Here is a 144,179-nt window from a genome sequence, read left to right as displayed (position 1 = left end):
GTCATTTATTTTGATCTACATGGCAGACGGTGACTCAGAGGCAGCAGTGGCTCATTGTGAAAAATAAAGTGGAAACAGTTCTTTAACAGCAAATCGTCAGTGCTGATCAGACTAGACTGACTGGCAATTACTGTATATGATGAGTATCACTGAGTTTAAATTGAGTCTTCCTACAATTTAAGATTCAAGTCCAGACTTTGTCCACTATAGTGAAAGAAATGTGCTGAACTGAAAAATGGAATATGTTCAATCATTGGCAGGGGACATTGGATGAGATAAAATAATCTCAATCAAATAATATAATTTGCAAGTCTTCTTCATAAAACTCCAGGGCTTGCCATCGACGAAGTTAGTTAAAATGATCAACACACTGCAGCCAACACAGATCCTTGTCAGGGTCAAAATGAGATACTTTTGAAATATCATAAAGAAGACACTTGAACACAGGAATGACACAAGAACATGAGTGTTCATATGGAGGTCACGTGTGCATCTTTTTCAATGTGTTTCACCCTTCAGTTGTGCCCACAGCTGCAAGCAGCAGCTATTGTATTTCAAACAGAAAACATGTACATGTGTATAAGTCTTACCAAGGCTAAAGTGTTTTTAACCGTCACCGGGGAGGTCTGTCAGTCTGTCAGCAAGATATCTTAAAAAAATAATGGACTGATTTGGAGGGGGATAATGGGTGGGGGGGTGGGGGGGGTCACAAAAACAAGAGATGGACTTGATGACCTGACAACTGTTAGAGGCCACTGGCAGGATACTGTATGTAGCATTATTGCTTTCAGGCATGATTTGGAAGTAATTGGTCAATGTCACATGAACTGCGATGTTGTAGCTCCTCTGGATTAAGTAAACAAAAAGTGACTCAAGTGTCTTTCTGAAAAAGGTTTCACTCTTCAACATAACGATCCGTCTCCATCTTATATTCCACACCTTTCTCAGGAACATCAGGTGTACTGTAGCCCTATTGAAAAGTGTAACAGTAAGATAAAGGAAAGGGTCCACATTGCTTTTTGGTGGGCTAATCCTTCAGGTTCCATCCACAGAGATTCAACACATTCACCTTATAAGCCTAAATGCAACTCATATGCAAAACAGAAGAGAGCAGAGAGCGACTCTATAATGAGGAATGTCGTTACATCATGGTTTTCGACATTCCGAGTTTTAAGCTATTCTTCCCTCTAGCTGGCAACACGCCATTGTTTGACATATTCCCCTGCCCTGCCTGCTCCGCATCAGTGACTGCACGAATATGATGAGTTTTGAGTGAGCGAATTAAGTTATAAAACAATATCATTCAACTGTTCCCTCTTTCATGTTACTTATCGCAGCACGATGCTGATTCAAGGCAGCTGTGCTCATTGATGGCAGTCCCTGCGGCTGCTGGGATCAGTGGGCCTTGTCTGATCAATTCATACAGTCCTCAAAAGACGGTGGTAAAATGAAACTGGCCAGGCTTCTTTGTGCTCAATAACCAACTGATAGGATGGTGTTTCCAGTACTTTTATTCAGTCTGTGTTGCCATTAGAAACAATGACTTTTAATTGAATGTCATCCTCGGATGCTAATGATTCACACGAACAGAAAATTACTGCGCCAATCTAACATGATATGTGTGATATGATGTCTTAATTAATTCTGTCAACTTTACATTTGTCATGGATGTCATATTTCATTTGACAGAAATGATTGGATTCCTAGGCTGTGGCCAATTTCACGCTTCACTAAAATAAATTATGAGGTAATGTAGGCCTCATTTACTGCAAAACATACATTCGAAGATGAGGAAAACACAGTGTTTCAGTTAAGGAAAAACGTAGGTTTCAATTTAAAATCGAAGTCATTGTGATTCATTACACTGGGACGCAGTTATAAGTCGAATTATACCTTTGCGGGCTTCTTTTCTAACCTTTAAGTCTGGAATACATCTCCATATTCTTCTCAAGCCTATTAGTCTGGACAAAACCTGTGCAGATGCAATGTATTATGTATTATAAGAGGAAATAAAAAGAATGAAACGCTTTTGATATGAAAGCACCCTTATGCCAATCCGCTCTTTCTAGATAAGAAAAAAAAAGTAGAGCAATGTCACAATATTAAATCATCTTAAGATCACATTAAAACACAAGAGAATAAGACACTTTGAGGATTTTAATATTTCAAAGTTACCTGGGCATGATTAACCCCAAATAAAGTGTGCAATAACTCCTTTAACAGATTCAGACGCTGCTTCCTTTAATTGCAGGGAAAAAATGGAGTAAGACTTATTATAATCAGTTAAATGTTATTTATCCCAAGCTTATTGTTCATGAAAGTTAACCTCTGATCATCTCTGTGGATTGTTCATGTCATGACACAATATTAGTCACTTTTGCCTGTCAGTTTCAGTTCCAATAATCTTTATCATTCAATTTAGATGGACAGGGACACGTTTGTGGGTGGCAAACAGATTGGCCACGAGTACCAAATGAGTCCTTGGATGTGCATGTATTCGTTTTTTTGGATGGGTGATGAACTTGGGTCATAACTCAATGATTAATAAGTGATAACTTATTGATCTTGTGACATAATTCCAGGATTTTTTTTTTCCACACTGCCCCAGGAATGATACGCCCTCCTCTGAAGTACATTAAATCATAAAGGATCATTTCCTCTGGAGGCTGCGCTCATTCACAGTAAACGCCTCTAGTGATTACATCCCAGATCACGGCTTCAGGGGCTAGAAATCTTTCAAGATTCAAAATATGTATACAAGATGGTATCTGCTGCCGTAATGGCAATAAACAAAACCAGAGATAATTGTATGTCTCTATCTTTCTTGGCTAGGAACAGGTCATTTTTTTCCCCTTGAATTAATCACTGTAACCGATACCTGAAGGTGCCATTGGTAGCTTTCATCCGCCACCATAGATTGGACAGGCAGGGTGTCTCGATCATGAACACTTCATGCAGCGAACACTTAAGGACTACCATGGTTAATATAAACATGCAGGCTACCCCCTGACACATTACACTGAGACTGGTTCAGAAGACTGAAGCGGTCCATTTTGTAGACCAATCAGTGACCGTGGGTTAGAGGCTAGCGGCTGCATGGCTTCCTCTACCTATCCTAGTGCTCCTGATGATTCAGCCTCCATTCAAGTTATTTATATCGCACCAAATCAAACCAGCTGTCATCTCAGGCCACTTTCTATATGGAGCAGGTCTAGACCTGGAATAAAAAAAAACACCCCAAAAATAAATCTTTAAAATTTTAATAATCCCGTTGACTGCTTGTCTGGCTCAAAGTGCATTTGACTTCTATCAAGTCAACATAAATGGTTAATAATCTCAGCAGCTCCAAGATTGGCCCTTAGGTGCTGCAAGCTCATCACCCAATTCAACTATTCGGTGGCTGTTCATTTATTTATATCTATATTTATTATACAGACTTCCACCGCTGCCTTTGGTCTTTAAACAGTAAATGAGACAGCGCTGAAGAAATTCAAATAGAACCAGAAGACCTTATGCTTTCGAAAGTTCTCGATCTAAAAGAAAGGTAGATTGTGTTTTTAGTATAAATTTCATAATGTAGGGTTAAATTACTGATGTATCAGGCAAAGGTGGAGGACAGTCCCCCTTTGTGCTGACCACAGCTGGATTAAACTCACAAGGACAGTGATGCATAATCTACTCCCCATGAGGTAAACAAAAGTAAACAGAGGGCACTTGGGGAGCACACACCTCCACCAAGGCAACGTGATGTCATCAGATCCGGCTCAATTCCAATACTGTCATCCTATTACATGAAAATCAATCCATAACTTTTCCAGATATCCTGGTGTCTGCTAACGGATGGAAAAACCAAGCCTGTTGATGACACTACAGCTTTCGTAGGTGTGCGTGGGAAAAAAAAAAGCTCATATGTTAAGCCCAAAAATATTTTTTGGCCAGATCTGCAACAAATTTCATATGCAGCTTGAAACTTTTGTCAAAACGTGCCTATATTGTTTAATGATATCTGATCCAACAAATGGAAACATGAAATCATCCAATTTTTCAATGATTAAAAAAGTGAAAAAAAGGCACAGCACATTATGTAGGAGGTCATAATATATCAGTTTGGGTCTTAACTGTTTAACTCACACTGTCTTGACTCCGTAGATTAAAACAGAGGCCACCGACCAGAACCTCTATGTGTCCTGATCAATAAGACAGACAAGCTAACTCTCTCGGGACCAACGCTTTATTTGCACAGCAAAGAGTCTGCAGGCATTGTGGCTCCTCCCGTCTTTGACTACAGTACAGTATACTGGACCGCAGCATAAATAATACTTTCATTAACATTAATGGCACACAGACATTTGTTGATTTGGAACAGTTAAAGTTACATTTAGACGATTGAAGTGTCTCCATGGGGAAATTAATGTTGGAGGGAGTTTCATTTATGAAGTAATGTGAAGCCAAACATTGCGGTGTGTTTTATCATCGGTGTCCTGTACGAATAGATGACGGAGAATGGTGCATGTGGGGTGTTATTATAACACACTGAAACATGAAAGCATCCATTTTAATATATCTACGTCTTTAATGTCTCCGATGACATTTTTTTTTTCCCCATGCAGAGCTTTAGTGAATGATGAGCTCTTTGAAGGCCACGCGTTGTTGAAGGGTGCGCTGCGCTCAAGTGGTTTTACGGCCTCTTCCTCATCCTGAACTCTTTCAAGGACAAACTGAGTGAATAATGACTCCTAACAATGTAATAACTGCTCCATCTATATGTGGTGCCTTCCACTTTAAACGTACCACGCTAAATTTTGTTGGTTTATCTGAATAACAAATATTACTAAAAGTTTCCACTTGCACGATGATCACTACACACAGACACACACATGCAATTGCGAGTGCCATGGGATTCATGGTCCTTGGATGGTCGCATACCGATCTGATTTTATGTGGTTTATGTGGACCTCGGTCACAGTCCCCCAGGGGGCTTATCCACCAAACCAATCATTGGTTTGTACACTGGATTAATCCCAAAAGGAATGCCTTTGTTCAGACTAGTTAAATAAGAAAATGATGGTTACAGAGATTAAATGGATTATGACTGAGCATGCAGCGGCACAGCCTTTTTTTCTTATATGGTTGCAGAGATGTGGAAGTCAGACAATGAAGGACTGCTGCTATTTTATTGCATTTTGTACATGTGTCAAATTCTGCTTATGTTTCTAAATGGATTTCTGTGTGTTTGAAAGTGTGTGTATTATAGACAGACCATATGTATGCATGGATATTACCTGCTTTGGCTCTGGCAAATGTACCCAGCTTGTAGAAGTACTTAACTTGGCCCTCACAGCTGTATTTTTTTTACAATGTAGAAATTCTGACACTGATGTATGAAAGGTTAAGATAATTGATAATCTGTCTGCATGCAGCTCGTCAATGATTAGTTTAAAGATTGGAAATATGGATAAAAAGCTAGTATTCCTACATGTAGTGTCTTGGAACACTACCTCTTTCAAATTTTACATTTAATACAGATTTTTCTTGAATGATAAATGACAGGATAAGTGATTAACCACATTTAGAGGTGCTGGAGGGGGGTTCTTTATAGCTGTCTCTCCTCTCTGCCTTAGGTAATACAGTACTTCTGTTCAATGGCAAATTCAGAGAAGTGAATTAACATTTAAGACAACAAGTGAGAGAGCCCCTCTCGTTTCCTCTCATACTCCTGAAAGTGCTCCCTAGAGGAATAATGACCCCAGGTATTGTTCCTCACAGATTACAGGAAAAATATAGTGGGGGAGTAGGCTGGGTCATCAGGTCAACGCCACAGCTTTCGATGAGGACAAAAGTGGACTATAGCAGGTTAAGAGTTGCAGATGAGAGAGATGTGTAGGTTTTGACTGAACACAGACATGTTGAATAATCTCATCACTTTGGACAGGATCCATAAGACCTGCAGGACTATCCAAATGTGAAGCGGTTCTGCTTGGGAGTGACAGGATACAGGAAGACAGATGTCACAGGCTGAGGAAACCAGTCATGATTAGTCAAACACAGACCCATTTTTCCAAAACAGGACACTGTATAGAAAACTGCATTGGCATTACGTGTAAAAGTATGCAGCTGTTATGCAGAGTTCACGAGCGTGACGGAATATGTGACCCTACAGGTTAGGCCGACAACTGTTTACTTTCCAGAAAGGTCTAGTATGTGCAGTCTTTTCATTTGGTATAGAAATATAATACAGTACAAAATAAGGTGTAAATGCAGTAAATAATGGCTGAAATATTAATCAGACTTGATAATCATAGGGTTTCAAACAACAGTTTTAAGTGCTGAAGGGTGCAGACAACATGCTGGCCCCCTTCTAGTGTTACAGCCTTATCAGGAGCAGTCAGCCCAAACATGCTGGCTCTGTCCTGTCATGTCAATGCACTCTGAGAATGTTATGTTAATCTCAGGTACAATGTGCGATTCAATTTTCACCTCAGTGTTGCATTTCAAAATGTAGAAACATTATAGAGCTTATCGAGTAGTTTTGTTTCTAATATTGCAAATTTTCTCCAGAGAAATTCAAAATTGTATTTGTTTAACTTGTCCAGCCTCTTTTCCTAAGCTTAGTCTAACAGCAAGGTAAGATTTTGACTGCTTTCCTGTATTGTTGAGCACCCGAGAAACAGTTTTCCTCCCATCTCAGCCTGTTCCTAATGTAAGATCTTTGATATCCCACTGCAGAGCTATTGAAATAACAGTAGTATATATATATATATATATATATATATATATGAATAAAAGTGACCTCTGTACATGTCAGTCATTGTGGTTGTTCAAGTTCTGTCTGAAACGGCTGGTTCCTTGTAGCACAGCAATTGAAACTTCCATGAACATCATTGGCGGACTTGCACCAGAGCAACAATTTGCCTTCATGTGTTTCCTGATCTGGAAAACAATTGCCTGTTATTGTCACGGCTGATTGTGTTTTTGTGTTGTGTATTTCTCTACTCAGAATTCCTGAAAAGCTTTTCCTTTTCTCAACAGTATCTGATTTTAACAAGTCCAAGTAAAACCCCCGTCCCCCTGAGAAAACAACCTCACTTGATTTATTACCGCAGAAATCATTTTCTCAATCACCAGTTTCAAGCCCTCTTCAACAGGGATTGATGCTCATTCAGTATTGTTCAAAGGTGGACAGAACTAAATCATAAATTAGGATATACTTTAAAAATCCCCATTGCGCGCATCCGTACTCTATGGCTGGTACTTCTGTTTACATGTTCAAAATCCAAGTTAGATTATTAGTCATAGTACCTGTTATGTAATATCACAAAGAGCATATCCTAAACACAGAAACTGTCAAAAGATAACTTCTGGTTTGGTTTTTCTCTAAATGTGAACAAATACTATGCACTGGGTAAAAAGACACATTTAATGGTGGGATTTTCTGTTATATAATTAGTCATGAGTGGTTTTCTGAGAGCTCACTGTTAAGTACAGCGATGAATCGCAGAGCCCGTGGCATCTGCAGTCATCAAAGGCTGGAACTCTAGAAAACATCCCCGTCTGTGAGCACAGACAAATATATATTTGACAACTTTCATAGAGAGATAAAGACATCTGTATGTGATGATGGTTATTCCCTTGCCTGCAATTATAACTGCACTTCCTCACCTCATGATTACTGTCCTGAAAAGAAAAGAACTTCCCCCACCAAAATCATTATGCAACAAGAACACCAAGAATCAAGCATTAATCCATTGATGCGTAGAGAATGTGGCGCGTTTCAGAACATTGATCACTTCACGGCAATAATTTAGTGTGAGAGAGAAAGAGAGAGATTATATGGAGCCTGTCAAAGGCAAAAAGATATGGGCGCAGTGAATATCAAGTGACAAAGTCTCCATTTATCTAAGTGTGTGAAGTGCAATCTTTTCACAGGAAGTTTCATGTTCCAGAACATCTGCAGTAGCCCAAACACTCGAGTCAAATCTTGTATTTTTACTGAGATGTTTTTCTTTATGTTTTACACACACACAAAAAAAAACGATTGGCTCAAATGTTATCATCCATCTCATTTTACACTTGTAACTTGAACGATTGTGGTTCCAACACAGTGATGGTTGGCAGTCTGTCTCTAAATGTATATTTTCAAATACATAAATGTGTCAACAAATCACTACATGTCACAGTTTGGTCTTTGTGGAAATACTGTAGTGGGCAAAGGCTGCGGTACTTTTGCAGCTTGTACAAAATACAACTTATACACTCGTGCAGTGCACTTTTAAATGAAAAATTGCAATCTAACAGATCAGAGTGTCATCAGGGATTTCAATTTTATGCCATGATGGAAGAAAGTTGAAAAAAATGAAGGTTGTGACAAATGTCTTAAAGTTCAGCTTTTTAGCTTTTCACAGTTTTGAATGCATTTCATTCTCCTGACTTTACATCTTTCAATGTTTTCTCTGATTTCATTCTGTCAGTGCGTTGCAAGTGAACCTGAGCCAAAGTTGTCGATAACTTCATGGCTACATCGATTTTTATAACATCTTTGGTATCTCTTGATGGGTTTTCCAGACAGGAAATCTCCACAAATGGCATAGCATAGCCAGTTATTTTTCAAAATAAAACACCACATACAAGCTTACAATCAAAACAGATCTCAGAAAGGACACAATATAAACGTGTACTGCGTGATAGACACATATAAATTACTAAAAACAACAACAACAACAAAAAACAACCAGATCATCAGAATATTAGCAAGATGGAAAAGGCAGCTGTGTGGAAGCAGAAATGGTCATCATTGCAGCCGGAATACGATGAAGCCTTGCCTGGTGGAAGTTTGGGATCAGGAAAGAAGTTCTTCACTGTGAGTAATGAGGACATAAAGCTTGAAAATTGTAAAACATGTAACGCCCAAAACTAACAATAAACTAATCAGACACTTCAAACTCCATCAGCCCAGTTTGAGGAAGCTAAGAAAGGGAAACCGACTGAGGCTAGCGGGCAGATCTTGGAGCCAAGAACTAGTCTGCAACCTCTCCTATCCTTCATTGGCTGCTGCATTCAACTGCTTTTGTTTGATAAGCAAAAGAGATTTCAACTCAGAAGAATTTTTTGTTCCTCCACCCGGAGGGAGAGCACTTTTTTAATGTATGATGTAACTTTTAGGGTTGTTAAAGAAAGAAAAGATCCAGTAACCTGCAATTTGGAGGAAACTGTAAGAGTAATACTGTCTAAAATTATGAAAAGAAAAGTTTCCATTAAGTCAATCGGTATCAGAACATCAGTATCTGCAAGTCACACTCACAAAAAAAAAATCATTGAAAAAATGGCTAGGAAAATTCAAGTGGTGTGTGAAAGTTGTGAGAATCATGATAAAAAACACATGATTTTTTTTAAGGCAAAGGGAAGTTACAATACTTTGCCCTCTAATAAAGCCATAGGTATACATCAAAGTTGGTGTAACTTGCCAGTTGGTAACTTTTACGTTTAATCTTTTCCTCATTTTATAGTGTCAAATTTTCACCTGTTTTAATCTACGACAGAGTAAAAGATGAGAGCTACAAAATCTCTTTAGTCCTCAACTTTCAACACTGAACATGTGAGCAAGTCTTTTACACAACTTGTGCTTTCTAATATGAGCTTCTAAAAGTATCAGTTTAAAGTGATCTAGCTGATTAAAAGATTCATTGAACATTAAAATCTTTGCTAATGTTTGCAGCTTTTATCTCATGCAGACCTGCAGTCACGGCTGCAGGGATAATGTGTTCAAACTCTCTGGAGCTCTCAGCACCCTCTGTGGGCTGCCTGTCTGATTGGCTGAGCACTGACCATGATGTCATCACTGCATGTTATAAGGGCTCTGACAAATAGCCTGGGAGACACATGAGAAGAAACGCTGCTCAACCGAGGGACTAAGTGAGTGGGAGACCCGCAGAATAAGAAAAGGAGAAAGTAGACAGAAGGACATGTGACACTGAATAATTATAAGAACAGTGAAATTTCTACTTTTTATGGGAGGCAGGGAACAACACAACTACTTGTGGAGGTTTGTACTTATATTTTGGCTAACTTGTTTAACATGTTTGATAGGCTGCACTTACTCAAGCCCTATGTGTTAGAGTTGCAATTTAAGTACTGGTTTAGTCAGAAAATAAAACTAGCAACAAACACAGGAGCACATGTTTTATTGTGAGTTTTAGTTCCACATACCATTTGCATGACAAGTGCTTTCATTCTCCTCTCCATATCAGTCCACTGTAATGTTAAAATTGTATGTTTCATCTAAGTATGTGTGTTTGTGTCATCCACATATGATCGATCAGATGGGAAGTACAACCCCACCAGCACACCTCAACGTGAGTGCAGAGATGATCAACTCGTCATCAGACCCTGCTCAGACTGAGGAGCGTTACAGTGAAGCAACAATGATCCTGCTGGGCATGATCATGTCCTTGCTCATCCTGTGTATCGTCTTTGGCAACATCCTGGTCATAACCGCAATTGCTCGGTTCCAGCGTCTCCAAAATGTCACCAACTGTTTCATCACATCCCTGGCCTGTGCGGATCTAGTTATGGGTCTGATTGTGGTTCCCTTTGGCGCCTGTTACATCGTCTTTAAGACCTGGCACTTTGGTAGTTTCTGGTGTGAGTTTTGGACAGCGACTGATGTGCTCTGTGTGACTGCCAGCATTGAGACCCTGTGTGTCATCGCTATAGACCGTTATTTGGCCATCACTTCTCCCTTTCGCTACCAGTCCATGCTGACAAAGTGCAAGGCTCGCATTGTGGTTGTGCTAGTGTGGGTCATTGCAGCCTTGATATCTTTCCTACCAATCCACATGAAGTGGTGGATATCAGATGATAAGGAAGCTAAAGAGTGCATTGCAAACAGCAGCTGCTGCGAGTTCTACACCAACATGGCATATGCCATCACATCCTCCATCATCTCCTTCTACATCCCTTTGGTCATCATGGTGTTTGTCTATAGCCGCGTTTTTCAGGAGGCGAAGCGCCAGCTGAAGAAGATTGACCAAAGCGTTGGACGATTTCACAGCAGTGACAACAGCAATCTCAAATCTCTGGAGGCCAGCAATGGACGTGGCCAAAAAAAGGTTAAGTTTTGCCTTCGGGAACACAAAGCCTTAAAAACTTTGGGCATCATCATGGGAATCTTCACTCTGTGCTGGCTGCCCTTCTTTCTGCTCAATGTTGTGGTGGCCATATGGAAGGTGGAGGGAATAGACCTTCCCTTCAGGATTCTCAACTGGATCGGTTATGCAAACTCTGCCTTCAATCCCCTCATTTACTGCCGGAGTCCCGAGTTTAGATATGCCTTCAAGGAAATCCTCTTTATGAAGAGGCACCGCCTGTCCAACCCAGGACCTGTGAATGGATACGTCTACAGTAGGCACAGCTGGCAGAGTGAGCAGCAGGGGAGGAGTAAGGGCAACTCGGAAGGCAGTGACGCAAATGAGGGGTTTCTGGGGAGAGAAGAGGGGGGCTGCAGTGTTTTGGAGAGAGCAGTGGACCCAAACGGGAATTGCAGCAAAAGTCTAACAACTGCAACAACTGTCCTCTAAACATAGAGCTCTGAGACATCTATCTAGACCCATACGTGTTTACACTGCACTCCCAAACTTGTTCCTAGTGATAATGACAGGTAAGCCCAGTCAACGCGACTGCTCGAGTCTCTGGAGACTGCTTGAAGGAAACTGTAATAATCACATTTAGCTGAGGAGGGAATTCATCTTCCTCCTTCAACACAGTGAAAAAAAAATACTGTAGCTAGAACACTTTTCATTCATTTATCGTGTTGATTTAACATCTACCTCACCGCATCAGTTTATCTCAGTTATTTCACTGCCCACAAGACTTACACTACAGCAGTTTCTCTGTGGTTTATTTACTCTGCTAAAGGGTCTGTGGACTATAAAATTGTTAATTACCTGATTCCAATTTAATTTGTGGGCATGTTTTATTTCCTCGTGGAATTCTTGGGGCAAGATCTCCTTTTTTTTTTTTTTTTTTTTGCTTTCAGATTTCAAAGTAAATTTACCGTTGTTGGAGGCTGTAACTTCCATTTAGAGCTGCCAAATCAGCGTGAATAATTTTGTATTTCCACATGAGAAAGGATGGGAAGTATGATCGGATCAAAATGAGAGCTTTGCCAGAAGAAATACATTCCAAAGTAACCAAAATAAAAATTGGCTTTGTTTAGTTTCCATTTTTATAGATTTTATAATGTGAACAGTGATAACAGGTGTAGCAGAGACTGTATGTCTCACTCCCCCCAGTGCTCAGCTATGTTGCGAGGCCCCACTCCGTACTCTTGTCTTTTACAGTCTGTTGCAACAGACGTTCTGTTGACTACAGATATGAAGGGTAACAGTTATCTGGATCTCACTGGTGCCAGCTGAGAAACGCCTGGGGCCATCCTCTGTTGGTCAGTGATAAAACTTAGAAGTTTGGATGGAAATCAGCAAGAGTTCACCTATTGATTTCTAATAAGCTGATTATTTTTTTTTCTTTTAAAAAAAAGAAAAAGCTGCTGCTACACAAGCCTGACCACTCCCTGCTTGCTTTCAGTAAAACTTTTATTTAAAAAAAAAACAACTATTTGGTACATTACGTTGCTATCAGATCAATGTGAAGTCAAATATAAGGCATTGCTTTCTGCCAGCAGCAACAGTAATGGTTGTCCCTATTAGTGCACAAGCCTTGTTAAATTATTCAACTTTGTGGTTATTCTGTCTCTGAATGAAAAGTGTTTACATTGTGTGTGTGTGTGTGTGTGTGTGTGTGTGTGTGTGTGTGTGTTCAAACCACACGTATCCGTCACTAGAAAAAAGCCTAGACATAACAATGTTTCAGGCTTAGTTGTAGTGGGAACAACTCAAGCCAATAAACACCTACAAGAAAAGCAGTCAGCACCCAAAAGCAGAGCACCTTGAGCGCTGCTCCCTGACATTTCCCAGAGTTCCTTCATTGTAAACGGATGTCTGGATCATCGCGAAATTACTGAGTATTTGGATTCATGTCATGGTGTCTCTTCTGTTACAGTCAATTTTAGTCAGGCTCCTTTTTCTTAGTGTACAGTCTCCAGGAACTGCTTTAATCCAGCTGAGTCCAATAAAAATGAATTAATTCATGATCTCAGCTGTGGAGCAGGAGAATCAGATCAGTGGTGGGTACAGTAAACAAAAAACAGTAAAATATTGTTATTTAATCATCTTACTCCATCACTGGATGCAATTTGAATTATTGATAAAATGCCGTATCCATAAAAAGACAATGGACAAATATGCGCTACGTTGTTACTTTTAACTTCAAAGGACAGGCTGGAGCAAAGTCTGTGTAGTTTGGGCTGACAAATCAGACAGCGTCTACCATGACTGGTGATCCGTGTCATCTGAATATTGAACCAGAGATTTTTCAAACCATCCAGAGATGCAGGAATGACTGTCTTCCAAAGAAGATGAGTAGTGGAGGATCGGGGGCTCACACCTCAGTGCCATCTGCCACGCCATGATTTGCTAATACGTGGCCATATCGCAGTCAGACATCTGCTGCCATGCCAGTGAGCTCAGCTGAATATTGATACGATATACTTATTTGATGCTGAATGGCCCCGCAAAAGTAATAAGTGCGCAGCCCAAAAGATCCTAGATTTTAGATCATGCAATATTCTATCGCAAAGGTATGAGTCAAAAGCATTCTACAAAAAACTACTCTTAGAAGTACAATTTGTTAAATATATATATATATATATATATATATATATATTTACTACCCACTTTTGATTCAGATGACCCTTCTCTAAAACAACAGTAGACAGATTGCTCTAACTGAGAAATTAATCTTGCAGATCCCTTTTTAACAAGCATTAGAGAAGGATGATAGTATGTGGTGTGCAAGGCTGTAATTAGAACATCCCACCTCCAAGTCTAATTGGCTTGAAAGAGAAGTTCAAGAACGGTGGAACTGCACTCTTCTCTCCCATCAGGGTGGGGAAAGCTTGCATGGTTGTTCCCCTGAAGCCCTAAAAGTACCAGTACATTAAGTGTAGCAACTGAATTTGGGGTTGTTTGTGTGTGCATGTGTGCGTATGTATGTATGTTCGGGGGGCTCCACTCTAAATTGTGCTAGTGACCAGTGTTTTAATGCATGCTGCGTTGCCTCTGGAGTAGAGTCAGCTGATGCCATCAAAACTGTGAACTTTGTTCCCTCCGTGGAACCTCTATGCACTGTATCGCTAGGTTTAGTCAGCGCTGTTGTGATAGACTGTAGGAAGACATAAATACAGTGCCATCATACATCAATATTTGCCTGGTGAAAAATAAGCTCTCTGTTGTTTGTTCAGTTTTTCTTTTTAATGGATTTATGCTAAAGTAAATACAAAGGGTTGAATGTCAGAACAAATGCTCTCCAGCTCAACTTTCACTGTTCAGCATACACCAAGCACAGAACCAAAAATGTCTGTAGACCAACATTTCAAAATGACTAAAGTATGTATTCGCTCACCCCACAAAATGACTCATAAAAAAGGAAAACACATTTTCAGGTTTGTGTTTTAACAGGTACCTTTCACACAAGATGTTTTGCACGGTGGAACGAGAGAACCAAAGTGTATATCCACACTGCTCCCTCCTGGCAGCAACCTCTCTTTGCACCTCTGCTGTCTCTCAGTTACTAATGGTTCGTGTTCCATCAATATGTCTATATGACAAGGAATGCATTTCGTGTCATCACTCGCCCGTGTGGGAATACACAACACAGTTATTACAGACAATGTCTCCTCAGTCATTTGCTGACACAACAACATTCCAAGTGTTGCTGATGCATAGAATGTTCAATCAGTTCTCTCACCAAAATCTGTGTCCATATAAAAGGTAAAAATGCCAAGAAGTCTTATGGGAAGTCTTACAATGTGGCACATATAATTCCAATAAAATCTACTTTATTGTACATGGATTCTAACTACAAACAACAGAGTCTCTGGACTAAAACTTGTGTTGATTGTATTGATTGATATAGCGATTGTATGACTACAATGCATGAAACATAGAAATCACGTGACAACCAAGGTAATGTTGCAACTAGTACAAAATAATAGGCCTAGACTACGTGACCTGCTTATACTCTGTCTCTTACAAACTAACGCAATCATTTACGCTTAAAAAATCTTGTTTTTTTTCTCAACTAACAATCTTTTTCAAGGAGCAACTTTCACTAGAAATTTAATTTTTCAGGCTTATACACAGTTATGTACGAGTGCTTCTTCAGCTACAGCGTCACTGCTACTGTCTCTTTGTCACTGGAATATGACCAACAGACATTCCTTGAATGAAAATGGCTGAATGAAAAATATTGGTTGCTGCTGGGCACTCTTGCAGAACTGGAGATGGTAAGCACGAACAAGTAGTCTTATCTTTATGATTTATGAGACCTTTATTTTGTAAGACTTTTAGACAGTAACTTTGTGGATCAAGAAAATGACTACATAAATAACAAGAGATTTCAATGTTAATCTAATTCTGCGGAGAGATCCAATGTGCTCGAGTTGAAACGCGTCAGATTAAGCTATCAGAAATATCTAGAATGGTCATTAAAATGAGCCCAACCACTACCTGCTGCAACACTGAAATGAACTCATTCATGCATCTGTAATCGTAATCTAGTAATTTATCTTTCTGAAAGGGGCTGTTACTATTTTTGGTATTTTTATGCTTTTTCTGTACTGCGGAAAAGGTTTGAAAGCAAGATGTGTACGAGTAACACGGTACCTCTTTTGAATGCTCTCTCTATGTCTACACATCCTTGTACTTCACACGGCCTCAAATTTTTGAAAGAGGATTGCCGAGATAGCAGCATCTGCCTCTTAAGACCTACGGTGGTCAATGAAGTGACAGTTCAGCCTCAAAGCCATTCTTGAGGAAAAGGATCAGTAATGAGTGTAACAGGACCAGTTTTGGTGACAGCTGCTCAAAGGATCCCACTCAAGAATTAGTTTATGGTAAAATCAATTTGTTCAACACAGAATCAAATCACTTAACGTTGTGCCAAACAGCAAGGCGACAAGCAGTCGCCGCTCTGCATTTCCTCTCAGCCCCCGAAAAATAATCAATACTCCTTGATTAGTGACTCTCCTCTGTTCATGTGATGAACCATGATAATGATAAATAAAACAAAAAAGCTAATGGGTTTATGTGCAGGTTGCACTGTATTAACCACTTCAGTTTAATTTTGTTGCAGCGTTTCCAAAAACAATAGCAAAACATGACTACGTGAACACAGTCAGGAGCCCTAAGGTTACACGTCATGGAGAAATACATTTGAAAGCACTGAAGGCTCTGATGTTCACATTCTAACATGCATCATTGTTCCTGTTTAATAAAATCCACCTGACCCCTCAAAAAATAGATGTACGTAAGGTGTCTCGCAGACTTAAAGCAGCACTGTTTGGCACTTTCAAAAAAAACTATATGTGCATATTTATAAACCACCAAGGGCTGGAGAGTAATGCTGTTGTGGTCTTCATTTGCACGGGGAAGCTCGTTTTCCTGTTTGCAAGTACAAAGGAAGACTTGTGAGAAAAGTCACATTTGTTTTGCACGTGGACTTTGGATGCCGACGTCTGTAAATGTCCTGTTCTGTTTAGGGTAAATACTGCTTCAGCAAATGTATAAACAGTAAACCTAATAGATGTGAATCTATCAAAGTCAGAGTGATATCACATGTCACTCGACTGACTGTTTACTAAGTGTTCTTGTTTTTTTCGCACAAGTTTTGTTACTGTTTGTTGCTGCCAGTTACAAAATGTGGTGTCCTGTGATATTTATGAACAACTTGTGTGCTGTAACAACTGTATTGATGTAAATTATTGTATTGTTGCATGTAAGTTCCTCATTCCGTGATCATTAAACTGAACAACAGTGGCTGGTCCACTTTTCTTTTGCGAGACTATGTCATCAATGTAACTGCTCTGAGTTGGCAACATTTCACTTCACGGGGATTGAGCGGGTCCTCCTCTATCCTACATAGCTTCTCTTTTATATCCTGTAGTTACGAATGACAAAGGGAAAATCGGTAGGAAGTACTTGAATGAACCAGGCCTGCTGCTGAGTGATCCAGATAGAATAGGAAATGTGTTCAGAACACTATGAAATTTGTTTTATGTTCCTTTTTCAACTTCATGTCTGCTCAGTGTTGTAAGTAATTGCAGATTATAGAGTACCTAATTCTATTCCAGATACCCGAGGGAGACGGAGCCATGAAAGTATTTTAGAAGTTCTGTATTATGCTGGTAGAGAGCATTTTTCATGCTTTTTTTCAAGCATGAATATGTTCATCTGCCAAAGGAAGATTAAAAACCTTGAGAGTTTAACAGAGAACATGACCGGAATGCGAACAACTTTTGACATCACTCCATAAAAGCCTACTGTCACAAGGACACCAAATTGGACACATGGTATTTTCAAATAAGATAATTCGCCAGGGCTGTTGTCACTTTTACTGCGACAGGGAAAGCCATTCAACAAGGTATACTATATATGTATATTGCAAGACATATATATATATATATATATATATATATATATATATATATATATATATATATATATATATATGTATATATATATATATATATTACTGTATGAATATTTCTTTAAAGTCTCCTCTTTTCTAAAATTGTGTGACGAAACAAGGCACAATTAAATGAATGCAGTTTGTAATCTCATTGAATGACTGAGAGAGACTGAATTACTCAATTCTGAGGTCAACACACCTGATTTATTCCATTATTTGCGCTTCCTCCTGAAAGTATTGCTAAGGGGTCTTGCATAGTCTTCTCACACAAGCACATTTCACAGCGCTCTAATCCTTCACTACTCCAGCTTTCCCCTGCAGCATCAAATTACAATTTCAGCTCAAATGGTGTCAACTGCTTGAAGTGTTTCAGGGGTGTGCATTGAACCTGATACACAGGCATGTGTGCATAAGAGTGGATAACAATTTAATATTAACTTCTTTTTCAATGGTAGAACTACTTTTAAGTAACGCTACAGAGTTTGTGTTGAAAAATATGGCAATAACCCAGATTTTTTGTTGTTGAATATTATGGTGAAATCAGTGACAGTTTTATCTCCTTCCCTACATACACCAGCCGTCTTTACAGTGTATTTAGAATATATGCTGCTCTTACTTCCATTCAGCTCTGAAATATGACTAAAAACACTCAGCAATGGGTACAGTTAATCACCTGGAGTTCTGTCATAGTAGTGCTTTCCTCATGACCCCTCTTGTCCCAGACAATTCAAACTGTGGAATCTTAAAGAAACTACTTCATTAACTTAGGTGGAATAAGTCAGTTCAGGGGGCTTCCACTGTATATCTTATCTGCAAGTGCAAGTATATCAAAAAGTGGTTTTGGCCCCTAAGATGAAGTGAAAATTAAAACATGCGAAAATTGGTTAACTATTAAATACCATGACTACACTTAGGACATGTAATAATACAAGAAGCAAAGTCTGACATGTTGCAACTCTATTATGTGCCTCTGGTGGGTGGCTTACTCCTCGCTTACTGAGATTTTAATGTCATACGAAGTAAACAAGCTGTCAGAAGCAAAAAAAAGTTACACATAGCCATCAGGTTTTGTTTGTAAAAAGTGTTCAAAAATTCCTATGGTGTGTAAGAACAAATTTGGGTGTAATGATTCACACATGAGGTCCATTCCTCCCAAGGAAACATACCCCTTTAAACGGTTAAATTGGTGGACGTTCAAGAAGCTACCACTGCATATTCCACATCAGTTCAAATCATACTCTTATACATATAAACAGTAAATTGGTTGTCCAACCCAGTTGCAAAAAAAAAGGAAACGGTGAGTTGAAACTCTTTCATTAAACGTCAAAGGTGAGTGGAAGCTAAGGAGTGCAGACCTTTAAGACATAAAAATATTTAGAATGTCATAAGAATGTTTAAATTTAAAGTCTGGTTTTATAGCAGACACATTCTGTCTCTTGGTGTAATGCTAGGGAACACAGTAGCAGCATGAATCTCGTAACTTGATAAAGTAATGTTAGTGGACAGGAAGACACAGTTGATGAACTGATTCACAATTCAGAGGAATTTTACTTGAGTACTTCAGTTTTCTACTCCACTACATTTGAGGGAAATATTGTTTGTTTCTTGTTACGCATTGTTATACGTGGGTCCAACTGTACCTAGTGTTGAAATTAGCTAATTTAAATAAGGCTCACATATACTTGTCAAAAAATAATAAATATGATGAATATAGCACTCTAAATTGGGCCGTGGCAAGACTTTTCTGAATAATCTATCATTTTTCACCATATAATAGCAGTATTTGCATGACCATAAATGAATGCGAACGAAGAAGAATCAAAACCAACTTGTTGTGATTTCAAATGCTGTGTATGCCCATGCTTGGTAATATCAATCATCAGGTCAGGCCTCAGATCATTATGAGTATGACAAAAAGAGAATTTTCCCATATCCAAACCTACCATGTCGCCTGAGTGACAGATGGGGGGAAAAAGACGAAGTCTGTTTTGGTACGAGAGGACTATTTTCTCAGATATGTTAATCATGGCATGGACATAACTGCATACAGGGTGTGACATGTGAAAATTTGTCTCTGATAGATCGATAAGTCCCCTGGCATTTCGGTGACTACATGTCTGGAGTCCCGTTGCTCCCAAGAGCCTTACAAGCATACAAAACCTTGTGTGTGTGTGTGTGTGTGTGTGTGTGTGTGTGTGTGTGTGTGTGTGTGTGTGTGTGTGTGTGTGTGTCTTGGTCACACAAACAAGCAGATCTAAAATCATAGCTTGCCCACTTTTGAAAAACTGTCTCCACCCGACCAGAGGTTATGAAAGCAGTTATATCCCAAAGGATAAGCTTCAAAAACATGTTACCTCTAAAACATTAAACATGCTATTTCCACCACAATGGATCAAAGCTTTCCAATAAATGTTCTCATTCAACACTGTGTCAAATAAATATTCTGCTTCATATCAACAGTCAGTCATAAGTATATTTAGAATATATAAGAACATTGCCTGTGAGCGTTGATTTACGTGTTTGTCTGACTCAAAACTCAAAGATGGAGACTCTGGATTGTGCCATGTCAGCTCTTTTCCCTTCTTAAAATAATGGCGCCTTTGCCAGTTAAACGAATCATGCTGAAAGAAACAAATCCATTTTATCATGATGTACAGAGCAAATCAAGTGGCTAAATGCCAAGATACCAATGGGACAGATGTGACTTTAGTTATGTGAAGCTAGAACAGGATGTAAGGGTCAAGGAGTAATCAAATTATGAGTGACAGCTTTAAACTCTCTGGGACACAACAGCCCTCCGGCGACCCTCATTTCTTCCTCCTGTTCTACAACTTCTAAAACCAAACCAGAAAAGTGGCAAAGCAGAAGTAAAACTTGATTTTCTTTGATAAACAATATGTGACTGATAGTTGGTGCATGTCAACAACCAAAATGAAGGGGTAAAAGGACCGCAAACATATATTACTTTTCTTGTCAAGCAGGCACTTAATGGGGTCTACAAGACATTAAAATTCTCCTCACACACTCATTCATACACTGTTGGCAGGGGTTGCCATGGAAGATGCCAATTTGCTAACACACACACACACATACAATCATATACTAACAGTGAAGGCATCAGAAGCAGTAGGAAGTTCAGTGATTTGCGCATACACACTTTGACACCTCTGGGGTGGGACAGGGTCATGATTTTCCAGTATGTAAATATTCATTAAACATTTAAAGATTAAATAATTATGTGACCATTTCTGGCTTGTTTTAACATGTTTTTTTTTTTTTTTTTTTTCCATTTGTTTGTTTTTTCAATTTGCCAGTGTAGCAATAGTGCAGGAAAAGGTTTGTGCTCAATAGAATTTTGACTTTATTTAGGAAGATGGCAGTATAGAATTTGATAGACTAGTATGCAGAAGAAACATGCAGACACAACGACTGCAGCTTAAGGGAAAACATGACAGTTTTCAGGAGCCGGAGGGCCAAGATGGCTTTTATGAAGTGACAATGACTGGGGACATGACAGGGTCAATCTCAAAGAAATCTATACAATGACATTTTAGGCAATGCTGTACTTTCTTGTATAAAGCTTTCACCGCTAGATGCCGATACTGACTCGCTTTAGCTTCTGGTATGCAGTAGCCAGCGGGACAAAGACGCTGACCCAGGTGGAGGTAGCTGCCGCTTCAGGTTATTCGTTAGCAGCTAGCGAATGTTGCAAACATGTACACAATCGATGAAACTCGCAGAAAACAGCCTTGATCAGGTCCAGAATCCAAGCCTTCTTGAAAGAAACCAAGGTCTGCTGCCAAGAAGAGGAACAATGCAAAATTAAGCAAAATGAGGGTGAATACTGGCAACGACTCTTGGCTGAGACAAACATGAACTCTGTCACATGTAATTGCTTTTGGATCGTAAGCAACAATAAATGTTGGCTGTTTAGTTACACATATCTTAAGTGTAAATAATGGCAATCTTTACTGTAACATTTATGGAACAAACTTTCCATGATATGATGGTTTTATCGGTTGTTACCAATTGTGTCGTAGCTTAAATGGTTCTAAGTGAGCTCTGGCGTAAACTGTAAAGTTACACTCATGCCGCTTGTGAGGATGCTGACACAAAGTTATCAATATTATTTGGACAGACACCGAGTTTTGGTTTTGCTTGAATTTAGCTTGCGTGGGCACACATCAAAATTGGATGGAATACTTCCCCCTACCTCACTGGAGCAGGTAGTGCCCATATAAAAAATGCACCTTCAACAGTCCAGAGATGAAGAGCCTGATGAGACCTGCACTCTAGGTCTGTTTCACACAAGGTCTTTTTGTTCACTGGTTATCTGGGCAGCCACATTATGAGTGAGTGATGGATTTTATAACACTGGTGTCATATTCAAGTGTAAGTACAGTATTTCATGTTTTATTATGAGCATTTCTTTCTGTTAAGAGCAAAAATATTGTGGTATAAACGGATAAGGTGCAGCATCTTCAAAATGTAGCCACATTCTGTCTCTTTCTTCCTCGCCTAATGGATCAATTTTCCGAACAAAAACTGGGTGTAATTTGCTTCCAAGCAATCCATTTAGTTAAATTTGACTCTAAGTTGGCTCAGGGGTATTGTATTCTTAATGATGAGCAATTGCATTTGGTGATAGCTTTACATCTTCCAATTCTAGTTTGCTGCAGTCACCCCAATATCTTATAATGAATACTTACTTTTTGTCCATTCTTCTGTGCACTTAAGTGCAAGAATTGAATTTTGAGGAACTTGTGATTCTAAGAGAAAGGATTGTATTTAATAACCAGAGCTCACATTACCCATGCACTTCTGTGATACGACAACTCTGTGCAGTTTTGTAAGCATGCCGCACATCCAAGACTGATGTGGCCAAATTCATTTATTGTCTAAAAGCGCATAAACTGGAATGCACTCCTGGAGAAAAAGTAACAAAAACACATGAAGGAAAGGTAGTCATATTTATCCGATGGTTTAACAAGCAGGGAAATTCATTTCTTTGTTCTGACCCATCACGGCCCATCTGTGATGGTTCTTCATCTCTTTGACACCAGAACAATCACTCTTGACCTTCCCTGACATGCTCACAAAAAAAAAGAGAGACAAAGATCTTCATCTGTCACATAAACCGATGCCTAATAAGGACAGCATGAAGCTGGTGCAGGGGAAGCCACCCAGTGCATCTACTGTAGGGTTTTATGTGTGTGTGTGTGTGTGTGTGTGTGTGTGTGTGTGTGTGTGTGTGTGTTGTGGTATGACGAAATGTAATTTATGTGTTCCTTGTTAAAGTTAGTTTTAAGTTCTGAACTGAGGTTAGGTTAAGACTGGGAAACTGAGGGTTAAGAGTAGGATTAAGGCTTTTGTTAGCTGGCTAAGGATAGCTACGTGTGTGTGTGTGTGTGTGTGTGTGTGTGTGTGTGTGTGTGTGGTCTTATGCACTCATGGTTAATGTCCAGTAGCACAGACGAAGCCAACAATAAATGCCAACTCAACAGACTGCAAGCACTGTGAAATGGAAGCTATGTATTGTATTCAGAGCTCATCTCATGCCAGTAGTAACTACTCAGCGCAGTTCATCACCCTTGACAGAAAATGCTACATCCTTATTGGGAAAATGAACACAGTACTTTCTAATGCTCAGAAAGCTCCCCAGGGTACTGCAGGGTTGACTTAATTTTTGTAGTCCAACCCCAAGTGGTTAGCGGGGTCAGAGTTAGCATCACAAATGCACCTCACTAGTCCTCAATAATGGCAGCTTTTCAAAAGTTGTAAAATATAAGCATGGCAGCACAGATGGGTGGAGTGCACAACAGCTGTTGCAAGATATTGAGTAAAGGAGTCAGTTCCATTTTACATAGTAGAGAACATGTGACTCCTATTAAATTCCTAAATTCCTATTAGATACTACTAGGTGATACAATCGTCTTTCTGGAAAAGCGATAAAGATCCATCCATTCAATCGCTGATCAACAATCTGATCAGTAATTGGAACAAGCCTAATTCAGAGTGGAATTAAAGGAAGCATGAGGACAAGGCTACTAAATGCTACCCATTTCAAACCAGCAATTTCATCTGCTACAATGGCTAACATCCATTTGTAAGGGGAATTGATATAATCAGCCTCTTAGCAGCTTCTCAGCAATGTGATACTTTGTGCGAATGTAAATGAAAACATCATTGCTGTACAGTAGCCTTGTGAATTGCAAAGGGGCGGCTTGATCGCTAACATTAATATCATGCAACCTAGAATGTGGAACTCGTCCCCACGTCAGGCCCACCACCCGCAGGAGGAACCGGAAGGGTCTGGTGTCATTTGAATTAGGCAGCAGACCGGGGGGGGTTCCTTGGCAGCCTGATCCCCAGATATGGAAGCTGGCTTTTGGACTGGAGTGGCAGACTGGGGTGGTGGTCCCCATCTTTAAGAGAGGGGACCACAGGGTTCCAACTACCTCCCCGGAAAGGTCTACGCCAGGTAACTGGAGAGGAGGTTCAGGGTGATAGTCGAACCTCAGAATGAGGAGGAGCAATGTGCTTTTTGTCCCAGCCATGGAACCGTGGATCAGCTCTTTACCCTCGCTAGGGTGCTGGAAGGGGGATGGGAGTTTGCTCAACCACTCCACATGTGTGTTGTGTGTTTGGAGAAGGCTTATAACTGTGTTCCCAGGAGCACACTATGGGGGGTACTCCCAGAGTATGGGGTGGATAGTCCCTTATAAAGGGCCATTCAGTATCTCTACCGGAGGAGAGAGTGTCTGGTTCGCGTTGCAGTAAGGTGGACTTGTTCACAGTGAGGGCTGGACTCCGCCAAGGCTGCCCTTTGCCATCGCTTCTGGTCATAATTTTTATGGACAGAATTTCTAGGCACAGCTGGGTGTTGAAGGCTCTTGAGTTTGGTGGTGGAAGGATGTTGTCTCTGCTTTTTGCAGACAACGTGGTCCTCTCAGCTCCAAATGTGAAGCGGCTGGGATGAGACGCAGCACCTCCAAGTCTGAGGCCATGGTCTTCAGCCGAAGAAGGGTGGCCTGCCCACTCTGGGTCGGGGGGGAGGTGCTGCCTCAGGTAGAGGAATTTAAGTATCTCACTGTCTTGTTCACGAGTGAGGGTAGGATGGAGCGGGAGATTGACAGGCAGATTGGGGCAGAGTCCAGATTGATGCGGGTGCTAAACCAGTCTGTTGTGGTGAAGAGGGAGCTTAGCCAGAAGGCGAGGCTCTCGATTTACCGGTCAATCTACGTTCCAACCCTCACCTATGGTCATGAGCTTTGGGTAATGACCAAAAGAACAAGATCGCAAATACAAGCGGCCGAAGTGAGTTTCCTCTGCAGGGTGGCTGGGCTCTCCCTTAGAGATAGGGTGAGAAGCTCAGTCATTCTAGAGGGACTCAGAGTAGAGCCGCTGCTCCTCCATGTCGAGAGGAGCCAGTTGAGGTGGTTCGGGCATCTGGCTGGGGAAAGGGCGGTCTGGGCTTCCCTGCTGATGCTGCTGCCCCCGCTACCTGGACCCGGGTAAGCAGAGGACAACAAAGACGAAGACAACCAAGAATGTTGAGACACTTTCTACATTTTGATGGTTGCATTTATAGACTGACAACTCTTGCATTCAAACTTAATATACCTCATGAGTTCATCATCAGTAGCCTGCTCAATTTTTTTTTCTGTTGAGTTTTGAGATCTGCCTTGTTCAGTTTGGTGATGTACTTACTGTCAGAATATAGAATTTGTAACTGCATGCTTTAATATCTGAACTGCATAACAGAAGAACATGAACATCAGTACTCAGAAAAATGCACTTTTGAAATAATGGGTTACATTTCATTGGTATATGAGATGGAAGGGGAAGATTCCCTTAAAGAGATGTAAGCATAATTTTAACTTATTTATGTTTAAACAGGGGATACATTGAAATCTCAAACCTTAAAGAAACACCACTGTCTGCATTATCTCAAGACATTTTCACTCATTTTTCTATGTCCACACCCCTACCTTCACATTTCTTTGTTTCTGTAGAACATGTAGCACCAAAGGCATTTACAAACCAGAGCCAAGTGTCTCCATAGCATTTACTATTTAGAATAGGCTGAGGAATAAATCTTAACCGCCGCCTTCTTATATAAATCAAGGACTCATGCATTCAAGTCCATCCAAGTAATAACCAGATCTCAGGAATATAAATGAGCCCATTTATTTCTTTTATCTCACTAAAGTTTGATTTAAACCAACTTTGGTGAAGAGATAACCTTCAACCAAGGTCCTTTCTTTATTTCCTATTCAAGAATGCAGCTCTATCTTCCTGTTGATTTACTTCTGTAATCCTATTTTCGATGCAATCATTATCTGTTGACAACCGATCCAAAGAAATCTGCAATGACTCTAATCAAAGCAAACACACTTTGCCTGGAGGTGATCACAGCAGTTTCCTCCTCACCATTGAGAATGACCCAAGCACAAAATGTCAGTGAAACACAAAACCCTCTTGTTGTTGAATGCTAATGCTATAAAAGTATTACTTCACAGTGACTAAAAAGCTGGTTTGTAGTTTTCATAATGTCAATGTAGTTTGATAAATCTGACAAACAGATGGTATAGTGCTGCTCTTTGTATTGCCTTTTCTTAAACCTGTATAAGTTAGTTACAGTCACACAACTCATCGCCATTACAGATCTAAGAAAGACCAAATTGGAAATCAAATACAGCCAGTGTTATATAGAATATATTCTCTATGACAGAGCAAAATATGGTACAAAAACATCATTATGTCTGATCAGTCCTTTTGATAAGCCTAGTTTGCAGCACTTTGAGGGTTTAATCCTACCATGATCCAGCATGCTAGGTATTGTGTGAACCTTGGTCTTTGATGGGGGGGGGTCGTGGGTCATGCTGAAGCTGTCCATCAATCTCTCCCAGAGAGGGCTCACCGTCATCAGTGTCCTCACACAGGAAACCTGGCTCATTTCACAGCATACACACAAATATCTTGGCCTTATTCTACAATAAAATCAAGTGCCAGGAGAGGACAAACACGAAAACACAGCAATTACCATGTCCATCTTCCTAACAGTGGCACAAAATCTTTTGCATGTCATTTGTCCATTTGTTTTAACAAAGAAAAAAGAAAAACTACATTCAATGTCTCAGCTTTGCGATTGACAATTTTCTAAGCATCGTAAGCTTGAAAAACAAGGAAATTGCTTGCTGAATGACATGTCATTTTAAGTCACCAATCAAAATGCAAACAAAGCCAAACATTCAGCAAGGAGGAAGCCTCACCTGAAATGAAAACCAAACCAAACCCAAAAACTGATCTTCCTTTCTTCACTGGTCTGTAAACTGGCCCTTGTTAGAGAACTCACTATTTCAGCAGCAAGCAGCACTACAAAGCCACAGAGACAGTTACCTCGTTAAAACAATACTACAAAATCAATGTCAGTGCAGACAACCATTATGACAGTTAATGTTAATCCAATCAGTAACTTAATGTTAGGGTGGCACGGTGGTGCAGTGGTCAGCACTGTTGCCTCACAGCAAGAAGGTTGCAGGTTTGAGCCCCGGCTCGATCACAGGATCTTTCTGTGTGAGTCTCCATGTTCTCCCTGTTCCTGTGTGGGTTCTCTCTGGTACTCCAGCTTCCTCCCACAGTCCAAAGACATCAAGAGGGGACGAGGCTGATTGATACTCTAAATTGACTGTAGGTGTGACTGTGAGTGTGAATGGTTGTCTGTCTCTATGTGTTGGTCCTGTGATGGACTGGTGACCTGTCCAGGGTGAACCCCGCCTCTCGCCTGAAGGCTCCAGCCCCCCGTGGCCCTTATCAGGATAAGTGGTAGAAAATGAATGGATGGATGGAACTTAATGTTATTGTATTTTGCTTAATCTTAGTCTTGGTCTTATTTATTTGTTTTACTAACAGAGGTTACAAATTGCAGCTTAATGTGTGCCACTAAGACAGAATGAGCACTTTGTGTGGATGATATGCGAACACTGATTTAGACTTCAAGATGAAATTTTCCCTTACTCAGTTTTATTCTTCTCCACGGTTGTTTCCAACAATATGTGCTATTGAATCAAGCATTGGTTCTTATTTCTAACTGAGTGTAGAGAACTGTGTTTGTGAAGTATCCAAAATGCCAAAAATGTGCAGGACTATGCATGCTGACTTTGAATTGGAAAGAACACAGTGTTCCAAAGAAAATTTCACCTTTCCAGACATTTACTTTAGATTTACATCAAAACCCCAGAGGAGACGTCTGTCAGCAAGAACCTGTTGCAGTGAAACTGTCGAGACAGAGAGAAGGCATCCTACCAGACACATTCAAGATTCACCACAAGCCACCGGTTATTCAATTTGAACTTATTGAGGCTATAAGACGGCAGTGGCAGATCTTGCCTGTGATGTCATTGGAACTGAAATAAGCAGCCACCGAGGCAAAAGGAGCAAGAACAGCAAGAAAGTTCCGGGTTTGAGTCCTGGCTCAAGCACAGGATCTTTCTGTGCAGAGCCTGCATGCTGGAGCCTATCCCAGCAGCTTACTTACTGGAACCTTTCGGAAACGATTGAATAACAAGAACATCTATGTTGCAGCTGCAGTGATGTGGGGTAAATATACAAAGTGTGAAAAAAAAACCTATCCCAGCAGCTTTCAGGCGAGAGGCAGGGTTCACCCTGGACGGGTCGCCAGTCCATCTCAGGGCCAACACAGAGAGACAGACAACCATTCACACTCACAGTCACACCTACGGTCAATTTAGAGTATCAATCAGCCTCGTCCCCTCTTGATGTCTTTGGACTGTGGGAGGAAGCTGGAGTACCAGAGAGAACCCACACAGGAACAGGGAGAACATGGAGACTCCACACAGAAAGATCCTGTGATCGAGCCGGGGCTCAAACCCAGAACCTTCTTGCTGTGAGGCGACAGTGCTGACCACTGCACCACCGTGCCGCCCACTGACTGAATCATATCTGTCAAAATGATCTCCATTATTACTTTTTTTTTTTACCATATTATGCAGCCCTAAAATGATAATGCATAAATACAATGCATCTTCCATTGAAGCTGATGAATGAGTACAGGCCACATTACGCTCTATTGAGAACTTAGGAAGAAAAGTTTTGTTCGAACCACTAATACACACAGTTAATTATTAATAGTTTTAATTGACATTATTATTTACCACTGTGGCCAATTATTGAGCATCCCATAAGTTTTGTGAAAGAGCCATTTACCACAATAGAAGTTTAGTAGCAGTAGTCCCCTCTGTGGTTGGGGTCCTGCGGCTTCTCCCGGCAGTTTTGTCTCATTCTCTCTCGTTTCTTCCTCCTTGTCGCACATGTCGTACTGAGCATGACAACTGCTCATCAGCAATAAAAAAAACACCTACCCTGTTATCACCTTTAAGCCCTGTAACTCCCTCTTATTCTTCTAATAGCAACAAAAATGACAGGCAGCTCCCCCTTTCCTCTCGCTCTCGTTCTAAAGCTATCAACTAGCTTGTAAAATTTTCATTTGCAGCTAAGTTGGATGACCTGTCTTTTTTACCTCATGTAGGTGTCTCCACATCTCATTTGCACAGTACCTCCCAGAACCCTGTCCTTCTCATCCTGTTTATTACGATGAGTGGTTTTAGAAATTGTAATAATCCTACAACTTTATACCTCCCCTGTGGAATCATTGCATCCATCATGAACACCTGAGCTTACACATAATACTGTGGTTTTTCTCGCTCTTTGGGTCTTTTCACTGTAAATTGATGCAGTAACAGTTTTTTTTAAATCCATCCAATTTTGTCATCAGAGCTTGAAAGTGAGTGTACAGAACGGATCAGAAAAGCAGTAGCGAGGGGTGAGTTTTTTTTGTTTCTGTTTTTTTTAATATGTATTTCTTACTTTCTCTCTGCTGACTAATATAGAGGAGAAAGTCATTAAGTCACATGTTGGCTACTTAGCCACCACAGATGTTTTATTTTTCAAACAACCTTTTCTAAGGCATTTAAGTGTCCTTTACTAATATAATTCTTAGGGGATGTCTCCTCTCCCTTTGGATTCCATTCATCATTTTAGAGCTGTTGGGCCACGTGAGAAAATCCAACCATGCGGGGATTTTTTTTCCCTGCTGTTTATATGAATGAGCTTCTGTACGGCCATGAGTATACAATCCAGTGTTGAGCATAAACTTGTTAAGTCCCCAAAGATCATTTGAAAGTAACCCTGGGAATACTTTAAAAGGAAGAACAATTCAGTGCTTGTTTTGGCACAGTTGGACGCGTTTTGAACTTGTGTTAAACTCAGGCCTTTTGGGGGAAGGAAGAAGTCCCAGTTGGCAGACAGAGCTGTTCAGCATGCAGATCATGCATTCAACATTCTTTGCTTTGGCTTGTTGCTTATTATAAGGTAATCCTGCTGAAGCTTTCCTCTCTTATCATGATTGCTGCTGTTTTCCATGTCTATTACCTGAAACATTTGTGAATGTTTTATTATTCTATTAGCCTACATCTTCAAAAATGTAGATTAATTTATGCACCAACCCAGTTTGACCGTTTTAGCATGGGAGTAGTTTTTAAAATCACGATCCCCATGTCACACTGTCCACACTGCTGAGAGGACTCAGGGCCCACTTCTCCCTTGCCTGTTATAAAAGGCTGCTGACACAAGCCAGAACCAGGAATTGTCTTTTAATGCCCTCTCGTGGTTCAAATGAAGAATAACACCATCCTACAGACTGAGCTCTCTCTTGAGGTACTTTCTAGATATCATGTAAAAAAAAAAAAAAAGTGCTGCTTCTTTACTCGGTGGAACGTTTCAGAAGCTATCGGATAACAAGAACATCTATGTTGCAGCTGCAGTGATGTGGGGTAAAAATAAACATGTTTGTATGGCATATAATCTCAGACTGTTAAAACCCCTGTGTGTTAGGTTTGTTTTCTCCTACCTGTGTAGTAATGTCCGTAGTAATATTCTTCCACACCAGGGTTTGTGTACAACATTTCCTACTCATGCATGATCATAAAAATCACACCTGTAACGCTGTACATAAAATCAAAAGAACAACAAATGTACCTGTCCTCCTTCTTCCTTCCTCTAATCATATCCAACAAAATTTCTGTTCAAACCACAAGAAGACCCAGACCAACAACCAATAAATCCTAATAAATATTGGCAAGGACTGAGTAACATTTTTGGTGCAGGTGCCAAGAAGAAATAGACAATAGCTAGATAATAGATCTACATAGATAAATTGAAATAGATAATTTGATACTTTATTCATATTGTGATCAATACTGATGTTAAATCAGATTGAAATTATGCTTATCATGCACATTTGTTTGTATTTTTTTTAAATTGCCGGAGGGTTGAAATGCCATCCGCATTGAAGAAAACTGTATATGGAGTCAGAGTGTACACTCCATCCAGTTTTCAGTTCTTTTTCATTTTTACACACTAAACAGTTTTATAAGAAAGACAATCGCATTGTTGGTTTTACCATTATAAGGTATCTTGGTGTGTCCTTCCTATAAATTCTGTTCCCAGAACTGTTTTCAATGCCATTCTCTCTTTTATGTTTCCTCTAGGGTTTTATTTCCACCTTGATTACTCTGCTACTTCCTTATAAATCAGCCAACACAATGTTCATGTTTTCAGACATCTCTTCCATTGATACAACAAAACAATTAGAAAACATACAGTGTATTACAAGAAAATGCACTGTGCCAACCGCAGACTACATTATAGAAAAAGGCACATGCTGTAAAATGGCTACATCTCTGAAAACTTTACAGTATTGACATCGTCTTTTGTACAATAAGTGCCTTATATGGCTGGAACGTCTGTTAACTGGCCGCCAGTCATGTGACCAGGTGATGGAAATGTCAGAGAAGAACGTAAAGTGACTCTGGGAGATGATTTATCTATTTTAAATCCACACTTTTATTTTCAGTCTCTTTTTGGTCAGTCTCATGTTGATTGCCGTCAAGATTACCTTCTTCCCGATGACGGTCTGAATCTATACCCGTTTCTTTCATGGGGTTCTTACTGATGTCACATGTGTGATTAAGAGGCATTTGATCAGGTACAAAGACTGAGAGGCCTTTGATTAAACCGTTCTCCTCTGCTTGAGTCTGGTAAGTTTGTAAAGTGTCCGTGGAGCTGCTGGAGTCTGACATCTGCTCCTTTGCTGTGTCAAATGATTCTGTGAAATTACTATCACTGGCGATGGTTTCTGTCTCCGATCCTGAGGCTTCCACGGAAGAACTGTCTTTATCAGGAGGATGATTCTCTGCAGGGTCATCGTGTTCATCCTGCATCATACAAGTCCTTGGAAATAACTCACAGTTTTCATTTGCAGCTGCAGAAGTGAAGATTCCCTTATCTGAATGTTCTGTATGTTCCAGATCAACGTTTTCCTCCATTTGGCCAGACTCTGTGTCTGCATCATTCATGTTAATAGCAGAGTTTTGCTCTCCAGCCAGGACTCTCTTCAGACTCTGGGCTCTGTCTCTGTAAACTTGGCACAGCTGAGTATCGGGCATGTGGTTGCCATGGATTTCGGCCAGCTTCATGTACACCACATACAGAGCCTCAGGGTTAGCGTGGTCTTCCAGGGCAGCTGCCAGAGCCAACTGGAAATAACCCACAGCATCAAATGCATCCTGGAAGCAGAGCACAGAACGTGTGTCAGAGGAAACATGTCATCAAAATTAAAATCTGATCTTCTGGTTGGTTCTTTTCTGGATTTTTCACATCTGTTTTTGACATGAACATTCATAAATTTGAGAACATTGTAGAGAAATAGAAATGTATATACTGTGAGGAGTATTTATTTGGGTTTTTATTTTTGTTTGTTTGCCCTGTCTCCGCTACCTCTTTCACGAACGGCTTAAAATAATACACGAACATTTTATTGAGATGAATAGAAAATAATTTTGAAAAACAGAAAGCAAAAATGATTTAAACACTCCTGAACACTTCAGGAAATCAGGTTTACCTTGAGAAAAAAAAATGCATTTTTGGTTTCACAACCTGCCATATTTCAAATAGCACATCATTTTCTTAATCTTGTATAGTTGTGCCACAAGTATTATGAACACATCAGTTACAACAGTGTTTATGTCACTGAGCAGCAGTGTGGCATCCTGTACCTTGAGCTTGTGCAGAGTTAGGTCACCCAGCCTGCAGTAGACCTGGGTGTAGTAGCGAGCCTCCTTTGGGTGCTCCAGGATGGGCGGACAAAGCGACAGGGACTTGAGGTAGTAGTTTTCTGCCATCTCATACTGCTGCAGGCTGTAGTAGACTGTTGCTAGTCGATGGTAGGCTGTCCTCTCATTCATGCGCACACCTACGAACACCAATGATGTTCTCAGCTGAACTGTCGCCACTGTAACTGTCTTTTCATCTTTAAAATCATTCAGACAATCGCATGACATTGACGTAGTAAGCTCGAACTCTGTACCTGTTTTGTTAGCGATCTGGACAGCCAGCGTTGCATACTGCAGAGCTTCCTCCTGGTCGCCCTGTTTCATCAAAAGTTCTGTCAGCTTGCCCAGCAAGCGGAACTCTGAATGAACATCCTTGATGCATCGTGCAAATGGCAGACTGCCATCCTGAAACACAATAATTGTGCAAATGAGATCAGAGGAGGGGCGAGAAAAAATACTTTAAAGGAAAAACAGATTAAAACCAAAACTTTCCCTTCTGACAATCTAAATTCGGGATACATATTATACTGTAGTTTCTCTTACCCTGTAGAAAGGCAGCGAGGCCATGCGGTTCCTCTGGCCTTTAAAGTAGACATCTCCTGCCTCCTCATAGATACTCATGGAGAAATGAGCGTCATTCATCCTCAGAGCAGTCTTCACTGCTGCCTGCCAATCCAATCCACAGAGGTGGCAAAAGAACACATAACTTAGATATTACATTATGTATTATTATACAGATATTTGTATAAAACAGGAATATATTTACTTGTAAACGAGTTGTTTATAATATTATATTATTAGAAGACCGCTTAACTCTCATGACAGAAATAATGAGTATTAATTCCACAGCAAGTTTTTGCTTGGTCCTGATGTTGATTTAAGTCAATCTGAAACCTGTTTTAAAAATGTAAGCCAGAGAAATGACAAAATCATGTATTAAAATGAGGAGGTAACGATCCAAAAGAGTCAATACTGTGTAGACAACGAAACATACTGAAGTATTGTAACTAAGTATTTGTATTTCATTACTTCTCCCCTCTTTGATCATACCAGTTGTACATCCATCCACCAAATGCAATTTCAGTGATTTTTATTTTCAAAAATTTTGATACAGATGTGAAAGCAAGTTACAGAAAATGCAGCGGTAATCAGCAGCAGCTCAATGAGGATTTGATAAAAACAGTGACTTTTTGAGGATAACAAAGAGCAAAACCAGCAAAGCTACATTGTCCCCACATCCATACTTGACCCTCCCCCTCTCACCTGCAGGTACATGTCAGCCAGCTCATCCTCATGGATGAGATAATAGATCCGTCCCACCTGCAGCCAGGTCTCTGACTCTTCTTCTCTTTTACCCAAATCAATAGAAATCCTTAGACTTTGCTTGGTGTAGTCCAGAGACTTACGAGATGATCTGCATCACACAACCCAGTTAGAACTCTTTTAATCATTTAAAGTAGATGGGGGATAGATGACGAGTGTGTGTGTGTGTGTGTGTGTGTGTGTGTGTGTGTGTGTGTGTGTGTGTATGTGTGTGTGAGGGGGGGGGTGGTGTAAAACTTACTTTTCCGTATTTAGTAAGAGGTAAAAACTGCTGAGGATTTCAAGGTATTCTCCCTCCAGTCTCTTGTCCTTCAATTCTCGGGATACAGACACACAGTGCTCGTAGTAGACAATACTTTGACCATACAGCAACATATCCGAGTACAGCCGGCTCAGCACCTTGGCCACCACCATTTGACCTATGATGAAATAATTGAACGATGCTAAAATGTTTGGGCATTTTCAGCTAACGACGATGTAACTATCGGCATAAATTGGAGTTATCACATTGCAAAACAGAAATTATATGTTTGATGTTGTTATAACATATTTTGTCCACTAGAGAGCAGTGAAAATTTGTTTTTCATCTGTGCTCCATATAGTTTCCATATAACAAAAACATGTGTTTATGACTGATTTTCTGAAGAAACGTCAAAAACACAGGATGTGAAGGTCTCTTTTATGCAGTACAACAGAGGAACTTATGTGATGTGACTTCAAGTGTATACCGGTAATGGTTATGTTGTTAATATTTTTACTGGTACTTACTGTGCAAGTTCCTAGCGTGTAGCGCAATCAGTAGCCCCATTTCATAACACGCCCTGCTGTCCTGACTCTTCCCCCTGTCCTTGTAGCTCCGCCCCAACCAAAGGTAGGTTTGGACATGCTCCTCATCTGTGGGGTTTTCCCAGAGTTCCATAAAAAGGTGTAAAGATCTGGCAAGATAACGAGGAAGTTAAATAACTCCCAGTCAACATTTTCTTGTCACCACCTCTTCATTATATAAGTTAGAAGACAGATAATAAGGAAGATATCTGACCTGACCAAGAAACGCTCTGCCACTGAAGATGCGCCCACATCAAGTGCTAGACAGCCCAGGTTTGCCAGAGCAAGCGCCTGGTTTCTCTGATTTCCACTTTCCCTGGATATTACCAAGGCAGAGTAGAGATGCCAGCCAGCCTCCTGGACAATGCCCTGTCGTCTCAGACACAAGGCAAAGAGGTTGTGGATGACGCCTCGCTGAGTGGAACTGTCTGTGCCCTGGTGAAACAGGTAATATATAGTTAGAATTCAGAGTAAAAGAGGAAAATGGGCATGTGAGTCGTATTTCTTCCTGTACCTGAAGTGATATGAGCAGAGGCTGAAGGACACTCTGAGCCTTCTCAGCCTGACCTGTCAACACCAGCAGCCACCCTAGCAGCACAGACGCCTCAAAGCCCTCCTCCTCGTTGATGTGGGCCCCTGTCTCCACTGCCTGTTGAGCGCAGCACACTGCTTTATCCAGAGCATCATACTGCTGATAAACTGAGGCCAAGCCCAGACACAGGTCCCTCCGAATTTTGAGGTCCCCTTCTTTCTCAGCTATGCCCAACGCCTGCAGAAGGTAAACCACAATCTGGGCAGGGAGCAGGGAGGTTCCTTCCTTCCAGAATGGGTTCAGGCGAACAGAGTTCCTGATAAACAACTCAACCCTATGGAAGGCTTCAGGGAGGGAGTGGTCTTGCCTTGAGTCCAGGCTCAGAGAGGCCAGTGCTAGGTAAGGCATGTATTTACGATGATAGAGCAAGCTCATGAGCCAGTTCAGGTCCAAAGGAACTATGGGCTGCCCTTCCGGGGCAGAGAGAGTCACTGAGAGAAATTGCAATCGCTCCACAAAGGGGAGGGCATCATCGGTCTTTCTGAGGAGCAGGAAGAGGCTAGAAATGAGGTAGCAGATGCGGGCCTCCAGGTACTTGTCCCCCATCACCACTGATCTTCTCAGGAGCAGCTTGAGGAGTTCAACCTCGTCTGAGGATGTGTAGGTGTGGCTTGGGAGACAAAGGAGGAGGGCGCTGGCTTTCTCCAGGGTCTGAGGCAACTTGTCCGTCATACGTTGCTTCAAGTAGACTGCGGTGAGATTGGTTAATAGAGCGATGAGGAGCGGGGTGTCTGAGAAACTGCCCACAGAAACACTCAGGGCTTCCTCGTAGTACACACGTGCCTGATAATGAGAGGAAAGTTAGATGTAGGAGATGATATTGGATGTAGGCCTCAACAAGAGTTGCAAAATCAAATAACAATCTGTCATCTCAAAATGTTTAAATTACTGTATTTCAGCCTTTTATTTATGGGATGATATTGAACAAACCTGTGAGAACTTTAGCTTCCTGGCACAGAGTCTTCCCAGGAGAAAACATGCCCGTCGATGTGCCCACTGTAGGCCCATCCTCTTGGCACATTCCCTGACAGTCTCGAGATGCCCTGACACCTCAGTCTCACTCTTCCCACTGAACGTCATCCACAGGAAGGAACACTGCAGGTCGTACAGGGGCAGGAAGTCCTCCTGTGAAAGCAAACAAATGATTTAAATTGGCTGTTTGTTTGTTTTTTAAACTACATCTCTTGTTTGGAGTGTTAAACCTGGTACTCTGGGAAAAACTGGAATATATGTTGGCATCTAACTTAACCATTCAACAGATTATAATCAGACACAACAAGTCCTGGCTCATCATTTTGGACTCAAACTGACAAAATTTGAAAATATTGTTCAATCAGCCAAGACTTAAACAGCAAGGATACGTATAAATCTTGGAAATTCAGTCGAAAAAAACTGTGACTATATATTAGACTGACACAAACTAGCTTTTCGGACATATGAATAAAACAAATCCCTCAAAGATGACCATTTGCTCCATGATATACAACAGGCTTAGTTTTTGGGCTTGCAATAAGTACAGGCAGGCTGAGACAGGACTTTCCTGACCTGAAAGTTATCTTTGTTGAGCAGGGTCAGTGTGGGGTCACTGAGCTCTGACTCCTCCCCCTCCCAGCTGTTCTCCTCCAAGAAGAGAGGTGGGTCCTCCTGGAACTCATCCATTTCTCTGAATGTGTCATCGAGAGTGAACGACAGACGTTCCCCCTCCTGTGGGAGAGGATTTTGGGAGTGATAGATGGACAGACGAGGAGAAGAGTGAGAGAATGAGGGGCGAGGAGAGGAGTGATATGGGGGCATCCCTCCACTTTTGTCTGACATGACACTCTGGCGGGCACTTGAAAGGACCTTATGATCTGGGAAGAAGATATAGAATTGAATAGAGACACGCGAAGGGGTTCATACATTTCATTCTGGTCATTTCAATGCATTAAGCGAAATTAAATGTAAAGAATTACCATGTTTTGGCCGACTCCTAATGTACATGAAGTCAGATTCATCCAGTCTATCTGGAAACACAGGACACAAATCAGCTGAGGGTAGGTAAATTATCTCAGAATGAATTACAAACATTCCTGCTATTTCGACAACAAACAAACAGGAGGTGCAAATCAAACAAATATGCCTTGAAGCTCGGTGGCACATCCCCACCCTTTCCCAAACATAACCTCTCTTGAGTTTTACCTAGCCTGTACACAGAGCTGATGTCAGAGGAGAAAAGTCTTTCCAGTAGGCTGCTGTCACTCGGCTCAGAGCTGCATGGGTTAATCTGGGCCAGGCTGGCCTTCTCCTCCTCAGTCAAAAAGACCAGTTGTCTGTCTCTAAAAGAAACAAAGGCAGCATTATCATGTCAGTAGTGTCCCAGCCCCAGCCCCCTCAACCAATCCATCCCGTCCAGACTGCAGATTCACCAAACTACATAAAAGATAAACTTGATGGAATTAATGTGGATTTATGATGATTTACAACATCATGCAACCACGAACGACCACTTACAGAGGTATGGTGTCCAGAGGCTTGACATGGGCTTTGTTCACAAAGCCTGTGTGTCCTGTGGAAGTGTGTTTTGCTATGAATACACCCAGGCCTCGAACGAGTAGACCCTGGATCTCTACGATGTCACCTTGACTCAGCTGAAGCTCATCATGGCCGACTGGACTGTAGTCAACCACGGCCACACATGAGCCTGTCACTGAGGTATTTGATAAAGAAAATGGCATTAAACACGTAATACACGTGCTGGTTTGATATATACGAATAATATTCTTCTTAATAATAACTGTATGTTTCAACCAAGTGGATGTTCAAATGGTTCCTTTTCAGTTGGAGAGCATCCGACATGGCCAGGGTACTTCCTCAGGAACCACCTGACCAAACAGCATTATAGTTTAACAAAAACATACCACCTCACATGTGATGTATTCATCAAGGTCCACTCTTTCTTCAACTATTGAGTATTTTCGAAAAGAAGTTATGAAGACCCAAAGGCCGACTCACTGATAGAAAGGATAAGGCAGCGGCTGCATGGCGTTGACTGGCACCAGTCCATGCTGTCCTGTGGAGAGCATAGTGCCCTCCCACATGCTGTCCTGCCCCGTATCCCTCACCATTAGCAGGTCGTTCTTTTTGAATGACAACTGCTCCTCATCATCTTCATTCTGCTGACTTCTGGTGAATAGCGCCTTAGCAAAGAAGGATCCTGCAAAGAGGACGAAGGTTCGTTAACCCTTATAGATTTTATATAAACCCCCAAACACACAGACTGACTCAATGAAAAAGTCCAAGTTTTTTTTTGTTGTTGTTAATAAAAGTCACTACACTTAAGTTAAAAGATCAGCAAAACTGCATCTGTGCCCTCATTCAGTCACTGGCAAATGATAGATGTTTTATGTCCCCTTCTATTAAGTTAATGCAATTCTCCTTATTTGCCAGCACTACAGTCCACTTTTGCCTAAGGGAAATATCCAGGGGAAAAAACGTCTCTGTACAGCCGGGAGGAATAAATCAATACACATTCTTGAAGATGGCGGGAGTATTATAATAATATTGCTTTGCTTTGAGTTTTGTAGCATGTTAATAATCTGGCAAACTGCTTAAATATTGTCCAGTTTATTAAATTAAGTTGAGGGTAACATTTAGAATTCAAAGGGGAGATACAGTTATAAATAGAAATGGGACTGCTGATTGTTAAAAAGCTTACTATAGTGTACGGATTACTGTCTGTGTGGCACAAGAGCTCCTCAACTGAATGAAATTATGGTGTCCATTTAAGCAGTTTTGCATCTCCATAGATTTTGGAAGTGTTAATTGGGGTCAGAGAAAAACGGATAGAAATAATGAGGTCAAAAGACAGCTGCAGTCAATTACTGCTTTAAGGAAGATGATTATATAGTTGCCATAGTTAGGACAGAAACAGAATTACAGTTATTGAATGGATTATACCACGTTCCACCTCCCCAAACTTGTTATGTGTGATGTCATAATACCTTCCTTACACCCCAGACATCACATACTCAGCATGGCAGTTCCATGGAGTACGAATAACACACATGCCAAGTTTTCCATCCATCAAGTATGCATCAATCAGATTACATTTGCTGAGATAATTGAGCCACGCATACAGACACAGATTCGTTAATATTATAAGCTGATGTTCAAGAGGCATCCACCATCAATTAGATGACAGGGGTGTGTAATATTGCTCACCCTCCTGCAGTAAAAGTCCCAGATAGAGGGTGGCCAGATGCTCCTCATCCACTGTCACATTGATCTCCAAGTCACTGAGTAGTTCTGGTTCCAGCCAGAAGGATTGATCACACAGGAAGTTCTCCAAGCAGCGAGCCACATAGCCTGGAAGTGAGGAGATGTTGCTAAAATACTACTGCTACTTGTGCCACTACTGCTAACCAGTCAACGCTGTGGCACGTAGTGAGGGTACAATCTATTCAAAAGCAAGACATTCCAATTCATGGGGTAACAAGTCATGCAAAACAATCCCAAATCATCCTACCTAGTGCAAGGTAAGTTGAAAACTTCCAGATTTCCTCCACTGTTTTAAATGTGAGAACAAAGCAATCTTTCTCTGCATGGACAGACACCAGACGTGCAGACAAGTCCTGCAAGACACAATATCCATCCTCATTAAGAGCACAAACAAACAGGATACAATATACAAAGGGCATTATAAAATATAATGCACATTACTTCAATAGAAAGGTTTGCTGCGTCAGTAATGTCTGTAATGATACTCACTTTAAAGAGCTGGATGACGTCTTTGCTGTTGCTCTCTACCACTCGGAGTCGAGTTCGCAGAGCCTCCTGTAGGGTCCGGTCGGGGTCCACACCGGAGCGCCGCTGCCCCGTGAACAACAGCACAATTTCTGAGGATACAAACAGATGAACACTGGCATGAATCACTCTTAAAGGCACAGTATGTAGTTTCTGCTGCTCTTTCACTCAAAGTAAAGGCAGCAGTGTGATCACATAGAGAAGTAGTTTGGGATCATGGGAGATTGCATTGTCAAACATACTCGTCCAGTCAATTCTGAAATTTCTATGCAGAAATGTCAAATGTTTATGGGAAGAAGAATGTCCATCCATCCATCCATCCATCCATCCATCCATCCATCCATCCATCCATTTTCTCCCGCTTATTCCTGTCAAGGGTCGCAGGGGGGCTGGAGCCTATCCCAGCGGCTACGGGCAAGAGGCAGGGTTCACCCTGGACAGATCGCCAGTCCATCACAGGACCAACACATAGAGACAGACAACCATTCACACTCACAGTCACACCTACAGTCAATTCAGAGCATCAATCAGCCTCGTCCCCTCTTGATGTCTTTGGACTGTGGGAGGAAGCTGGAGTACCAGAGAGAACCCACACAGGAACAGGGAGAACATGGAGACTCCACACAGAAAGATCCCGTGCCCGAGCGGAAGAAGAATGTCACATACTACTCACTAACTAACTAAATAACAAAGATAAACTAAAACAAGAATGTAGTAGTGGTAAGGAGGCGGAACTTTCAGGAGTTTATTGTCCACTGGAGTTTACATTATGGTGAGATGCTTTGTGAGCACAAGTTTGGTCCCCGGAGGAATAATGGAGCTATTAGGCTTCATACTGGACTCTCAGAGTGGCCATTTAAATCCATTTGAAAGGAAGAACCTGGGGGAATGTGATGGATGGAGCTAAACTGCTGAGTGCATAAAACATTAGTAGACAGGAAAATGGGAAATGCTTCATTAGTATGCATGAATACAACATGCATAGGACGTGTCTCAAGTTAGTTTGTCAGGAGAAGCAGTGAACATACCTGAGGAGAATTTCTCGCCCAGGGACACGGTACTTCCTCTAAAGAAGGCTTCCTTCCTCTTCCAGTAGCTGTCTGGCTCCGTCCCTCCTTCACCTGACTCCACCACTGGGCCTTCATCCTCCTCACCTGCACCTGACAGAAGACAAAACCTCAGGACAGAAAGCGCTGGATCAAGTTTTCTGATGCAAGGCCAAAAAAAATATCATGCTTTGCTTTCCAGTACACACCAAGTAGAAGACTAAGTCCGCTGTTTCCTAAACTCTGTGTTGTTTGGACTGATAAAGACAGGTGTGTTATATGTGGAAACAATTTTATCAGGAGGGTCAACAAACGTGCTGTTCAAAGTAGGTTACAACACACGAGCCAGGCCAGACTGGCTATGAGATTTCACTGGAAATGTTACCAGATGACACACAATGGCTCGCTGTTGCAGTGCATGTCGGAAAATATATCTGCGGTGAGCATATTGGAGGTAAGAATTAGAACTCCCAGTCCCGAAATCCCTTCATCGACACCATTTATCATTTTCCAAAGATATTCCTACCGCTGCATTTGAGAGGGGATGTTATTAAGCTTTATAGATTACCCAACACTGCTCTCAGAAAGCTGACCTTCTGCCTACCACTTGAAATGAAACACTTACTACAACTCTTTTATTTATCTGTGACTTTTTCTAAGTAGTTGAGGAAATATCTAATGGAAACTGCAGACGTACGCCCAGTTTGTAATAATATAATTAGATTATGTGTAAAGAATAAGTTCCCTTCTGCACATAAACAGGCTCTTAATGGTTTTAAACCTATAAATATCAGGCAGATGAATACATGTGGCATTAAAGAGGCGTCAGGCTTCCCCTGGCTTGCTCCATTGTGCAGGGAGGATGTCCCAAACATTTCCTCAGTGTGTGACCACAGAGACAGCAGTAGAGATCCTTCTCAAATGAGCCCTGCAATACTGCTTGACATCCAAACCAGAAGAGGGGTTTATAATTATATGGTTTCAAATTGATTGAATGGTTTTACTCTCTGCCACAAACTCTACCTTCAGTCATGATGCCATTTCCTGAGAAGTGTTCATTTGTTCCCCCGAGAGTGTACGGTGGCTCCCTCCAAAGAGCGTCCAGCTCAGCAGGAGAGATGTCTGTAAAGGGGAACAAATCATGGTTTGACAGTGAAATACTTCTCATACATTCGGACGAACAAATCCGTGCTTGGTAGGTGAGGAAGTTAATGTCACCGGGGGTGGAGAAGCACGCTAGAAATGCAAAATGTTAGTATGAGGAGTTACCAGGGTTTGAGGGGATACACTGAACACACACAGGCCTGGCAAAGAGACACACACTGATGTCAGAGAATCCTTCAGGCTCACACAGCTGGCCAGGGCTCTGACTCCCAAAAGCGCACTTTTGGGTCAACACGTTTTCAGAAACATATATTTCAAAAAAAAAAAAAAATGCTGTGAACCCAATTGAAATCTGTTCAGACTCTTTTTCAACATGCTGTGTCAGTGCAAAAAACACAACAGTATTATCACCGATGCAAAGCATTCACAATGGACAATGGAGCACACAACTTAGCAACACAATGCAACATGACATTATGCTGAAGAGGACAACAGCCTATTCTGCTTCATCCTCCAACACAAAACACTGTTAGCACCAACACAGGCACATTCATGCTTTAATAGCATGGACACACACTCATGCCTGTTTTACCTTCTTGGCTAAGTGTGTTACCCATGTCGCCCTATAATCCTGCCTATCTGAAAGTAGCAGTCTGCCTCATGACAGTGCAGTTGTAGCACAGAGAGCTGGCTGGGACCGACCTGTGAAGGAGGACAGGCAGACTTTGATGAGGGGTCCACAGCAGGAAGAGTCGAGCAATGGTCTGCAGCAACAAGACGCCATCTGGCCCAAGAAGCGGCAGCTCCCAGGGATCAATGCCATCCCATCAGTCCCCCCCCAGCCTCTTGAACAACAACAACTCGCTCTCTTCCTCTCTGCTGGACAAGCCCTGTTTCCCTTCCTATTTCTGTACTCCCTTTCCTGCCCTGCTCACTCCTTTCGGTGTAAATGAACGTGTCTCTTCAGTCCCTTTGCTAGTGGTGTTTGTCCTCTCCTCTTATCTGTCTGGGTGTCTTTGTAATCCTACTGTCTCCATCTACCTCCACCCACCACCCTCTCTCTCCCCTCAGTAGCTGCCCAGTCAGTCTGTGAATGCACAAAGCACTCTCTCCGATTGGTATGAGTGTGTGGGGGGCAGGCCTCAGAGAGAGTTCCCCTATGTGTTATGTGTGACTGGGACAAATATGCACAGAATGTGTGTCACAAAGACAATGTGAGTGTCTTTTGTGTGAGCTGCTGGGGTAATGTATCGCTGATCCACTGTAAGGCAATGCCACGAAGGGACAGGGAAGGTCACGGAGAGAGAGAGGGTGGGGGGTTGAGAGGTACCTCCTGATACAAATCAGGCATCAGTTTATCCGCATCGCACGCCGTAAACTCGAGGGTACCCAGCCGACACGTGCCAAATCCAATGAGAAACAAGCATCCATAAGCAAGGATGTGAGTTTCATAGAGGGAGAAGGTGGTGAAACTTGATCACATTTGGATTTTGCATGAAGTATCGGACCACGTCTTCCTGCGGCCACTAGGTGGCACTAGAGAACACACTCTCACTATATATTATGTTGTTATACATGAAGAACCACTAATCATTGATTTACACTATGTGAACCTTCAATATTTAAGAGAGAGGGCTAAAGATACACTAATAGCTCCCTTGAAACGTCAGCCCCTATATGAGATTGACAGTCAACTGCAGACAGTTTAAATGTTGATGTACATGGTATTTGTGCCAGAATCTCATGCAACATTTGCTATGTATTTCCTGGTCTGGATGTGTAATAATAATGATAACAATATTCATACCAGACAGTGTTCCTGTTTAACTAAACTAATAAACTAAATTACCTTTAAGAACCCTGAGAAGCTCACAGAATTATGGAGGCTATTATTGAGTCAAAATACTACAGGTTCCTCTAACTTTTTACTGATGAATAACATAAACTAATTGTTGAGCTGCTGCAAAAAGAAGGGAGTTTAACACTGAAAGTTAAAAGCGTTTAAAAGAAGAACAAAAACATGACATGCAAAACACCCGTGCAACCTCAGTGTAACGCAATGTAAAAAAAAATGACACGTTTTGCTGTTGTACAGATCTGCTTCAGACTTGAAAGGATTCCTCTTGGCTCATGTTACATTCTACATGCTACATAGACAAACAGCACTGAAAAATGACCTCCTTCTTGTATTAAATTAGCTCTCTTAGTCTCTAAAGTTGCTAAACTTAAATGTGCAGAGGAGGAAGGCAGACTTTGCCTTGAAATCTTTCTGATGATAAAATCAAATCAAATAAATAAAACTGCACTTTTCCATCATGATGGAGAGCCACAACTGCCTTGTTGACTGGAATATGAAATACATCATCACCTTTTTTATATATGCAAGCAAATTTGTTTGAAAAAGCCACTTTACAAATGAATTCTGATATGAAAATAGAGCATTAATTTCTGTATTTTAGACTGATGTCAGACTTCTAATTCTAAGTGAACTTAAACTTTTGAACAGCTTTAAAGGATTGTCATAGTTGCATTTACTTATCATGAATACCATTATCCTCAGGAACGCTTTGATTTGTGAAGGCGGTGTCAGAGGACACTCCGTCATGTCACAGCAGGGTAAAGACAGGTGTAACCGATCAAATTTATTCAGGTCCCGTCCTATTTAGTGTGCCACAGCCATCATGCGGGGCAGCATGCACAGTACCAGAGCCTGCTGAAATGGAACAGGACACATTAATATTATTCATTACGCCTGCAATTGGCATGCCCAAATAGCTGCTGTGGCAAAGGAAACCAAATCATTTGTCATCTGATGGGGAACAAGCAGCTGGGAAACAAGCAGAACTACTGAATGTGGTCCATGTGACCAAACACAGTCTATCCACTTTGAGATACACTAGTAGTGAATATGTTTCAGCACCATTTTTTGCGCTCAAAATATTGCTATTTTTATGTTTAACCAGAATAGGACACTTTCATGCGAAGGGTTCAGTCTTGCAGGTCAATGGCAGATATGAATACTCAAGTTTGAGATCTGGACTCGTCCTCAAAAATCATTTGTTATGTCAGATGCTGAATTAACCATGTCACTTTTCATCAGGCACCTAAGAACACATTCAAATAGGTCAGTCACTTGTGTGGTTATGCAAATTTACACCGAGGTTCAAAAGCACGTCAGCTTAGCTGTAACGACTGATGTGACATCAACAGAATTTCACTGGTGTTTCTTAAATATTTGTATATAATTATTAAGATGGGTATTTCCCAACTTTCATTCACATTCTCATGCCACCACCTGCTGACTAACATTAAATTTTGAGAAAAACACAATTTGTGGAATTGGCACAACTGCTGAATTTGAAGAGTAGGGAGGCTTGTAGTAGACTTGGCTTGACTTGTGACCAAAGACTTGAGGCTTGGACTTCCAAGAAAAGACTTTCCTACTTGATGGCTTCTCTTTGTCTACTGATTAAACTTTTTGCAAAGGTCAGCTAAATCCATGAGATGATGGCATGGGAGGGAAGCTCCGTGCACGTTGCATGATTCTGTGACTGGGATCAGCTGCTCATCTAATCACAGAAAACAATTTGTTTTCCCATCTTTGTGTACAGAATCGTTCTGCTGCTTGGACACAGATGAGCCGGGAGACAAATAGGCTGATATTCTTGTCTGGGACCGGTCTCTTTATCTTGTTTATGTGACAGCTGATTGAAATTGTGCATGCGTCTGTGTGAATTGAGGGCAGAAAGCTGTAAACAGGCCAGAGGTGTGTCAGGGCATATCCTGACACTCTTAAGGCTTGTTTCTCATAGAGTAACTAATTCTGTCTAATCTAATAAAAAGAGGCTGATATGTGCAGTCACATGCTTGGCTTTTGTCAGCAGTCAAAGCTGCATGAGGAGCAGCAGTTGTTTAAATTGCAAAACAAACCACCAGTAGGAGACTCGGACTTGAGTCACGCTGAAGTCTTATGCACGACTTGAGACTCGGCTTGGATTTATCAACAATCTGTATTTATTCATTAAGGAACTACCTGACGAGCTCAATGTCATTTCCTCCTGCCATGTGTACTCTTAAACTTGAGTCTAGTGAGTGCAGCCACAGAATTGCCACAGCTGCAGTCCTAACTCTTGCTGTAAAACCTTTAAGAACTGGAACACGCAACATCTTTTCATGTTAGCATAAAGAATGTTGGATTGACTGTTTCAAATTTCAGCATTAGCAGTCCCTTGATAATGTTATTCAGCCCTCTTGAGCTGTCCTGGTTGTTGCTCCACATCCCTCTGCAGCTAATATGCTTCAACATGATTCCTCTGTTGGATGTGAAGCTGTCAGCTGCATCTTTTCACCTTATGGCAAGGAGTTTTCATCCCCCCGTTCCACCAAGTTTCCCCCGCCTCTAAGCAGGCGTGCAGACTGACACATTTTCTCATTCAGTATCCGACAAACAGACAGTGTGTCTGCGCGGATGCCCAACCTTGCTGATTCAACACAGGGAACTGAACGAGCAGCCCCTCCATTGATAGACTACATAACAGACTACTGCACTTCCCGGGCGCCAGTGCCAGCACACTTGTTTAGTCTTAGCTGCGTTGCATCAGTAACATGTTAGCTTGCTCCTGGCTTTGTGGGACATTAACTTGATTCAGTTTCTGAATATCTTTTAAAGATGAGTTTTTTCTACTGCTATATTTTATCCTTCTCATCCACATTGCTGTGCCAAATCATTCTGCCTGACTTTGACACAAAAACTGAAAGAAAGAACAACAACAAAAAACGAAACTGGAGAGAGAAGCAAATAAAGAGTGAGACGTGACTTCTGACAACCTTGACTTGAACTCGCAAGGAAAGACCTGTTAGCATTTCTACCATACACAGATTCAAACTGTGCAAGCCTCTGGATCACCTGTGGGTGCTGTTTCCTGCCAGCTGGAGCATCAAAATTCTTCCTCTTTTGACTGACTGCACAGCTTCATTGAAGCCTCATACAAACAATACACACGATAAAAGACAATCAGAGTTACCTTTACTGACATTCACAAGCTCACAGGCTCTCAACTACTTTAATCCACATAGACTGAAGCCAAGCGTACATTTCACGACAATAACTTAATAAGAAACATATGAGCTTGGGGTCATTTGAGGTGTTTGTGATTTGGTAGGGTAATATGAGACAGGAGTTAGGGGCTCTAAGTTTAGATGAGCCCCCCTGTTAGCCTTCTCTCATGCCTGTGTGTCCAGGACTGAGCTCCCTGCAGGGAGATTCCCACACTCTTCCCATAGCAGCATTTGTTCTGCAAACAAACACCGTAGAACTGCGAGTCAGGCTTTTTGGTTTGATTTGATTCAAAATGAGATGTAGAGTGAACGTATTTGTTCAGCATTTGCTTCCTCTACCAATCTACACACATTTCACTGCTCTTTAAGGCTTTACCAGAGTAACTTTATGGTTATGTGACCAGTACAAAGTACAGCAGAGTTAAAGCAATTCACCAGAGTGAGCGTTATGACACACATCAAGACTTTAGAAGCACTCTGAAAGCAGAAAAATGGCAACTCTTACCTCTCTGCTGCTGCCAGCTCTCCCCTTTCAATTCATTCCTCATGTGCGCGGCAGAACGTGTGCGTTGGCCTGTGTGTGCTGTCTCACCATGTCATGACAGCTGCTGTCAGTCTTCACTGTCATTCCAAAGAGAAAGTTAGTGTTTGTGTTTTAGTCTGAGTGTGTACTCTCTGAAAGCAACAGAGGCTGTCTCACACAGCATGTCACTGACTGAGGAAGGCTCTTTTTTGCTTTAACTCCTCCCACCATAATTTCTTTGGGACAAGGGTGCAGCCTCCCTCTCTCTTTTTTCCTCTCTCACCCCTTCCTCCTCACACACACACACACACACACACACACACACACACACACACACACACACACACACACACACACACACACACACACTCACTCACTCACACTCCCTCCTCATGCAAGAATCAGCCTACATGAAGATTGAAATTGTAGACGTAGGTCATGATTGAAGTAATTTCATAACCTTAAAAAGATGTTAATTCCTTGCAATCATTTGATTAAACTTCCCATTTAGTGCCACAATGCACACACTGTATTTCCTCATTCTACAACACCAGTTGCACCAGTTTGTTGAGCCAAAGTCAGAAGGTGAAGACACAGTCGACTGGTTTGTATTATAGTTCAGCTCATACCTGAGGACTCACTTGTCAACATTCCAAAGAGCCTTTGTATAGTCCTGCCCTTTAATTACAACAACAAAACACACAAACACTGACACAAACACTGATACACACACACACACACACACAAACACACACACACACTGCCTGCTTTCCTCTGGTGATAATGAATTGATGTATTATTATCATGCAATGCAAAAAGGCAACATACGCCCACTCAATCAAAAAATGGAGCTGTGGATACCTCTGTACTTGCAGGTACTTTTAAAGAGCTCTCCACAAGGTACTTTTGCTATCTCAAGAATACAATATTTATCTTCAAGAGGCCAGAAGTGCACCTTTTGACAAACAGAAAAGGGTACACAAGGGCACCCCCGTCCTTCCAGCGACAAGCATTTGCACCCTTTTAGGTACATGCTGGTACCTCTATTTTTGAGCGTGCACATACTTCCTCCTGTACTGACCTCTCCTTATCTATAACACTCTTTCACTTTCTGGGTCATGTCCATCTCTATCTGCATGAGGGGGACAATAATCCCCAGGCCAATGGTGCTTTGATTTCTTGTATGTTTTTTTTTTTTTTGCCAGCCTGGTTAAATATAAACTCTGGAACTGATTGTGTCTCCCCCCAGCCCCCAGTGCACCAAGACAAAGTCACCCTGAACACAGAAAAACAGCCCCGCACTGCACATGTGATCATGCAATTGGCTATGCAAGACTGCAGGACACAGGCCATTTATTCTGCTCGGTGTGCAAATGAGTGTGTGAGGCAAAGAGAGAGAGAGTAAAAGAATGTGCATAGAATAGCAACAAATTAGAAATGAAGTAGTAGGGGTGGGGATGGAGGCATGGCGTTACGGGATGGGTTAGTGTGTGTACCTTCCCCCTGGCTGTATAGTTGGATAAATGGCAAGGATTGTGAGAGTTAGTGAAACATACAGTGTACCACTGATCGCTGCCAGCGATAATGGACATAATGGACACATGAGCTGATCAACACTCAACACAGAGGTTGATTAGGTGACTGCAGCATGATCAGGACTCCATAACGTGCTCCAAAAAACAAAAACAGAACTCAGTGTTTAATTCTGCTGATGTCAAAGACAAATATTATGAAGCTGTCACCACCAAAGTGGTAGGCCACTGTCAACGACACACACAGTCATCCAACAATAACACACATCGGGGGGGGATGTTTGTCTTTCATGTCAATCAGGGGGTCAGTGACACATTTGCAGACAGTGACACTGCTGTGCTGACCTGGTGGCCTCCTGCCTGCTGCCTTCACTGCACAGGAAAGCCAACTTCCTGTTTTTTCTGCCCCATCAGTTCGGAGGACAAAAGCACAGCAAAGGATTGACACAGGATCAGCACCCAGCACCACAGGGCACCCAACAACCCACACACTGTCACAGCAACTGAGACATATAGATGAAGTAAATCATTACTCATCTTAATCAGCTGTGGTCTGGACCAGGTTGGAAACATGTAAAAATCTCTTCATGTTCTGCTTCAGTCACAGAACTGATTCACTTCCACGTAGAAAACACAACCTGGAGCCCTAGCGAGGGATTCAAACTGAGGCTACCAGCTCATCATGGCTGTGTGTAGACAACGAAATGAATTTATACATTCAGATTTTCAAAGCTCCTGCAGCCAAAATGAGAATAAGACAAAGAAATTATAGCCCAGGAACTCCACAGAAGGACAGCAGAGAGAGAGAGAGGGAGAGAGAGAGCTTGGCGCCGCTCACATCCCCCCATTGTCCAGCTTCCTTCAAGCCTCAGAACCAACGCTTCCTCAGGACATGGGACAAGGCAGCAGGACAGTTCATTAAAAAAATGCACACGTTTGGTGAAATGATAGTAATTTGATGGTCTTTGAACCTATATATAAATTATATTGAGTGCAAATATATGCCTATAATCGCATGAAAACTACAAAAAGTTATGATCAGTGGGGAAGGGGTAGAAGTCAGTAACTTTACACTTCTTACTACACCTTTTTGGGCATGTAAATGTCTCTATCCATCTACTGTATCTATCTATCTATCTATCTATCTATCTATCTATCTATCTATCTATCTATCTATCTGTCTATCTATCTATCTATCTATCTATCTATCTATCTATCTATCTATCTATCTATCTGTCTATCTATCTATCTATCTATCTATCTATCTATCTATCTATCTATCTATCTATCTATCTATCTATCTATATTTACCGATATGAGAAATTACTGATAAGAAAACAGCTCACCTCAACTATTTCCATTTTATAAATGGTACTTATTTAGATGCTTCAAATGTCACATGCATACATACACGAAAGAGTAAATAAAATAATATTTTTAAATTGATCTTTTTTTTTCTTTTTCTGGTCACTCTTATTTCTGAACATGCTATTCTGTTATTAATTTTATTGTTACAAATATGATCATTATCATATATGTATTTATTTTTACACTAATCATATAATTTTTTTTCACGATGGGTCAATTTTGCTCCGGTCCACAGTCGTTTTAAGGGTGATGTGACGTCACCTGCAGTCGAGAGAGCAGCAGATGGGGGTTTCGCCGTTAGATGGAGGTATTTCCACGTTCATCCCACCAGACCTATGGAATGCGAGCACTGAGTCAGCATGACAGATGTGCTGCTGCCGCTGCTGCTGCTGCTGCTACTGTTGATCATAAAGTCAAAGTGCTGTGACATAACTGGCGACTGTACAGTGAAGAGCAGCGGAGCTTGTCTGTCGGCAGCTTCCTCAGCAACCCCGCTGTAAATAATCCAATTAACTCATTTGCTGACGTAGACTTTCCAAGGGAGGGTGGTGTCATTACAGTTTAAGCTTATCCCGCACAAGAGGGGAAATATTGCAAGTGCTTTTGTTGTTAAAGACTATTTTGCCCAGTGTTAATATGATGTTTAAGTAATGCCTCAGTTAATTAAAACCAGCAGAATCTCAGTCTGACCTCCACCTCGTGGCCACAATGAATGAAAAGTGAGACTAATGACTTCTCAAAACACTTTTTGCAGTGTGTGATGTCTGTGTGTCCCCGAGGCTTTCTCACCAGCTCAGAGTGACGTCGCCCCATCCAGGGAATAGACGGGTCCGTCAAGTGCACCCAAGGTAGCCAGAGCATCAGCAGCACACCTTCACAATAAAATCATCAACCAATCATGAACACGATCCATTTTACCAGAACTTTCTTAAAGCTGTTTCCTTTTAGTAAGATTACAATTTTTCCAGGTGTGTTCTTGGATGAAGAACTGTTCGCTGATTTCTCCCTCTGCCCTATTAAAAGTTACTTGTAGCCGAAAAAAAAAATTCTGCTTGTTTGATTGACGCGCCAGTGGTGAGATTAAGAATGAAGCCCTTTGTAGGTTATTAACATTATTAAGATTATCCATATTCAATTGAGTGTTTGTTCAAAATCCAGAACCGTTCTGGTCCACTGTTGATGATGACGATGGGAGAATGGAGTGGTTGTTCAATTTGAATGCTACTAAAGAGGCTTGGCTTTTAAATGCCTGGAAAAACCTCACATGGGCTCGCCTATTTGTTATGGAAACGGATTGGTGTCACGAGAACATTTCATTTAAAAGAAAAAAAAAAGAGAAAAAAACAACAACCTCAGTCTAAAAAGGCTATTGTGTAAAACTGTTTTTTTTCATTTTAGTCTTATTCCAAATCTATTAAAAAAAATGTAATAGAGTATACTTACTTTTAAAGGCGTGTTAAAAATTGAAAAACTGAGCTCAAACTGCAACCGCAACTGAGTTTGTTTTAAAATATTCATTATTTTAAAAAAAAATACGGGGGAATCGAAAGTGGCTTGCCATTTCCAGTTAGTGAGATTAAAAAAAGACCTTCATGTGAATTACTTTGTACGCCTCTATTTAGTCGCAAATTCAATATTCACTGAGACATTTTTTTTCAAAATTATTGTTAGTTATTTAAATAATGAGGCCAACTCATCGTTTATTTTTGGTGCGTACATTATTGTGAAAATCCATAGCGGAAACGCCTGTCCCTGTTTATGTGGACGGGCGCGTGAGAGTCGCGCGGTGACAGCAGCACATCGCCAGGGAGGGCACGGGGAGTCAGCAGGGAGGGAAAATGTGAAGGTGGAACCCGACGGAGCAGCATTGTGTTTTTACTGGCGTCTGCAAAGGGAAAAAAAAAAACCAAAACAAAACAAAAAAGCAGACGCTACCGTACAACAGCTCCGTTCTTCTTTATTTTTTTTTATATCTTTTTTTTTAATTTTAATTTTGTTCGCCTCCTTTTGTCAGTGCACATTCTCAGATGTGGACTGGGAGCAGCAGTGTTACGAAGAGTGAAGAGCATCATTTGCCTTTACTGGATACTCATTTATGTATTTTTTCTTTAATTCGGAGGGAGTAGAAACTGCTCTTTGAAGATTTGGCTCCGCTTGTATGGGATTATTTTCCACGAATCCGCCTTGTTTGAGATAAGACCTCGGTGGGCATCATGAGTTCCAGTGGTAAGTCCATTCATGCGCGCTTTATCTCTCCACTTGACGCGGACAATACCTATATTTGAGAACCGCGGAACAATAGCAGCCTGATGGATACACGCTCACTTTACTGACGCCTTCACTAAACTAATGACATTCTGCCTTGATTGACAGGCGTTGGAGAGGCACGTATTCAACTAACTACATGTTTGTGATGGAGTTCTGCCTGATATTTAGAGGTGTGTCTAACATTTTGACCACCTCGTGCACATGCACCACTGAAGGACAAAAATATCTGGGGGTCAAAGTTCACCCACATCCTCCAAAATAGCTGTTGCTTGGGGCTCCCAACTGTCACTATTTTTTAATTGTCTACCAATAATAAGAACTTTACTGATATGTTGCACCTCTGTTATAGAAGCACAAGCAGCAGCTCCACCTGCCACCTCTTTAACATGGTCGCTGTGGGTCCCCTGGAGTTTATTTGACTGTGATGCAGCACATGACAAATGAGAGTGACAGCCTGAGGGGCCCTGTCATACTTATCCTAGACCATCCCGGGGGCTGCCATGATGCTGAGCTGACCTTGGATCAGCTGACCCTGATCCTCTGTCAGCTGAATCAGTGCTTTCCCTCTAGGGCTCAGCTGTGTGCGCATGTGAACCTTGTTGTTGTTGTGGTGTTGCATTTGTACACCGGTTGATTCACGCAAAGCAGAGAGGACTTTTAGAAGAAGTCTATAAGGCGTCAGGTGCTCCCTGTCCCCTGTGTCTACAGGAGGAACCTGGTCCATCATGCATAATCCACCCTGGCATTGTGAGGTTCTACATTATTCATCCAGAGCTCTTAACCCTCTGGTACCGAGCCTTGCCTGATGTCTTGCGTGTATTTGTGTGTGTGTGTGTGTGTGTGTGTGTGTGTGTGTGTGCTGGGAGTGGTGTTGCACTTCTTTGTTTTCTTAGAAAATGAGCAGAATTCTTAAAATGCTTTTCTCAGCTGATGCACAGGGGAGGAGTCGTGACAGGTGTGTGCTCAGGCAGGAATGCACTCAAAACACACGTCAGTGACATGTCAACCTGTGGTGTATGGTTGGCGTGTGAGTGTGTGAACCCAATTGTGACAGCAGGCAGATGGTGGTGGAACATTGGTGTGTTCTCTGGCTGTAGGCAGGAATACACATCTCCTCTCTTCTCCTCTCCTCTCCTCTCCTCTCCTCACCTCTCCTCTCCCATCAAACATATGTCCCCCCTGCCCTCAGCCCCTCTGCTCTTCTAAGGCTTGGACATGAATGGGCCTGTTAAACTGTGGCGTGTGCAGTGTTTTCCGCTGCATTGGGTGTGATAGCCCAGAGGCCATGGACACACACACAGTAATTACACACAGCGCTGAGTGTCTGTCTTCATCTTCTGGGCCTTCTATCTCTCATGGCCACTAGGTGTGTGTGTGTGTGTGTGTGTGTGTGTGTGTGTGTGTGTGTGTGTGTGTGTGTGTGTGTGTGTGTGTGTGTGTGTGGCAGACAAGGCAGGACTGTGGGTAGTTAGTTTCTGGTGGATGGACTTATGTTTACGCACACACACACCAATATATGGTTATAATGACCCCGCATGGTGTAGGGGAGTGATAAAACACGTGTTGATCAATACACCGATCATTGTGCTCAGGGACTTGAGGAGATCTGCTGGGTCATACATCACTCGCGGCACTGACACCTCTGGTGCTCTGTACAAAGAGTTCCTGAGACAAAACATGTCAGAGGAAAAGAAAAATGTAGCACAGCCTGCTGGGAACACCACATTCCCCTTTTACTTTCTCAGATTTAAATTTTTTTTCCCCCTGTATTTCATGAAATCGAACTAGAGGATAATGCAACCAAAGCTAATGTGAAAAAATGCTTTTTTATTTGCTACAATAACAGATCTCCCCCCAGAAGTAATGGGTTCTTCCTTGCCAAACCTTCACTATGGGAACCGTCCTGTGCAAGTGAGCTAGAAAGCACTGAGAGGGTGCATACCTCCACCAAGGAAAACTTTTGGCCCCTGGGACTTTTGTGCTCAGGATCTTAATTAGAATGTGGTGAAACTGGATCATATTTGGATTTTGTATGAAGGGGCAGACTTAGTCGTGCACTGAGGTGCAAATGTCACTTCCTGCATTCACTGGGTGGCGCCATCACTCATATTCAGCTTTTAGACATTTAAGTCAGGACACTCATCAAACATGTGAAGTTTAGGAAAAATACGACGATGCGGAGTCCAGGTCCTACAGCTTTGTGTTGTATGGCGGAATTTGTCACCTTGACATTGTAACAATTCACAATAAATCATCACCAGGTTATGAAGGTAGAGGGATCATGGTACATCAAAGTATCAAAAAACACTTCCTGTTGCCCCAAAATTCGATTGATGCTTGCTTAGCCCAACACCCCTCCACCAAGTTTTGTGAAAATCTGCCTTGAAGGTTTAGTTCATGTTCTGTTTTCATAGGTAATCCAGCTGACAGACAAACGCCATCACCTCCCTGAGCAGTAATGTGATCAAAGGTTTGTTTACCTAATTGCCCTCACCGCTAATTTATTATTAATTGCAAATTTGTTTAAATTTAATCAAATTTCAATCAGCTTTGTAAAAGGTGAACTCCCCCGTGTTTTGTCTGGATGAGAAATAAAGTTTCTATGACAGGACGGACCAGTGAGACTGCTGGAGTGTGTTAGATGAATGAGAAACACAGCAGCGTGCTGTGTCAGAGATGAGACGGGGCTTTGCCGTCTGTGATCGTGTCGTTGTGGTTCTGCTATAAAATTGATTGAGTGAACATTGATTATTGAGTGATCTGACAGACAGAGTCAGCTGCCCTGGGCTTGACACACAACTCTCCAAGAACTCAAATCGTCCTACTAAAGTTATAGTCAAAGTGTAAGAGGAAATGCAATGAAAGATGTCAAACTTTCCTCGCGGTGTGCCGAAAGACTCTTTTTCAAAAGTATGTCCTCACCTCAACCCCATCCATCCTGCTCGTCCTCTGACTTGTAGCAGCACCAAGTTGTCAGATTTTTACATATCCAGTGAAATATGGCGAGTACTTGATGGATTGGCACTAACTTTTTCAGATTCATGGTTCCCACTAGACTGTGCCTCAAAACCTGCCTTCTTTCTAAGGGCCAGCAGGGATTTTTAAAAAGAAATCCGAAAGAGTACCTACTTTTCACTTGATTCTTCTCAGTGAGACTCTTCCTGGTGAGTTTAGGGTCTCGATCATAGGTTTGCCACAATACAGCGTGATGCTAATTTGATTGTCGATGGTCTTATTTAGAGTAGCGTACACAGTAAAGCAGTATATATTTTAGGCTGCTCATTTTAGCTGCTACTTCAGGATTGACGTATTGCTACCGCGGAAGGCAATCTGTCGGGGAGTTTACATGCCAGGCCATACAACTGGAGGACTCCTGATGTCCCGGTATATGAAGAGAATTGATTCATTCACCGATCTATCTCTGCCCCCCCAAAGGTAGGGGATGGTTTGCCCCTTTCACAGCTGATCACAGTCAGATATTTTTACCAGGTTAACTTCTGTGTCGTATTGATGACACTGTTGAGCATGAAATCAAAGTCGAAGATTAGATTAAGCAAAATGGGCACCTCCATCAAATGAGATCCTAACATTTGTCTCCTTGCATGGAGCACCAGGTCAATTTGATGCTAATTGGAAATGTACGTGTTGGGAGTAATTAGATCCTTGTGTTTATTATTAAGGTGTTTTAATTCAACTTTGACAATTCTAATTTCGGTTGTACCGATGTGTTCAGGGTTTTCGTCAGATGAACACTTACATGTCATGACTTTTTCTACGGAAAAATAATTGTTCTATGTGTCTCAATCGAATGCCCCAGTCACTCCTGTACAGCTCCAACCCCCCATACATGCGGTCGACTCCGGTAGCCAAGATGGGCGATGTCGCAGTGGTTACATCCACTTCTCATAGCTGTTCAAAATTCCCCAGGTTGCACTCTAATTTCACTGTGAGGTCAAATTTGAATGAGGGTTGCATCCTTATCTGTCTTTTGGGCCAGTTAGGAATTCTGAGCATGTTAACAAAGATGGAGAACATAATTAAAAGAACTGTGTGTTAACGTTCACTAGTCCTGAAAATAAAAAAAAAGAGAGCAAACGTTTTGTATCAATATCTGGAAGCGCAGCAGACTCACACACTTCTGTCTCATCTGGTGGACACTCCAAACCTGAGGCAAACACCATTTATCACTCTGCCAGATTCCTCGGTTCAATAACACACGCTCTAAAACGGCAGGCAGAGATGCTGGGAAACACAGATTCCTGTAGAGCTTTGCAGCCAGCCTTTATCAACAAGTCATTGTACAATTAGTAATTAGGAAATATTATCCAGTTTATTGGTGCACTCTAACACTTCATTTTATTTGAATTGCATCAAGTATAACTTAAAAAGCACAAAGCATGGCTGTTGCATCCCCCAGGTTGCTCCAGGTCCCCGTGACCTTGACTGGATTGAGTGATCATTTAGACTGTCAGTGGTGATCTGACCCTTCTCTCTCTCTGTACACTGGCTGAGTGTTTGTGATTCCTCTGGACATTGATGAATGCTCCTCTACAAGGTTTTGTCTGAAGCGAAGGGTGATGCAGGAAGAGCGGGGATGGCAAACAACAGGAAAGATCTGATCATTGGCCACTTTAGATGAGAGGGATGTGCAGCTGTGTAGCTTAATGTTCCAGTTATGTTGCCTATCAATGTGGGAGCCAGTAGTTTGATTCCTGGTATTCCCTCCAGCTTGATTGCATAGACACAATTGGTTGTGTTTGGTGGTGGGAAGCCATGATGATCGTATGAGTTCTCGTCACCGCACCAGGGCTTCCTCTGGTCAGTCAGGGCACCTGTTTGAGCCTGTTATCTCAGACGTGGCTCTTCCTCAAGGCTCATGGCAACTTTGATGTTGACTGGATGAGCAGTTGTTGAGACGATCGGGTCATATGAATACAGACAGAGATTTCTTGCTTTATTATTTAAACTTCGCACTCACAGCTAAATCAATCACCATTATAAAAACAAACAAGTGGGTTAAATGAGTAATTCCACATCTGGTGCAATGAAAACGGAAGGCAGGTTGTCTGATTTCTGAATAAACCTCTGGTATTTTAATTACAAGACAATTAGTTGGAGTTGGAGTTTTAACTGTTGCAAATGAAGATGTTATTAATTCAGTCAACCGACTCTCAACTGAGTTACATTCAGGGAGATTTAGTTTTGGGCTCACAAATAGTCAAATTAATTTGAAAATTCATGAGCAAGGTTTCTGCAGAGGTATGGCTGCCAGCTGTCTTTATGTCCAGAATAATGCGTCATAGCTGTCAAGAATAAGATTGTTCATTCTTGGAATAAGAAAGGAGGTGAAAGTCAAAAACTATATCAGCTGTCATGCTTAAACAGCACATTTGTCCTATTATTTTTTTTAACCCCTGTGTTATTTGCATTGCCTCTCTTTGATTGTTGTTACTCCTCCTCACTCCTCATCGCCACCAATCTCCCAGCATCCCTTGTGACTGAACTCCCAGCGTATTCTTCCCCACGGCTGTCAGTTCAGGGGCAGAAATAGTAGCATCAGTCCCCCGGGATGCTGTCTGCCTCTCTGACCCCACTCCTGTTCTTATCACCTGTCTGCTGGAGGCTGTATTCTCTCCGGCAATAGGCAGTGATTCAGTCATTGGATTATACCTGTAGCTCAGTGGCTATCATTATAAGAATGACTTAACCATCTCAGCATGGGAAAGGATGGTGCACTGTTGAAGAATGCTATAATGGGTTTAGATGGAGAGACTTGGTGGTGTTGAATGGGTTTGAATACACACAATTAGATAGTTATGTAAGTCTTAAGCTCCTGAGCCGATTGCATTTGTGGATTCCCTGCAAAGATGTGGCTTTTTGCCACTCCACACATTGAATAAGTGTTTCATTAATTAATTTAAGTACATTAGGACAAACATTTCCTCTTTTGGAAGCAAAAGATATTCTAACGAGCCAGTTTTGTTTTTTTGTTTTTTGAAGGTTAGCACTGTAGACAAATGTGTTTCCAGTAGGAGTTGGCACAGGCTGGCATTGGTTCCCTTTATCTCTCATTCACACCTGATGGGATCACTGTTGCTCAGGATGAAAAACAACAGCCTTCCTTTGCCTAGTCACTCTCTAACACATACACACACATCTATGAGGGAGTGTCATTATTTTAACCAGAGGCTGAACACTTATCAGGTGGGGCGGTTGGTTCTAGTTGTGTTGCCAGCATTGTGAAGGAAACAATGACGTAAGAGAGACATTGCTGTGGGAGACTGGGTGTACGCATAAATCATGGTTGCATATTTCCAGTGCCCACTCTGGCTGATCAGTCCTGCATATGTTCCTTCTTGCAGCTGTAGATGTACATCAGGATGCACAGACATTATATGAACATAGTCATCCAGCTCCAGCATGCACTGGGTGCTCAGGCTCTGAGGCGTGCAAGGCTGTTAGACGTTTTAAGTGCTGGGAGTCCTTGGAGATTCATCCAGTGAAATGGAATCAGTGGCTCTGTCACGCCAGCCCATATGCTGGCACTGCTATAACTGAAGCAGCAAAGTCCTTCAGTCAGCTATTCAGGTGGAGAGCAAGGCCAGCTGGTTACCCTGCCATTATACCCCTTCCATCAAGAGTAGGACCACTCAAATGCTCCTCAAGGAAGATGGAACTAAATAAGAGAGCATGAATGCATTTTTATGAGCAGTAATAGCAGGCTGGTTGTCTCAGCCTATAGATGTAAGATGATCCGTTAATAGCTGAGGTGAAGGTGGAACTTTCAATAATAACTTTCCACATCCACCTAAAATCAAATTGGCTTCTTATTTTTACCCCTTCACTTTTGATAGATCTTACTCCAGCAGTGTTTTCCTACAAAATGCATCACGTGTATCCATGAATTCTCTTCTGAGTGTTGAACAACCACCTGTAGATGACTAGAATGGTGTGAAACTATTGGCAGATTTTCTTCTGGTTCCATTTTGTCATCAAAACAGGTTAGCAAGATGTGTTCCTGTTGATTAGCGGGCTGAAATTCAAAGGAAATAGTAAGCATACAATTATGTCCTCACCTGTGTAGAAGAACATTGTTTTCGTCTGAGTTTTGCCGGCCATGGTGATAACCCGCTTGATTGTGTGGGTGGACCTACGGAACATTCGCAGAACAGCAGGCAAATTCAGGGCCACTGAAGCTTGTACATGAGTTATTTGACACCCAACTGCAACTCAGTATTGCAGTATTTTCATCTGACTTTGAAAAGTGTGATTTCTGTCAGACTAACATATATACATGTACCGTATTTGAAAAGTTCAGGTTTCTACTAGTACTAACACAATCATTCAACCTTCCAACGTAAGATACAAATGTAAAAATTCCTCCACAGTGGACCTTTAAACTCTCATTTTGATTACAGTGGATCAACCACATTCTAACTTGACACAGAAGTGTGTGTGTGTGTGTGTGTGTGTATTTCTGTGTATTTGTGGATGGTGTGTGCATGGACATATGTGTGTGTGTCTGTCTGCGTACTCTGATCTTAATGTAAGAACTGCTGTAAATTACTCATGGCTGGACATGTGATTGCAGCATAATTTAAAAAATTTGAATTTGACAAATTAACTGTCACCTCATTCAAGAGTTGTCTAATGTCAGTATTTCTCTACAGTAAATCATTTTTTCGATCATAATTTTTAAAACTTGTGCTTTAGTTCTACAGTATTTTGGATATTCAGTATCTGTTTTTCCTTCCACAGCAGCTTATCATCAAGCCTCAGCAGGAGGTGAACAAAGCTCTGGACCAATCCGGTGTCAGAGATGTCGGGATGTGTGCAAGGGAGAGGTGGTGCGAGTACAAGACATCCACTTTCACGTCAAGTGTTTCACCTGCACCGGTAAGATGCAAGGCAGCTTGATTTGCTACATTGGAAGAGGAGCCCTAATACTCAGCTGTGTGGAGATCTAGTCTTCCAATCGGTTGGTTGATATTTTCGTGTCCAGGATTAATGCCTTTTTGGAGCGGGAGGGACATAAACACACCTTGTGTATTTCATTTTCCACTGATAAGCTACATTCTATCAGTAATTAATATTCTAATTAGGGACATAAGCCTAAATTTCTGTGCATCCACTTGTCACCTTATCAATTGCACACTATTTTAAATCACTATTTTCAGTCCTTATGTTGTTTTGGTGACTATAATCCCCCTCTTGAATTGTGATGTATTGTAATGTATTCGTCTTTGAACCCTGTTCACACAGGACTATTATTACCTGGGGAATTCTCGTCATTTGTACTATTTTAGAAGTCGACCGTGATGTCTCTGTGTCTTGATTGTGAATACGTCTTGTCATAGACCAGTTGATGAGTTGAAGTTCCCTGGAGTTCCTGGCCATAACTGCTGAAGTTACATAAGAGGGGACACTGACAGTTAGTTATCCTGAATCCCCTCTTTAATCCATCTCCTAGTACACATGCTGAGTACCACTATTAGCCAACAGTGGGGATTGGAGCGGATCACAGGTGCCTTGTAGGGGACTTAGGCTCCTGCTAAGGTTGCCGATAATAGCACTGCCAACTTGGAGGGGATTTTCCTTCAGTTGTACGCTGTGGTTTAATGACGCTGTTTCAAGGCTTACAACTGCTGACCTACAATTGATACAGTGGGGATGCCTTTCTTTTTTGTGATCTCTTAAAGTGGCTGTCTAGCAGGGTGTTCATTCATATCTGTATTTTTTTGGTATATATAAAAATGTGTTAGAATGAAAATGTCAAAATTGGTTTGCATATTAAGGAAAATAGTGACTTTTTGTTATAAACATGTTGTGTGTTATTTCTAGATGCAGTTATGCAGGCAAAGACTTTTGTGGAGAAGGGTGTATTTTTTTACTTTTGAGGTGGTAGGGTCCTCTGTCCTTCCGCTAGTGTTCATTGTGCTAAGCTAACTAGAAAGCAGCAGTCTGATGGGGTTTTTACAGCTCCATAATGCATGCAGAGAGCATGGGTGTCTATCTGCTTGTCTGACGAAAATGATGGACTAGGGACACTTTTCCACTGGCTCACTTTGGCTCGGGTCAGGTGGGGATGGGTCGGTATGGCTCTGTGTGGGTGCGCTTCCACTAGCACCAGGTACCACGTCAGCATGGGTGGACTCACCGGCCGAGAGTTCCCCGGTGTAATTCGTGTGTGACTCAACAACAACAACTGAGGACATGGAGGCAGCTTTATGACTGTTGCTCGGTGTGGTTTTTGCTTAAACTAAAAGTAATGGACGATAGACAGGCAAGGCTTCAAGTGGCAAAACAGAACACCCAAGAAAAGTATAAAAGACTTAAGCTAGCGAGCACCAGTATGATACATAGTAGAGGACTAAAGTGGGTAAGTTAACCAATCAGCCCCCCGCTATGTGTTTACATCACATTTTAGTCCCCGCTCGGCTTGCTTGGAACTCCAGCGGAGCGGGACCAAAATGGGAACAATTAGTACTGTGTTGGGTCCAGTGGAAACGGGGCCAAACTGACTCGACTCGACCCGAGCCGAAGTGGGCCAGTGGAAACACGCCCTATGAGTGTGTCTCCTGAAAAGTTGGCGTGTTCCTTTAAAAGACAAAACTGAGGTTGCCTGGCCTTGTCCTCAAGTGGAGAACACCAAGGAAGAGGTGTGTTCTCCCATAGGTCTACTAAAAATGCAAAAAACATTTATTTGTTGTGTCACTCAGTGGAACAGCATGAAACATGTTTCTATAATCCTTGCCTCCTTGTGCACAATAGAAATGCACAAATGGAATTCTTTAATTTTTCTGTAGTTTATTCATCAAAATTCAGTGTCATCATTTACAAGACATGTTACAACACAGTGTTCCGTGTTGTAAGCAGATGGGTTGAATTGGAAGGGAAACATTCAGACTGCCGGATGGTGCGATAAGTGAATGATTTCTCTGGAAAAATGACTCAAGGTCCTTTTTTAACATGACGGCAGCACAGTTACAAAAGTAAGTGCACATCTGAAAAAGGTTTATGACAGCCAAGTATCTGTGCATTTGCAAATTGGAAGTCAAAGAACCGAGAAATGCTATTTGTCATGCTGCTGTACGGCCCGGAGCCAGTGCGCTGACTATTATGTTAACAGGGCCATCTCTAAAGCAAAGCCTTTTCAGTCATTTTCAAGTGATTTTGAATGAAGCCAACAGATTCTGTAGACTAGGCACAAAATGTGTACCCGACTCTCATCTACAGTAATCACATCATTTTTGCATAATTAAGAACTACTGATACAATTTGGAGCAATCACAGTCAACTTTTTTCCTCCTCTTGGTGGCTTGGTTGTATAATGTTATGTATTTCCCCTAACAGTCATTATTTCTTGTCTTGTTAATGTTGATTTCGTTCATATTTGTGCAAATGTTTTTACATATCAGCTCTGTTTTACTTTTAGGACACCTTTTATTTCATGTTTTCATATCGTGCTGCGCAGCTGTGCCAGTTGACTTTGCAGCATCCTCCTCAGTGCACCAAATATTGATGTTTTGATACTGAATATTTGAAACAATTTCTATACTACTTGCCACTCTTCTGTCCACATAGCCCCACCTCTTTTTGTTGTCAATCATCTGATTTGCTGTGGTAAAGCGCTACCTCACAGAAGAGACTCTGCTACTAGTTTTGATGAACAAATACAGTGTTCATTGGAAATACTGTGCATTTGAGGCAAATGAACAAGGAACGAGAAAAAAAATAAGAAAAACAGCGAACATCCTCTAAAAAGTACTATTTTGAGCTTGCCCTCAAACTTGAGAACCGAAATTAGATTTATCATCAAATGAACCTGTTTTTTTAATAGATTTTTCTGAGAAAAACAAACACAAATATCATTTAGTTGTGTTGAACAGCCAAATCTGAGTTGATGACATAACTGCAGCTCTGTTTAAAGCCCTGATCAAAGAAAGGTTTCTAATATTGATACCTGATCTCCCTCCCTTCTTTTTTCTAGCCATGTTATATTCATCTTTAAATAAAAATAAATACATTTCCTGTGGTACAAAAAATGGTATTGAATATTGATATTTTTCAAGATGTTGAATAGATGAGGGAACATTTTCTTTCTCAAAGTGAAAAAAAAGTTTTTGAAAATACTTAGTAAGATCCTTTTACAGTGCAAACTTTCCTGGACAGTATTTGCCTTTGTTGAGGCGGCCATCACAAGCTGATTTTCATCGTGTAGGGTGGAGCGTGATCTCTCAAACACAAAAAAATCCCACCCTTTTCTATACTGGACTTGATTGAGGTAGGAAATAACGTTACAGAATGTGTTCCAAAGTCTCCTGCAGCTGTTGTTTGGGAGAAGCAGCTTTGCATCGTGTGCTAATGTCCTCCACATAGTCGTTCTACGGGAAATCAACCCTCAGAGGGTTGTTCATCGGAGAGTTGCTGTAACATGTTCTCCACACACAAAAACACATGCATGCAAACACTTTTTACACACAAACACTCAGATGCACATGCACAATCGCTGTGGTTGTAAGTGGTTGCTGTGGTAACGGTGTGAAGGGGCACCCGCGCCCTGGTTGGTGGATATTCTCAGCATCTCTATGGTGCTATTAACCAATGGCAGGGCACTATTCCACGCCCCAGAGAAATAGGGGGGTGAACACAGGAAGAGAGCGGAAAAGAGAGGGGGATGGTGGTGTTGTTTGAGTCCCCTAAACATTACATCATTACTTTGGTCGTAACCAAACTGATATTTCTTTCTTTCTCTCTTTGCTTTTCCTCCTCTCCCTCTCCTCTCCCTCTTACTCACTCACTCATAGGTAGCTTTACAGTAATATAAACCTGTCCTGTTAAATGCAGCCCCCTCCCCTTCTCATGTTCCAGAGAGCTCTCCTCATCCCGAGAGGCAATGGGGTACTATTGTGCGACCAGACCATGCCACATCCCTGCCCATAATGTGCTCCTCTGTATGGGCCTCTGCACAGCCAGCAGTTTCCTTTTATTGTTGCGTGTGTCACCTCCCCACACACACAAACACGCTGCATGTTCTTTTGAACTTTTCAACTCCATCCATTCTGCATTGTCCGCATCGCTATTGTCTCCTTTTGATTGGTTCGATGTATGTTTTCTCAGGCTGAGCAGCTTCAAATGAAAACGAAAGATTGAATTTTGGCATTTTCCCTCTATCTCTCCCTCTTTTTTATGCTTTCTCTCTCTTTCTTTCCTGATGACAGTCGCCGAAGCATGAAATCAATTTCTCATCTTGAGACAGGATGACATTGGCATGCGGGGCGTGACATTCGGGGACTAATGGCTAAACTGTATTAAACCATTTCACTGGAGTGACAATCCTCTGTCAGCAGCCAATTGGCTTGTCTGTCACATGCGTTCTAAACTTTGCCCATCGCGCCGTGTTTCAACATTTGATTTTGGTCTTCGCTATCTTTTTTTAAAGAGGTTATTGACCTGGACTGATAATATTATGTCCCATAGTTCTTCATTTCCACCACAAAACCACAACATAAATTCCTAGATTTTCCCTTCTCCTCTTCCTCTCTTTCACTCCTTATATTTCTGTTTCCTATTTGCCTGAAAGGGCTGACTTTGCCCAATGGAATAGTTCATGAACATATGATGTGGTCAGGTTAGTGAGACTTGTGAACACACACACAAGAACACAGATTGACTTTGCAAGTAGAAATACATACTTTCATCCCATCCATCATTTCATCCACCCCCCTGCTTTTCCCAGTGTTTTACAAATCCACGTTACCTTCTCGATGCCACATTATCATAATTCCTCGCTCATGCATCAGTCAGAGAAGAACAGAGCACTAATCATGTGCATTTAACCTCTCATTTCATCCCATTATACAGCGGCTGATCATAGCAAGAAGCAGCACCGGCAGCGCAATCAGCATAAGACAGAAGTCTGGGAAGAATAAAGCGTGCACGTGTGTGCGTGCACGTGCTGGACGATGTGGTGTTGAATTACCGGCAGACGGGCTGACTCGCGCATATTGGCCTAATGACATAGTGACCACATTTACCCCATCTCTGGAGCATAATTGGCACTCTTGGATGCCAGCAGAAACAGTGGGGCCTGTTGGCGGCACGAGTGAAAACAGACTAACACAAACACAAGCATGATAGACGCACAAAAAATAATATGCAACGGACAGGGATAGGAACAAGTATAGACACGTTTGTCTGCTCTCAGTGGTTTTAGAGACTTGTCTCATAAAATAGTCCTGAGGGGAACACAGACAATCCAAATAAATACTCAGCTTGTGCTCCATTTCTAGCCTGTAGTCTTGCTGGGGCTGTTCCTGTCTCTGCAGACCTGTTTCAGTTACTCCAGCCTCCCTTTGGATGCCATTAACCCCCATCACTCGCCCTCTGTGTTAATAACATCCACCTACAGTACCAACTGTCTGCTCTCTGAACGCGAAGGAAGCACAGAAAGATATGTAGTGGGAGAAAGGGAGAGGAATAGTAAGTCAAACAAAGACAAAAAAGACAAGAAGGTTATGAAGAGAAAAAGAAAGAGCTACACACAGCACAGAAAAAAGTGGGGGGTTACTGGGAAGGGGAGCTTCCTGTAGCTATAGCAACCACTGGTGCGCTGGTCCAATCACCACGCCAATGCTTGGTTGCTAGGGAGAGATTCCGGCGCAGAGAGAAGAGAGCGCGGCAGGCAACGGCACTCCTCCCCAACAACTCTACAGGATCCAGAATAGATGACGGGGATTATTCCTCGGCTTGTCTCTCTCTCAAGCGTCACTGTCCTGTAGGATTTTCTCACAATGACGCCCAGCCTATTGTTTTGAAGTGTGTGTTTGTTTGTGCCATGACAGCGTGGAGCGAAGTGTGCAAGCGTCTTGCTCAGTTCAGATGATAAATACTATTAGGCAACAAACCCTGCTGTGCCGGATATACATCTGCATACATGGAGCTACAGCTGTGGAGCTTTTCTTTGCTGTTAGCAAGGACCTCGCTGCTCAGTTAAGGTCATTTAACTCCAGCAGTTAGGGAACATTTGTGTGTCCGGTTTCATTCACTTGTATTTTCCCCTCAGACGAGTCTCTCATTTGCTCTGAAAGAGTTAAAAGCTAAAGGCCTCAGCAGCGGTGATGTTCTGCTGGTATGAAGGGACTCCACTGGGCAACCATCTGTCTCCAGCAGAGCCTGATGCTCAGGGAACCCCTGGCACTCAGGCACAATAAGGGTGCAGGGGTGAGTTTTAAAACCCTGAAGTAACTTAGCATTGTACATTAAGTTTTTGTATTTAAAAAATCAAAACACAAAGAAAAACAAAACATTACAGTGGGTTCATTTTTAATGGTTTACTTGCTGAAAACAACGCACCATCGTTTGTTTGCCGCAGAGCTTTTTTTTCTGTAGTGATTGAAAATTCAATGACCAGTAAATAGTCCATTGACTTTTGGCTAACTGGACTCCAGGTGATGCTAACTTTCATGTTGGCTCACAGAAATACCCCATCACTGGCAGTATCTTTCTCTGTTTTACCATTTAGCTCCAAGCTGCCATTATTTCTTTTTTTCCTCTGACATCTAGCCTTGCTAGCAGCAGCGCTTCAGTGGCAGTACTATTGATTTCTTGATTGGTTCAAGCTGACATTTCTCAACAATACATGTAGACACTTGTAAAGAGATTCATGGTCTCTAGAGATTTGACTGACTTTTCCATTTGTGGCATCATGAGGTTGTTATTTTGGATTTGAAAAAAAGTTAAGTACCAATGGATAGAAGCAGCCAAAATGTGTTTCCTAGGAGGGGAACCAAGGACCAGGTTGAGGGATTATACCTCCACTCTCGCCTAGGAATACCCAGATGGATGGATAGATGGATGGATAGACAGGTCAATACCTCTGTCAAAGAGGTCATGTGATCACCAATGTGTATGCTTGATTATTCCCAGAAGGTCTCAGACAAACAAGCACAGATTTTGATGAAAATTTTGATGTTTATTTTTTTGAAGGAACTGCCGATTAACTTTTGAAGGTGATCTGGATCAAATTGCGGATTCTGGATCTTGATGAAATTCCTTGTGAATGGTTCAACATTTGTCATATTCTGTATCTGTGAGGCTTTGTAGCTTTGTTTGGATTGAACAAATGTGTAAGCAGCAGTTATTCAGTGAACAGTGCAGACACGAAGGTGGCTGTTACATTTACAAGTACAATCACAGTAACAAGAAGATTAGTCGTCATTTTTTACTTTGACCCCTGGTGAATAGGTGAGTATTTGCTACCTTCCGAAACCTGTTGCTGCCCTGCTACATTTATACTCTTCCTCTTAACTGTCAGGCCCTAATATCTTACAGAAGACTTTAAAAATATGCGTATAAGTTGACACAAGCACTAAAACAATTAGAATGTGAAGCTACTTTGAGGCACTGTTCAAAGTGTGACCATTTACCTAATTGGACATTATGAAGCCCTAAGAGCCGAATAATGAGCTTAGACATGTTAGTCACAGTGAGAGAGACCCGTTGCAGCTTGGAGAGATGGAAGATGCTGCTCTGCGATGTGTAGTAGTGAGAAAAATGGGTGCAAGTTAGGATAAATTGGAGACCTTGTGCTCACAGCCGCAAACTGTAGCTGTGAGCACAAACTGTGACTATTTTTGGGTTCCAGCCTGGGCTGACTTTGAGACGGGAATTTTAATTGCGTCTGTTGGCTGGAGATAAATACTCAATCGTCCAGACCCCCTGTTGGCGTCTAATCAGTGAGGTTCTAATGACCACAGCTGCAGAAAGCAGCCTACATGCTAACCTTTAATCACTGGACCTGTGATCTTGAGATGTTACAGTCTCAGGAAGGAAGAAAAGCAGTTACTTTTACTTTCCCCCATTAAAGTAGCATTCAGGGAAACATCATAAAATCAGCCAAAAGATGAATGAAGTCTTTGATGTAGTTTAATGCTGTATTTGATTTAGGAAGCTAATTGATGATAAATCTGACCAGAAGTTCTTATTAACTTCAAATTACTCTTGTTTCCAGCTGCAACTTTCCGCAGGCCATTCATAGAATAGTGAATCAAACCAGAGCTGTTCTGCTTTGGTTGTAATGGATGGATGTCTATACCGTGTGGTGCTGGTTGTGTGGCTGAAACTAAAGACATTCGTCTGCGAGGCAGGCTGATGATGCCCAGCTCTGATCTGACCCCACCCACAGTGCTGGCAGCTACTACAGTGTGTGGAGGGAGACGGTTGAAACTTCAACATTATGGTTCAAACTGAAATGAGGCAACGTGAGAGAAGGAATCATTTTCGGGACTGCCGAAGTGTTTGCCTTTTGAAAAAAAATTCAATACGTTGTGTGAAAATTTCAGTTTATTTTTTCCAAATGGTAATTTTTTTCAGTTGGGGTATTGTTGGTAAATCTATATGAAAAATTTTTGTGCCCCCCCCCCCAATTGAAAGCTGTGTTTTTTCTTAAAGTTTAGTGTTTGAGCTTCATTGTGGACAATTGTGTTTGTTTAGTTTGATACCAGGAGCCGTTTCCACATTCTTTAATTCAAGTGCACACATTACATCACAAATATGATGGTCGTCCAATATTCAGCTTAACCGACATTGAGACTGAACTCTGTATTTATAATGGAGATCTGAGCTTTAATATCGTGCAAGTTTACCCACATTGCATCAAGATATTTCAAATTGAGATGATAAAAACCTGAGAAATACAAATAAATGTCATCAGGAGTATAGAACTGAACTTTTGAGATTATTTAGAGAGATTTCCTTTTTGACACATTCAGATTACTCCTATGTCAGATCAGAGTTTATGCCATCACTGTCGATTCCAAACAGACTGAAAACGAAACATACCGTATTTACAGTACATCCCCCAGCTACACCACAACACCAGCCATTATGTCACCAGCACCACAACCACTGTATCACTTTGACGGGGACCAAGCTGTCTCTAGGGCAACTGTGGAAGGTTTATGTCTCCTATGGCAACTGGGGAAGGGGGACGTCCTTTGCAATGCATGAACCAATCGTCCAGTCTGGAGAAAACAATATGACTAGCAGGAACAGGTGAACTAGCCGGCCGGCCTGTCCAATCCAGTCTGAGCAGTTCCAGTCAGCCAGCTGTGATTCGGTCTGGTGTCCATATGCTAATGAAGTGCATTCAGCTAATTGAGCGGATTCCAGTCATTTGAAAATCAATCTGGGCACAGACTGAAAAGCACTTTTTCAAGAGAATAGAGAGAGAGGATGGTAGAAAATGTTACTATTATTTCACAGCAGATTACAAACACTGTTTTCCTGAAGTGATCACCATGCGCTGTCTCAGGACTTGTGTTTTTTTTTTTTTCCAGGGTGAATAGCTCAATAGATGAGGAAATATTGACTACCCCATTCCCCTTTTCCTCGAAGGCATCACATAGCATGTGATTTGGGTTTCTTGTGGTAAAAACCTTTTTAGTTAGACTGGTTCAAAATGCAGCGGGGACACTTTTTGAAGACATAGTTAAGCGGTTTTGGAAATGTGGTCGACACATGCACACACACTTATACGAACAGACTATTTTAAATCTCAGAGCGCTGGCCCTGCTCATTCATCCCTGCCTTCCTCTGTACTTTGGCAGCCACCTCGCCTTGATGCCAATGACCTGTCGTAATGATAAAGATCCATCATCATATCTGCCTCACCGTACACACTGTCACATTTCATCATCCTATCTCTGCATATGCACAGTGCCATCCCATCAGGGATGGATTTATGTGTTTCAGTCCTCCTGTGGGAGCTGAGATTGTTTTGTTGTTAAGTGAGGGCCCATTGATCTTTTATTACACCATTAAGTCAATACGCTCCTCTCATAAATAGCTTGAGATTAAATGAGCCCCTTTGAAGGGTTTGTGTGCGTGTGTGTGCGTGCGTGCGTGTGCGTGCGTGTGCGTGTGTGTGTGTGTGTGTGTGTGTGTGAGTGAACTCACTGGTGGCTCTAGGGAGCTAACTTTAGCCTGCAGCAGCAACCCCATGCTGGCCAGTATAAAGCCATATATTACCTCCTCCACTGGGGTTATGGTTTCACTCACGGCTGTTGGCTGTTTTAGTGGTCTTTCCAACTGTCAGCAGGATTTTCAAAAAAAAAGGTTGATTTTCTTAAAAAATCAGTGGCAGTGTGGAGCATGCACCAAGGAAGGATCCATTAAATTTGGATGCAGATGTGTTAAATGTAGCGAGAAACAGTTTAAAATACTACTTTAAAGTCATTGTATTTTTTTGTCCTGGCAGGTCTGAGCATGTGGAAGATATTAAATTGTACACTTTCCTAGAAGTTCCAACTGAGATCTGTCTGGTACTAATGTTGTAGGTTTCCACTTCATCTAGCAGTACCAGGTGTTTAAGGCCTCTGGTCTTGTTCTGGGTAGTCCAGTCCCCCTCGAACATGGTCTGTTATTGGCTTGTGCTGTATGTTTTTGCTGGGGTTGGACTCATGTCATTTCGGGCTTAGCTGGGAGGAAGCTGATAGCAGGCGGCCTTCAACTTAAACCAAAAGTGAAGCCCATTAGAGGGCGGAGCATGCAGGTAAAATAGCAGTAAATCTAGATGTAAGTCAAGTTGAATGAGTATGTGTGGAGCCCTCTAACTGCTTATAATGCCCCAACATACAGTAAACATGCACTAAGCTTTTTTCAAGAAACTACCAAAAATGTGTTTTTAATGTGTACGTGGTACTGTGGATGTGATTTATCTAGCATGTGCCCTTCAGCTGTGCCATCTGTGTGTCAGGTCACTGCATTTTTCCAGTTGGAAGTTACAGTAGCTGTCAACTCTTCCTGTTGGTTAACCACAGGGACTGGGAGAAATTAGAGACCAGCAACCTCACTGGCCACTGATCCATGAAAAGGCCTCTTAGCTCTACTGTTACACTTCCTTGAATCCCCTGGCAGTCACTGGAAAAGGGCTGTAGCACATATTGTCTGCTTAGGATACACAAATTAGAGCTGTACACAACATGAGCACTTACTTTGCATACATAATGATCTCCACTATAGTCAGTGCGTGGAGCATGTGGTCTGTTGTTATGTTTCCGTCTTCACGATGTTCAACACAAAATGACTTTTCCACTGATTGTATCATTATATTCCCATCTGAGAAAATTGGTTCCGTCACCACTGTCTGGAGCTGTGTCACTTCACCAGAAGCAGCCATGTGTAAAGACACATGGCGCAAACACATGCATACGCACATGCAGGTAAAAATAGAACTAAAAAAACACAACAGATGTCTAACTGAACAAAATGCTGCATGTCACAAAATGAGAATTTCCTTGTGCTTTTAGAATGCATACACAAGAAGCTGTTAATTCACGAAGGCTTTATCTAACCTCGAAAGTCTCATTTACGATGTCCTCATCTGGTGGTTTTTCCACATGTCCCACACTGTATCATGCCTGTTCAGTGGTTAGTCCTTTAGCATCATCAGGAAGGTCTGCATGTTCTCCCGTGTCCTGATTTCTGTTGGGTGTCTTCAGTAAAACGACTTAGAAAGAATCAAGTATCCTGTCAGTGCCCTGATCTAAGTCCCTACTAGAAAGAACGAGAGGTGCCAAAGAAAGCAAAGTATACTGTGAGTGTGCAAAACGACAATTAAATACTTCTCATTTACCTTTTCTCTCCGCAGTTTGTAACTGTGATCTGGCGAGATCAGGGTTCTTCCAGAAGAAGGGCGAATACATCTGTACATCCGACTATCAGCGCCTGTACGGTACACGCTGTGACCGCTGTGACAGCTTCATCACAGGCGAGGTGGTCTCTGCTCTGGGACGCACTTACCACCCAAAGTGCTTTGTCTGCAGTGTCTGCAGGTACTTGTGCACACGCTCATCCATATCCATACGGTTTAATTTTACACGTTATTTCTTACATTGAAGGGATGAAGTATTTGGCAGGTATTTGATCCTGTAAGATTCAATCTAATTCTGTCTATATTTATTTTTTCATCATATTTTTTTTTTACATTGCACATAGAGGCAAAGTCCAGTTTTAACATACATACATTGATGATTGCTGCTCAGATATGCTGAGTGAAACAAAACCAGAGAGTTCAGTTTATTTTATCCATACGATATACAAAAAATGTTATCCTGAGAACATAAAGTCACGTCTTGTGCAGTTTCAACCTGTGCTTTAGACTTCAGCTAGTACACATTTCCACCAGCTACTCAGGCTCAACAGTCACAGTATTATAACTGATCAGGTTACTCCATCACATCTTTATCTGCACAGTTCTTGGTCTTTCCTGTACTGTGAAGAACAAAACTGGCAATTCATTAGTGAAAGTAGCCTGTTAGTAGAGACGGAGTGGATGGAGAACAGGAGATTAATTGTGTAAGTACAGAATGTAATAATGACTTTTCTCTTCCTCTGCCATGACTCACTGTTTTCTGCCTCATGACCAAGCAGTTGTACCTCAAACGATGCCGTCAGGCAAACACTCTCTTTAAGTTTATTCATTAGTGAAATCCAGTTTTCTGGCTCCACACCCTCCTTCCTCTCAGCTGATGTCTCTGTCTCTTACCCAGAGGGGGGAAAAGTAGCTTCTCCATACAGCAAAACCACCTCCCTTGCCAACTGAAATGAAAAACTATAGACCTTTATTACCTCTGGTATTTCTATTCAAAACTTAAGCCATTTCCAGCCAACTGTCTTTTTATTTCTCCTCAAACTCTCTGGAGCTTCTGTAGTCCCAAGAGCAGTTGACCACCAAATCCGCTCTGGAAATACACACTCCTGGTTCAGACCCTACTTAACTGCTCTTACTATATAGTGGAGATCTGTGTTCAGACCCTAACCAGGTGTCCCTCAGGACTCAGTCTTGAAACCACTGCTACTCTCTCATCATACTAAATCCATAACCCATATGATCTTTGAGTCGTGGCTTCTCATGTCACTACTATACTGAGGACAATCAGGTCTTCTGCACCACCTCTCCCAAGGAAAGATTGGTCTCTCACAGAGCTCTCCATCTGCATTGACAACACTAATGTACTGCAATCTCAGATTGCCAGGAACCCCAAGGTGATCCTGGACATTCAGCAGCTTGGCAACAACAACTTGCTCCTGTAGGTCCTCCTCTAAATGGCAACACGTAACCATTTACAAGGCAAGCTGCACAAATCCTGGTCCAAGCACTCATCCTTCACAGAGACTGCCTGCTTCTGTCATCAGACCTTAGAGATAGTGCATTAAGAAAGCTGCAGCTCCTCTTCCGTTCACAAGGGACGTGTACGTAACAAGAGGCATCAGACTACAAACCCTATCTGCAGTTTCTGATCAGGTTCTCCATGTTGTCTTTATTACCCCATCTTGCAGGATTCTTAACCCTCCCATTGCTACATAGGCTCAGAAGTTAGTCATCACTGCTGAAACTTGAATCCCATCATGCCCTAATGATGGAATGGCTGGCTCACTGCCTGTCGTTCAGAGAAGACTAAAGATGCACCTCTTCATGTTATACCAGGACCTTCCTTTAACTAAGTGCTTACCCTTCGTAAAGGGTACAATTTGTTTTATGTTTCAAAACAGGCAATCCAAAGGTGAATGTCTTTTCTGTGGTGTGTGTAATGGTGCCAGTCAGCTTTATAAATCAGGAATTTTCTCAGCTGCTAAATGTCAACAAATATCTGATTGGAAACCTCAAGCATCCTTTGGGCTTTTTTTTTAGTCAAGACACGTTTCCAAAAGAGAGGGAGTGTTTCACGCTGTTAGATTTCTTAAAAGTAGGCCATCTCTCCTCTGACCTCCATCAGTGTTCATGTTAAGCTCCTCCTGAACAAACCGGTGTCAGCGTCCCTGTTGGCTTCTCTTTCTGTTTCACTTACTTGCATTTTACGTGTCTTTCTTTTGCTCTCTCTCTTTTGATGTGTTATAAGTTTAAATGAGAGTGAACTTTCTTTAATTCCCTCAAGGAGAATCGTATTGGTTGTTGTTTATCTGCTTGACATTGGCTCATAAACACGCCGTCAGCAGGCACAAAAAAAAAAAAAAACGGAACTGATGCCAACTGGTCAAAGGCAGTCAGTGGAGCAGTCCTGGCAGTGACAGGGATGTCTGTGTGTGTGTGTGTGTGTGTGTGTGTGTGTGTGTGTGTGTGTGTGTGTGTGTGTGTGTGTGTGTGTGTGTGTGTGTGTGTTGTTGTTGTTGTCAGCGTATGTGGAGTCAACTGGAAGAGACAGCGAGAAGCCGAAGGGTGAATCTCTTCTTTCTTGCTCCGTCTGCCCTCTGTCACATTGCTTACAGTCTTTTTTCTTTTACCTCTTTTGTCTTGTTCCCCTCCTACCCTTCTTCACCTCTTTTTTCCTGGTTCTGCTTATTATTACCATGCTCCTCCTCCTTCTCGTCATCATCTTCCTCTATGTCTTTACCATCACCCCCTCACTGGACCCTAAGTACTGGTGGTGATTAAAGCCAGAGGTTGTATATATAGATGCAGCTACAAATAGCATCACTTCCACCACTAGTATTTAAAAAAGAAAAAAAAAACAAGCATTAAATATGTAAACAGAGTAAATTTTTAAAGGCAGAGAAAGGCTGACGAGGCAGAGTGTCTTGAGAGCAACCCACAGGTAAAGACAAGGTCAAGCACTCACACATGCAAACACGCGCGCACACACACAAACACACACACTCACTCTGCATAATCTCAGCCTGTTCTGAGCTCAGGTTGGGCTATAGGTTGTGACATCAATGGTGAGAAACATACTCCATGTTAAATATTGAGCCTGTCATGCTTGGGAACGGCTTCATGTGTTGAATGCAGACTACGCTAGGCCTCTTCTACATTTCGCTTTCTGCTCATGGTGGCCTGTCCATTGAATTAAAATGAAAGATGAACTAAATTCAGGAACGTGTGGTTAACCTTGGAACCAAGTGAAGGGTGAAATTAGAATTAAACTGAAATCAATGATAGGTTTTATAGGTTTCTTGATGCTGGTATTAGAGTGAAGAAAAAAAATTCCCTCAAAAATGTGGACATCAAGACCTGTGACAAAGCTATGTAACGAGGGCAGGGTTATTTAATTTTCAAAATGAGTATTATTATTTAAATTGATGGACATCAGGCCATTGAAATAAACTAAAAACCAGAAAAGCATGACAGGTGATTCAATGATTGGAAAGTATGTCCTGGTAGAGGGTTTCATTCATTCAGAATAGTAGACAGTGTGTCATCACCAATGCCTTTGCAGGATACAACACTTCTGTATACAAACCTGAAACATTTATTGAATCTTCAAAAAAATTAAACATTTTTAATTGGTGTGACCTTATTGACTGATAATAGTAAAAGCATCTTTTTTTTTCTGAATTATGCTGTAAAACACGTTTTCATCTTCATACATATAGGACAACATATACCACTACTGAGATGTTGGTCGGGCTGCGGTTTTCTTAACCATGCGTTCCTTTTGCTGTTGATTGGGGCCTTTGATTTCATGCTTATTTTCTCTCTGATTGTTGTACAACAGTTGTGTTAAATAAATCCATCCATCCATCCATTTTCTATACCGCTTATCCATTAAGGGTTGTGGGGGGACTGGAGCCTCTCCCAGCTGACTTTGGGAGAGAGGCAGGGTTCACCCTGGATGGATCACCAGTGCATCGCAGTAAATAAATACATACAAGACATAAATGGATTCCGCATGTAAACCAACATACCTTCAGAATTAAAGAAGTGTCTGGTATATTACAGCTGTTCTGCTCACTTGTCCATTCCTTCGCTTACATGCATGAATCATATAGAAACATGACTCACTCCAAACATACATTAACAAACAGATGTGGATCTACAGACACATACACATACGTGAGCACTCACATGCACTCACACACACACTCATATAAACACACACACACGTACACACACGCACACACACATTTAACATAGGAGGGTCCCCAGTCCATACACATGCTTGCTCCTCTAAGTGCGAACATGGATGTTGTGCACTCTTGTGTGCTGACTGTCACTCTGGGCTGTGCTGGAGACTCAACCCTCCCTCTAGGTCTTGGCTCTGGCCCCAGCCCTCAGTGGGGGGAGTAAAAGGATTACAGCCTTCAATGTCGTTTAAACAGCCTTCTTTAAGCCTTTTAGCACACCATTCATTACCACATCCTCCCCAGTCATGTAGAAATCAATCACCCTCTTCGATAAGGAGAGTAAACAGCTTATTGCGATCGAGTCAGTTTGACTTCTTATGTGCTGTTTGATGTCACATACTCTGCTTGTCTCCATGTTTATCATATTTTCTTATGTTGGTTTAACTGTGACCTGGTCTCACCAGTGTATGGAGTGAGTTTGTGGGTAGAGAATGTGATTAGTCCACAAGAGAGGCAGATTTCCTTCTAGAAATCTGCAGCAGTCTCACATTATGAACTTTTTAATCATGGAGGAGCCAGGTGCTCCTGCAACAGTCAGTGTCCCATTAATCTGACACCTCGACTGTTTGGAAATGTATTTAAATGTTTACAGAAGATGTTGGACTCTATTTAGCTTGTGTCTGCCAGTTTATGGCCTATCTGTCATCCAATCATGTACCCGCCAACACCCGTTTGCTTTTTCCATATTTGAATGTAGTGTAAACACACACACACTGCAGGTATTTGATCTGTGACTGTATATTTGTTTCCTAATTTTTTCCTCTCTGTTGTTTCTCTCTCAGTAAACCTTTCCCCATTGGAGACAGAGTGACATTCAGTGGAAAGGACTGCGTATGCCAGCAGTGCTCTCACACACTCGTCAAATCAAACGAACCGATCAAAATCCATGGGCCGAGCCGTAAGTCCAGCATCCGCCTCACTTTGTCCATTTTGTTTAGGGACATCAGATGAAACAGAGCACTGAGTCTGATGTAATGTGTCCAAGATGTCCATTTAGTTAATTTAGCTAATCAAGTGTCTGTCAAACTAGTGGTCCGACCTGTCACGCTGATCTGCCAGCTGAAAATTATGCAAGCAAACAGATTCATCATTTGTCACTGTCAACAGAAAATATGCAGAGTGGAGGACGATATGTATTCACTGCTCATCTCTTCTTATATGTGTCCTTGTTCTCACGTTTTAGTGAATACACACCTCACACATTTGCATGGATTGTCTTGCATAATTAATGAAGGAGCTGTCAGGCAGGTATATTGTATAGTCTCTTCTAATGGTAAAAGGCAGGAAAATGACAAACTATGCCAACACAAGAGAGCAATAGTGATTGATAGTGAATCATTTGTGATGTGTGGTTTACAGACAGCAGGCTGCTGCTCACTGGCTGCGCAGTAATAACAGATGGTGGTGAGGCAGTGAATAACTGTCCTCCCCAGATTGCTCCATTCAGGAGTATGAATTCCAAATGGCTCCCCCACTGCATGTTCATCACACTGTCTTATGAGGAGTCAGTCGATGAGATGGGACTCGAAACGTTTATTTTTACAACTCACTCTTCTGTAATTCTGAAAAACATTACATTTAGATTGCCAATACAGTGGATAAAATAAGTATTGAACACGTCACCATTTCCCTTAGTAACTATATTTCTAAAGGTGCTACTGACATGAAATTTTTGCCAGATGTCAGTAACAACCTATGTAACCCACACATGCAAAGAAATCTAACCTTATATGTCCATAAATTAAATTTTGTGCAATAAAATGGAATGAAATAGGAAAAAGTATTGAACACACTTAATTAAATTTATTAAAAACTTTGTACAAAGTCCTCTTGGAACTGTCATCTTATCATGGTGGAGGAGTCTGAGTGCCTTAGGACCCTTGGAGCAATGCTGTCAGGGGCATTTTGCCCCTGGTAGGGTCATCCAAGGCAGACTGGTCCTAGGTGAAGGGCCAGACAAAGAACCGTCTGATCCCAAAACATTGAAGCTGGCTTTTGGGGCATGAAATGTCACCTCTCTGGCAGGGAAGGAGCCGTTGCTTGTGGAAGAGGTTGAGCATTATCAGTTAGATATAGTCTGCCTCACCTCGATGGCGGTGCTGGTGCTGGATGGCGCCCAGACTTGGGACTCCATTTTCCTACCAGGGGACATCAAGTGGGCAATGACAGCATGGCCTGGAGCGGCGTGATTGGGAGGAATGGCAGTCCTGACCTGAACCTGAGTGGTGTTCAGTTATTGGACCTCTGGACTTATGTGCGAATTGTAGTTTGTTCGAACATTAGGATGTTTATCGTTGCACCTGGACACTAAGGTGAAGAGAGGAGCTGAGCTGTCAACTGATCACCATCTCATGGTGAGTTGTATCAGGTGGCAGGAGAAGAAACCACGCAGACCTGGTAGGCCAGAATGAACAGTGAGGGTCTGCTGGGAACGCCTGGCGGAAAAAGCTGTCTGGATGATCTTCAACTCCCACCTCTGGCAGAGCTTTGACTGCATCCCAGGGCCTGTGGGAAACACTGAGTCCAAACGGACCCTGCTCCACTCTGCTGTTGTTGAGGCTGCTGCTGTGAGCTGCGGCCACAAGGCTGCTGGGGCCATTCGCAGTGGTAATCTCCAAACTCTGTGAGGGGAGCCGTCAGGCTGAAGAAGGAGGCCTACAGGGTGTGGCTGGTCTGTGGGTCTCCAGAGGCAGCTGACTGGTAACAAGGCAAAAACTCGGAGGAGTTTGGTGTGGCCATGACGGATGACTATTGATCGGCTCCAAAAATGTTCTGATAAACTGTCTGTCGCCTCTGGAGGGGAAGGCGACAGCTTGCCACACTGTTTACATTGGGGACAGGAGGCTGCTGACATCGACTGGGGAGATAATTTGATGGTGGATTTTTTGAGGAATTCCTCAATCCCTCCAACAAGTATTCCATGGAGGAAACAGAGTTTGGGGAGGACTTGTGGCGGGGGGGGGGGGGGGGGGTGTCATCCAATCTCCGGGGCAGAAGTCGCTGAGGCAGTGAAACAGTTCTGTGGTGGCAGAGCTCCAGGGGTGGATAATATTCACCCTGGGTGTCTCTGTTGTAGGACTATCTTGGTTGACACGTCTCTGCAACACTGCATGGGCATTGGGGGTCAGTGCCTCTGAAATGACAGACCGGAGTGGTGTCCCTATCTGTAAGAAAGGGGACCAGAGGGTGTGTTCCAACTAGCTGGGGTATCATACTCCTCAGCCTCCCTGGAAAGGTCTACGCCAGGATACTGGAGAGGAGGGTCAGGTCGACGGTCGAACCTCAGATCCAGGAGGAGCAATGTGGTTTCATACTGGCTGGGGAACTGCTAGGGTGCTGGAGGGGGCATGGGAGTTTGCCCAACCAGTCCATATGTGTTTTGTAGATCTGGAGAAGGCTTATGACCTTGTTCCCAGGGGCACCCTGTGGGGTGTACCCCGGGAGTATGGGGCACATGGCCCCTTACAAAGGGCCATTTCGGTCTCTCTACCAGAGGAGTGAGAGTCTGGTTCGTGTTACCAGCAGGAAGTCGGACTTGTTCCCACTGAGGGTTGGACACCACCAAGGCTGCCCTTTGTCACCGGTTCTGTTCATAACTTTTTGGACAGAATTTTTTAGGCGCAGCTGAGTGGTGGAGGGGGTCGAGTTTGGTGGTGGGAGGATGTTGTCTCTGCTTTTTGCGGACGACGTGGTCCTCTTGGCGCCATCTAACCAGGACCTCCAGCTCTTACTGGGGCAGTTCGCAGCTGAATGTGAAGTGGCTGGGATGAGAATCAGCACCTCCAAGTCTGAGACCGTGGTCCTCAGCTGGAAAAGGGTGGACTAAATGAGTCTCCCTCTCATCTGAGATTAATACAATAGAAAATGTTTTCTTCTGGCTTCCTTTAAATTTAAAATTGTAAAAACATCTCATTGGACCCAGTAATTATGGATAATTCATTGTGAAAGTCATTGTCATATAGCTGTCATGTATTGACAGCTAGACTTAACCAAGTCTAACTACATTCGAGGTCTCAAAGTATTTCCAAATCTTTTTAATTAATAAAATATTGAACCATTGAACCCTCAATACCAGGACCAAAAATCCTCTTGATCAAATTGTATTAATTAAGGGGAAAAAAGTTCCCCGAAAAACAAAATATTCACACATGGAAATGTTGATAAAGACCTGACCATTAGATTTAGGATGCGTTCCTTCCTCATATCACATATGCTGACTTTATTCTTTCTTCCTTTAATGCATTTGAATGAAACAGGATACAAATTCTCCACACCAAACTTTGCAACTTAAAAGCTGAAAAAGAAACCACAAAAAAGCCATACATACAGTACGCTTTCTCACAAGCACCACAATAATCTGTTGTACCTTTACAATAATCAGCAAAAAAAATCACTTAACTCTTCTAATACTACATATGCTGTATTTCTCGTGTTTTTAATGACTTTGTTTTTTCATTGATTTACATTGATTTAAGTTTTATGTGATGACACCAAATCCACATCTTGATATTAAACTTCAAGGATTATCTCACTTGAGGTGCAGGTACTGTGTGACTCATGCTCTGGGATATTAAAAATCTTTTGATTATTTCATGAATTAGTGGAATCTCTTATTGACCAGAGAGAACTGCAGCAGCTGTTTTCCTCCTGAAGTCTGTTATTCTGAATAATGATTGAAACATCACATCATGTGTTACATAAGATTTTGAGATGATCTAATGGGTTTTCGTCCAACGGCTAAACTGATACCTGTACCATGACTCAGTAGATGATTTTCCAGTAACAGACCCGGCCTGATAGACTAAGCTCAGTCAGCAGTGAATGGCATTTAAGATTTATTTAGCTGCAGCAAACTGACTCAATAACGCCGCAATTTCTTACAGAAAAACACAGTTTGTCTTGGTTGGCAGGGCAGAGTTGACAGGTTCGCTTACTTCGGGGCAGTAGACCAGGTCAGAAAAGGTTAAGCTAAGCTAAATGTCTTCCAAATGGAAACAAATAGAATGATGACCCTTTTTTCTCATCAGTTTGAAGTTTCTGCACAATCTCTGCACTGTTAGTGGTGGTCATTAACGCCTGCATGGTGGAATGTACAGTATGTTGTCTGTGGGAGAAAGACAGAGGGATTCCTACACGTCTCCTGCAGGGGGTTTGTGCAGCGGTTTTAGTCGCGCTATATTAAATGACTGCTTGATGCCTGCTTTCAGTCATGTTTAACGGGGCTTTCAGTTGAGAGAACAAGCCTCACAGCTCAGCAGTATCCTGCTTAAGAAGATATAGATTAAGAGGGTGGCTTGACCAGAGGGCGAGGAAACTACACTTAAGCACATAGGAGGTGTTAACAGATGTACAATTACAGCTTGGCTCACTTTGACATGTGTCTTCGTCTCTCCCCTTCACTCCTATATTCCCTCTTTTTTCCCTTTTCTCCAGACTGTGCTGGATGTAGAGCGGAGATCAAGCAAGGTCAGTCTCTCCTGGCGTTGGAGAAACAGTGGCATGTGAGCTGCTTCCGATGTCAGACCTGTAACATGGTCCTCACTGGAGAGTACATCAGCAAGTATGTTGGAAAAGAAGGAAAACACAAACAGAAACTATTTTCCCCCTTTTTTTTTTCTCTAGATAATGTACATTTGATACACCTCAGTAGTCTCTTTTATGTCTATGTTGCAGGGATGGAGTGCCGTACTGCGAGGCAGATTACCACGCCCAGTACGGAGTGAAATGTGAGACCTGCAGCAGATACATTAGTGGAAGAGTTCTGGAGGTGAGAACAGGAAACGATGTCAGCAACGAGACAATGCTAACAGAGATTTAGAAGTGCAGAGCTTAGCAGCAATACGTACAATCTCAAACAGGAGCTGACTGCAGTAACAGAGTGTAATCAGCGTTATCAGAATTGAGCAGTTGCATTTTATCCACGGCTCTGGTCTAAACCCAGCTGTGTCTAGGGAGGGAGAGATTTAAGATTGGTCGAATGATAAACATCTCGGCTGCGGTCTGGTCAAACATCCACTTTGTCACAATTTCCTCTTGAAACCCAAATGAGCAGTGCACCGGCACAAACATGAGGCAACATTTGAATCATACAAACCTGTAAGGAGGGAAGGGGAATTATAAAAAGACCAGAGTTGGAAGGAAGAGAAACAGTTCGAAAAAGAAATGGATGAGGAAGACAACAGTAGAGAAGCAGCTGAAGCAGACAGAGAGATGGATTTAAGAGGAAGTGAAAGGAAATGATAAGGGAAGTAACACAGATAATAAAGAAATTGAAGAGCAGATGCTAATTAAATATTTTGGAGGAGTCTTTGGGGACCTGCGGAAAAGGAGTGGCTGTAGTAAACACACACACACACTTACACACTCAGGGCCTTGTTGCCCCTGTGCTCCTTTGCTTGTCAGAATGGCTGGTGTAAAGTGCTTTGTTCCTGACTGTCAGCCTTTCTAGGTTATTTATAGACACGGGGACATGTCAGCCTTTATCTGTGAGTCTCCCACTCTCTCTCACTCTCTCTCTCTTCCTCTCCATGTCTCTTTCTTGCTATAGAAACGTTTATGTGTTTGTACGTGTGCGTGGAATCCATTCTCTTTCTCCTGTCAAATTTTGACATCAGGATGCATTTATTCTGCAGCTGACTTTATCCACAGGAAGTTTGATGCAGCACATTAACAGCCCAAGCACACCATGTTTGGGGTAACATTTTCATTCAACCACTTTTCAAAAACTGGTTCCTGACAGGAGTGTCAACTGTTTGCACATTTGTTGTTATATTGACGCATTCTAACGTCTTTGTGCGTTTAAAGAGAGCGGCAGTTTTTCCTACCTACCATGCTAATCTATCGTGAAACTTAAAAGAAAAGTTGGGAGAAAAGTCAAAAATGCCCAGACAAGAATCTGAATACAGCTGAGCAGGCACCGCAAAGCTATGAAGATCTTCAGTAGTTCTGAAGTGGAGGTACAGCTTCAAGACGTGAACAGTAAACAAACTGTCACATGTTGTGGCGTCAGTAGTAGATATAAATAACAACAAAAAAGATGCTATTACTGTACTCACTCAGTGAACACTGACGAGAGAGGAATGCACAACTGAATAAAAAAAATGGTTTGAGTAGTCCTCTTAGCTCCATCAGGCCACAACCTCCAGCTCTTGCTGGGACAGTTTGCAGCTGAATGTGAAGCGGCTGGGATGAGAATCAGCACCTCCTAGTCTGAGGCCATGGTCCTCAGCCGGAAAAGGGTGGTTTGCCCAGCCAGGTTGGGGGGGAGGTCTTACCTCAGGTGGAGGAGTTTAAGTATCTTGGGGTGGATTGGGGCGGCATCCACAGTGATGCAAGTGCTAAACCAGTCTGTTGTGGTGAAGAGGGAGCTTAGCCAGAAGGCGAGGCTCTCGATTTACCGGTCAATCTACGTTCCAACCCTCACCTATGGTCATGAGCTTTGGGTAATGACCAAAAGAACAAGATCGCGAATACAAGCGGCCGAAATGAGTTTCCTCCGCAGGGTGGCTGGGCTCTCCCTTAGAGATAGGGTGAGAAGCTCAGTCATTCTAGAGGGACTCAGAGTAGAGCTGCTGCTCCTCCATGTCGAGAGGAGCCAGTTGAGGTGGTTCGGGCATCTGGTGAGGATGCCTCCTGGACGCCTCCCTCAGGAGGTTTTCCAGGCATGCCCAACCGGAAGGAGGCCCCGAGGCCGACCCAGGACACGCTGGAGGGATTTTATCTCTTGGCTGGCCTGGGAACGCCTCAGGATCCCCCCAGAAGAGCTGATTGAAGTGGCTGGGGAGAGGACAGTCTGGGCTTCCTTGCTGAGGCTGCTGTCCCCACGACTCGGTTTGATATCAATTCTGAGAGGTATGGCAAACAAATAAGAGACACAACTGTGAGTTGGGACACTGACCTGGACTTAGCATAATTGAAAAAAGCCATAAGGCTGTGTGAAAAAAAATGAAGGTAATGATAATTTTAACTGGAAAGCACTCAGAGAAGATAGACCTTTGCCAAGGCAAACTTTTGGCCCCTGGCTCTTTCGTGCGTGGGCCCTAAATAAAGCACAGATGAGTGGGCCCTCGCAACCCCGCACGTCTCCGTATGCATCTGTACCATAGAGCGAGAGGGAGGTGAATCCTTATATTTAGATTTTTGCATGAGGGAGCAGACTAATGTGTGCACTGTGGTGCAAATGTCACTTCCTGGGTCCAATTCCTGTTCTCAGAAGGTGGCGCTGTGACTTAATTTCAGCCTGTTGCCACCCGGTGGTGCAATGCAACTCTGCTCCCCAAAATTCAATGTTTGGTGAAAATCTGTCTCACGGTTTATTCGTAATTCCACTGACAGACAGACAGACACAACTGAAAACATTGCCTCAGAAAGAACTGACTAATTTATTTGTATTTCTTTAGTGGCATTCCTGAGAGCTTTGCCAGGAGACATACAGGAGAAAGGAGAGCCTGATACCAACTGCAGTCATCAATTGTACAGTCATAAAAGTGATAGATCAATAAAGCACAACAGTCATAAAAAATGATCTTACAGGAAATAAAAAAATGAAATTATACAAACATAAAAGTAGCTGGATGAACAAAGATATAAAATAATAAAACACCTGCCCATGTTAGAGAGGTCAGAGATTTTTCACTGTACTAACTTCATCACCTTCCTTTTTTTTTCCTTAACGCCAGCGTGACTGTCGATAACTCGACTCAAATGAGTGGTTCAGTAGCACAGAGACCCTCCACTCGCCAACTTGCCAGAGCCAAACGTTGTTATATTAGTGAGTCGTTTAGTAGAGCCAGGGAGAGTAAAAGAGAGGGAGCTAAGGACGGAGGAGCATAAATCTGGTGTTCACTGCCGCTAAATAGAAAGAGGGCCTCATTAGAAGGAGTAACAGCAGTTGTTGCACTGATACCACATGACCACAGACGGTAAAGCCTCTGCTGCTTGGAAAGCACCAGACGGAAATACTGGCTCCAGCATCCTCTCCTGGTTTTCCTTTCAGAGTAACCTGAGACACACAGCTATAGACAGGCAGTTCTTAGAGAATGCATTCATGGACGAGGCCACTGTATTGTGCATGAAATGACATCGTACCTCATTCTAGGTGTGTTTAAACCATTCAGGTCTCCTTGACATATACTTCATGTCAGCAGTGCTTCTATAAATAGAAATTCTCTTGGCATGTCAGGGAGGCAGAGGTGATGGGACAGGGCTACGCCTCAGCCGTCTGTAATGCAGAGACACATGAAAAACATTACTCATTCATGGACCCGACCGTTTTGCGTGGCATCACCTGCACCATGTGTGCATGGATGTGGTCTCCCTGGGCGCTCTGAATGTCCAAGGACATGTGTCCTACACTTGTGTCCTTGACTTACATGGCCGCCTACTTCCCTCCTCCTCGCAGTATACACATTTGTTCATGTGACCGACCTACAGGGATCTTTGCTCTAATTATGGGAGGGAGGAGAGTGAGGGGGGGTTATCATGTGATGAAAAAGGTGCAGGCTATGCTGCGATACATCATGAGGTCATGTGACATGATGGGAGAAAACATACGTAGACAATGGCCTGCTCAAGGTGTGGTAAATTATGTTCTGCTCGCACCTCTTCTCTTCTTTTCTCTTCTCTTATGTTCACTTCTTTTCTCGTCTTCTCTTCTATTATCTGCTTCCTTGTCTTCATCTTCTCAGGCTGGAGGGAAACACTACCATCCAACGTGTGCGCGCTGCTCCCGCTGTAACATGATGTTCAAAGAGGGAGAGGAAATGTACCTGACAGGTGAAACACGATGCATGAAAACATCCACATTCACAACAACACACACACACACACACATGCACACACGCGCGCACACACACTAACACACACACACACACACACACACACACACACACACACACACACACACACACACACACACACACGCGCACCTAAACCAATGCTGGTAAACCCCAAACTGATTTTTTTCTCCTCCTCCTCTTGCTCATCCTCAGGGTGTGAAGTGTGGCACCCATTATGCAAGCAGGCAGCTAGGGCAGAGAGGAGACTCAGGGTGAGATGGAATCTGAAATTTAAAATATTGGAGTAAAGTGAAAAGTGTGATGTCATCACTGTGCACCCTCTCTCTCCCCTCCCCTCTCACAGCACAGACGCCTGTCAGAGACCTCCATCTCCCCTCCTGGCTCCTCCATTGGCTCTCCCAGTAGGGTTATATGTGTAAGTAATATAACTTTGCAGCTTTAGTGGCTGCCATTGCTGCCGCCCAGCTACTTTTTAGATGGCTACACACTAAAAATAAGAGCACTACCCGTAGCTGAGTTAAGCACCAACCTGAGAGGCTGCTCACTCCCTTGGCCTGTTCACTGTCTATGTCCTCTGTCCTCATTGGTAATGTGGCAGTCGGAGGGATGCAGCGATATATTGTAGGTATATCGTGAGATACATCTTCTCTGAAACAGAATCTGCACATCTGCTTACCTCCTTGATCCTCATTTTCAAATGAGAGATTCTTCACACGCTCAGAGAGCTTGTACCTCTGCCGAGGAGGCTGCGTGGATTCAAAACATAAACTCTGCTCATACAATTTCTTCTGGATCACCACTCCTGAAAATGATCCATATCATCTGCGAGAGCTTTATAGCTGGCCACAGGGTTAAATATTTTTGTAGGTTGACCCAGAAGTTACTAACCTGGGTTCCCTCAACCGAAGGTCAACAGGACATTTATATTAGATCACAGATTATTGTTCTGTGGCTGATTTTTCCATCATAAATGCAACCATTTAGAGATGCAAAGCTACCACAACAACTACCGTCAAGCTTTTTCTGTTTTGAGTGTGATGATATTTTATGTCTTCCACAACCTAAGCATCCCCTTTTAGCCTTTTTAACAGCACAAATTATTGACACATTTTATGATGTCGAACAAAAAGGCTGAAGCTAGTATTAACCTCAAATCTCACTTCAGGAATGTAACTGAAAACTCTTTCAAAAAATCGACAGACTTTGAGACGACAGAACCGGATGTAAAATGACGCTTACTTATTTCTGGGTTTTAGAACTCACATCTAACCGTCTGTGCTCATCTCTCTATTTTATGGATTCAACTTCATCGTGATGTCAGCCATTAAATCGATAGGTCTTCTGGTTTCCTGATCCGGAATAAATTCAAGATGATTTATTGAGGCTGAAAATGTTTTGTTTCATGCATTTCGCATGGACACAATAAATGTAATCAAAATTTGCCTTTTAAATGTGCAGAAAAATGCTGTAATAAATGCTATATCCTGCCAAAGGATGAGAACAAGCATCAGGATCTACAATTTTGGGCCAGATTGCCTCTGAAATGTTGTTGCAGGGGTCCAAATTCCAAATTTCCATGCATTCATTTTTGAGATTGCCTGCTAATAAACAAAGAGACGCACGCTGCTCATCACATGATCTCTTTGGTGTAGCTAGATATAGTTAAGGGTCAGCTGTGTTTGCATTAGCACTGGAGACTTTACAATTGATTCTTCTTTTGGTCCATGTCCAACTTTTGTCTGATGACATGAAATGCTGATGCAAGGCGTTGTTATTAAAAGATAGTAGACGCAATCATCAAATAATCTACGATATGGTCATATTGTATAGCTCTGGCTGTGTGTTGGCAGTTTTAGCATGTCATGCTTGTTGTCTGCATTCAAGAAGGGGTGGCTTCTCTCTTCTGGCCAGCTCTGCCCCTGCCTCATAATCAATGACCTTTCTGTTTAAGGTGATGGATGAAGGAAGAATGCAGTGTAAGCACACTTGTCTTCCTCCTTCCCTCCCACTCTCTCGTTGTCTTGGCTTCCTCTGCTCGCTTTCTCACACATGCTGAAGGTCAACAACAGGTGCTCTGCAGTGTACATATGTACCTCTGATGAGCACACATGCAACTCTTGCTGCATGTGCAGGCTCATGTATGTGTGCTTCATCACTTCCTCTCACAGCTGCATGTTTTGCTTGCAGTCACTGCTGGACTTTCCATTCGACTTGTGGTTGATGTTGGGTGTTGTTGCTGTTGTCTCTGTGTTTGGTGGCTGTATGTGTTTGGTGGCTGTATGTGTGTGCGCGCGCGTGTGTGTGTGTGTGTGTGTGTGTGTGCGTGTGTGCGTGTGTGTGTATCCTCTCTCCAGGCCAGAGTGGAGAATGAGATCCTAGATTATAAGGACCTAGCTGCCCTGCCAAAGATCAAGGCCATATACGAGGTCCAGCAGCCAGACCTCATATCCTCCTCATACCAGCCCTACCACAGATACATCTCTGATGACAGGCTAGACACTTACAGCTATGGGGAGGTACTACTGCTACACACTCAGGCCAGAATCAGCACAGACAAACCTTTGAATTCCTGACTAATCTGACAAGATACTACGTGTCTTAATTTGATCTAAGTCATGTGATTTTTGATGGTTGCCTTATTTCCAATTTTAATACCCCAATAAAAAAAAAGGGAGTGCAAAGTGACTGATTAATTTGGATTAATTTGTCAAAGACAAAAAAAAATCACACATTAAAAATGTATCAAATTAACAACATGCTTGCAAATATTTTTGATAATCATTGAATTTGGACTGTAAAAGTTATCAATTCATGTATTCAAACATTTGCAAAAATGTATTTGATTTGAGATATTTTTAATGCGTATCACTGCCTAAATTATAACGTGTGATTCATTTTGATCAATTCATTACAAAATATTGAATTAATTAGACAGATTTTTTTTTAATTCACTGCCTCAAAAAAGAAATAATCAGAAACAAAATCTGAATGAAACCAGCATTTCTCCACTATTTAAAGGGGATCTGTTTCCCTAATCTCCAGCTGATCATTTTTTTTTTCTCTGCTCTATATTTATAGGATTTCCAATTAGGGCAAAAGATATAGAACATTATTCACTACAGCTCGTAGCAAATTTCATCTTTGTACTTCTTGCTGTAAAAATCTTCCAGCATTCGTAAAAAAATCTTTTTCAGCAAAATATACAATTGAAAATAGAGATCTATGTGCACAATTTGTAGTGCTGCGCTCAGACAAGTTGGATTGTTTTCTGGTAGTTGTGCTATTACAAATTCACCATGCAAAGAGGGATTTTTCTACTTTTTGCTCAATCACACAAAGGAAGAGTAGAGAAGATGAATACCTGCTCCGTGTCTGTGCACCAAATATGAAGCAAAGGTCCTGCAAGGGTTCAGCTTAGCTTAACATAAAGAATGTGTAGCAGTGGAGATCTGTTCAAATCAATCATCCACGAAGGAAAAAAGAATATACTGTATATCACATGGGAAAAGACAGTTTTGCTCAGTTCTGCGTCTGTAATTACATGATACGCTGTATGAAATATTATTTGATTTCATCTGTGCGCACCTGTGTATTAAATAACTAATGTCCACTGATTCTGCAGTCACTCGGGACCCTCTCACCTTATTCTCAGGTAAGCATTTTTCTTTCTGGCATAAGTAGGAGACACACAGGTGATCATTTTCTCTCCTCACTGGCTCTCTTCTGTCTTTTTAGGACAGCCTGGATATGAGGCAGAGACGGTGCTCCAGTCCGGGTTATATTGACTCACCAACATACAGTCGACAAGGCATGTCCCCCATCATGCCTCGCTCTCCTCAGCACTTTGGCTACCTTGGTGAGTCAGGTTTTTGTACCTAATTTGAAATTTACTTTGCACAAAAATGGGCTCAAGAATGTTTATATTTGGATGGTTCTAATTAACTGAGGCACAGAAATCATTTTTATGCTAATTCTCTTTCTTATGAAGCTGCGTTTAGCCTGAAAACAGGGAAACAGCATACTTGACTATGCTAACCAGCAACACAGTGAGTTTACCTGGCAGCCAGCGAAGACGAGGAGGAAGTTATTGTTTCTGATTAAAATATGATTGTTTGGATGTGCTGGTTGGTGAATTTTATTTCCCGTACGGAACAGAGCCATGTTAGTTGTTTCCCCCTGTTTCCAGTGTTAATGCTAAGCTAGGTTAGTACATATATTTGAACAACAGGACAATGTTGATTATGTAGTCAGCAAAAATGAAGTTGCTTCTCATTTCCATCAGTTCCCATCAACACTAGTATATTTACAATAAATATACCCTCTTACATGCAACACAAGTGGTAATTTACAGAATTTCTTTGCTGCTGTTGCTCCTTGGCTGACATTTCATTTAACTTTTTCACATGTGCATTGGCTCTCCTATTTCCTTGTCATTACACAAGTGGAAAAGTTAATATCAGTACCTTTATGCAAAGTGGAATGACTGGGCTGCTGGGTTTTCATCTGCATGGATAAGAGTTGTGTTAAGACCTTCCTTCATGCTCACGTTTCCTTTGCTGTGATTGGCTGCGGCTGGCTGCAGGCTCTGAGAGTGGCAGGAGCTCACCTTATTACGGCCAAGAGGGGCGGTCAAGCACACCCACCACAAACCAGCCCCCTAAACATTTTCATGTGCCAGGTAGGAGTCCTCGCCACTTCATCTCACCTGTGCAAATCTCATACCTCACTAATGCAAATTATTCAGGAAGGGTATTTCTTAGGTCCATGGGAATGAAGGTATATGTGACTTTCTATCCCATACTGTAACTGATCTGGCCTACAACCCCCCCCCCCCCCATAATGCATCTGTACCTTCTTTTACCTTCCTTTATAACCTCCTGTCCCATCATTATCATCATCATCATCATCATCACCGTCATCATCTCATCAGAAACTCACGTAGTCTTGGCTCTCCTTTACTCGTCCACGTTTCACTTGTCCATCTCCTCTCTCTCTCCTCAGCCACAGGGGACCCCAACATCTACAGGAAGCCTCCCATCTATAAGAGAACGGGTACAGTGCAGTTAGACCCGCCTTAGCCTGCCTGTCCTCCTGTCAGTGTAGTCATGCTGTGTTTGAGTACTCGATGTAGATGTTTTTACTGATATGTCAATTCCCCTCTTTGAATAAGTATTGATTCATATCATTTTCTAGCTATCACTGGAAAAGAAGGCATCAGAAATAAAACTAGAGTTAAATTTAACATAAGGGCTTACAACAAGCGCTCTGATGTTAAAAGAGTAAAAGTGCATGCCACAAGCACACGTGCACGCCTGTTCTGTGTGCAACACAGGTTCCCATCGGCAAACACAGTTGGAATAAGTCGTGACTGAAGTGAAGGTTGCTCATTAGAGAGAACAGTGGCAAACTGCACCATAATTGGAATTTATATTTGCAGCAGAGACTTCTTTTGTTCCTCAGCCTTGTTAGCCAGTAGTCAGCTTGTGATTCAGGGAGATGCTAGTGGGCTTGGTGTTAAGGACCAGACAGGAATCTGGTGGCAGCAGCTGTGTCGCACAGCTTAAGTTGGTTGGTTTATTTTCAGTCAAGTAGCGCGGCGGCAAGGTTAAAACATGATGCTGTTTGTTATTTCTACAATCCATCCATACACTCCAGACTGTGTGGTTCATAGGAGAAAGGCTCTGTAACCCCTGATCACATCGCTAAAAAGCTTTTTAGCTGAAAAGACAGAAACGAATTGGATCTCTCTTGTTGTCCTGCATGCTCTGTTTTTGGTGCCATTTGTGGGTTAGTTGAATCGTATCAACGTGTGTATAAATATTTCCACCCTTCTAGGATCGCAACTAAGTACATCACTGGCCGTAATGTTTCCATGCACGTAAACGGTTTTGACAATTCTGCTGTAAATGTCAAGTTCAGATAAGCTTTCATTGTTGGGACACTGACAGACAGCTCAGCCTCAGCATCAGTCATATTGATCCCACTGGTACTTTATGTCCTTCTGAACAGCTATTGATTATTACTTTCTCTTGTTTCAGCACTAAACGTGATTGATGGGAAGTCAATGCTACAACGTGCGAAGTCATGTTGTTATATGCATTAAAAGGCCTGTTATGTACTATTCAGCTAACGTATTTGCTACCTGTATAGAAAAGCCTCCAACCCCATGTTGTTTCCTTGGCTGCGTTGTCTGTATGGGTAGCAAAGCTCACACGTTGTCACATCTCCCATGGGGATGCTCCAATAATGTTTCCCTTTTCTTTTCACCTCTTTTTTATTGCATCCAATCACTTTTATTCACTCCCTTCCACCTCCTGCTCCAATTAACCTGGTGACCTCACCAATGTAAGTACCTCCCTCCTCTCACTGTTTCACTCTCACTCCATAGATTATACCTATATCTGAATCGCCATTCATGTAGAGATATTTCATGTCTGTTTGTGTGGGTCTCTTCCCGTATGAATCATCTCACGCCAAAACTGCAAAGCCATCTGCTGTGTAACTTTGCCCCGAATTTGTGTGTGAATGTCTGTGCGTGTTCAAAGATGAAAATGTCTGCCAACAGTGTTGTCTATCATGTGTACATAAGAATTCAATGGATCATGGATGGGGGCTGGTGTGGTTAATGGCTAACAAGAGTGAAGAGCGATCTATGTGACATTACACTGCATGTCAACCCCATTGACTTCCATTGACTGTGGGTTAGTGCAGAGTGGCATCAATATCATCGCCTTACACCATTCATGAAAAGACACAGGCACAGTGTGGCCACTTGGCCTCTAACGCTGGTTATTTTCATTCTGTCGCCTGACAAATTGATCTCCTCCAACAGGAATGGTTCGAGGATAACTGTGCATATTGAAATGAACTTTTCTCGTAGTACCTCCTTGTGATTTGTTTATGAGCACAATTACTTCTTAGCACACAACTGCGGATAATAATTCAACATTATTGAGAGCTAGATGATATATCTGTCTGTCTGTTAGCTTAACTTAATCCGATGCTACCAGGTGGAGAGGAATATTTTGCGTGATGAAGGAATTCGTCAGACACAAGAAACAGGCTGGAGACTCAGAGATGGCTTACACTGGACACTTTAATGGATGCCCATAGCAGATGTACAAGGTTCGCTGTGAGATGAGGTTGAGTCAACTACCCCAGAACATCTGAGTTCCACCCCTCATAAACAGTCCTACTAGTAATGTCGGACACTACCAGTAACACCTAGTTGGAACATCCCGCACAATGTGACTTGGGGCCTGGGGTCGGAATCAGCTTTTATCCTTACAGACGAATTACGTGGATAAGACCAAGAAAGTTAAAGCAGAGGACACCAGTTGAAATTCCTTATCACTGGGGTGAGAATCAAGCAAGTGAAGTAGTTTCCACTATCAGTCAAGCAAGAAAAGTCAAGTCTTCGAATGTTCTCAAGATCTGCAGCAGTCCGCAAATAAAATGCTCAGTTAAGTGCAGAATCAATTTGAACAGGATTCAACTTAACGTTAGCTTCACAGCAAATGACTGGTCTGCCAGTAGATCAGCTGAAAAGGCTTATTCATCTTTATTTCCGGGTTTTGCGGTGAAACTAACAGATGGATGTCATGGTGGTCGCAGCATCTATGTTCCTTTTTGAATTCTGTCAGAGGTTTGGCATATTTGTTTACGAATGCTATCTGTGCTGAGCGAACTATTCCACTCATTCTACTTGCGATATGAGACTGGTGTTGGTCTTGTCATTTAACCCTCTGCAAAAAAATAAACAAATCCATTTTCCAAATGTCAGACTGTTGCTTAACCTTCTGAGACCCACAGAAAAATGAAACCGAGCACATATTTTGGCATCAGGTGGGAGGAGCAGGTCTTTTTACCTGTTACACCGGCTACATCTGTGCTGTTTGCTGATGTGTGCCCACTGTGTGTTTTTAGGAGTCCGAAAATGATGATCAATTTATCCTAAAACAGATTAAAATTGCTGCATAGTGATTTTGTTTGTTTTGTTTTAAAAAATAGGTAAAATCTTATTTTATTGTAGAATTTAGTGGCAGTTAATCTAGTTCTCTGTCTGTCTGTCTGTCTGTCTGTCTCTCTCTCTCTCTCTCTCTCGCGCAGGCACAAGCATATTTGACAACTGACCTGTCTCTAATTAGTTTCATTGTGTCATTTATACAGGTGCACAGAACATCACGCACTAGTGGATAATTATCTGCACAATGGCGCATTTCTGTTTGTCACGCATAAATGTGGAGCCAAGACTAGCAGGAGTTCGATACTTGTGGCTTAAAACTCCTGACAGCAATTAAAGGGATAGATCACCAGGAAATGGAAAATAAAGTTAATGCTATCCATCTTTTAAATATACAAAAAATACATAATAAAGCTATAAAATTACTCCATGCTGCTGCTGGCCTGAAATAATCCAAGTGTCCTGAAGCATTGACACGCCACGTTTTTTTGAGAATAACATCACATATATCGTGTTTTTATCCTCCCCACTCACTGTAGCCGGGAGTTCCCAGCCATGATACCATGTTTATAGCTTTACTAAAAACATGATGCCATGATTTTGCTGAGACCAAAAACATGGCGTCAGCGATGTTTTTCTTTTCCTGTGACTGTCCGGCAGTGTTTTGTGGACTGAAATGCTTCACCCAACCATCCATTTGTATGTAAGTGAGTTGACAGTGACTTCATTTTCATTTTTGGGTGAACCATCCCTTTAATGTTTGGCGAACCATTTGAGTGTTCATGGTGGTTACACCTGGTGTAGCTGCATCAGAATTACATATTATCCACTTTCTGCATCCCCCAGTCCTGTTTTTGGGCTGATCCAGTGTAAGAGAGGTTGTAATGGCTGTGTGAGTGCATTTTCTCTACCCTGGAGAAAATCCAGGGGTACTCCCAGGACACAAGCAGACAGTGGCAGTGAAATCCTGGTGCTACATAGGAACCTCGTGTCACTGCACACACCTCTCCCTGTGGATAACGTAGTTATGTGGAGTCACTCTGGAAGGAATGGACTGTGTTGAGGGTGTCTTCTGTGCAGAAGCAGATATTTGTGGTTTGTCATACAGCACTATTTGTCACTAACATTTACTTTCTTACTAACATAATCCGTCTGGGTAATTTGTAACTTTTTGTAGTGCACAAAAACTATCTCATTAAACAACATCATGTATTGGCATCACAATTACAGAATGATTTCATAAGAGAGTTTTCACCTGTCCTACGGATCTGCAATGCCTCCTGAATTCTTCTTATAGCGGGACACAAATGCAGATTCATCTGCATCTTCACACCTTTAAAACGCGGTGCTTTAAGACTCATATATTTCCTGCACATATATCTATTTATCTTTTTTTCTCAGCCCAACTTCTCCGCTTTGAGTTCAGAATAATAGCAAGTGGCTCTTGCTCGATTCAGATGCTTGGCTAGGACTTGTTGGTGTATCGGACTGCATTCACTGGAGCCAGTCAGAGAGTGTGATTCAGAAACATGACTGCTAAAGTCGAAACAGTCCCAATAAAGGCTGACAAGATTTAAATACAGATACAGTAACTAAGGAATGGACAAGGTAGAAAGAGAAACTGCAAGTATTTTCAAACTCAAGACAGAAATCGCTGCCCCTTATTGACGTTAGCTCACAGGACAGAAGGACAAAGTTATGCTCCAAAGCCAATGTGATATTTGGGTCTCAGAGGGTTGAAAAGAACGTTTTCATGGTTGACATTTGAATTGCCAATGCAAGAAAGAATGAGAATTATGACTCACTGAAATGGAATGCTGGGACGATGACTTTATTGTATAGAGTTACATTTTTATCACTTTGACAAATCTTTCTGCTGTGAAAATGTGTCTATCTTGTTGCTTGTATTTGTTTTTTCTTCTAACTCAATCCGTTTCTTCACAGACAATCATTTGGATGCAGCCACTAAAAGCAGGACCAGTGAGGACATCCTCAGATCCTCCAGACTGTCCACCTACTCTCCGGAGCCATACACCCAGTCAGAGTCGGACTACTACCCGTACACCAGCTCCCCCAGGGGTAGGGAAGACTCTCGCTGAATCAAACACACATGAGTACAGTACATTTTGTGACTCTGTTTTGTCATGTTTATTCATCCTGACGCTGTGTTTCTGTGTTCCACTCTGGGCTCGTAAACACACAAGGGAATCTCTTTTATCTTGTTTCCCTCTCAGCCTATCGGGTGCCGAGAAGACGGTTCTCGACAGGAGGAGACGAAGAGACTTGGAGTCACAGTCTTCAAAGAGTAAGAGCTTCATTATTCTCTATCCATGTCTTTAACTTTGCATACTAGCCCCCATCAGGAACAACTATAAATAATGCAACTTTTAATGGTATGGTGCCTTCACCACTCCTCTCCTTTACCTCTTACTACCTACAGTACATTGAAATAATATTTTTTTTCGCAAATTCCTCATCTTTCCTTACACTTCTTAGATTGGGAGTGGCATCGGGAGGATGATTCTCAAAGAGGAGATGAAAGCCAGATCTGGTTCCTATGACAACGACCCCTGGGGCAGTGCAAGGAATTCTCGTAGTGGGAGCAAGGAAACACTCAACACAACAGGCTACAGCTCCACAGCATACAACAACACCGTCAACGGATGTAAGGATCCACCAGGCCTCTTGGGCACTCACTCACCCCCCCCCCCCCCCCTTTGAGTTCATGAACACCTGAGACTGTATTTTTATGTGCCTTAGTATCTGCTGTCGTGGCGTTTTGGGGCGAGGGCATTGAAGATGCAGGTCAGCGAGGGTCATGGTTGCTGCTGCTGCTGCTGCTGCTGGTTTATTGAGATAGAAACATGTCACGATGGGGAAACAGCTGCTGGTGGTCGCCTAGAAGCAGCACATTTGGCAAGTCACTGTGTTGGGGATTTTTCACTTCAGGCTGCTCAAGCAAGTGTGCAAAAGGGCCAGATGTGATGTTAAGGGATGTCAGGTTTCTGTTTGTTAGGGCCAAGCATCATCGCTCATGCAGTGTTGCTGTTATTTTTGCCCCTGACACCAGCCTGTCTTCATCCTTTTCAGCTCCATCTCTTTCGTCATCTCCCTCTTCATGTTGCATGCTTGTTCCAGCTTCTCTCTCCTCCTCCTCCTCTGTTTCCTGACATCGCCCTCTATATTCTACTGTTACCTCATCATCTCTCTCTATCATCCATCTATCTGTCTCTCTCTCTCTCTCTCTCTCACTGTCTCTCTCTCATCCGCTCACAGCTGGCGTCCCATATCCTGGTTTATTTATGAGCAGTAAGATCTCTCATTAAAGATCTTTCTCAGATGGGAGGGGGACACAACCGAGAAAAGCCAACAAAGACTTGTAACCGTGCAAGCTGTGTCGAGTAATTAGATGATGGAGGGTGTCTGTCGACTGTTATTTTGAATACTGTTTTATGATTTTTGTTATCTGACCTCTTTTTACTTATTCTGACAAAGCTTTTGCCTCAGTATGAGTCGAGGAGTATTCATTCGTATTTTTCTTTCGCAGCACCCAGATCCCATTACAGCACAGATAGTGGTGAGTTAAAGCATACACACACACACACACGCACACACACACACACACACACACACACACATGCACGCATGGCATACACATCAGCTTAATTCTCTGGTCAGCAAACTTCATGCTAATTTAAAGAGCAGCTGTATTTAAATGGCCCTGCACATAAATAATGTGGTTGTGCTGGTTTCAAAGACTCAAAAAAAATCCAAAGGACTCCAGTTTTATTTTGTGGGCACATCTGGGAATGTTTTGTTAGTTTTGAGCGCCATCTTCTGGCAGCGATCAAGCATTGATGTCATATTCCTTGTCACTTGAAAAGAAGGAGGAATTGTAATCACTCTTGTCTTTATTGACGTAATATTTTCTCTGTATTTTAGATTTTGTGTGTAAGTCAGCCTCACTACCAGGATATGGACGCAACGGCATCCAGAGGGTGAGACCACAGCGAAAAAAAAGACCAAGCATGATTGGATGTTTACATGTGCGTGTGTGTGTGTGTGTGTGTGTGTGGGGGGGGGGGGGTATTGACCTTGAGTTGAACATTATCACATATTGTATTTTATTACAAAAATATAATTTCTCCTCTTGTCATCTGCAGCCCCAGAGTGCTGACTGCTACCAGTACCAGTATGACAGTAGCAGTGAGGTCAATTGGGGAAACAGAGGTAATTTGATTTGAATTAAAAAGAACTTTTGTTGATTTAGGAAATTAATTCAGTGCTTCCTCCTTTGTTCTAACCTGATTCTCTTGTAATTTAATTACAGCAGAATATAAGGTAAGGGGAATTTTTTTATTATCTTTTTATTTACTGAAGTGTTTTTAATTAATTCCAGGTATTCCCAGTAGTTCTTTAATTAATCAAGATCATGTACGGCTGCCTCCCTTCTCCTTGCAGGTTTACCCTTATGAGGCACTTATTGTCACCACCAGAGGGCGCAACAGGCTCCCCAAAGATGTAGACAGAGCCAGACTAGAGGTAATTTAGGAGTAGATCAAACAGCATTTGTTTTACTCTTGTTGGGTGACAGAAGTACAGTGGTGTATTTTTTTACAGTAAGATAAAATTGTGGGACAAAGTTGTCTTATTCCTTGAAGTAACTGAGCTGCATGAAGAAAATAACCCATTCCAGGGGTTATTTTCCTCAATTTTATGTTCACTTCAGATTGAAATATTAAATTATTGTTGTTTCTTTATTTTTGCACATTTATTTTACACATACATAGTATATATTATGTCTTTTCTTATCGTAAATGTTTATGTTGTCTTCCACGATCATGTTCATACATTGTATCTTCAACTGAGTTCTGTTTACAGTGTTAATTCCTGCCTAGCTGTGTCTTAACATGATTTATTATGTTATTAAAAAGGGTGGAAGGAGTCATGAGTCATTTGGCTTAAGGAGGTTGTCTCAAGTCCAGATGAAGATAATGTGGGTACATTAATTAATAGTTACTGCTTCTTAACTTCTTTTGTTTTTCCCGATGTCAGCGTCACTTGTCCCCGGAGGAGTTTGTCCAGGTGTTTGGCATGACCGTTGAGGATTTCGACCGGCTGGCTCTATGGAAGAGGAACGAGCTTAAAAAACAAGCCCGACTCTTTTAACAATGTATGGACATCCATCAGATACTGCTATAAGTACGAGTGACAGTACAAAGTACATGAAGCAGTTGGAAGACTTCTACTCAGTTTCACTGCCATGGCTGAGAACCTGTTCTAGATCTCCTCATGCGACAAACCAAATTCTGGTCACACCAGCGTTGACACGAACAGGAAGGGTACTGGGACATTCTGCACAGACTGATAAAACTGTGACGTGGCTGCAAGTGCAACTGGGTGAGGAGTGTGTGTGTGTGTGTGTGTGTGTGTGTGTGTGTGTGTGTGTGTGTGTGTGCAAGCAATACAGTAGGTGTGGATGCCATGTACAGTAGTGTTCTGCTTTTCTGAAGCCTGAGGGATGAGGGGAGGCCTCATGAGGGGGAGGTCTGTGACCAGAGCTGCAGTACTAAAACACGATGAGGAGAATTTTGGCTTTGCCTTATTTGTTATGCTCTCTTAGTTACGAGTGTGCAGCACCAGCAATCTGAATACGTAGAATGTAGTTACAGTTGATCATTTCTGTCACTTTATCAGTGTGAATGATTAGAACGAATGACAGTGAGAGAACCTGTTTTGCTTTGAGGATGCAGTTTGTTTATCTATTACCTTGTTTTCACTCTCACTCAAAATACTGTGTTCCTCTAGTTTACACTGAAACAAACAAGAAGCAATGTGAGGCGGATATTTCAGCGTTGATTGGTGTGAACATGCAAGCCAAAGTGAGAATGCAAGTACACAGATTAGTAGATCACTTCCATGTAATCTTCTGGTTTCATAGTTAAAGGTCACCACCAGATACAGTCACTGTGCAGCTGTAAGGTAACCAAGACGGACGTGCAATCCGTTTGATTTATTTGACAAAAGAAACACCAGTTTAGTCAATATCATTTTCCAGATGTAGGACGGTAACTCATTGTTTTGTAATGGGGACAGCAGTCATTTATACATCAACTATTATTTATATTCTTCAGAGTGATAATCCAATAATTTTGTAGCTATGGAGATGACTAACTCACAAAGAAATGCTCTGCAAGGTATTTAACACATTGAAGATGATCCAGGGTTGTTGAAGTCTTTCATTTGAATACTGTTATTTTTGATTTTGTCACTAAAAAAAATAAACTTGAAATCAAATTCTGCCTCTTTATTTAAATTTGAAACCCAAATAAATTTCCATCCATCCATCCATTTTCTACTGCTTATCCTGTTAAGGGTCACGGGGCGGGGGAAGGAGCCTTTCGCAGTCCATCACAAGGCCAACACACCTACGGTCAATTTAGAGTATCAATCAGCCTCGTCCTCTCTTGATGTCTTTGGACTGTGGGAGGAAGCTGGAGTACCAGAGAGAACCCAGAACCTTCTTGCTGTGAGGCGACAGTGCTAACCACTGCACCAATGTGCCGCCCCCTAATAATTTAATAGTTATAAAGTTTAGAGGTATTAATATGTGCTCGGAAATTTTGTTTACTCAATCCAGGCAACAACAACAAAAAAAGTTTTTTTCCAGAATCAACACGATAATTACAATTAATGCGGCATAGCAGCCAGTCTCGACACTTGAGTCAAAAGGCACATTTCTTGCAAAAATATCACTGTTCATTTTAAAGCTAATATTTTCAAATCAAGCCATGCCGCGAGTTAGCTTCGGCTAGCTGTATCATCAGGAGATGCAGCGGACTCTAGGACCCAGCAGAGGAGCAGCCTGCCAAATATACCGACCGGGTCTCTCTATCAGACAGAGCTCGTCCACACACACACACACACACACACACATACACACGCCTTCACACACACTCATACACAACACACTCAAAAACATGGGCTTGCACTGAAATTGCGGCAACTCTGACATGGACGGCATCACCTGCAGGATGGCCACAAGCGGAACTAAATGTAAGTCCACGTCTATCCTGAGACACCGATGTAGACATGCACGCCTGCTGGATGTGTCAATTGACCCCTCACATCCCCACTGTGCGCGTATGCTGCCTTCCTGCTCCATCTCCTGACTGCAGCGCTCCTCAGTCCTCTTTCTGTGCTTCATCAGATCTCCTCGACTTGAATCTCAGCTGCCTCACAGCTGTTTACACTGTGACTCAATAGTTGAAGAACACTCATGAAGGTATGCAGTTCCTACTTGGTCCCTCCTGTTGTGCGACATCTAAGAGCACAATGGTAGAGCATGACAATGTAAATACTGCTGCTCCAGTTGCTGCTTGCCAGACAGAAAACTGATCTAAGCTTGATTGTTTTTCTAGAATCTCACCCATCCTGAGTCAAGGCAAATATGTGGATGGGGAGATGAGATATTTGGAGGGTAACCAGCGTTTGGTATTGGACACCACAGGAGATGGACAAGAGATGACATTACACAATGTGTTTACTGGGAGGGGTCCAGCCACCCCCCCCCCTTTTTTTTTTTTTTTTACTCTGCATTTTTCTATATTGTAACTGAAAACAAGTACACCCCCGTAGTGGCTTTGGCTGGAGGTGAGAGAATAACAGGGGTGAGGTGACTCAGCACAGCCTCTCATGAGAAGTTTGAATTGCTTTGATCATTTTCTTACACTTCAGCTCGTGGTGTTGTGTCATGTTGCCGTTTGAATGGCTCCAAAGAGCTCTTCATTGGCTTGCTGCCAGCCAGGTAAACATGTGATAGTGATTAGAAGGCCAAACTTTATGGACATTTTTATTCACCAGAGTGGAAGTGACAGGAAACAGGACTAACTACATGTGTGACTCTTTATCTCTGTCCTCATGTTTCCAGCCCCCCTTTTTCACCTCACTTAAAAGAGTAAAGCCCTCGTTTCAGTTTAATTATTTTAGATGTGTGTAATTTTTCTTTTTTGCTGATGAGTGACCTTTTCATCCCATCTTACCTTGCGTGTGTGTGTGTGTGTGTGTGTGTGTGTCACCACTGCATTTGGTTGTACACTGGGTAGAGAGAAATCCTTGAGCCTCGTCTGTCGTTCCCCATCTCTCTCTGGCAACGCACAAACACACAGGAAGTTCGCCTGACTGACTTTCGATCTAAGCTTTGTGTTTGCATAAACACAGCAGGAGAAAAGCCACGGTGACGGCTGGTGCTCCCTCGGGAAATCCCTTGTGTTGCTTTTCCTTGGTTTGTCTCAAATAATGCAGCAAGAGAGGCTTATTTCGATTGATAAAAATAAGAGCAAGCGTCCGTGAGAATGTCCAAGAGTGTTACTCTTTGCCTGCTTGTTTTGTCTGAAAAATAACGACAAAAACCCACAAGTATCAAGTTATTGATATATATTGTTCAACCTTTTATAGGTGAGGTGATAATACGTGAATAATTACATATCACCTTGCAAATTTAATATCGTGAATGTATTATTAAACTGGAAAGCGCTTGAAGATTATACCTTATGGCCAAACCCCAGAACTCTTTAGTGCTTCAGTCTTAACTAAAGCTGCGAAAGTGACTTGACCCTTGTGAAACCTGATAATATTTAGACGTAGCATGAAGGGGGGGATTAAGGCATGCACCGAGGCAAATATCTCCTCCTGCATCCTCTAGGTGGCGCTAGAGAAGACAAACGTAATACTATAAAGTGGCTTTACATGAAGTGAAGAAATGACATTGTAATTTGATGTAAATCAAACGATGTATATCAGGCTGATGTCCTTTCACCACTTGATGGTGCTTTGACTAATATTACACAAAATGTATTGGACTCTTCCTTGGTCCATTCTGCACTCCACCAAGTTCGGTGAATATTGGCCTTGTCATTTTTGCATAATCCTGTTGAAGGTAACGTAATCCCACACATCAAAAGCTAGACCAGATTGTTGTTCTAAGTGTCTGACTACATTAATGACGGGTGCTGTATTTATGTTTTGCTTCTTTTGGGTCAGTAGTGGTTTGTGTGAGTGATTGTGTTGTTATCCTGCCATGTTTCCATGTGTACTGATGCCAGCTCAATAATGAGTCCTTCACTCTGTCTGCAGCAGGTCTCTCCGCTCTCAAAACAGTAGTTTTCTTCGGGGAAAAAAGTTCTCTGATGAAGGATTTCTTTTCCCGTTTGACCAGCAGCTGTAGTCATCATGTTCAAATGGACTCCAAGATGCAGTGTAAATGCGGAATTTTTTCATCCACGTGTCGCGCAATTGGCCACAACTCAAGCGTGTCCTTGACCTACAAAGGCAGTTGAGATGTGTTTGTGGATTTTGTTGCTACAATTTTAAATGTGACATCCAGCAATGACTTACCTGCTGTGATATTTCAGAGAAAAACCTTGAGCCGGACTTGTGCCGTGTGTCAGCCACACACCTGCCTCTGTAGGGATCATCCATTATGGATGTCAGTGGCAAACCAAGTTCATTCATGACTTTGTAAAACAGTATTCCCTGGACAGCATTTTCTCTGAAAAGCTGCTGTTTACGTGGCTTCTTAAGAACGGCTCCAGCGGTGTTACGCTCATCTTGCCTGCAACCAATGAACGAACCCATCCAGCATTGATCTGACAGAGTCCATCAGGGATTTCCGATCGCTGACAAAAACAAGTCAAATAAAAGTTTATGCCACTTAAACATGTTAACAATCTTTACAAATTCCCACTTTCATGATTTTTGTGAAAACCTCACCTGCACTTATTCTGCTTTTGGCATGATTGTGTAGTTTTGTGAATTTGGTATTTACCTGTATGCTTAATTTCATTGTGCAAAACGTCAACACGGTAACACACGTTACGGCAAAAGCCAGTGTTAACCACTGACCTCAACAATGCTAACTTACCTCCAGGGTTCAGCGCTCATTCCTGCATCACTCTGATTTGCTGATAACGGACTGCAACTATGATAGTTGGAGCTATAAAAGGTTCTTTAAAAAGGGGTTCCGAGACCTCGAATTGTTACTGGTTCATGTGGTCTGGACACATCAAAACCTGGAATACCTTCTCCAATATTAACAAGAATTTTGAAAAAGGTCCACTATTTTGACACCCATATAGATTTCTTGCTCAATATTAGACTGACTTCAGTCAATTGGTATGTTGATCCTTCTTGATAAAAGTTGAGGCAAGCTTGGTATCGTCAATGAGAGCAGGTACGGGCTCGAAGAGTGCAAGCTTCCTACTATGTAGCATCCCAGCCAGCTGGAGCAGCAGTGTAGTCATCTGGATGCACTCTGAGAAGTGGAGCGTCAGGTGGGTGTGAGAGGGGAGCGGCTCTCCCCACAGAGATGCATTGCGGTGCTGGGATTGTCTCATATTGAGTTCAGGAGCACTGATGAATCGTGGCTATTGTCAGGATGTTTGGGAGCATATGGAAGAACTTTGTGGACAAAACATGGACTCGTCAATGATGCATAAATGAGACAAACTGCTCATGTCAGCACGAGCCCGCTGCATGCACATGGAATCCCACTCCATCTGTTTTCCTTTGCCTTCTAATCAGCTGTAAATATTCACTTTAGAGACAGCTCTGAGAGGAGAACGTGACCGCGTGTGTGTCTGCGATTGTGTTTTATTTCCTTCCATTCGGTATGAATGTGTGACCGTGCAACAAAGCTGAGTATAGGTTAGCAGGGCGAATGAGCACAGGCTATTGTCGTCATCGTGCCACAGGTCAGTGAACTCACTGCGTGAGCATTTTAAGCCATGATTATGTATGGTTGGATCTGCGTTTTCACACAACAAAAGCATTGTTTTTATTTTCATGCCTCTGCACTGGCAACAGCCGTGGTTGGAGGCATTATGTTCTCCTGTTGTCTGTCCATCCAATTTTCACTGGGGTTATCCCAGGAATGCAGTGAGGGAATTTCTTCAAATTTGATGAACTAAGGATGAACTTATTTTGAATATTCATCTGACGCGAACATTTTCTGTCCCTTTTTGTCAACGCCATTTATCGGAATACAACCATTATGTAGTGTTTCTACTTTTACAGTCAGCTTTAGCCAGTGTAATGTAACTCTCTGGGTACATGAGCTGAAAGCAACTGATCAGTGCACGCCAAAGAAAACAGGAGCTGCAACAAAAACAAAAATTCATCCTGCGCTTCATTTTGATGTCAAAACAACTTTTCTTCTCGACTGATCTCTTTATTCTCCTCCTTCTTTAAACAACACAGCTTTGTGCATCCAGGTCTGCCTCCAGGTTGAGTCGTTCTCCAAATCAAAGACAGGTATTTTTCTGTGCACATGTGTTGATCTTCGTTCAGTCAGGCTTCTGAGGGTCTCCCTTCCTCCTGTCCACTGTCAACAATTCTCGGTCAGTGTAATGTTGTTCTAAGCAACTTGAACACCAGCTACAAAAACAACACCAGAGATGTAAGGACAGGGAATCTCTCTTCCATCTCATTTTATTTATGCAGTACAGCTTACAAAACTTGGCGGTTTGAAGGTCTGCATACATGCTGATGCAGTATTATATAGTATGAAATACTGTGCCCCATCATGCGTGAGCTATAAATCATGGATGATTGTGAGAGGTAGAATTCCCCTCTTCAACTCAGATGACATGAGGGGATCACTATGATTCATATGGCTGAGACGCATGCTGGAAATGTATGGATGTGTATTGTGTGTAGCCAGTGGTCATCGTCTGCAGAGCTGTTTATGTGGGGTTGCCATGGTGATAAGCTGCACAACATTATATTGGGGTTATATAATAGCTGTGACAATGAGTGCCTGGGGTGTGCGTGTGTTCAGGTAGAAGTAATGCAGATTTATTGCTTGTGTGGCAGATTTAGTGAGACTCGTAGTTGTCTAACCAGTTATCAGCCATTCTCAGTTGACAGCAGCCGTAATTAAGGATGGCTGTACGCTTCACGTCAAATGTTTAAGTGTAGGAAGATGGGAAAATGTCCAGTATAGATGAACCTGGCAGGTACGCAGAAAATAACTTAAAACTGCAGTGCATAGTTTCATAGAAACCAGTGGTCATTATGCTCATCCCCTGCAGGTCAGTCTCTCTGCATATTATACTAGAAGGTGTTTTCCGCCGCTTCGCCAACTTCAATATTGATGAATAATTGAATTGATTTCCCAAATGTTGTTGGACCAAATGGATTGCATTGGGATGATGAAGCAAGCCGTTTCACTAGAGTGATGTGACGCTCAGAAACATTTATCTTATGATTTTACTGCTGAAATGGTAACGACAGAGCCTCGAGTGGAGCTGAGGACGTAATGTTCCATGTTATGGTTTTGAGTCTTGGAAAAGAATATAAAATGTGCAAGCGTTGGCGAGGAAGGTCATTGAGGATGTGCCTTAAACCTGCATTCTATCTAATGGCCAGCAACTTCTATGGTGGCAAAAAAATTGTCTGATGATGCAGAAGTGTCAATTTATGGTCTCAAAACTAGATCGAGTGTAGTTAAGTGCAGCTTGCACCTCATGTTTCCATTTAGAAGTAATTACTCCATACAGTGATGTGCTTTAGGGCGTGGCTACCTTGTGATTGACAAGTCACTGCGCCAGCAAGTTCCCTGTCACATCTGCTCCTCACTGCTCTCCAACTTCACTCTGTTGTCCAATCAAGGTCACCTCCAGTTGCAAAAAGCCAAGTTGTTGGCCAAAATGCCGAACTTACCGAGGGAAGAATGAGGTCATCAGGAGGGGGACATCCCACTTGGGTAGGTCCAGTTCACAATGGAAGATTCTCATTGATGATTGTTGAATTCCTGTGATTGAGAAATTTGCAGTCCGTCTGACAGAAGACTGTTTTTTAAGTCTGGCACAGAATCCAACTTAATCGAACTCAAAAGAGGATTTGTAGGTCCTCACCTTCTTTTTCTCAACTCTTTTGGTACCATTTGGCAATGCAGTACCTTCACAATCACCTGCTCTGGGGTATCATGGCATGCCTTCTTGTAGGTCTGCCTTTGGGTACAACACTGGGCTACAGATGTTGTTGATGAGTTTATTGTCATTTCATTTATCATTTGCCAGCTGAACTGGAGAAAGAAAAATCGCTTTTTGCTTTAACATTGTCAGCTTTTGTCATTTCTAATTGAAGTCGGAGCTACTTTAGATTAATATTCGCCTCGCATAAGCTTCAGGCTGGTTGTGATATTACTGAAATTGATATTTGAAATTGTTCATCTGGTTTTCCTTCGTGACAGTTTTAAATTGAACTGCCCATGTAATAATGAACAGAACAGCATGAGGCACCTCCGATCGTCCCCAAGATTATTTCTTCGCATTCTGCTTTGTGAGCATGTCCTGCTTCTCTGGAGAACATCTGAAGACAGCGCTCCAGTTCAAATATTGTACAAAAAAAATGAAATTAATAAAAATCCCAAATGGAGACAGAGCGTCCTGTTTTTTGAGCATGTGTGTGTACATGTTTAGTGCCATGCATGTGCGTTCTGTGTATATTACCCTTGTTTGTGCACCACCAGTGATAGAGTGATAATACAAAGCTTCCACTTGCTGAATAGCATCTTTCTCAGTATGTGAATCCTTTTCTGTGATGGAGACATAGCATTGTGGTGATCTCATCATAGTTGGGGCAGATACTGGAGCTGAATAATACTCACGAACTGTGGGGTCTTTGTCTTGCTGCAGGCTGACTCAAGGCCTCGGTGCCAGCTCCGACCCGAATAAATCACCCAGAGAAAGATGAAAAATGAGAGAGGGAGACGCGCCTTCATGGACGCGTCTCCCTCCAAGACAGACATCCCGGTCAATTCTGTCACCTTTGACCTTTGACCGTTCCATGATGAGCCCATCTGTCTGTTTTCTGTAGCTGCTTTTTTCTGCTCGTGATCTTTCCCACAATGCACTGGGAAAAGATAGGAAAATCCCTCCTGGAGAGTTTGAGTTTGTCTCGCCCTGACAGGGCAGACGTGAAGGATTACAGGGGATATTAATCTGAAAATATTAACAGCTTTTTTGGAAGAGGAGGAAGAGGAGGAGGGTTCAGTCACCTGGGCAAACAATTGCAAAACATCCGGTCGAAGCAGTGTGTCAAATGATACACAATTCAATTTTTTTGCCATGATGGCTCGGTTATGCTGGCTGATAAGAAGTCGGTAGCTCGTGTGCTCAAGTTTACCACACAAGGCTCTGTGTTCTAGCATGGCCGATGAAAGTGAACAGCAATATTTCTCTAAGCTGACCTGTAACTTTGGTCCTGGACTCTGTCACGGTAGAGAGGAGATAGCAGTACCCAGCTATTACTGCCCCCCCCCACACACACACACACACATGCACACACATTATTCAAGTGCCATGAAGCTGCTGACAGTATATGTAAGCGCCCTCAGTAAACAAAGTTTCCTCACTTCATGGCTGGCCTTTCAAAAGCCATTTAATGCTTAAACAGGTGAGCAACTCTCCTTCTCTATCGCCATGGAAACATCCCAGCCGCTTTAAGAGGCCTCATGATTTGAGGAGATTTCTGTTACAAGCAGCCTAATTAAATAGTGACTGAGCATGCATTTTTTTTAAAGTGGGGGTTACCCAAAGTGGGGCCCAGGGGCCAAATTTCTCCTTCCAAAAGGGTAGTTTTGGCCAGATGTTGTAAAAACATTGATAAAAATGAACTAACGGAAATCAATAAAGGGATCCCTGATAATATTTTTTTTGTTTATAATTTGATCAAGTAATCTAGTGACATTTTGACTAAGTGAAGTAAGAAAGAAAAAGAAGCAGAGATAGTGATACAAATTATTTTACATTTACTTTTAGTGGGCAACTATTAGTTTTGGCCCTCCAAGGCAAAAGGTTTGTGTGTGCGTTTGTTTGTTTTTTTAGAAGACTTGGACGACGAGACACATACACACTCCTCTTCAGTGATATTAAAAAGATCAATTTAACCTGGACGTTGTTCTTTATTAGAGGGATAAACACATGAATGGAATGCTAAGGAGTGATTGGACTGCAGAATATACTCAAAAATCAAGTGTCAGGCAGTATCAACCATTTATTTCTGGTTTGAAGTCAATAACTAGGACAGGATATTAACTATTGTACCCACGAAGCATTTTAAAGCATCTATTTCCCGTCTCTATTCTAGTGGAAATATGTGTGTAGCATCACAGAGTGTGAGATCCTTTCTCTGTTTTATTATATCCTGAAGCGTCTTCCGATATACAATAAAAACAGCGGGGAGAACATGTTTTTCTCATCGCTGCTTAATTTGTAATCCTTTATAACTTCTCCAAACCAAATGACCTTTTCCACATGCTCACCTCACCTTCTGCTCCCATTTTGTGTACCTTCTATTCATTGCATGTCATCTTTTGTCTCATAATGTATTAAAGCCATGGGAAAATTATGTTTGCTCTCTCGGGGACAACCTGCATCAGTGAAAATAATGGTATATTCAGGAGCATTCTGTTTGTATATGAATCAAGTGGGCATAGAGAATGGACTCACCAGAGACAGTACTGTAAAAGTAAGTCAGCTGACAGGAAGAGGAAACAGAAGGCCGGAGGTGATAGGTGATGTCATCAGCAGAGGGAGGAAGTCCATCTCTATATGGGGCACATGGGGGTATCCCTGTACCAGTTGGGCAGATCATTAATAATGTAGGTCAGGGGGGTGATTTTTTTTGGCACCGTGAAGAATAAAATCAGTAAATAGCATCTCTAGTGGTCCACTTCTAAGAAGCAGCTTGACCTTTAAACGTCCGCTTTGAGAATTTAAAGTCATAGCTGTATGAATGTGAAAAAGCATCTCGACCTTCCTTCGGGATGTTTGGGTTTTTCCCACGTTTGCTGGCCATTTTTTGATAGACCAGTTCAACGTTTCTCTTAGAAATCTCCATGGTAATACCTGATGGTTTCAACTAAGACCTAGAAAACTCATTGACGTGACAAAAGGTTTCTTAGATGAAAATGTTAAAGCATCAATACAACTTGGCGAGCTGTTAAATTTTCCAGACGGGTTTTAAAAATATCATAATCCCTCATTTTTGTAGGTAGATATTGTACATAGAGTTAACGGCTGAATACTTGTTTCTGTGTTTGCTGAAATGCGAACGCATCAGCCACCATGGTGCTAAATAGCTTTGGTGATCCATCTATTTTTTTGCAATTTCCTTTTTTTTTTTGCCGCATTTCCAAAGTTAACTTAAACTGTTCCAGTAAAATTCAGACGTGACTGATGAGTGAGCCCTCTCGCAGTCATGTGAGCCACTAAAAACTGAATTCGGACATCTGTTGCATTGATTCATGCTATCTTATATTATGTATTTGATTCCTGTTTGCCGTCCTCACACTGATCGGTATCATCTTAATATTATAGCCAATGAACCAACTTGGTCCTTGTTTCCTCAGCAGATATCAGTTCCCGAGTGCCCAGACATGTTTTCTCCTCCTGGGGAGAGGAGAGCCGTCACTCTTGGGAAATGCCTGGAATCTAAGGAGAGGAGTGGGAGGAGATTTCATCATGATAGGGCACAGGCTGGTGAGAGAAGCCATTGTTGGCCCAGCTCTTAATAATGCCATTTAAAAACCCCGAGCACATCTGGCTGTCTGGGTTACCTCACCTTTGTTAGCATGCAAGCAACACACCTCATGTAAAGGTGCAGTAAATCCCTTCAACCGTTGTGCTTTTTTTCAGCCATATTTCAAAAAAGAATTCCTTAAAAATTCATTTTATTCACACTGAGTCATCCGATGAGTTGGATGGTGGTATTTTGATAATCCTCACACAGCATGAAGATAACAGCGAGACTTAACCCTTCACATCTCTTGACTCACTTGGCGTGAGATAAGATTATGCTTTTTCATGAAAACAATCTTTTGTTGCTGGTTCATATCATTCAGCTGGTCTTGGTGGATAAAGACAGAAGACGAAAGACTCTCACACAGAGTTTCTGGAGACCTCAAAGTCATCAACCTGCAGCGCTCATGTTGGATCAGGTTGGGAAATGGCTGTGTATCCAACAAGTCCAAAGACAATAAGGAAGGGGAGACTTCCAAGAAAAGCCCAGCAGTTTTCATTAGATACTGATCTCATGTGGAGTCCCAGATGGGTCCGTCCTTTGAGTTTCTAACCACGGCTTTGTCTCGCAGGAGTCCCCTCTTTAAAGTCTTTCCCGTGTTTGGTGTTGTGGATAAAATTCCTGAGTAGTCAGTCCAGTGTGACTCAAATACACCAGAGCTATTACCATGCTTTGAGAGAAAGGCGGTGTGTGTTTTACAGCACAGTGTGCTTTCCCGTTCCGCCTCGGGCATCCAATGGTTCTGTGAGCTCACAGCTTTACCCGGGAGGTCAGAGGTCACATTTAGTCACAGTGTGGAGTGGTTTTATAAAGCCATAAGCAAACCTAGCAGGGTGTGCCCGTGCTGTTTTGTACAGAGAGAAGATTGAGGGAAAATTTGGAAACCCTTCAGTACACAGGTGAAGCCTTGCTTCAAGGTGTGCTCTGCTTGTCAAAATAGACCTTAGTCGCACAACAGGGCCATTGGTGTTTTCAACACTGATGTGTTTGGAAGCAATTTTTACATATTTAGGCTTTTCTTCGCTTCTTTCCCACTGTGCTTCACAAATATATTTCCACTGGTGTACATATTCCTATGATCCCGGTATGTATGTTTTTCTAGTGAGAGCTACATCTTTTTTCCAAAATTCTTTCACAAAGTCCCTCTGTGTCTGATCAGCCTGTGTCTGAAAAAAAAGCAATCAAAAAAGACTAAAGGTTAGTTGTCCGACATCAGTGCAGTACATCCAGTATCATATATTTTATTGAGACATGTTAATTGCCGTGCTGCTGTGTTGCCCTAAAGGTAGATGAAAGTTCTGTCTGCACCAACAAGATTTTTCCAGTGACACAACTCCCCCTCCTCTGAGAAGAGAAAATATTAAAGCTTTGATGGACTTCAAGCATGGCTGCGCTGCTGTAACCGGGGGGCCAGAGGGGGAAAAATTAGTTTGTTGGGCCCCTCCTGACCTGACACCCTCTGTTTGATACTCTGTTGCCTCCGAGATCCCATAAAGTCCAGGTCAACCAGTAACTGTTCAGGGAGAATACAGGGTTTGTGATGTTTTGGGTTTTTTTTCCCCCCCTTTTTTATTCCCTGACTGATTTGTCTGAAAGTCACATTACAAGGAACGTAGGATTCAATTTTGGTGACGGTCTCGAGCCTTGCCAGTTGCATGGTTTAGCTATTTGTGGTACTGGACATGTGGAAGATAAATCTCGATCAAATTCCATGTGGAAGGGTTGAAAGAAAAACGTTTCTGAAATTATCTTAATCGTATTCTGGATCGCGATACTGAAGACCTTTTTACTGATTTAATTGCTGATATCTCTGAAATCTTTGAGCGTTTCTAGGTGAGATTTGATGAAGTGACGTGTTTTTAATTAGAAGGATAGGTACTTAGGTTCCAGAGAGTGTATGGATTGTGTCCTGGATTGCTGCTCTAAAATACCTATTTTTTTGTGGTAAGGGAGATAACATATACATTTATTTTGAAAACAGCATGTTCATATAATTGTGTATCCATATGTCTTTCTTTGGCTTTCTATTTCCAAGACTGTGTGCCGTGCAAACATGTTTTAAAAAGTAGGGCTGCTGTGAAAAAAACAAAACAAAACATGGCAATCGAATGAACTAACACTGTTGACTCTGCACCCGTTCATACTTCCATTTCCAAATAAAACTGTGATTTAACTGTAAGCACCTGGCTTACGAGGAACCCTTAGATGAGGATGTTCAGGGTGCTTGTATCCCGAACTAAACTGCCTTGAACGGTGGGTTCAAAGGGCTCATACCAGATTTTAAAACAGTTCATCTGTATGTTTTACAGCTGTTTATTATTATAAAGACTAAGAATCAGGTCACCTCTCAGCCAAACTGACACTGTTTTAATGCAGCAGCTGATATAGAATTTTTAAAAAAGCTGTGCTGTGCATGTTTCTGTGGTTGTGTATTTGCCAATGCGTGCCCAAGGGTAGCTTCATGCAGCGTTAGTGCCGGTGTGATTGAAGGCGTGTTGCATCCTGTCAGAGCTCATGAATCTGCCTGAGGGCAACAAGTCATCCACGTGTAACTCTGTAAAGTCTCAACTTGCCTCCACCTCTACTTTCTTGTCCTCAACTCCTTCACTTTACATTTTTGAGTAGAAACGAGCTTATTAATGGAGAAGCATAATGTAGTATTAAAGGAGTAGGAGTACAAAGTGGGTTGGTAGTTTCAGACTTAGTGCACAGCTAGTTAGATATTAATAATACAGGCTTAGGGGAAAGAATGTGAGAGGATAAAGAATGTAAGTTAGTTATTAGTGCACCGGTGTGGTGTGTGTGTGTGTGTGTGTGTGTGTGTGTGTGTGTGTGTGTGTGTGTGTGTGTTGTGTGTGTGTGTGTGTGTGCGCGCGCGTGCATGTTTACAGAACAAGTCTTTCCCAGGTGCTACACGATCTCCAGGATTACAACAGATGGGGGGGGGGGGGGGGGGTTATCACACACACAAAGCACCAGCATCTCCCTACCCCCTAAAAGAAAAGAGAGGAGGGGAGATGGAGAGTAGGAGGGAGGCAGAGATAACAGATCAGAGGGAGGAAGGGAGAGGAAGGAGTGTGAATTCAGCAGACTCCAGCTCACCTCCACTACAAAGACTTCACAGCGAACTCAGGGAGGCTTTGACTCAGGAATATCTCCTACCACGTCTGCTCCATGTATGAATGCACCAGTTTGTCTTCTGCTTGAGTTTGAAAAATGGTTGGACTCTCCTCCACGGCTGTCGAAGGTGAGTGTGAAGTTTTTTAAAGAAATGTAAATGCACAGAAGAATGTATAGAGGTGTAAACGTGACTGAATACTAGATGTCAACTTCATGTCAAGATATTGAGGAGTTCTGCACCTGAGCTCAGTCAGGAGTGACACATTGCGATGTTGAAACCTCCAGAGCTGTTTTTGTGGGATACAAATTCTTTCTTAATTAGATGGAATGTCAGTAACAATACTCTGTAACCGAGATGCTGCTGAATGACGGATTTGTCACTTTCCACATTAGTTAATTATGTTTGTGTGTGAGTGTGAGAGGGTGTGTTTTGTGGCACAAGCATGTATAGAAGTCCATTGTATGAAAATAAGGGAGGCACCAAAACTGTGCATTCGGTCGAGGTCACATTATTCTTCATATCAGGGTTTGTTGGACATGTTAGCACAGGTGCTCCATTTGCTGACATGACTCACGTACATACACACACATACACATACACTCACATACACACGCACATGCACACACATGCACGCAACCTCTCCATTTCTGCCAAAGTTTGCACTGCTAATCTAAGCCTATTTTAAAAGTCTGAGTCTGCACTTTTTGACATACAAACCTCCGCTCTCCAAAAGTCTACACACACACACACACACACACACACACACACACACACACACACGCATCCTCCCACAAATGCACTCTGCAGAGTCTTGCACTATTAACAAGGTGAGGAATGCATGCAGTGTTTAACAGCAATCGTCAGACGTGTGTGAAGAGTGTAAATGTTTGTGTGTCCAAAGCTTTGAATAGCTTTACGCATTCCTGTGGCAGGCACAGTTTCACCGTAGACATCCAACTTTTATGTTGAATTTAGGATTTTTAGATGAGAAAAACCCTCCGGATATTTTTGTAAAGGAATCAAAGTGTTGATGAAGCCTTGTGGTGATCTAACTTTAATATACCACATCTAATGTGTTTTTAAGTGGAATTATCAGATTTGGTGGCTTTTCCCCTTAAGTGCTTGGATCCTTTTATCCAGCTTTGAACGACATCAAACACTCAATACCTGTGAGCAGTTATGGCCCATTTAAAAGGATCATGAGCTGTTTTAAATGTGTGAGGAACAACGTGAGCGGAGTTAATTAGAAAGGCTTGACTGGGGTTTAAAGGGTGGTCTTATGCACCTCACATGCCAGAAACTACAGTTCGTCTTTGCCCGTTCTGGCAGCATTTAAATAAGACTGTTAAAGTCCAATTAGATAATCAGCTCTTAGAATTGGAGTCCAAGTAAAAGGAAGGGCTAGTTTTACAAGATCTTGATATGTATGTTATATTGTATTTAACACTGACTGGGTCATATTTCTCTGAATGACTCATGCTATGTGGATTTGTCCTCCATGAGTTTAGGGGAAGCCCAGTTGCACACCAGAACCTAAACAGCTGGAACTTTTGGCAGTAAGTACAGTAGTGCCTAGCAGGCCAAGAGATCCTGGAGTTTTCTCCCCTTCCGTATTCCCCCCGGGAGAATCGGATTGTAGCGAGGAGAACAGACGTTCCATGATTCTCATGCCCACTCCATGGAGAGTGTAAATGCAAACATGCTTTTCATCACAATAGAAGGAAACCATGCTAGCAAAGAAGACAAACACACACCTACTGTAGCCTTGGCACGGCATTGTTAGCCCATAGGAAGACCCACCTCACTAAAGTATGTCTGTCGCTCTCACGTCATTGACAAACACCAGATATGTCCTCTTGAGTCGTCAGATTATACACTCCTCACCCCAGATATACACACCTGTATGTGTGCGTATTTGTTTAGTGCAGCATGTCTTGTTACCATATGGTGGTCCACTGAACAAAGGTTTTCTGGCTCAGCGAATGTCCTGTGGCTGACCCCAAGCAAGATGCATGGTTCAGCAGGTCTAATGTGGCTTGACTGTGAAAATGGAACAGGAGGGAGTGGTGGTGGTGGTGGGGAGGGGTGTGTGTGTGTGTGTGTGTGTGTGGGGGGGGGGGGTTAGAGAAGTAGATGGGGAGAGGGTTTGTGTGGACAAGTGTGCCGGCAGTGACTTGAGTGGTCATCAGACTGTTGCAGATGATTTTCAGATCCAAGATGGAAAAACAATGAAGTCATTACGGAGGGAAGGGCTCTGATTTGATGACACTTGCTTTGGTGTGGCATGAAATCTGAAAAACTTTGATTACACACACAAACACACACACACACGCACACGCACACACACACACACACACACACCATTAGTGGGTTGTAGGCAACTGGGGGACAGTTTATTTAAATTTGGTCCTCAGAGCAGGGAGTGGACCACTCCACCTCTCAAATCAACAGGAGTATTCCAATAATCTTCAAAGAACCAGGAGAGCCCTGTGAAGCTTGTGTGCATGTGTGTGTTTTGCGGGAGTGTGTGTTGCTCGTAGTATCCATGTCAACCCTTGCGTGTGTTCATGACTTAAATCTACCATCTGTTTGATAAAAATCAAGTCCTTGCGAATGAAAATCTTGCCTGCCGGTAAACGTGACCTGCTGCTGGCGTTCCTGTAATCTATTATTCTTGTCAGATTCTCATATTTCAGACCGCATTCCCAGCGTTTAGAGTGACAGTTGATTGAAATGTGGCTTTGGGCCCATGTGTATATCGCTAAGCCAGCCATATCTTAAAGCTGCTGCAGAAAGATGTTGCTAGCATTGTTGGTTTTGGTACCTCAGTACCTCCAGCTCACTAGTCCTTTTTGCAAATGTGCGCTGTCACTCACCTTGTTGTTGTTTAGTCTGGCTGCGAGGGTGGAGACACTGTGATGGGATGGAATGATATTCACAGTGTTAGAAAAGGACAGAAAAAAGAGTTGCTTGAGGTTTGTTTATATTAGATGTCCCAGCTCAACCTTTGCTCTCTCTGCTGTTATACTGAACCTGTTCCCCCCTCACCTTTGAACCCCCCTGTAGCGATGGAGGTGTTGGTGACCGAGCTGGGCATGCTGCTGAAGATGCTGGACCAGGAGAACCTGAGCTCCTCCACGCAAGAGAAGAAGACCTCTGTCTGGAATCTGCTGCAGCAGATACAGCCTTCAGGTAAGATGTGAAGACAACTTTTGTGTATGTTGTGTGGTAAACAGAGGCAAATTGCATGTCACTTATGTAATGTGATATTACTTTTCTAGTGACAGGAACTGACTACATCTACATGAACTCAGCAGTGTACAGAAACGGCACCAGTTTTGTAGAGTCCCTCTTTGAGACGTTTGGTGAGTTTGAGAGCTGTAAAATCCATAAAAAACATGCATTGAATAGTTTGTCTTCTCACTGTACAGCACTAACAAAGTTGCGGTTCACAGACTGCAAACTTGGAGACCTAAAGGACGTCACAGACGATGCGAAGCAAGAAGAGGACACACAAACAGAGTCATTAAAACAGGCAAGTGGCCAGACTTCCTCGACAGATTACTCAGATATGAAATATTGGCTTCATACTCTCTGATTATGTGACTCTGGCTGTCAGATGAAGACATTTTCAGTGCTCGCTCTTCAAATCTAATTTCACCAGGGACTATTACAACCCTAAATGAATAGTCGAGAAAACGGAAAGAAAAACACAGATTATATTGCATACTGTGAGGGTTTTCCCACGCACACACTCATCACTCGCTGTTAGAGGAGTCGAGATTTAGGGGTCCCGCCCTGAGCCCATGTGTCTAATTTATGGAAATCTATTTAGAGGTTTCATGGTATCTCTTTGATGAGGCTGTGAAAATCTTTCATGGTTATGGAGGAAATTTGAGAGACGTGTCTGCATGTCTCTCCATAGCCGAACTGTGGAGACTCCCCAGCCCGGCACTCGGCAGACTCCCCTCCCCCTCTGCCCACAACTCCTCCTCCTGAGGAGTACTATGAGGAAGCAGTGCCACTCAGTCCTGGCAAGATGCCTGAATACATCATTACACGAGGTAAGCATCTCCCCGTGTCTCTGCTGAACTTGTTGCCCCTTTACTCTCGATTCAACAGTACATTAAAGGCCGGAAAAGAAATAATCTGGGGTCTTTCATTTTTCAGTCAGGCCCAGCCCTCCCAACTCTATAGAGGATGGTTATGAAGATGCTGAAAACAGCTACCCCTCCACCTGCATCAACTCACACCGCAAAAACTCCTGTGAGTTAAAAACACACTCAAAAATAAACATACAAGGCAACAAAAGTTATGTATTAATAGATACTAACACTCAAAAATGTATTTTTTAACTCAAAAGTACAAGTCCATCATTTACAAGCATTTGTACCCTTTTAGTTCCTCACTGGTACCTCTATTTTGAGTGTATAACCACGATTGCATTTGGCTAAAGGGTCAAAGCAGCAGTTTTCTGCAGGCACATGTTTAATGCTGTCTGTCACCACTCTCCCAGACAATGACTCTGATGCTCTGAGCAGCTCCTATGAGTCATACGAGGAGGATGAGGAGGAGAGGAGCTCTGGCGTCACACATCAGTGGCCCTCAGATGAAAGCTCTATGCCTCCGGCCAGAGACTGTCGCATCTGTGCATTTCTGCTCCGGAAGAAACGCTTCGGCCAGTGGGCCAAACAGCTCACGGTCATACGCGAGAATAGACTGCAGGTACAAATCTAGAAATCAAGACGTCTGTAGTTCCCTCTCTTCTTGAGACTACAGTATTCTCTATCCTCCTCTCTGCAGTGTTACAAGAGTTCTAAGGACACATGCCCCTATGTGGACCTGTTGCTGCCCCAGTGCACTGTGGTCTACGCTCCTAAAGACAGCAAGAGGAAACACCATGAACTGCGGTTCACCTTACCCAACGGGGATGCACTTGTGCTGGCTGTACAGAGCAAGGAGCAGGCCCACAGATGGCTCAGAGTAAGCATGCATGAATTTTTCATTGTACACCCTCAAGGAGGGCCTCAAAAAGAAATGCAAAGCAGAGAGTGACATCAGTAAAAATCCCTGCAGGTCATCAGAGAGGTGAGCGGCCAAAGCGCAGGGCCAGAGGAATCTGCATCTCCTGTCATTCCTCGAAAAAACGAACTTGACAAGGTAAGTAAACACGGGGGGACGTGAGACATAATTCATAGTCCCAGCCACGGTGAGGAAAAGTCAGTGGCAAGCAGCAATTGTGTTGTCACCATCAATTTCCCTAAACAATCAAACAGCATGCAGTAATACCTGTGTTTGCTTTGCAGAACAAAGACAAGTTATGAACTGTAATTGAGTGTTAAGACAGCAATGAGAGGGGCGGTTGTGAGTCAGGGCTGGAACAAGAACGTCCTCTTCAAAGCTTTTCAACCTGTTGGAACAATAAAGCTGCCAAGGTTCCTCCGTAAATAAAAACCCAGGAAGGAAAGGGGAGGAAAATAAGTGTGTTTTCTTTCTATTCACATGGAAGACAGACAGACAAGACTGAACCCTAAATAGCTCCCGACGGTTGGACCAACAATTTCCATGCTAGTTTAATACCATCGGTGTGTGTAAAGGGTGATTACATGTGCACTCGTCCCAACAGAGGTTGTCTGCTGAGAGGAACACATCTGATTCAGACAGTGTTGGTGTATCAACGGGGGACAACGGCAGAGAAAATGGTGAGACACACCTGGAAATCATGACAGTGGCAAAGTCATTTTTATTGGGCAGCTTAAGGCTATAGCTGAACCATTCTGGGAATATTTTTTTTTGACTTTTTCATTGATAGTTGGATGAGAGGCTGGATAAAGCACTCAAGTCTGTGTGATATATTTAAAGCAGGGTAAATTAGTTTAGCGTCACCACTGGAAACAAGGGAAACAGATTAGCCTCTGAAACAACATTCACATGTGCTAAAGCTCATTAATCAACAATCTGTACAAAACAAAGTGTAAAAACCACACGTGAGGATTTTATGCACCAGACTCTTTCAGCTCTGGGCTTCAGAGGTGCGAGTGGGAGATTTTCTCTCCCATGGCCCTGAGAGCCTGTCTTTGAGCTGGGCTAACCTGCTGCATAGTGTAGCTTAAAATTTATCCTAGAAATCATTAGCAATCGTCAGTCTTACTAAGAGAAACAACTGAGCATAATTCCATAACAGTTAAATACACATCTACTGTAAAATCCCATCTTTTTTATGCAGGTAAAGTGAAACGCGGGGCCTTTGCCGCAGGACGAAAGATCACGCGTATCATCAGCTTCTCCAAGAAGAAGCCTCCTCGGCCAGGGGACCCTCGGTCAGCCCAAGGCGACCCTCGACAAGGTCGAACCCTGTTCTACTGTCACTTGTATCATTTTGGATGCAGTGTGTATCGTTATTCTGTGCCTCTTCACCTTGCAGGCTACCTGTCGGTCCTGTTGAACCAAGTGTGGCAGGAGCAGTGGTGTTGTGTGTGCAGAGGCTTCTTGCTTTTCTATCATGACAGAGGAGACACCCGCACCTCCCTGCCCTCCCTTCCTCTCCATGGCTGCGAGGTGGTACCAGGGCTGGGGCCGAAACACCCCTTTGCCTTCCGAATCTTACGGGCCAGCACAACAGTGGCTGCTCTCGAGGTAAAATAATGTCCTTGGATTTCTTACATCAAGGAATTGATTTTAACACTGTTTCATGCCCATATGAACAAAAACGGCAGCTCACTCTCCCAAAAGTTCGCTCACAGTGTCAAACCCATGTTTTAACACAATTATCGACCAATTATTTGTAAAGAGCATTTTTAAGTATCTTTCATCTCTGTGTTCTAGTTTTATCACCCGTAACTTTACTGTTGTGGTCTTGTGACATTCTAAATTTGATAAACCTGTCACTACCCAACACCAAAATCGTTGGTAATGTAGCAGCAAAAGGAACAGATATTGATCTCAGGAACTGAGTCCTCTACCGTGAGTAAAACTGAATGATGATGGTGGTCTTTGTCTTGTAACAAGTTCACCATGCAACTTAAAAGGTCAGCTTCGATTCTCAGGAAATCATTTTCAAAGCCAGTTCATCATGTGTGTGTTCAGGCAGCGAGTTCTGTAGAGCTTGGAAAGTGGCTCGGCATCCTCTTGGCGGAAACCGGCTCGGCCACAGATCCAGAGTCACTGCATTATGACTATGTCGATGTGGAAACCATTGCCAACATCCGTGATGCTGCGAGACATTCCTTCCTGTGAGTGAGACAGAGGGGAGGCCAAGTTGTTGGGATATATGGGCGAGGTCAACGGAAGGCCACTGACCAGAGCAGTAGACATCATTCCTCTTTTTTCTCTCTGATCCGAAGGTGGGCCACATCCTCCGGCACAGACTCCAGAACGTATGATGAGGTTCCTAATGAGGACTTGCAGGTGGGACATGCATTTCCCACACACACATTTCCTGAGTCTATGTCTGTTTGATGTGACAGAAATTTGAGTGTGTGTGTGCCTGTGTGTGTGTGTGTGTGTGTGTGTGTGTGTGTGCAGCTGCTGAGGACTGTAACTGTGTGAATGTGGTCGTGCTCTCTAGCAGACAGATGACGCTCTGTTTGCATCAATGATGGCTTTTTCAAGGCCACAGGAAAAGAGATCTGTGAGCATGGGAGTGCAGGAAAATACTGGTGACAGGAAGACAAGGGGTCACAGCACTTTTACAGCCTGTAAACTCCTTTCTTCACCCCACTGACACGCGCTCAAACATAGACCTCTCCCACCTTCAGCCACAAACAACTCAGCGCTTTGGATAATAAATCTATAGATTAGTGCCACACAAGCACCACACAACCTTTGTTTTTGCCTCAGTCATCATCCTTCTTTTTGCATCCTCCCACATCTGTCAACCCCCACCCCCGCTTCTCTCTCCCCTCAGCCCGGGGAGAACCGCAGGCAGCAGTCTGGGAATCAAGTGAAGAGACGCTCAAGTTTCTCCAGCAGTGACTCTGACAAAACCAAGCCATTAGTCTCGCTCAAACGGACAGGGTCGAGTAAGTTCAAATGTGACATCACTATTCGAAGACTAGAATTTTTTTTTTGAAAGCTTCCTTCTGTCTATTTGAGAGCAGTCTACTATCCTTCAAGACAAACAGCTTTACACTCCTTTTAGAGGTTACTGCAACACTGACAGGGCTAAAGATAATACATGAGCGTTCCACTGTCCTTTTACTCATCCTCTCACCTCTACCGTTTGGCCTCTGTCACACAAGTGAAGAAAAAAAGCTTCTGGGTTGCATCAGAGTGATCTTGAAGTCACTTGCTCTTCTCTGCTGCAACACATCAAAGAGCCGGTGCTCTGCAGGAGTGACAGCTTCAGGATGTAACCTGAGATTTATTAGACACTCACATTAGATCCACTGTCTGACCTCCTGACCTCTCCCTCTGCACGAGTGTGTCTCTCTCAATCGGCCACATTTCGCAAATGTCTTTTTTATGATAAAGGTTATATTTTTTGTGAGTATCCTCACATGGGGGCGGGAGCAGTGACGATAGGCGGACAGAGTGGCGTGAGATGTTCCTTTCCTTCCCATGACCCCTGATAGTTAACCCTTCATCTGTGACATCTCTACTCAGACGCTAACCAGTACGGGAGGTATGGGAAAACACGAGCAGAGGAAGATGCCAAGCGTTACCTGAAAGAAAAAGAGGAGCTGGAAAGGGAAAGGGATGGGATTCGTAATACGCTAGTGACCCTGCGACAGGAGAAGCGGGAGCTGAAGGAAGAGGTGAAAACAGCCTCCGGTAAGAAATAAAACATCTGTGCACCTCCATTACTGCTTCCTGTGAAAAGTACAACCCTAAAATCCACACCACTGCATATGTTGGCCTAAACATATGAATTAGAGAGTCACATTTTGGCAGATGGCTGGTTGAGGATTTGAAGCAGAAGGCTTGCATGTCTAGGGTACATATTACATGACCCAGCAGTCTGACCTGTATTATTACTGGATCATGTGGGAAGGGAGTATCCCTGCAGGGATAAATAAAACCACGAATGGTTATCAGAATTAAAATTCCTTCATGATCTAATTAATTTCCTCTTGTTCCACATAATAGTCTGCCAGCAAAAGAGGAAATATTCACGTTATTTTCAGTTAAGTAGCCATGATGTGATATGTTCCACAGAGGACGGTATTTTTGATTCTTTAGGTCTTCAAATCTTTGGCATTCACATTTTGTGAACTTAACTAAGATTTTCTGTGTGAATTGCTCAGATGTAGCTGTCATTGTAACACAGTTCAAAGTAAAAATATGAATTTTTAACCAGGCCTCTATCACCATCTAAAGGACAACACTTAAATAGAGATTGTGCACCTGCTGTGCGTCTCAGTGTCTTGTTTGCGTCCCTGTGTGGAGCAGATAAGAGGAAGACCTTCCTGAACAAGCGTGTGTCCCAGCTGGAGGAAGCCTGTCGGGGGAAGGAGGCAGAGAGGGTGGACCTGGAGCTGCGACTGACCCAGGTCAAAGAAAACCTCAAGAAGAGCCTGGCCGGTGGAGCGCTGGGTGCCCCAGTTGAGGCTGCGCCACCTACAAAGGTATATTGAGGACATGGACACTCACACATGCATGCATTAGCATATTTATATGATTCTTTATTTTGATTTGTTTGTGTAGGGCTCCAGAAAAAAGAACCAGAATATTTACAGTGAGTCTATACCAGTCAACTGTGCCTCAGAGATGCGTAAGAGGCCTCCATCTGTGTACGCCTCCTCTACAGGAACAGTCATGCAGAAGGCAAAGGTATTGCTCACGGCTGCTTTCCGAACACTTCCTCTGACAGGTCTCATATTTAGAGATATTCTGATGTCACCACACACACACACACGCACGCACACACACACACACACACGCACGCACGCACACACACAAACATTTACAACCTGTTAGGGGGAAGGGACCTGATCTTATTTGAGATCCTCGTTTCCACACACAAATGTAGAATGTTGTTAAGTTGAACTTCTCCTGCCTATTGTTGATAATATTGCGGTGCTTGAAGTTGCTATCTCATTTATTCGTGTATATGTGATGCAAAAAGTAATTCTGAAATGCTTGTCAATACCAGTTAAGCTGCTAAAAATATTGAGAAAGCATTTGATTTGAGGGAAATTATACGAACATGAAACAATGTTTAAATAGTAAAAATATATATTTAGACACCCAACACTGAAGATATGAAACATTCTTATTGAGGGGAGGATTTGTAAGCACTCGTATAAATGACAGTGTCTTTTCACGCCATTTAGTTTTTGTTCTGCCTCCTATGCAGTTTTATGTTTTGCCTTTAATCACCAATAAAGTGGCAATTGTGACGTCGCCATCGACCCCTTTTGTTCTGTGTTTACAGGAATGGGAGTCCAAGAAAGGAACCTAAAAGCACAGACAGGACAAAGATGTGACTGATATCAGGATGCAACTGCTGCAACCTGCAAATCCTATGGAGGAGAACTTTCCTTCAACGTTCCATTAAACAGACATCCCACAGAGAAATGTTGTAATGAACATAATTGGCCACTAGGTGGAGGTACATCTTTAGTATTTATCCCCTTGGCTTCCTAGAAGCACTTGAGATGTATTTGTCCGTCTCTTTTCAAAAGTGGCAAAAAAGAAATGAAATAGATGAACAAGCGTGGAAAAGAAAGTGCATGGGAAAGTGTGAGGACACGCTGCTGTCATGGAGAGGCAGCGCAGGATTGTGTTGGCCAAGAGCATGATGGGAGAACATTAAAGCCAAAATGTGCCTTTATCTGCTTTAACAAAGTGAGCCATGACTACTGTTGACTATGTTTTATACTATTCTCATTATAATCATCCCCAGTGTATTGTCACAGAGGTCTGACCTGTATTTTTACTTGGCCTCCAGTGTAACACTTGACAAACAAAAATGGTGCAAAAATCCAAATCAGTCTCTTCTGAGTGTGTCAGTCGTTACGGTAGCATCTCATTCTTCCGAAACTGTGGTTGACCTTTGCACTTTACAACCCCCTCACCTGATCAGCCTTATTTTTTCTATTTGTATTTTTAATGATGACGCACTGACTCATGGCATCATCTTCCAGTTTATAATGTTTGCTTTAATAAACTAAGATAATTGGTCAACTGATGTTTTCTTTCTTTTTACAGTTCTGCAACATTTTTAACATACATGGACTATCAACTTGGGATCTCTGGGCACCTCAAGAATAAAAGACTGCGTTGTGATGTGCAGTTTTTACAGATTTTACAGAACAAACAGTAGCTTAGCGCACACACACAAAGACACAGGCATGCAAATACATACAATTAACCAATTGTCAGAATGATAAAGCAGATAGAGAGGGAATCAGATCATAACAACTATTTGATAAAGATAATTCTATTGGCACTGGTGTTTTAATACTGAGACAATCTATCACAATACATTGCAATATCAATATATATACTGTATATATTTTCATATGTCCAGAACTCTCAAGGGGAAATGGAGAAGAAAAAAAATGGATGTTTTAAAAAAGAAGTGTACTCTGAGAGAACCTGGAAACCATTTTACTTGAGGTTGATGTGTGTGCTTCTGGGTCAGTGAGCGTACACACCTTAGGGCGAGATTCAGTTGTTTCTTTTACATTCTTTTCTTCTTCTTTTTTTTTGGATTGGCCTAAATGTAAAGACATCAAGGCTGTCTTTGCCAGAAGGTATTGTTTCTAGTTACGTGTGAGACATTTGAGGAGAGGACACAGCTGGGGGACACACTCCCCTACCTTTATGTCCCTTAAAGGGTAGAGGCAGTCAAAAAACACAAATGATTGTTTTTGAAAAGTTACTGTGCATACGTGGAAAATATACACTTTAACATGAATTGCAGATAATTCAGATTTATCCACATTAATGAAGAAACTTTTTTTTCTGCCATCCTTTGATACTTGATCCTTTCAAGTAAACATCAACCACACTCACACACACACATACACACACGCGCACACACATACACATACACATACATTGCCACTAAATGGTGCTTGAAATTGCAAAATTCTTATCCAAAAGATCACAATCCACCAGCACATTTTCAGTCACTGATTTACTATTTTAATTTCACATGCTGTAAATATATTTAACAGAAATGGTCTCTTACAAATAATGTATGCCAGACAGCCAAATAAAAACAAAAACAAAAAAAAAACAAACACGTTTGCCAGTCTTTTCACAAGGGCAGCGCAGTATGGTGTGACGCAGTGTTTCATCCTCATTAGCTCAGTGGATTTAGGCAAATACAGGCTTTGTATAATCACTTTCGATGTTGCCAGGCATTTAATCTTACGTGACTAATATCTGGCTATGCAGTGTGATATAAAGATGGTCTCTAATTCCCTTCATTCATTTGCAGCCCTATCTGCAGAACAAAAAGGTACAGAAAAGCCTGATCCAGACAGAGGCGACTGGTTGGGAGTCTCAGTTGAGGAGGTAGAGCAGCTTTCGGGTGGTGAAATGAACCAGGCAGCAGTTTGGAGGCAACTCTCAGAGGAAGAGATAATAAAGCCAGTAGAAGATATTGACAAAGAGGAAAGCCGTGGGGAAAACTGTGCGGGCATGGCGATCGATGTTGTGTGGATTTTCTACAATGAAGATGGACACAGCCCTTCTTGATGCGTCCTTGACTGATGACAGACTGCAGCCTTGTCCTGCCGCCTTCTCCTTCGATCCAGCTTGGCTCTGTGTGTCGTTGGAGGCTGACTTTACTCTGGGCTCCTCTGCAGTGGGGCTCATCTCCATGGACTGCTTCGGTTGGGTGGAGCTGACGATCGGGATGGAGCCATTACCGTTGGCCTCATTGAACTCTCGCAGAAGATCCTGAAAGTCACGTAGTTGCTCACAGTGTTCAATTACATAAAGGTATTCATTTCAAATGAAACTTTGCACTCACTCTGTGCAAATCCTCAATGGTCTGGTGCTGCAGGGTGTAGAAGTGGGCGCAGGCATACTCCAGCAGCGCGCCAAAGATGAAGGTGAAGCAGATGCCCAGGTACACATCTATAGCCTTGATGAAGCAATTGGCATTCGGCAGGGAGGTGCGGGCGCCCATCATCAGAGTGGTCATGGTCAAGACTGTAGTCACTCCTGGTGAAGAGATCAAATTCAAATGCCAATTAATTAAATTCAAATTTAAAATTATATGTTAATTTTACGTTGAGACTATTTTTTAAAATGCATTAAAAAAAAAAACCTGCCTTTGCCATTCCTGTAAAAAAAATTCAAACGGTTGATGACTCATCCGGCGCTGTCGTGTGTGCTCATTTTGTCTGCAATTAAGATTCTTTCTCTGATTTTTTTAGATTTTGGAGTCCCTCTTCAATCCTCCACATGCACGTCGGCCCAAAAATACTTTCCCCCCCGCAGATATTCATTATGAAAAAAAGCACCTGTTTAATATTGGAAAACCAGTGCCTATACAAATCAAAACAAGTTCTGCTTCAGTAAACTTAACTGAGGACAACAAAGTAAAAAATTCACGAAGAGGAGTCTGATCCCTCTTTGCTTAATGTCAGAGTTTGTGATGGTGCAACCTTGCAGCTCCAGACAGAGCTTTAATACACTTGAGAACCACTGGATCCCAAAGAGAGAAAATCAAGACAGGAACTCAGCAGACACTTGAGGAAAATAAAACAGGAATTGACAAGTGAGTTTAAAATTATTATTAACAATTACTAATAAGACTTCACCTCCATTTTTTCTTTACAAGTAGATGTCTTGAGCTTTTTGGGGTTTTTTTTTTGTGTGTGACTCCAGCATGCAGAATGAGCCAGCGATGTCAATTTAGCTTGAAGCAACAAAACGTTTTGAGATCAATGCACATGAGCACTTGAAAGGCAAAGTAAAGCATAAAGTTTTGATTAAAGTATTGCACTAGATAAAGGACGTTTGACCACACTGCTTTTGAAAACGTTCAAAACCAAGAGGAGTGTAAATGTCTAACACTCGCTCGGCGCAGCTGACACGTCATTTCAGCATGTTTTCACGTGCGCAATATTATATATGTGGCCACGTGCATTTTGATTTCATGTGGATTTTTTTCTGTAAGGGCTATTTCATCACCATCTTTTTTTGTTCAAAGACAAGAAACTACATAAACACGGAATGAGTTTACAGCGTCAGCAGAGTATATTTATCAAGCCTTAGTCTAGAAAAAGGACACATGACTTGGTCTTCTTGGAAGTTTGAATCATTTTCAGTCATAAGGTGATTCAACCACCAGCTGCTGTTCCGTGTGCAGAGCTGCAAAATGGATCCAAGTTACACGAATTTAAAAGTTAGTGTAAATGTAAAGTGCAGTTGTAGAGAAAGCGACAGAGAGCAAAATGTCAAAAGAAAATCCCTAAATGGCTAATTTCTTACAGTTTTGGTATGCTTGTTTATATAGAGCTTCTAAATACAGATATGCTTTGATTGCTGGGTAATGGGTATGATGTTGTAGTCCTTTACCACCCACAAGTCCCTCCTCAGGCCCCTGGACACTGATCAAAAGAGATGTGAAATTATATTTCTTAAACATTATGACCTCAAACAGGAACATTTTGTTGAAGACAGGACTGTGATAGTAGTTCCAGTATCCACTCAAATCTTGATAAATCGCATCACATAAACCAGTATTTAACTGTGATCTGGTACATACCAATACAGGTCCTGGCTGGCACAGAGGACTGGCTGATCCAGAACGAGACCCAGGAGAGAACCACAAGCAGAATAGAGGGAACGTACGTCTCCAAGATAAAGAACAGCACATTTCTACGCAATGCAAAATGTAGCACCAGCTTGGGGTATTGACCTGGGAGGAGACACAATGTCTTTGGTTTACAAGATGTTTACCCTGAATGTACATTTGATTTGAAGGTCAAAAAAGAAATATGCCTACCTGTCTCATACACAGCCTCTGTCACGGATGTGTAGTAGCTCTCCACACTGTACTGAGCCAGCCGCAGTGTGTCTAGACCCTTCACTGAATCATTCCCTCTGGTCCAGTAAAAGACCACATCCTGCAGGTTGTAGCCCCCTAAGATCACACACAAGCACTGATTGAGCTCTGATTACTACAGGCTGAGACAGTAATTTTGTATCCTGCCATATACTCACACTGATGATGACGATGATAAGAATAATGAAGGTGAGGAGGATGATTTGTATCCAGGATAGGTTGCTAAAGGGGTGGATGGAGGATGGAGTTCACAGGTACTCACAGCTCTCCAGCTGCAGGGTGCACACCTGTCTGTCCATAGGGTACTTGGTCAGGTCCATGTTGCAGGCAATGGTAGCTGTGATCCTGTTGGGATATTGTTAGCAACCTTCAGAAACTCCCTTCAAACCAAGCTCTTTGAAATAATTGAGCTGTGAATGCAAAGATGTGTGTCCCTGCGCAGCGCTGTAATAGCACAAGAACAAAGACTTACACCTGAAGCGTCAAAAGTTCATGTATTTCTGTGTGATGCATTAAATATGGAGATGTCCTCGACCTCTTACAATTCATGGCTTTCGACATTTTAGAGCTGAATGTCTCTTGATGTTTTACTTCTAAAAAGAGTGGGAAGATTGCTCAGAAGATTAAAGAGAGTCCTGTTATGTAAGGCAACTGAAAAAAGGTTAAATAACAACAAAAACATAAATTAAATCCTCTGAATAACTAGATCAGAGGATTTTCTTAGGTTATGAAACATCTAGAAAAATGCAGATTACTGCGAGCTTCCAAAGTGACCTTTTAGTCTTATACAGAACCGCCTAGTCATAATAAGATCTCATATTTGTTTGATTTGATGGATTAGTCACAAGGGTTTATTTAAAAAACAAATTGTCACTGCAAATCTTCACTAGCACAAAGTGAACACTTCTTGAAGGGCAGCAGAAATACTGAGTGGAGAGAAAATATGTGGCATTCCCTCAAGTTACATGACCTAGTGATGATACATGGTGCTTTGTGATATTTTTGTAGTGTAACCAGAGGCCCATTCATGCTTGATTGCCATGGTGATGCTAAAAATAACTTGAAAAATGCTGTTATTTTATTCATAGATGTCTAGACAATCACCCCAATATGTATGTGTGTGTGTTTATGTACATTATTTTCATCTTCCCAGCTGGCAGCGCTATGGTGAATCTGCCCCAGGATATATAGGATTTGGGTGAAAATTGACAAAGGATTAGGGTTCGAAGAACAAAGATACTGATGAGAAATGTCGACATACCGAAGTGCGTAGAGAACAGTTCCATTGCTGAAGATGCGTATGAGGCGGTTTTCCACTGTGACGTCATGCAGGAAGGAGCGTTTGGAGTCAGGGATGAAAGTGTCAGGGATCCAGAGCAGAGACACCAGACGTCCATCCACACTAACGCTCTCATTCCCAGGGAACACCAACCTGGAATCACGCCACCGCTGACGTAGGAAGATAGTCGCCGTGTAGTCCTGCAAAGAAAAGCCTCGGGTCATCAATCATACCCCTGCTACATCACCTCCACTGGAGAGTAAAAGGAAGAGCAGTGTACCATATTGATTTCGGAGATGGCATCAATGCTTGCGATATCGAGACTCATCCCAATTTCCACAGGACCCGCTATCAAAGACAAATACAGGGAATGGGTCAACATCCTTTAATGACAAACAAGCTTCCTGCTTATCAAGCTTCCTACCATTGAAATTGGGCCTGAGGTAGCGGTTGTACCCTTTCATCAGCTTCTGAATGGTTGGCTGGAGCTGGGAGTCGTTCCACTCTCCCCAGTGATTGCTGGGGAACATGTACACACTGGAGAGACATGGACCGCAAAAGTATGTGGAGAGTGTTTTGAACCAATAGAATTCATCAGTGTGTATATCCTTTGCTTTCTCACCCTGGTACAAAGGTCAGGCAGATGATCAGAAGCAGCTGGACAGACATTGCAGGCTTTCTTTCAGGGAGATGTGAAAGACACCACAACTGGAAAATATGTCCATAAACGAGCAGCAACACATAGGAGAGTAAGACAGCAGCAGCAAACTGACTGAGATGACAATCCTCAGGGAAATGTGCAGCCTTTGATGTAATAAAACTGCTTCCTCTCTGCCTTGAGACTTTGACACAACACAACTTGCATTGATCCTTTCTATTCATAAATACCTTCAACACACCGATAAAAGCACACAAAAAAAAGGATAAAGACATCATCAAGATAACAACACATGAATATTAACCGGTTTGCTTGTGTGTGTTCATGTATGTTTCCTCCATAAGGTGTCATCTGCTGATTTATGGGGCCCCTTGCTCTCTTGGTTTAGTTACAACACTTGTCAGATAACTAATCCTGTCTAACTCATCATACTGTATATTCCGTATTGTTGAGTTGGTACTCTCTCCCCTCCCTCTTGAATCCCACTGTCACTAATAGACTTCTTTACCTCTTAATATCCTCCACACCGTCATTACGTTTGCAGCAATCACCCTCAAGATATTGGAACGCTCCTGCATGCAAAGCTGTTACATATTTAATGTATTATTTAAACACACTGGTGCCGGTATAAGTTACGACACATTGGTTTCCTTTGCAAATGGCAGGAATGAACATTAGAGGTTATTAGATGTAATTTGTTTCACTATATATGATTAATTTATTGGATTTCTCCTTCATCTTCTTTCTTCCGCTCCCTCCCTTCATTCAGTCTTTTTTTCATCTCCTTAAGGCATGTATTGACCCAAAGAGCAGCACCATAGTTCTTTGTTCTCCTTCCTTAGCCTTTACAGTGCATGCACTTCTGAATATTTTTGGTTTTAAAATGCAGAGTTTTCTCATTTGTTCACCTTTTCTCTTACCTGTTTCTGTGGTATTGAACTTATCTTCTGCTCTTCTTTCCACTCCTTCTTCTGTTCCAGTCTTTCTTAGTCCTCAGTATTTCCAGTTCTTAAATTTGAGTGTATCCAAGCACTTATTCCACCCTACCAATAAATCACAGCTGCTGAGATTTGATCCTAGTATGTGTGTGTGTGTGTGTGTGTGTGTGTGTCAGTGAGAGAGAGAGAGAGAGAGAGAGAGTGGTGTAAGGTTTGTTGTTCCTGCGTCTCCAAACGGCTATCGTCATCTCCAAGCAGAGATGGTGTAACCTCCTCCCTCCTCCCTTTCTCTCTCTTCCTTTGCTACTCACCCTCTCATGTGCATCCCCTTTTCCCCACCTCCACACACACACACACACACACACACACACACACACACACACACACACACACACACACACGCACGCACGCACACACACACACACACACACGCAAAGATAATGTATGCCCACACTTGTATTTCCATCGTTCTTGATCTTTCTCATTCTCCTCCTCACTCCCACACACACTTTATCCTCTCTATCTTCTCCCTTTTCTTCCACTTCACACTGACTCTGCTACCCCTCCTGGGCTACTAATCTCTCCCTGGTGCTTCTTCACCTCTGACTCAGTGTCATGATCAGAATTAGTCTCCTCGCTTTAACCATGCAGCTCCTATTTCAGATTTAAGTTTTCTCATTTAGCTCATAAAAAATAATGCCCTCCCTGGACTTTTGCATGTTCTAATGAATGTCAATAGCATTTGGAATCCTAGGAGCCTGGTATTGGTGATGACCATGTAACTCACTATATGGATCCTCCCACCAGATCCCCACCACACCATTTTCCTGGTAAATGATCAGTCATTCAGCTGCTGTACTTGTGATGTTATGAGATTAATCTCTATTTGATCCTTGTTCTCCTCACTACTATGTATCCCAAAGTTGGTGCTCCACATCTGTGGATCCGTAGCCCTACAAAACCACCTAATGCTCTAAAGTGGTCACTAAAGCCACAATGGTTTGCTGCCGCATTAAGTTATTTGGAGCATCAATAACAAGCTGTAGTCATAAAGCTCTATTATGCTTAATGTCCTGCTCTGATGGTGGTATTCAGGGATAAATCATCTCAGCAGCTGCAACGATAATGGTGAGGATGAGTGTGGCATCTCCACAAGATAGTGTGATTTGCATCACCCTTGAGAATCATGGGAATCAAAGTACTCACAGTGCCTGACAGGGCACAAGACAAATGAAGACGTTGGTGAACCTGAAGAGGCCACTAGGCAAATGTTTGATTGATAGAGTTGTCAGAGCAGCAGATGGCGACTCAGTGTGAGTCAGCAGCATCCACCTGCTGCATGCTTCTAGACATACATCTAGCTGTTTATTTCACTCCATTAACAACCTCTTTGGCAGTTACAAGTTCATTTAACTTTCATATCTCATTAAAAAAAAAGCATGGTTCTTTATGGCCACAGTGAAAAACATGTCCAGGGCTCACAAATGATCTTGTTCGCGCAAACGACCTACATCGTTTAAGTTCATCCTTGAATCCCGGTGGACATATGTGGTAAATTTGAAAAAAAAAAAAAAAAAAAGGCTTCAAGGCATTGTAGAAATAATTTATTACCAAAAATGTAGGGAAGATTTCGGGTTTGAGTCTCGGCTCTGGCACGGGATCTTTTTGTGTGGAGTCTGCATGTTCTCCCTGTTCCTGTGTGGGTTCTCTCTGGTACTCCAGCTTCCTCCCACAGTCCAAAGACATCAAGAGGGGACGAGGCTGATTGATACTCTAAATTGACCGTAGGTGTGACTGTGAGAGTGAATGGTTGTCTGTCTCTATGTGTTGGCCCTGTGATGGACTGGTGACTTGTCCAGGGTGAACCCTGCCTCTCTCTCCCTGCTGGGATAGGCTCCAGCCCCCCCGCAACCCTTAACAGGAATAAGCGGAAGACAATGGATGGATGGATGGATGGAAAAAGTAGCAGATATTATGTACAACTGACACCTTATCACTTCATCCTTGAGTCCAAGTGGAAATCTTTGGCTTATCTGAAGAAAGTTCTCAAGGCTTGGGATTGTGCTGGATATTTGTATGCATGGACAATCTGAAAACATCATGCCTCAGGCCTACAGTTATTGCTGCTGCAGATGCATAAAAAGCTTCTCACAAATATTAACTTGCGGCTGTGAGGATAATAAAAACCAAGAATGGTGCAACACGACAGAGTGAATCACAAAATCAAAACATGTGATTAGCCTTATTTGCGATTCCCTGTGCACATCTCTGCATCTACTAGAGTAGTTGAGGCAGTGTTCATATATTTGTATTTAAAATAACAACCAGCACCACCAATTAAGTTCCATCTTTCAGTGCCTACTTCTTTATGGCTATACACACCCCAATGATCACACTGTCCCCTAGCGTCTTCCACTCCCATCCATCCATTTACCCAAACACTCCATAAAGCACAAGCACACATCCTCCCCTACCTTCCCCCTGTCTGGCCAAGAACACTTAATGCTGCACTATGGTTACTTTCCCATAAATCTGTTGTTGCTCAACCATTGTTCTCCCTCTCTCTCTCGCTGAGTGTGTTTCAACAGGAATAAGCATTTTGATGTCACCGTATTTCAGACGATGCCGCCCTTGTGGCTGTGCCAGGAAATGGAAACGTCACAGCCCACGCATTGACCTGGTGATTTGCTGTCATATGACAAATGGAAATGTCAGAGCACTGCCCATTAGAGCGACTGACATAAATCTCTTAAAAATGACTGTGACGGCTACCAAGGAACACGTGTGTTAAGGCAGCGTAAGTCAGTCTGAGCCAGCCGACATCTCCCTCGTGTCACTGTATTGACTTGTGATATGTTTTTTTGGCTGTTTTTCTTCAATAAAAGCAGCATGAAACTGTAATTCATGCCACAGCTAAGCTCAGGTCTAATGACCCAGGCTTCCTGTCCTCCTGTATGCGTTGCATCTTCTTTTGTGAGTAAGAACTCACTTGTTCTGAATAAAGCAGATTTACTCCTCTCTCTTTCAGTGCCCCTTTTTTATGAAGAATAACTAGAAAATATGCAAATCATTCTAATTTCCTTTATCATTCATCCTTTCATTTCTTTTCAAGGAAGTTTTTAACCACTTTCCATCATCCACTCATCCATTTTCTATATCGGGGTCGGGGGGGGGGGTAGTTGGCCTTTAATATCACCAAATTAGTATTTGAATCCTGCATATTGCGTTGTAACTTTGAATAAGGATTGCTCTCTACTGGTTGAAGCCAAGCTTTTGAAATTGAATTATGTTATTAGCTAATTTCATGATAGCATCGGCTCTCCTCTCCGCTTCCCTGGCCCCTCCAATAAATCTAACAACTTCACGCTCATCAGACTGTAATGAGGAATATTTGCTTCATCTTTTTGGCTTGGCAACAGGCACAGCTCCATTAATAAGAGTCTTGGGGACCATTGAACCACGTTTATTTTCAATTATATTCTTGGTTAACATGATTTTGATTGCTATTTTTTTAATATTTCCAAATGCCAATGTTGTATTTGTATGTTGCAACCCCATGTTATGTCTTCTCTTTAGCTTCAGCTGCATCAACAAGACAATGCAGAGAGCCCAACATTTGTACTTGTGCCCTATTTCCAGTGTTTTTTCTTCCCAATTGATACATTTATCCCAATATTTGTACAAAAAAACCCCAAAACAAAACATATGTACAACCCGCTATCAGTCATGTTCTGAATACCATATTCAACACCACCCTAGTGGCTGCACCGTAATGGAATTGTCTGCTTCATTGGATTCTAGAGAGGAAAATTCCTCCATCTCAGTTATTCTGTGTCACTGTGATTTTCCTGACCAGATCACGTCGCACTGATTCATGCCTCGCACACACACCCTGCCACACACCACACGTCAGACCCTCCCTGCTCATCCCAGCATCAAGAATGTTCAGAATCAAAAGAGTGATGAAGGCTAGGATTATGTGTTTTTGTCAGCTGGTAGAAGTAATGGTTTTATTTCTATCCTATTTATTTTCTACATTATTAATATCTTATTGCACATCTTTATGTTTTTGTATGATTTTAATGTTTTTTCTATCATCTTTTCCTGAGGTAAGTTTGATCTATTTTAGATACATGCTTTTATTTTAAAATTACAAAAGCAAGCTGAGTTTTATGTCCAAAGTGTCATCAATCATTTCCAATTACCTGCATCTGGTGAAAAGAGACAATTTGAGAGCAGCTGCATTTGGAGGAGCCGTAGAACAAGGCTGGAAGTGAGGAGAGTGGAGAGAAGGATGGAGAGGAGAAAGAGGAAGAGGACATGGAGACAGAGAAATATGAGGTGACTGACGTAGAGTCAACATGGTGGGAGCAACTGAGAGGAACAGTATGTCATGGTTTTGTTAGTTTTTAGTGCATCTAAAACACTGTCTAATGGGGAGACTATTTTGAACTGACCTTTGTTCTTGTGTGTGTTCGTCCCAGTGTACTCGCCACCTCATTAAAAAAACGACTTGATTTCCCTTCTATTTTACATAAATTTATAACTGCCCCTTTTTATATTCATTTGAACCACCCTTGGACATTTTCACGGGGCCCAAATTCTCCCCTGTATCCACAAGTCTGATCAAGCTGCTTTGGGAACAGTGTTCACTAATCGTGCCATGGTGTTCTGTCTTTGACGGGGAGCAGGCACCTAACTTCAGAACTTCTACCTGGTATCATTACAAATGCAAATTTCCAAAGCATTAGAAGTGACGTGACAAAACAGTTGCGGGGGGAGACCTCGGGGTCACTGGCGGTTTGAATTGATTGGTCCTAGACAGGAGACTCTCCGCAGATGGATTAACAATGAAACGAGCTCTTGTGTTTGCAGGGGTCTGCCGTTGCTGGTGTAACTCAATAATCAAATCAATACAGGAATTAAATGGTGAGAAATCATGATAATTACACAAAAATAAATGGAAAGCTAGCTACTTGGGTACCAGAACAATCAAGTTTAAAGTATTTTGCCTCTTTCTATTGCATAGTGGATGGTACAGAATGAGTTATTGATATTTACATACTAGAGCAGCAGGAAATCCACTCCGAAATAATGACTGGTCACCTTATCTTTTGTCTTGCAAACCTTGTGTAAGGATAAATGGATCTTTTATATTACTACTACCACTGCAAGGTCGAAAATATTCACTTAAGGAAAAACCTTATCAGTCCGTCCACAACACAAACATTTGGATAAATCAGAGGAGCAGCTGCTTCACCACCTTCCATTGGGAGGGACTTTGGATTTGGAGCACAGCCCAGAGGGGACTGAAGTAGAATAATCCAGTGTGAAATAAACTGCTTAGTCCCTCAATGGTAACGTGTTGTTTTCTTGGCTCTCCCTTGAAATGGCTGGGAAGTTATTTTGGCATCATGGTTGTGTGAAAGATACTAATGGAACTGAGTTTTTTTCCCTGTCCTGTAGCCATTTTGAGAAATAATTATCTTCCGAAAACGAAGTCACAATAAAGTCAAGCATTCACCTGAGAGCCACGCTTTGATCTGCGATAATGCTTGTAGCTTGTAGAGAAGAAAATTTGCATGATTTCCTTCCAAGTTTCCAAGCAGCAACGACCAAACGGGCTCCAGTCCTACCTTTACCAAACTAGAATCTAGAGTTGAAGCAGAAAATCTTGTATTGAAGCAATTATATGATGGATCTCACACTTGTTGTTCATTATGGCCAAGTACAACTGAACATGGTTGACATGCAACTACACCCTCCTGGCTTCCTCTTTGCTCTGCTGTCATGTCAACCTGTTTTGTTTGTTTGTTTTGTTTTGTTTTGTTTTTTAAAAAAGCTGCCAGCAGCAAAGACGACTGAAAACTGCTCTCCGTGGACACGACTCACCAGGAAGTCTTCTATCATATCAGAAATTTTATTTGTTTTTTTTTTACCTTCACCGAGAAAAGTTCTAGGACTCCCCATGATGCTAACCAACCACGAATGTCACTTAAGACATCTGGGCTCTCATTGAATGAATGTAGAAGTACGGTTTCGAATTGCAATGAAATGGTTTAAGTGTGTGAGTAAGCTGCATAGTACCATTGGGACCAGTTTACTGCATTGTGGAGAGTAAGGGTAGACTTATACAGTAAAACTCTATATTATGATTTAAAATAAACTCTGCAGCAACTGTGAGCAAAGTGTGTATTAGGAGGAGCAAAATCCTTCTCACTATATGCTGGAAGACATTGCACCTCTGGTTTCTCACTATCTGACCTCTTCTTCCTGTTTATGAGAGCTAACATGTTACATAAGCTTGCTAAAATTAAATACCTAAGTTTATAGGGCAGCTTTTAAACAAATTACGCAAGAAGGAACAGAGTGATCTAGCTGGAAATATATCTGATATAACTACAACCTCTCTACAACGATACTTCACCCAAAAACTACAGTATTTAGCCCCTCAAGAACTCACAAATAGGTGCCCACCATACAGCGCTAAAGAATATGTACTGACGATCACTAATGTCCTCGACATCAGGTGAAGACAGTCAGATGATGTTTGTTACAATAGGCTTACTTCCTGTAACCAGCAGGTGGATGGTGTTGGTACTGACCTGTAGATGTCTTCAGGATGAGATGCTTGTCAAGCATGTGAAGTTTGAAACAGATCCAACCACGTGGGGAGGAGCAAGAACGCTTTCATTTAGCATGGCGAATCATCGAAATTTGCGGGTCCGCCACTACCACGTGGTGTGATATGGCTGAGGTCTCTTGTATGTGCTGACAAAATTAGGATGAATCTGATGTATCCCCTCAGAGGAGTTTATTTAATATACACCCTTTTGAAATGGTCAAAGATTTAATTCAATTTAAATCAAAATGGAAGACTACCTTTTGGGTTGAAGCCATGAAACCAATGGACTTTTTTGTAGGTTTATTCTTCTCATGCCCTGAGAATTTCTTGCATGTTGGTGAAACAAAGAGCCGGTGAAAATGTCTTCCAGTCCAGGGGTGCTGTGGAGATGTTTTTGTTCGCCTTTAAACCAGTAGTAGTGTATAAGTTGTATTTCACTGGCCATAACCTGTTTTCGAAGTTTCATGAAGAGATGATCAGTTAGACTCAAGTTACAACAGTTTTAGGTGTCATGGTGAAATGCCTGATTAGCATGTAAGCAGTAACCTTAAAAGTTATTACAGGTCATAAACTAATTTCAGTTGAAGGAGTTAGGATCTGTGAACAACCGTAAAATGATATAACTACAAAATAACATCAACTATCGCTCAGTGCTTCACTGAATCAGACATTTATCCACCTAAAAATGACTCTAATTGACTCGATTGACATTGTTTTCATGGTAACGTGTCATGTCAACGACTTGTAATGTTTCGAGGTCATGATCACCCATTCCAAGTAGAGAGCCACTGGCTAACTATTCCTCTATTTCTAGTCTTTGTGCTATGAACTATGTTAATGAGCTGATATAAATTTACACGTCAGGGGTTATCACTGTTCACTAAATATACACAAGAAGGCAAATATGCATGAATGCGTCCCGAAAAGTAAAACTATTCTTTTATCTAAAACAATTTAGGCAATGTTTTGCTTCTCAGTACTCTTCCTTTGCCAACAAAGTCTAATGTTTGTTCCCTTATTCTCCTGAGCACTCCAGTCTCCTTTTATTAAGCAACTGAAGTGTGAATCCATCAGCTAGTCTAGTGGATCCTGGGGGATGTCTTGCAGGGTGGGTCATGTGATAGGCCAAAATTCTGGCAACAGCCACAAAAAAAAAAAAAATGTTTTTAATTTCCCTGTGTTAGCTTTCAGTCCTTTTTACCTGCACTTTCCTCTTATAGGAGGACTCTGCTGCCCTCCCATATTATCATGACACTTATCACCTCTATCACATCAGTCTAGTGACGCATAGCACCACCCCCCCCCCCCCCCCCGCCCTCCCTGCCTGGAGCGAGTCCTGTCCCATTTGCCTCTCTACTTGAAATTCAGATGAGTGGCATGTCAGGAGTGTTTATTGTCTGGACCAGGGTGGCATCTCATTTCATTCTGTGGGAGGGAGGAGAGGTGGATGGGGAATACACGTCACCTTTATCCTGCCAGCCCTGGTGAGCCGCTGGAATTGAGAAGAGGAAAATAAAAGGACAATGTGTCTGTGTTGTTGACAGAAGGTTATTAATCATTGTAAAGGAGGATTGGTGGGTGACAGCAGAGTGAGGATTTAAGTGCGCGGTTATGACGAAGTGTTGGACATGCTGAGGAATGAGCGTATTCGTTTGTGGTTGCAGATGTTTGGATGAGAAAATCAATATGTTTGTGTTAAATATGAACCGCCAGCAGCTGGTTAGCGTAGCGGAGACTGGCCTGGTGGTGGTGTCTGGGGACATGTTTTTTTTCCCTTTCTTTAACCAACGGTTCAATAAATAGGTGGATACCATTAAGTTGGAGGGTTTGCAGAGAAATATAACAAACCCATAATGATTGTTTTACATCTTTGGTGCTCTCCACCTTCATCTGCATGTGATCCTGGTGACATAAAATATTCATTAAACCCAACTGATGAAAGAGAGTTTAATATGAATACATCAGCTATGTTTTGTATTGATATCAAGAACCTTTTTCCAATGACACTTCATTGCAAAACTGTCTTTTTGGAATGCGCTATGTGTATTTTTTTTCTGTAGTGGGCAAAATAATTGATACATTCTTTTAATTAATGGGAAAAATCCACTGATAAAAATAGATGCAATCAATCACGCCCTTGCACCACAACCTCATGTGTAAATTTAGCTTCTCAAAAGTGAAAATGTGAGGAACCAGTGGAGGGCAGCAATACACCTTGGCTTCATCTAAACTGCCAATATGAAAAGAAGAAAACCCAACATAGCAATGAACTTGGGCTGGATCCAAATTGTCCATCCTTCTTCCTTCACTGTTCCTTGAAATATGTTTTAGAGTAAAAATATGTTATTATCTGGTTTTAGATTAATTTCTATTCCAACTGCTGATGAACATACTATGGATTCATATTTATTTATTCAATCCAAACAACCATAAACAGCAATAATGTGTATTTTTTCATGCTACTTCATCAAACTACTTGAACAAATCTTTAAATGTAGGGTCAAATATACCTGACGATCTGAATTCTTAAAAGCACTTGTACTGATTGATTGTTTTGGTGAACAGCTGAGTGGTGCACGACTTTCAAAATGGCTGATGTGAAGGACTGGGGGATATTTGTTTCTCAGCTCTATTTTCTAAAGGTGCAAAAAAAAAAACAGGACAGTTGAAATAGGGAAAAAAATTGCTGGGCTCTGCTGTTATTTCTGTAACTGTGCCTAGTGATGCTCTGTAGAGAATACTTGGCTCATATTTTTGATTACGTTCATTATTGTCTATTAGCAGTAAAATGTATTCTGAATGCATGGAAAATGTTAAGTTTATCCATTCAATTATCCTCCCATTTACCAAAATCTATTTGAATATTTCAAATGCTTGCTCCAGCCAAAACGGATACATGTGTTCAATTTAGATTAAGTAAATGTGTAATTAATTACATTTGAAACACTTAACAGCTCTAATATTTTTCGTCATCTATTATTTGTGTTGTTTGTTTTGAGAGGTTAAAATTATAAGACAGTATTGTCCTCTGCGAGTGTATGCATGAGGCGGCACTGTCTCAATAGATCTTCTATATTGATGTGAGCTTCAATAAATGCAGTAATAAATTCATCTACCTTATCTAGTAGAGATTCCCAACCCCCCCCCCCCACACACACACACACACACACACACACGGGTAGGCTCATGTACATGAGTGTCCATGGGAATGAAGCCAATCAGTATGCACCAGTTGGTTTACTGTGGAACTGTTGAGAAGCCCAGTGGAACGATGAAGGCCCAGAAAGCCAGGGCTGTGTATCAGGCCTGGGTGGACAGTTAAGCAACACTGCAATAAGAATAACTGGGCACATAGTTGATTCTTGGACATGCAACAACTACTGTGAGGGTTTCAGCTAATCAACCAATTACTGGGTAATAAGTATTAAAGCTCACATGGTCACGGTCAAGACTCTGGTGCGCTTTACTGGCTTTCAATCGTGATAAATGAATGCAGCCGTGAACAAATTAACTTTCCCTGGCTGGCTCTCCCACATCAGTGTGTTGGGTATGTAAATGTCTGGGTGATGCATGATCCCAGCTTGCTTTTTAGGAATCACCCGAAACAGTTGTATTTCCTCAGTGACAGCCAAGCATATGTTAAAGCTGCTTAAATATTAATGTTCTTATTACAAGAATGTTCTTGTATTTGATTAAAATGAAGAAATTAAATTTCACCCAACAAATTATAAACATACTCTCGTCTACTTACATTGAAAACAACATTATCTCATTTTGTAATAACTGTTACCAAATCCTTTTGAAAGTACACTGACCAGTAAGATGGAGAATAAAACCACAAACAGTCCATCTCCATGCACTGTGTAAACTTGGTGAAGCAGGAATGATCCACCGCCAGATTCAATAACAGCACTAACACCATCAACTGACTGCTACAAGCTGTTTGACTGGTGAGGGATGTTACATGATTTAAGCTCACCTTACAACATTTCCTATCATTTCTTAAACTGTTTTTCCCGTCCACAAGTCAAACTATTTTGGTGGTTGCTCCACTCTGCAGCTCAGGTTGGTACAGTAGACTATACCAAGAAAATCCTAGGTCACGTGGATTGGTTGGCTTTCTTCTTCAAACCTGATGGTGAGGAGTTTCACCAGGGAAAGGATCAAGCTCTTCTCCTCAGTTTCTTTGACTGACCAAAGGAGGTTCTAGGAGGCTCCAGTGGACACAGCCAATTGTGTCTGCATTGACGCTCATGAGGCATCATGGGGAGCCTGACCAGTGCCCACTGTGTTGGTAGGCACCAATATAGACAGCTAACCTATCTGGATGCTCCAGTCTATTCTTCCTCGAATAGTGTTCCTGTCCCATTAGAACAGTGTGGCTCCCTCGTCGTTCAGAAATCAACACAATCACACACCGGTGCCATGCAGGACAGTGCATTCTTTGATGCCTGCGCAGGGAGCACCTCAGGGTCCCTGGTGTGGACAAAATTCAATTCACTTTCTCTTCCTTTTCATGTCGTCCTTGCTCTTTCTTACTTTCAGCTTATTGGACACTTGTGCATAATTTCCTTCCTCCACCCATGCTTGTTATTCATCAGGCATGCTCATTCTCCGGGTCCCTCTCCCCTAATCTACCACATTTTTTGCTTCGAAGTCCCAAGAGCATAAAGCAGTTGCAATGTTCTCTATATGTTGTGTACCCTATTTATATGGAGATGAGTATGAAAGCGTGAGGAATATCATAACCACACAATATGTAACATAGAGATATGTGTGGGTGTATGGGTGTGTAATTTAAATTGAGGCTGGTCAAATCAGCCTTGTGCTTAATTAAAAACATCAGTCGGCTCAGTAAAATGTCTGTCTAATTTGTCAAGCTCACAATCAATCATTCAATCGTGCATCAAGACACTGAACCGCAGCACATAAAAGCACAATAATGTAAAAAGTAGGTCTAAGGAGCGCAGTGACTATATTGTATGATGTATATTGCATTTCTTTAATATCCCTGGTTTGGATGTCAATTTCGTCGTCGTCGTTGTCCTCCGCTTTATCCGGTGGGTCCGGGTCGCGGGGGCAGCAGCCTCAGCAAGGAAGCCCAGACTGTCCTCTCCCCAGCCGCTTCCATAAGCTCTTCC

General features: G+C 42.2%; 5 protein-coding genes across 16 annotated transcripts; 3 read left to right on the top strand and 2 right to left on the bottom strand.

The window, feature by feature from the left end:
• Positions 1-9,885: 9,885 nt before the first annotated feature.
• adrb2a (adrenoceptor beta 2, surface a) lies at positions 9,886-16,922 on the top strand. Its single transcript, XM_086223103.1, has 2 exons — positions 9,886-10,039; positions 10,317-16,922. Exon 2 carries the CDS (start codon positions 10,317-10,319, stop codon positions 11,571-11,573), a length of 1,257 nt encoding a protein of 418 aa, XP_086079229.1. The 5' UTR covers positions 9,886-10,039; the 3' UTR covers positions 11,574-16,922.
• A 13,974-nt stretch (positions 16,923-30,896) lies between these two features.
• Positions 30,897-48,224, bottom strand: sh3tc2 (SH3 domain and tetratricopeptide repeats 2). Of its 5 annotated transcripts, none has more exons than XM_086223100.1 (22): positions 48,010-48,224; positions 42,366-42,464; positions 41,325-41,456; positions 40,261-40,388; positions 40,019-40,124; positions 39,715-39,858; positions 38,506-38,707; positions 38,302-38,375; positions 38,005-38,200; positions 37,693-37,829; positions 37,467-37,517; positions 37,060-37,364; positions 36,445-36,639; positions 35,437-36,297; positions 35,137-35,357; positions 34,866-35,032; positions 34,339-34,516; positions 34,038-34,188; positions 33,318-33,440; positions 33,029-33,179; positions 32,718-32,914; positions 30,897-32,228 (listed from the first exon to the last, which is right to left on the bottom strand). In XM_086223100.1, exons 1-22 carry the CDS (start codon positions 48,050-48,052, stop codon positions 31,488-31,490), a joined length of 4,602 nt encoding a protein of 1,533 aa, XP_086079226.1. In that variant the 5' UTR covers positions 48,053-48,224; the 3' UTR covers positions 30,897-31,487. The 5 variants fall into 5 exon arrangements, with proteins under 5 accessions (XP_086079226.1, XP_086079227.1, XP_086079224.1 ...); XM_086223101.1 differs by having other exon boundaries at positions 41,325-41,450; XM_086223098.1 differs by lacking the exon at positions 48,010-48,224 and adding an exon at positions 43,149-43,752.
• Positions 48,225-53,885: 5,661 nt separating this feature from the next.
• ablim3 (actin binding LIM protein family, member 3) lies at positions 53,886-101,189 on the top strand. Of its 7 annotated transcripts, none has more exons than XM_086223091.1 (23): positions 53,886-53,942; positions 60,957-61,091; positions 72,847-73,030; positions 77,882-77,997; positions 82,533-82,659; positions 82,773-82,866; positions 86,786-86,873; positions 87,089-87,147; positions 87,240-87,311; positions 89,251-89,412; positions 90,519-90,548; positions 90,632-90,752; positions 91,479-91,574; positions 91,898-91,948; positions 96,822-96,938; positions 97,094-97,164; positions 97,356-97,524; positions 98,407-98,436; positions 98,802-98,905; positions 99,023-99,089; positions 99,190-99,200; positions 99,321-99,401; positions 99,915-101,186. In XM_086223091.1, the coding sequence occupies exons 1-23, from the start codon at positions 53,921-53,923 to the stop codon at positions 100,026-100,028; spliced, it is 2,121 nt and encodes a 706-aa protein (XP_086079217.1). In that variant the 5' UTR covers positions 53,886-53,920; the 3' UTR covers positions 100,029-101,186. The 7 variants fall into 7 exon arrangements, with proteins under 7 accessions (XP_086079217.1, XP_086079219.1, XP_086079218.1 ...); XM_086223093.1 differs by having other exon boundaries at positions 98,802-98,857; positions 99,915-101,181; XM_086223092.1 differs by lacking the exon at positions 91,898-91,948 and having other exon boundaries at positions 96,804-96,938; positions 99,915-101,189.
• Positions 101,190-101,758: 569 nt separating this feature from the next.
• On the top strand, positions 101,759-125,691 carry afap1l1a (actin filament associated protein 1-like 1a). 2 transcript variants are annotated; one of them, XM_086223087.1, is made up of 19 exons: positions 101,759-101,915; positions 117,631-117,756; positions 117,846-117,929; positions 118,020-118,099; positions 118,490-118,628; positions 118,735-118,830; positions 119,081-119,289; positions 119,368-119,547; positions 119,641-119,724; positions 120,191-120,266; positions 120,791-120,910; positions 120,989-121,200; positions 121,651-121,796; positions 121,908-121,971; positions 122,471-122,585; positions 123,169-123,336; positions 123,955-124,130; positions 124,210-124,335; positions 124,940-125,691. In XM_086223087.1, exons 1-19 carry the CDS (start codon positions 101,873-101,875, stop codon positions 124,964-124,966), a joined length of 2,271 nt encoding a protein of 756 aa, XP_086079213.1. In that variant the 5' UTR covers positions 101,759-101,872; the 3' UTR covers positions 124,967-125,691. The 2 variants fall into 2 exon arrangements, with proteins under 2 accessions (XP_086079213.1, XP_086079214.1); XM_086223088.1 differs by lacking the exon at positions 101,759-101,915 and adding an exon at positions 114,447-114,690.
• A 449-nt stretch (positions 125,692-126,140) lies between these two features.
• On the bottom strand, positions 126,141-132,697 carry gabrp (gamma-aminobutyric acid type A receptor subunit pi). The gene is made up of 10 exons (XM_086223086.1): positions 132,396-132,697; positions 131,440-131,525; positions 131,242-131,354; positions 131,098-131,165; positions 130,800-131,017; positions 129,801-129,883; positions 129,479-129,616; positions 129,239-129,391; positions 127,493-127,686; positions 126,141-127,419 (listed from the first exon to the last, which is right to left on the bottom strand). Exons 2-10 carry the CDS (start codon positions 131,484-131,486, stop codon positions 127,087-127,089), a joined length of 1,347 nt encoding a protein of 448 aa, XP_086079212.1. The 5' UTR covers positions 131,487-131,525; positions 132,396-132,697; the 3' UTR covers positions 126,141-127,086.
• Between the last annotated feature and the right edge of the window lie 11,482 nt (positions 132,698-144,179).

Source organism: Aulostomus chinensis, chromosome 13 (assembly GCF_037954235.1).
Source record: "Aulostomus chinensis isolate RoL2024-O1b breed Wild chromosome 13, RoL_Achi_v1.0, whole genome shotgun sequence".
In the NCBI taxonomy this organism is placed as follows: Eukaryota; Metazoa; Chordata; class Actinopteri; order Syngnathiformes; family Aulostomidae; genus Aulostomus; species Aulostomus chinensis.
Note: the sequence above shows the minus strand (reverse complement) of the source record. Positions and strands in the feature narration are given on the sequence as shown.

Bases quoted from the DNA above. Each gene is read 5' to 3' on its own strand.
- adrb2a (XM_086223103.1), top strand. From the start codon at position 10,317: ATGGGAAGTACAACCCCACCAGCACACCTCAACGTGAGTGCAGAGATG.
- sh3tc2 (XM_086223098.1), bottom strand. From the start codon at position 43,269: ATGGCATTGATCCCTGGGAGCTGCCGCTTCTTGGGCCAGATGGCGTCT. The intron at 34,517-34,865 runs GTAAGTACCAGT...ATTTCATCATAG, and splicing joins ACACGCTAGGAACTTGCACA to GTCAAATGGTGGTGGCCAAG. The intron at 34,189-34,338 runs GTAAGTTTTACA...TGTGTGATGCAG, and splicing joins CTCTTACTAAATACGGAAAA to ATCATCTCGTAAGTCTCTGG.
- ablim3 (XM_086223091.1), top strand. From the start codon at position 53,921: ATGCATAATCCACCCTGGCATT. The intron at 61,092-72,846 runs GTAAGATGCAAG...TTCTCTCCGCAG, and splicing joins CAAGTGTTTCACCTGCACCG to TTTGTAACTGTGATCTGGCG. The intron at 77,998-82,532 runs GTAAGTCCAGCA...CCTTTTCTCCAG, and splicing joins CAAAATCCATGGGCCGAGCC to ACTGTGCTGGATGTAGAGCG.
- afap1l1a (XM_086223087.1), top strand. From the start codon at position 101,873: ATGGACGGCATCACCTGCAGGATGGCCACAAGCGGAACTAAAT. The intron at 117,757-117,845 runs GTAAGATGTGAA...TTACTTTTCTAG, and splicing joins GCAGCAGATACAGCCTTCAG to TGACAGGAACTGACTACATC. The intron at 118,100-118,489 runs GCAAGTGGCCAG...GTCTCTCCATAG, and splicing joins AAACAGAGTCATTAAAACAG to CCGAACTGTGGAGACTCCCC.
- gabrp (XM_086223086.1), bottom strand. From the start codon at position 131,486: ATGTCTGTCCAGCTGCTTCTGATCATCTGCCTGACCTTTGTACCAGG. The intron at 131,018-131,097 runs GTACACTGCTCT...TTTTCTTTGCAG, and splicing joins CCATCTCCGAAATCAATATG to GACTACACGGCGACTATCTT. The intron at 127,687-129,238 runs GTATGTACCAGA...TCTCTTCACCAG, and splicing joins GCCAGCCAGGACCTGTATTG to GAGTGACTACAGTCTTGACC.